The sequence below is a fragment of the Diadema antillarum genome, unplaced genomic scaffold (genome assembly GCF_040938485.1).
Source record: "Diadema antillarum isolate AM-2024a unplaced genomic scaffold, OU_Dant_1.0 seq00001108_RagTag, whole genome shotgun sequence".
In the NCBI taxonomy this organism is placed as follows: domain Eukaryota; kingdom Metazoa; phylum Echinodermata; class Echinoidea; order Diadematoida; family Diadematidae; genus Diadema; species Diadema antillarum.
The window spans coordinates 426-115494 of record NW_027271924.1 but is presented as its reverse complement, the minus strand read 5'-3'; the positions used below and the strand labels follow the sequence as shown (position 1 = coordinate 115494).

Here is a 115069-nt window from a genome sequence, read left to right as displayed (position 1 = left end):
CTCAAATTCCCACATATGTATGCATAGCAGAAGGAGGGCTGCTGAGAAAAAAAAAATTGCTTGTGATACAACAAAGATCAGTCACCTTTCCGTGTCCAATATCACTCCCTAAGCCAGCCCACAAGTTATCTACAGTTTCCGATGGCAGCTGGCTACAATTTGGCTTGGGGAAGTATTAGCGTGTGTGTGTGTGTGTGTGTGTGTGTGTGTGTGTGTGAGCCCCAGTGTGTGTTGTTGTTGTTGTTGTGAAACAAGGGGCGCCCCTTGCAGCAACCGGCTGCCTCAGTCTTCGAGGAGGAGGCAAAAACAACCCTGCAGTCCCAGAATGACAGAATCCCTGTCTCACATGGACTGAGTCACGTACGGCCCCATCGATGCATTCAAGATGGAGGGAGACCCCGTGAGTGCCCAGTCCCTTCCTCTCCTGTTAATTGATCTCTGCTGACCATCTCTACAAGAGTGTCGTCATCATTGTCTCAAAGACTGGCAGAAAGTATTACTGACGTATCTCTTGGTGAAGGGCAGCAGTCCAAACTTTGCACCTTCCACGCAAATCAGAAAATACGAACAAACCCTCCCCCCCCCCCAAAAAAAAAAAAAAAAAAAAAAAATCAGGCTTTTTGCCAACACTTGCCAACGAAACCATACAGAGAAAACAGCTGAAATAAAATCAATGCCAGTAAGAATTGTCCAACTAGGAGCTCAAATCAAGCTTTGAGTTAGCAAAGAATGTTACAGCATAAGGGCACAGGAGCTGGCAGAGAAATCAAATTAGACAGCAGGTTTGTGGAAGTTGCTATAGAACAAATGTACCTGCACATTGTGTTCTACCGTTAGCACCATTGCAAAATACCAAGTCTTTTTATTTTCATCATGTTCACAGGAAAAACAAAACAACAAAACATACTAAATGTCTCCCACTGCATATACACACCTAAATGAACCAGTAATCATGTATATGACAGTGTGCCTACAAAGTGCATTGCACCCATTCAATTTTGATGGAACAACGGTGGACAGTGGCATTTCAGAATTAACAAGCATCATGGAATGGTGGTGCGGGGTATTGCACTCTCAGTCTCATCAATTTGCATAGGGAGAATCCTTTGCAGCTATTTTACCCCTGCCCAACCTTCAATTTGTCCCTTCAGTGACATCACGCTCTGGAATCTCGACACACTGACTGCACAGCAATGGCAATTTATTAGGTTCTGCAGCTGATAGGGCAGCACTGGTAAAACAGCCAAACAGGCTCAGCGTATGTCAGTATAATGATACTACAGCAAATGCACTTCATGAAATTGTAATAATTACAAATCTCTTCAATGACACAGGGCACAACATTTTGGAAACTTTCCTGGTTTTTATCAACTAAAAGATAACAAACAGAGCACTAACCACTCTATTTGGTTTATATCAGTAGTTTTATGAAAGAATAACAATAAACAATATATTGAACTGATGAAAATTCACTGAAATTAGATGCATTTTCTTTACTATGATGTCAATACATTTATCTTTCTATCCATCTATTAATTTACATTCCTTCTCCAGTACATGCAGCTGATTTCACTCCCTACTTCAAATGACAGATTCATATCTGAATAACACGAGCCAAGGGCAGTAAAATGCTAAGTATGGTTAACACAGCATCCCAGCCGTGTTTAGCAGGGGCAAAGAAAGGATTTGTATACCCTTGCATGTGCCGAGGTATCAGAATAGTGGATTCCTTCATCCGACAGATGCTAAGACACTCTGCGATTGGCCTTGAAGATTCTCTGCTTTGGTAATAGACTCGTTGGCAAAATGTCAGCTGTGATACTGAGCGCTGGCAACATTTGGTTTCACGAGACTAAAGCAAAAGATAAGACATAACTGCATTGAAGAGAGGCAATCCATGTCGATCCTCCTGTGTCTATTGAGTCTTGAGTCATGCAGTTTGTAGAGGATTATAAGCAGTTTAACATCCAAGAAATCTTGTGAAATTGAGGTTTTGGAAGAAAAAGACAAGAGGTCAGAACCCAGTGAAGAATTAACCTCAGTATTCGGGTCACCAGCTGGTAGGTAGCAGCGGTCGACTATCTACTTGGACTAGTAGTACATAAAATATCCGCAAATGTGACAGTAGTCTTTAGAATGACACTTCCTTAACTAGTTATAAAAACTTTGGGTCAATTCATTGAAAACATTATACAGTGTATTTCAGAAGGAAAATCAGTGTGATGGCCACTTTTCATTTCTCACCACTGTATCTCCTCCCTCCCCCATTATGAAAAGAAACCCAACAAACAAAACAAACTTTGGTAATCTACTGACAGCAAATTACATAACTTCCTATATTCTATGTTCAAGGGATGTTCACTCGGATATTAAAATTAAAGAATTGATACACAGGAGACAGGAACAAATCAACCATGTAGTCAGGGGAAAGAAAAGCCGTTTGTCTGGGCCTTCAATCTGCCTTCAATGACACACACCAAGTTGAGCGTCACTGCTCAAATCCGAATGCATTAGTGACAACAGGAGAAACGTATTCTACTCAATATTTGTGCAACAAAATGGCTGGGCATTCTTTTCTCTTTTTATGTTAGGGTTGGGGCTTTTTTTCTGAACTGCTACTTAATACGCAGAATCTTGGCATAAAAATTAATATCCCATGTCGCAGTTACCTTGAGACAAGGAAATATTCATTTTAACGAGTCCCATCATATTTGATTATCCATAAAGTATATGTTCGTGTGTGTGCATGCATATATTGAAGGGAATACAGAAACAAAGGAAGAGAGGGGACAGACAAAGAAACAAACAGACAGGGAGACAAACGGAGACAGAGACAAACAAAGAAAGAGACAGACTGAACAAGAGTAGATTTCTCACGTCAGGCTTTAGGCTAATCAGAGAGGAAACGCTCTGCTGAACACTTTGAAATCGCCCTTTTCCTGTCTGTTTGGCAAAATGAAGAGACGGCTACATCACCATGGAAACTGTAATGTCGCTCAAAGTCTCCAAATTCACACTCTTTTATTGGGTGCCTCCCTTCTAGACTGTACATTATAACTGTAAAAGATGCTTAATTTGTGAAGAAAGTGCAATCTCCAGCAGCTTATGTTGGACTAAGACATTTCAAGCAAGTCATTTTATTTTTACAGTGCAGAATGCAAGATATTGTATACGCCATATATTTCGCGAGTCTAAATTTTCGCGAATCGGGAATCCCCGTGGTTAAATTTGCGATCGTGGAGTCCTGTACTAAATGGAGAAATATATGACGCGTACGTCACATCCACATCGGGATCAGAGTCAATATTTTCGCGTGACTTTAATTTCGCTAACAGCACCTGACTCACGAAATTCGCGAAAATAAAAACCTCGCAAAATATTCGGCGTATACAGTATGTGAGAGCATTTTTTAAGTAACTAGGTGATGCATTTGTACTACTTCCTGGTCTTGGGCAATAGACCCTTTGAGTTTTCTGGCAAATAATGTCTACCTGTACTCAGATAGGAGAAGTGTTAATTTCACATTGCATGGGTTTTGATGAAGTGACGTGTAAATGGGAGACTAGGAGTTGGGTAGGATGATACAGGAATGATATGAACCAGACAAAGAAACACAGACACATTTTCACACATATGCACCTTCCCCCCCCCCCCCCCCCCAACAAGGAGGGGGCCTGTGAGTGATATCATGGGGGCTAGCCACAGGGAGTTCAGTGGCTAAATAGTTAAGTACTTCAGTGATAGGATCACTGATAATCATCACACCCTCCAAAAAATGAACTACTCTTCAAAACTAAGTTTCTACAAATATCTCAAATAATCAATTACCACGTTGACAATGATGGATGATCTTTCCAATATTACTCTTTCCTGACAAAGCCTACCTTAAACAGTCGTTGTCACGCTTTAGGCAACGGAAGTCGTAATTTGAAGCAAATCGCTTCCGACCAGTGAATAATCGTGACGTAAAAGTGAAAGGGGGGAAGAGAGAGTAGGGTGTGCTACAAAAAGGTCAGCCATTGTTGAATGCAGACAGGTGTACGAGCCAAAAGGTGACATCTGTCCAGCACTGGACAGATGGATGAGAACGAGTGACATCAAGTGGGCACTTCTGCTTCCAGTTCACACAAATGTCACGAGGGAATCCCTAGACAGACATGGTCCCTTCCAATAAATCCTAAATACCAACAGAAATTATCACGTGGCAATGTAAACCTTTGGTAATGCCACACAACATCTGAGAGAAACTCATCAATAAATTTTAATAAAACTAATTTAATGTGAAAGCATGGACAGGAAAAAATATTCATGAACACACCAAAAAACTTGACAGAGACTCCAAGTTGCAGCAGTTCTACAACTTCAAAAGAGAATCTTCTTTCAAACAGAAAATATAAGTTAATAATTTGACATTCAAATGTTTCTCCTGAACCCAACAATGATATTAATCTTGCAGAAATCTCTGTGAATATGACTGTTACCCCACTGAGGACGAGTCCCAATCATACTTGGGGAAGCGTCTATGGGAAATGCGTGTTGGAACAAAATCAGCCCGTCCTGATTGGGTTAAATAAAGGTAAAGCTCTAGGATATTTCTGTACTTTCGAAAATCTACTTCACCACATTAAATGTTGTATGCCTTACACTTGCATATCTATGTATTATGCCATACAAGAGAATTTGAACTCCTGCCATATATCACAGTTCCTTGTAGCAAACTGTGGCAACTCGTGTGATAAACATCTATACATTAATTACTACAACTGATTGACAGTTTTCCTGAAAATGAATGACATGAGAAATACATAAATACACTGTATGTATATAATAGGGTGACTAAAAATGGGTGAACAACCCTAAAACGTGAAGAACATTTACAGGGTCACTTTCATGCATTTTTCACTGCCAAACTGTGTTTTAAACCTACAACATCATATGTCCTGGTGCCAAATGTACTCATTCTAAAGGCAGACACCAGTCACGACTCCCCACACTCACGCTGTCACAAAAATTTTAAAGCATCACTAGATTCATTGCTTGCCTTTTGAAGCTTTCCCAAACACTCCCCCTCCCACCCTCTCCCCCCCCCCCCAAAAAAAAGGGGAGAAAAAAGAAAATCCCTTCAATATTGGCTCTTTAAATTTGAACTCAAAGAGTAATATGACAAATTGCCCACTTATGAATTCTCTGCATGTAACGGGAGTAAAGTTTGCAGAACTGCGGCATTCAATCATTCCATGCAATGCAAACAATTTTGCCACCCAGTGCCCCCACATTTCTCACAATGCAGACACACATGTTGTGACAGTCGTGCAAGAACAGACACTGTGCCACTCTTTTGGACAATTACAGTATCATCCTTCTCCATCCCCCCTCTCCCAAAAAAAAAAAACCCTTCTGGCGTCTAGATTGACACTTCAGCAAGAAAGGGGCGAAACTTCTATTGTCGTCAACTTGTTGAATCTGAAATGGTGACATGTGATAGAATGGGCACAGAAGGGAGAGATGAATGTTGCCATCTGCACAGACATTCGAATAATACTATCAATAATAATTGCTGCCTTTACACACATGTGCATTATATGCTCTATTCACATCGCTTTCTCTATCATGGCCATATAGTACTTGCTCTATTTTTAGACTGCAGATGCTGCATTCACCAAAAATTGCGTAACGTTGTATTCGATAGTGACATAAGATTAATATTCAATTTGAGGCAAATCACACCATGGTAGAAAAGTTGGAAAACGACTATAACTATCATGCTAAATCACAATTTACCCCCAAAATGTATTTCCAACATATTTCTTTTTTTGACAAAGAAAAATAAATATGCAATATTGTATGAACATATTAGTTGTCATCTCTGTGCTTGTTTATCAACATTAAAAACTCAATAATACACAAATGAATTAAACATGATATGAATGAGCTTCAGGACCGTAAGACGCTGTTGCTAGAGCAATTTTACAAGAGACTGTACTCAAAGAAGAAACTCTTTCTGAATAAAGGCAGTTCAACGTGGGCGACAACTCAGTGAAATTTCAAGCAAAAAAAACATGCAGAGTGTTGTGACTCTACGATGTCATATCAGGGAGTGAGCTAGTATTAGAGGTGTTCAGTGAGGTGTCTTAACATTAGGATGCCACAGTCACATTTAAATACTGCATGGTTCTCCACACCTTTGCTGGCCATAAAGTGTCCCCTCATTTCAACTTTTTCTTCAAAGAAACCTGCTATGATCCTGCCAGAGTTATATATAGTATAATAGCTATGCAGTGCACAGCACAGCATAGCATAGTATAGCATATTTAGTATAGTATAGCATAATAAAGAATAGTAAAGTATAGCGTAATATATACAAGCTGTCCATATTTGTTTAAAATACCACCTGCAACTTAATTTTAAGATAACAATGCTAAATTAAGGCATTGAAATGAAGTTGTTGTGCTGCCAGTCAGAGGAAATAGAATTATATAAAGTATCATCAAACAATGTACAAAATAGAATCACAAACAATTCCACAATGACCTACAATGTGCAAATTTACATGACTCTATACGCCCATCTTCAAAAACCACTACATGTAGCTGACTACTGGGCAGAGTACAGACTGTAGCAGAAACTATTTAATGCACCTTGGCCAATTAGAATCGATTGCTCATCAAATGAGGTACACGTTTGTAAATAATACATAGTGTTGAATAGCATAGGCCTACAGTACAATAGTATAGTACAGTATAGACTAATACCGTATAGTATATATGCATAGTATTGTGCAGTTTAGTACAGTACCGTATAATAAGCATACACTGTAGTAGAGTATAGTACAGTACAGCATATTATAGGGGATGGCTAGTAACTGATCAGTGGGAACCAGTGGGAATGCTAAAGGATGATTGTTCCAAACCTTGTGGGATTCATTTAAGAGTACATTATGTATCTATTGTTGTGTGAAAATTGTTTGCTTCAGAATGGTCTCACATTCAAGTAATGTGCAGTTTAATGTTTCCAGGTTAGCGTCCCTGGTCAGTGACGGGGCATTAATCTGCACATTACTTGAATATGAGACCGTTCTGAAGCAAATAATTTTCACACAACAGTAGATATATGATGTACTCTTAAATTAAATCCCACAAGGATTGGAACAATCATCCCTCAGCATTCCCACTGATTCCCACTGATCGGTTACTAGCCATCCCCTTTATGGTTCAGTATAGTATAGTATAGCATAGTATAGTATAGTATAGTATAGTATAGTATAGTATAGTATAGTACAGTGTAGTTTAGTTTAGATTAGTATGGTACAGTACTAGTTGGTCTATTTTTGTAGTATGTTTGTTATAAAGTACATGCCATACATAGCCTGTGGCCCCTCTTCCACATTCTCATGCCTGTATAAAAACAATACAATTAGTGACAAAGAATCACAAAATAGCAAAAGACTGAAAATATACATGTGTATAGGAGGGAATTAACACTGGAAATTACAGATTGCCATAGGAACTGTCTACTGTATACATTATGTGCATGTGCTATATTCATGATAATTCTAAGCAAGCAAGCATCTCAGTGTTAATCTATTCAAGCAGTCCTGGAGAAACAGCTCTTGGTTGTTTTGTTTTGTTTTTGTTTTAACTTCTGGGAGAAAGTTGTTCCATAGTTTGGCTCTGTAAGACCTGAGTCTAGACTTCATGAATGCATAGATATTATTTTCTCAATGCATATATATAAGCAGAAGGTTTGAATTCCTACACTGTATTTCTTAACAAACAGTCTGGTGCTAAATTCGCAGCTTTCTTGTTCACCAGCAAAAACAACTTTATTCATCCCATCCTTCTCCAAAGTGGCAAGAGACACAAAGTTTTCAATGAGATGTGTTGGATGTGTGCTTCCACCAACGTATTAAACAGTCAAAATTAATCTGATTTGTGCAACTTTTTGAGATTTCTTCGACGTTGTTCTGGACAACACAAGATCACATGACATAAATCTAGCTTGCTTTGCAAAATCCAACACTTAATACCTGTGCCGGTCCGACTGTTCCATACCTTTAAAAATCACTGTCGGGCCAGTAACTTTTCAGGAATTGTCAAATTTACTGGTCTGTGATGACCGGTAAAAAAAAAAAAGTGATAACATTATCGGTGTCAGTCTAAAAATGAATGCAACCAGTAAATTTCAGGTTCAGACTAGTTAAAAAAATGGAAAAACTAGGTATCTACTGGTCCGCAAGAGACAGGTCAGACCAGCAGAAAAATGGGTTAGTGTGCAATCTTGCAATATCATCATTTGAAGCAAAAGCAAAGCAGTTATCAAGGCCACGATGCTCCCACACACCAACATGTATGTAACAAAACATTCTCTGTGAGTCTTAAATACATATGCAGTCAAGAGAAATCCTAAGTTGGGTCATTCTGAGCATATACTGTATATTACATAGTAAGTCATTGTAGTTAGGTAACCAAACTACTGTCCTCTACTCTTCTTCTGCAACCCTTTGTTTGTTTTGTTTTTCTTCTCCAATAATTTAACAGCTCAGTTTGGACAATGTCTTCCAAAGTAGTTACACTGCTGAGGAAAGAGAGAAAAAAAAAATAAAAGCAAGAGTGTGTTGAGATTTGATTTGTAAGATCACATCCTGCACATTAAAAAGGTGAATAAATTATGTTCGTTAATGAATAATTTCCTCAATAATCCCTGCAACCCAAAGAGATGTACTCAATCAAAAAAAAAAATTGTGATCGGGAGTTGAAGAACAGACAAAGAAAGTCAAAGTCATACAATCTGGCAGCTTTCTATTTCCAGAGGAGTAAAATGGCGCTTCCGGCCCGTGGGGAGTGAGGGAATGTGACAGTCAGCTGGGCGAGGATTATGGGGAAAAGGAAACATTTCATTCTTTTAATCTGGCCAAGTTTCTAAATTGACGTCAAGTTGTGCCAAATATGTAAAAGGTGGGTTCAAATATAGACTCGGGGGAGAGGAAGCTTCCCACAATGAACGACCCGAGGAGAACCACACACGGCAACTCGTAGTAGAGCAATGTGTACTCGAGTCAGCTGAGCTAGACTTCCTCCGCAGACTTGGAACAGGTAATTGTGACATCCTCCGCGCTCAGTCTTAGCGTATTCTGTTCGCTAATGTATCCCCACGCACGATAACACGTGCGATAGCAGCCACTGCTGTCGCCAGAAATGAACGGCGGATTCCACTCTAACGTGCCGCACTGGTTTGTACATTTTAGATTGGGGCATCATGGAATGCCCCAATTCTGCATGTAGCTGTAATAACGATCCCCCATTGTGTAAAGACAACAAAATAAAAGAAATGCTGTTCTTCATGCTCACATAAAACTGAGAAGATATCTAAGAGATTTTTACTTCACAACACAATGAGGTGCAACTCGGCCTGTCTGAAAGATTAAGGATTTTCCTCTAAGAACTACGAAAAGCACTTCTGTAAGACATTTATAAAAGAGGAAAAAAAAAAACCCACCATGAATAATCAAGCAAGACACTGAGAAGAATTCCAGAACAGAATATTCACACCTTCAACATTCACTGAAATATACTGCAAGTGACAGGCCGCAGTCAGTCGTGACATACAGTATGCTACCGGTCATTTTCAGAATAAATGCCAAAACAGTTGACCCGAGTTTCTGCAAGAAATGCTATATCATGAGGGCCAGTGGGTTAATACTGGTAATGACACACAGGAAAGGAATGCAAGACATTTCACATACCTCTCTTTTTTATGTAAAGATTTCTCTGTTTGTGTTGTTCTTGTTTCTTCTGGAGCTGCTCCTTTGCAGGCTTCTCGGGCTTCTCTGGCTTTTCTTCCTTCTTGGCAAGAGGAGGAGGGACAGGCGGTGGAGAGGCGCTCCTCTCCCTCTTCTGCTTTGGTGGAGGGATGGGCGGAGGATGACTCGGGTGTTTTGGTGACGGGGGTGGGGTGCCCTTCTCCCTGGCCGGAGGGGGTGGGGGAGGCGACGATGGTGGCTGTACCCGAGGGCGTGGAGGTGGCGGTGGGGGGGTCTTCTTGGGTCGCTTGGTCTGCTCCTCGTCGAATCCCGAGTCGGGGCTGTCCTGGTCTCGCTCTTTGCCGTGCTTCATGCTCTTCTTCTTGGAAGGCAGGGGTCCCTTCAGCAGACACTTGACGATGAGGGAGATGTCCTTTTCAAACGGCTTGAATCCCTCCTTGCCATCTTTGTTTTCTTTGGGCCCCAAATCTTTACCAGAGGCCATTCTCTAACCAAGTTTCTTTGTTTATGCGTAACTTGTTTGTATATAAAAAATAATCAGTACCACAGTTCACACAATATTTGCCCTGCAAGTCCTCCCGTTGAGTACACACTATGACTGAATGCGGTAAAAAAAATCATGCAAGCAATTGCTCCACGTCGCTGAATGATGACAGCGAAGTAGGAACGTGAGCCAACCTCCTTGTACAGCTGGCTCTCTCTCATCCAGACTTGACAGCTTTGAAGACAACAAACCAGTGATGTGTACCGATACTCCCCGTCCTCACGACTCAGTCATTGTGACAGGGGCACACACCTACAACAGTCATAACAGCTATTACACAGCACTACGCGAGCATTCAGAGTAACCGCATTGAGAGAATTTAAGATAGAATGTAGCAGGCGTCATACGACTGACTAAAATACAACAAACAAGGTCAAATCAGAGCAACTTTTTTTTTTTTCTCCCCAATCACACTCTGGAACAGAGCGCTAAGCCTCGGCACCCAATCAAACTAATCCAACAACCGTGGGCTTGAATCGGAAATGCGAGAGGCCCGAACCCGTGCATACACGAATCGCTACGTGTCCCCAGCTGGTACGAGCGTTCGATCCAACTTTTCGGCAGGCACTGCTTGCTTCCCAGTGACAGCAAAAATACATACATTCACATCAATGCCCCCTCGGTCCTGTATTTTTGGACGACTCTTATTGAGCCAGGGTGTGTGTGTGTGAATCAGTTGCCTCTTCCTTTCAGGCCGCTCTGCTGATTTCAGCCAGACTTCCGTTTGACAAATTACCATGTCCAGGAAGCGATCCCCCCTCCTGGCACCTCCTGCCCCCCTTCGCGGCTATGCTTCTCTGTGATTCGTCGGCTCATTTGTATCTAGCAACGATCCCTCAGCCCAAGTTCTGTCCATCCACGCCTGCCAAATGCTTGCAACTTTACACGCTTTAAGTACAGCAAGATTCTCACTATGCATGTACCGCTGCTTTAAAACTGTGGCACACACGACGACGTGAGCACCCCAGCATTCTCACATCAGACACACTCTGTCGTATTTTCCATTCTACCCGTCAAATCTGCTCGATCCTTCCAATAAAGGTGAGTGGTTTGCATGGTTGCCAGGCGCAGAATATTGCACTTTCTGTCCTTAAAGGTTCTGTCTCCTCATCGGAATGTAATATGCACGATATCAACAATCAAAATTTGACGGCAGTCATGCAGATGATGACTTGCCATTGGGGACATGCATGAGCATGACTGTAGTAATAACGGCACTTTATCTGCATGTGTTCGCTTCAGACACACATTTACCCATACCCATCAAGATCGGCTATTGTTTCTACATCTTGGTCTTTCATCTTCTCATTCATGTCCAAATATGCCAGAATTTTTAAATGGTAAAATCATGTTTCCCAATAAGGAATAACAACTGATGCCCTATGGGTATGATTCTCATAATCATATGTAGGCACACATCCCCTTCTTTTTTTTTCTCTCTCTTTTTTTCCTTCTACAGTATCTTTTGGAGATTTTGGTGACCTTTAATCTACCTTAGTATACTACAAGCTCATTTATGTGGCAAGCCCGCTACTATTTAAGCTATCTGCATGAATGTGCACTGTATACTGTCTCAACAGCTTTTACTCAAAAATTCTTACTCTGATCTCAAAATATTACTGCACAGCAGACTTGGAGAAGACTAGTACAGGCAGATGATAGTCTTGCCTCCAAGGCTGTCAACATGATAAGCTGCATCTCTGCAAGTTGCTATAACTGTCTAAACCTTTGGCTTCTTATTGTCACTCTCTTCCATGATTGATCAGTGTGTAGGTATGTTGCACTAATCAAGTAGTCTTCAGGAAGACTAGTGGTAGTCTCACAGCAGCAGGTATTTCCTCACCAAAAAATGGTGCAAGTGACCAACTCAATTAAATCTCACTGATTAACGATGTAGATTCCAAATATTTCTTCCCCCCCCCCCAAAAAAAAAAAAAAAAAAATACTAGAACTGAATTGAAACAAGTCGCCAAAACCATGTATGAAGTTAAAGGGCATAGTCCCGTTAGTGTAGAGGGCGCTGTTGATGATACTGCCGATCACCGTTAGCATTGATACGAAGATTACCGAAGTTGAGCTGTCATCAAGAGTAAAGTGCGTAGGTGTTGCTAAGTAACGTTGCCTTCGTTGTCTTTTCTGCGCATCGCGCAGTCTGTAGTAATGCCAGGGTGCGTGCATATGTGCTTGTTATTATGACATCACAAAAGAAGTTTGCTAAAGCTGTCATTCCCCTCACCCAAATCATGAGCCGAACTGTGATCGGACCACTGACTACAGTGGATCGGACTTCTTCGGACTCGGGGAAAGTGGGCCAAAGCATAAGCGCTATAAAAGAGGAGTCGATAGGGTAGGTCTCTATAGGAAACTTGCGCTGTGCGCCCGCATACGCATTTGACTAAAACACCGGGACCATGCACCTTTAATATACATTGTGCCAACAGATATATGGATACACAGTACATCGGTCTAGGTAAAATATTAGATTTTGTTCTCTTTCTCATATTGACAATGAGCATGATTTAAATAGATAATAATACCAATGATGACATCATGCAGATTTTGGCATCTGGTAATGTCTTTTTTTTAAAACCACATCTCTTGGCATGTCATATGAGGACAGAGGTAAAGCAAAGCTTTCCAATGTTAAGCGAGCAAATTCCAACCAAAGTGGTACCCCTGTCGTGAGTGAATGCATTCCAAAAATACATTAATCTAAAAATACCCCTGTTCTCCCTGTCCTTGAATGAACACATTGCACTACCACTCAACTTCCAATTTGATCTCTGGCCTCTTCAAACAATTTACACAGGGCACTTCCTGCAATTTCCACACACTCTTTACAAGATTTGAAGGGTCATAAATCTGTTAATTATGCAGACCTTTAACAAGCCCTCAAATTGTCCCCTGGCAGGAAGAGATTACTTAGACAGTGTTATCACAAGGGATTGACATTACCATTACAAAGGCGAGATGAGTCTGACTTGTGGGTGTTTGACCAGCACCAAACTGGGGACAAGTTTTAAGTAATGATGCCCACATGTACGCCAACCTACTGACACTTTTCGGTCACTCCTATACAGCTGTCTCGCTGTGTAGCCTTCTTTGTGGCATTCTCCTCATTTCTACCAGAATAATCTTCAATTTGGGGCTTTTCATGCCACAAGGGGTATGTGCCAAGCTTCAATGAATACCCTTGCTGGGCTTGACATTGATAGATTATACATTTCTTGCATTTCTCCCTAGTTTCTCACAATAGTCAAAGCATCTCATGATCACCTTTAACACTGACTTAATTTGGACTAGTTCAGGGTACACTTAGGCTGGGGTCCACTGGTCCACTGCAGAAATGTACATAATATGAGTATTAATATTAGCTATTTAAAGAATTAAATTTCTGTAGTACATTCCTTGTATCATTTCAAAACCATGAAAGAAAGAAGAAAACGATCCTACAATGTATTTGATTGTTTTGATTTGTTTCGAAGACTGAAACCATGTCAACTGAGGGGGAAAAAAAAACTCTTCTGAAGGACAGTAATGAAAGGAAAATCCCAAGAACACTCACACACACACACACACACACACACACAAAGGTTGCCTTAACACTTGTTGGTTTCACAAGGAGTAACAAGTCTCCCCTGACAATTGTCACCCTCTTGTGTGTCTGCAATTACTTTGGATCAGTGGATAAAACTTGAGAAGAGGCTTTAGCATAAATCCCTTGAGAGGATTACAGGCCTGCCCTGGACCAGCAGAGGCACGATTGTAACTGTGAACAGCACGGATTTGATACGCTTTTGAGGTTCTTGAGAGAAGGACGCTGGTAGGTTTTTACCCCCGTCTAGACTGCACTCAGTCTGAATGAGATGATGACGTGAAATATTACTACTGCACATCAAAGCAAGAAAAATAACAACAAAGAAACAAAGAAAGAGAAAGGACAGTAAGCAGGGGTACAGACAGGAAAAGTAGCTCTGCTGAGAGCAGAACACATACATATTGTACTTGCCCAAACCGAAAAATTGTCGTCTCATAATCTTACAAGAAAAGGGGTGCACACAAGCAAGACCTTTCTGGTTGGGAGCACAGTACAATTGTTCAAGGACAAAGCAAGGCATAAGAACAACACAACTTGGGGAGGGAAAGGGGGCACAGACCAGCATAGTGGTTAGTCGGGAACATTATACAACAAGGGTTTCTATAGTCACTGACTATACTTGGAAAATAAATTTACAAGGACCGCAGAAAATTTTTCTAGTAAATATGTGGTGCACAGCATTATTGCACACTACTAATGTGATTTGCAGTTTCCCAATCAGATATATGCCACAAATACATGAAGGTTCTGCATGCTTTTTTACTGTTCAAAAAGTCCTCTTTTCCAGTAATGTAATAAATGGGGGGGGGGGGGGGGGTAAGGTGGCTCTTCTGACATATGTCCTTGAGTACATGAAGGACTCGACTATAAATAAACATACACATCAAAGACCAATTACGTCAATCAATACGGCCCTCACCTCTTCATTATTCATCATATATTTAATATGTAGTTCAAGCTCTATCTTTGGGTGTCCTCCTGTGTCTCTTGATTATGTGCTTGAAGCCATCCACGTTTACGTATCTTCTTGAACGTGTGCATATGATTGTAAATGTGCATGTGTTTTTGTCATTTCAATGTCTTCTATTAGCAGTTTTATCTATTTGAGGTAACTTGCACTCCAGAACTTACTTCAAATCCCTTACACTTGATGATTTCTTAAAAGAAATCCAAGCTGTGGGTACAGCTTTGAAGGTGACTGTTTCTATTCAGAGCTGTCCATGAACCTGTTCCTCCCCTCACCCCCCACCCCCACCCCCCCCCCCCCAGCCTATGTCTTTTTTGAACAGAAAGCTGTTTTTTTTTCCTATTTTTTAGGCAAAGTTCACAGTACTCTGTCCACACTTGGAAGTAGTCTTCTCACACACACTAAGTTTACTAGTGCAGATAGACTCAGCATAAAGGCAGAAATTCCCTATGGGAATATTTGGCCAGAGACAACAATGCAATGCTGCACATATCTTCTTCCTTTTTTTCTTTTTACAAAAACTTAATAAGTTTCCCTCTGCAAATTTGTCCCTGAGAAAATTTCAACACAGCTTCCTGTGTGCTTTTCCTGTTCTTCAACGTTTATCCCTCCTTGATCAATCTATCATCAGTTTTGATCCACTCAGGGTGGGTTCATCCGGACTGCCTATGATGAATCGTGCACATCAATCCAAAAAAATAATCCTTTACTCGGAAAGGATCTTAATCTTTCAATGTTTCCCAGATTCATAAACTAATCTACCTCTTGAATGGTGCGAGATTATCCCTTCATCTGCAGTGAGCAAATCACAGAATGTTCTCGCGACAGATAAATATGAGAATGAATCTCGTGATTCGTGAAACAATCACACCACGTTATGTGTGTGTCACAAACTCTTTGTTTCAAAGTAACCATTTCTCTGACTCCTTGGAACTGTTCTGGCATATTCTAACAGTTTTACAGCTCATGGCAGACTTCTGAATTTCAAACCGACAAGTTGCATGCCTTGCTGAAGCACTTACCTTGGTCCGGCTGTACAAGCATCTGCCCTGACCTCTTGACATCGTCAAACTTGGCGTAGATTATGGATAACCTGCAATAAATGACGAAAAACAATGAATGCCTGATCATTAACATTTTCTCCAGCTTGCACAGTTACATACCAGAAAAGGGAAGAAAGACAAAAAGGAAAGCAAAGAAAGCAAGTTGCAAGCTGTCATAGAGTGTATTTCACTTGTGACATACTAGTGATTGTGCATATTCAGAAGTGTCATATATGAAATGGCAGTTCTCAAATGATATCAGGTACTTGCTAAACAGACAATGAAACCAGTTTTTGAACAATTTGTCTGATAATCTTAAGACTTTTGATTTCCCTTGTTTGCACAACCAATACGACCTGTGTCACAGGCTGTCTCTATCTGAATAGCAGTACCACACTACTGTAAAAGTGGGTATTTTCGCACGAGTAATTTTTTGTGCTCTGCTGGGTAAGATGAATTTCGCGTGTTTTCAATTCCGCGAAATCAAGACATATACTACTGGAACATACAGCATGCAAAATTATTTGTTAGCTTTTATTTTCACGCTAACTTCTGGTTGCACGAAATGCACAAAAATTTTCACACCGCCAAAAATTTCCACTTTCACAGAATACAAAAATCTTAATTTTTACGAGACATTTGCAAGGCTGAAAATTAATATTTAGATTAAGAAATCAGAAACCTTCTCCTGCACTACTTTTACAAACCTATCAATGGCAAACATAATTCAGTAAGAGTTTAATAGTAGGGAGGGAAATGTGCATGGGAAGGTTTGCATGGGAAGTCTACACATTTCAGTCTACTGAAATGTCCTTCTCTCTCCTATGTGACTCTGCCCCGCCCATCACACTGACCTTGACGATGGGATGCCTTTCTTGCCCAGGTCTATCCTGACTTTCTCTCCAACATGCCTGTAGATTTCAACCAGTGTGTTGATTGCTGTGTCGCGCACCTGTCAAAAGGACAACAACAAAATCAGATATACATATATATGGTGTATATAAAGCATCAAGGAAAACTTTCAAACTACACATAAAGCATTTTAACATAAAACAGCCGAGTAATAGCACAAACGATAGAATTCTAATAAGAATGTTTATGAGTTTTAATTTGTTATTAGATTGTTCATTTCTTGCCCTGTTGCTTGTGGAAGCTCACTACAATGTGAACAAAACTTGTAACTAATAGTATAGTCTCAAGTTCATGGCTAGAACATCTTATATAATTGGAAGAGATGTAGTAATTTTATCCTATATACACATTATGTTTTAAAGGTACCGTTTACCTTTGGGAGCAGTGATTTTAAAAATGTTCGAGTTATCACAATTGATGCATATGTGTAGGTCAGTTGTATCACAAAACATTCTACCATATAAACATTTTGCAATAAAGCCTAAAATATAACCTTGGAGATATTACTTTTTTCTTTCTAAACCATAAGTGTAGATGGTTTAGTCCAGGAACAATCTTATTATAACTATTGTTCACATTTTGTATATTTAACAGTACTTTACATTGATTATATTGTTTAACTTTTTTTTTACACTGTACACTGGTTGTTTCTATATCTAACTCACATTTCAGAACTATTTTGAAGCACTAAAGCTGGGTTTCTGTTTTATCTGCAAATGGTGAACAATGCCTTTAAATGACAGGCTTGCTGCTCTTCTTAAACAAAGCAACACAGTGGAAAATGTTCTGATCTAGTTCTTTAAAAATATATAATAAAGGCAGTTCTAAGTGCAACATGTCTGGCAGGTCTGTTGAGAACAAGATGAACACTACAGGTATGTACATTAAAATTTCATTGGCATAGACTTACTTGGCTGTTGGGATCTCCTAGAAGCTTGCATATTGATGGAACTATTTTACTTAGTGTTAGCGATCCGGCACCAAACCTGCAAAATTGGAAGTCAAGAACAAAAGTTGGGAGAACAGATTTGATAGTAAGTAATTCATTGCAACTTAAACCGTACTCAACTCAACATTACAATTGCAAACCTGTTGGACTGGAAAGCAAAGAAGAAGAAGGAAATAAAAGAACAGCACAAACAAATAAAATATTGCAGGAAAAAAAAAATCTACTCAACCAAAGACTGTAATTGCATTATCTGTAGGAGATTTGCAATGATCTTGTTTTACCCATAATTCGGTCAAAGTTAATCAAATATTGCTATCAAAATAGTAACTGTTACTAGATTATCTCTGCATATAGTGGACTTCCATTCACTTGTCCCTAATGTGGTTAGGCCTGGCCTTTTTATACACCGACAGAAGTGCAGAACTTGATAATCTGTCAGGGCCACTTCTGAAAGCCATGTGTTATGTAGTTTAATGTCAATTTCTTCCAATTGGACAATATCCACCCCTTCCCCCCGAGTGATCAGGTGCAGTGTTTGTTGTATGTGTTACTGTATAAGCTGTTATTTTTCGCGAGGGTTTAATTTTCGCGAATTTCAGTTGGATCGCGAATTTAACAACACGCGAAAATGTCTCCATGCGCTAGGGTAATAGCACATTCATGTTAGCGTTGGTGTCAATTCGCGAAAACAACATCTCGCAAAAATGTCTATGACCTCCTCATTCGCGAAAATATCTGTACGCGAAAATAACAGCGTATACAGTACTCTGGATGTCTGAATAATTAGTGATCTCTCTCTTCACCTGGCTGCCCTTGACCAATTACCGGCCAAAAAGTAGCCAGTCAAAGGCAATAATGAAATGCGAGGCCGTCGCAGTCGCATCACCATCCATTCTGGCTGTGGTTGTACTCTGTCTGACACATTCTGATAAATTTTGATAGTTTACAAAATTTTAATATGTCCACACTCTAATATGTTTTTGTTGTTGTTGTTGTTGTTTGGGGGATCCTATTATTCCACAAAAAAAGAAAATCTACAAAATTTCACAATAATTTCTGAAGGAAAGCAAATGTATTTTTTTCATTTAAAAAAACATATGGAACATATAACCATTACTTGCTTTCAATGTCACAGCAGAAATATAAACTATGTCTTGCAGACCATTCTTGATAAAAAGGAAAGGCAAATGTTTTCACTTTTCTCTCTTTTTAAAGTGCAGCTTCACAGTACCTCATCTACATGGGATATGGTATAATATGCTTTGATGCCATCAAATCTGCAGCCGTAAGGGGTGGCGCGTATAAGATGGGGGAAGGGGAGAGATTTAGGGTCGAGAAAATGGACACATAATCAATTCACCCCGACATTAGGCCAGAAGCCGAATGCTAATCAAGGGGATATCTGTTTACTTTTTGACATCACGTCGAAGCAAACAATGACTCAGACTCGATTGGTAATGGGACTGACAAGTTTCGTTCATTCATTCAGTCAGTCAGTGGTATATCAGGGTCCCATCCCTCGAGGCCATGTGCAATATGTATGATAGCCAGTGCTGAATTTTTAATCTCAAAATGCACCCAAATTACAAAAACAACCTGCTCTCATATGATCCTATTATAAGCCAGTTCATAATTGGCTCATGTGCAGATTGGTACAAACAACCTTTCCTTTTTTTCTTTTTCGTAATTCACTTGTTTCCGAAGCGACGACCTTTCCTTTTTCTCAGTTTATAGCTTTATTTGTAATTCACTTGTTTCCGAAGTGACATAATAAAAAGGCTCACCTGACATAACAATATATGAAGTTCATGTTCAAACAAGGGATGAAATTGCATAGATCAGGTGACCAGAATGGTCTGTCAATTAAGACCTGGAGAGGTATTAATTTCATTGTTTTGCATTGAATGCATTAACTTCTTTTTTTTCTAAAATTAATATTGCCAAATACTGGGTGTTCATTTAAAACGCTCGTTGCTATCAGCTGGATGTGCTTGCAAGTACCATTTATAAGCATTACATGAACAATTGCTACATCCCAGATGCTTTACTCACTGTATTTAAAAGCCAGCATACCTGTATAGTACAAATAACCTTTCTCTGCTCATGTGCAAAGTGGAACTACAAAATGGCTTACCGAAAAAGTCAATTTTCAGAAACTGCTGTTGGACTTTCATACACAAACATATCAGGAGACTTCACTATCCACACCTAAAATTTCATTGATCGTTGTTATTATAATTTTTTTTTTTTTTTTTTTTTTTTGGTGGGGTGGGGGGTAGGGGAAAGAGGTGTCCTTTGCCTACATTATCAGAAATAACATGACTCTAATATCGACTATCATATATGGACTAATATCAAAGTGTACACTATACACCACCTATGTATATATTTAAATGGTGTTTACTTAGATATTCTATTACCAGCACAAGAGGGCAGTATTTCACACTTTCAAATTGTATCACTCCTCTGCAACTGAGGTAGGCGCAACATTGGCTGTGTGGGGCATTGCACAAGATGCTAACTAGTGTCTTTTCATATAAGACAACAAACAAGGTTTGGTTCTGTGGACAGACATACCAACATCCACACCCATACACAGACAGATAAACAGACATACACAAACACACACACACACACACACACACACACACACACATACACAATGAAGTCTGCCTTCAGCCAAGCAGTGATATCGTGAACTGTGTTCCGATGAATCATGCCACGCAGACGGGCAGCTTGGGGAAAGGTCGAGACACATTTACTCTGCGCTTGTCATCCCCCGAGCATTCCCGCCAGCATGGGAAGTGAGCCCTCAAGAGTTGAATGCCTGGGCATGTTACTGATACAGACAGCATTTCTCAGTGCACAATGGAGGTTGCTGCACTGTTTTCACTGACAACCTCTTTCACTCTCTATCTTCCGTCTGGTAGTACACAATAATGATTTTACACACCAAAATGAACATGAAATAAGTCCTGATGTATATTTTATGAATCAGTGGGGGGGGGGGGGGAAGCAAACTCAGGCATATAATTCATGCAGTGTTCACAAATGTCCTCAGTCCAACACATACTCAATTGATTCTTTGTGAATCATGATTTGCCTTCTTCAAGACTAATTGATGCACACAACCTGTGCATACAGTTGGGCCTTTTTCTGGTATCTGATTGATGGACAAGTAACGTGCTGCAATAAGCGGGTAAATGAATCATCAATTCATCACAGGTGAGCGCATTATCTAGTCTGGCAGGTACACCATGGGATGTCTGCATTCAATGTTGGATCGCTCTCAATGCGACTACTATATTCCGCCTCGAGTGTATCTTCCTCTTCTTCTTCAATTCAAGTGACCAAGTCATAACTATTTGGAATGGATACATTTGCAAAATGTACAAACCAAGTGTCTTATAAATTGTGTGTGGGTGGGTAAAATGCTTCTCTTTCTTTTTTTCTTTTTTTTTGGGATCCTCAGTGGTTATCCACATTTTCACTTCTGTTTTAAAATTTTTCATTTGAAAAGTATGCTTCTAATTAAGGATTGGTTTTGATTCTATACACAATGTACTATGGATCATATCAAAGCTTGACATGAACATCACCATTCTCAGAGAATGGAATCATAATGTCAAACTGTGGGGTCTACAATGTGCAGTGCTACCTGTCGATCAATGGAGTACAAAAAGTATTAATAGATATTTCAAACACACAGCTGCCAAACGCACTTACCACTAGTGCAATAGTTTGTGTCGTCAGGTGGTCAATGTCACTAGATTATGCCAAAACATTTTTTTTTTCAGTAGACCACATCAAAAAAAAATTATGTTTTTGAAGTGTCTATCATTGACAATCAAAACATGCACTCTTAGACTTTAGATGATCAGTCAAGGGCATTGACCAACCTCTCTCTGGCAAATTTGGGTCAAGACACGATGAAAGCAATGAAGACCAAATATGCCAATATACCCTGCATAAAGATTTGTGCTAGTATTTTACCTCTCTGCAAAGTAATAATATGTCTCATAAATGAAGAAAAAAAATCCACTAACACAAAGGTAACTTTTATCATATGACATCAATACAACATGCATGCTCCATCTTCCATTATCTGACCCCGGATATGAAAAACAAAAACAGTAGAAGTAATAACGTATGCAATTATTATCATCCCTTAAGACTGCCTCGGAAGTCATCCATCACCCTGCATCTGACGTCATCCCAGTCAATCAACGCAACAAATGAGGCATAAGATGCTAGACTCATTTCTTTCCTTTTTTTGGGGGGGGGGGGGGAAGCTGCCAAACAATTTAGGATGAGGAGGAGGAGGAGTAGGATAGCATCAAGCTCTACCAAGATGAGACAGCATATAAACAAAACGGGGCAGGCGAGAAGATACAGGAATGGAGGGAAAGATGGATAAAGGAAGATGGATAAAGCATGTCTCTTCTCTCTAGAGAAAGTCTACCAATCCCATTGACAGCTGAAATATCAAGCATCCAAGAGTTCAGACATGGAAATGTACGGATGGATGGACTACATCCCCCTCCCTCCCCCACCCACTTTTCTTTCTTTTTTTTTCTCTCTCAACTGGAAATCATCCCAGACAGATCGCTTCCCAAATGGGGCACCTCATCCCGTTACAATCTTTAATGAACTCACTGCTCCTCGCGCCTGTTCCAGCGTGACAGCCAAAACACAGACACAAAGGCAATACCACTTATATAGTGTAGGGTATTACTGTGTTCCCTCTCTGCCATTACACGCCGCCCACACGTATCACCCCTGCATACTGGGAAGCATACATTCGCAGTGTTCAGTATGTTGATAGCCTGATGCATGAACAGTCACATCTGTGCAGCATACACACCCATGAATCCTCCAAACACACGTACAGAGGGAGGATACCATATTATTTATGCAGATGAAGAGATTGCACATATTCTCTGTTTTCAGCCTTTGAGCTCATTGCAATTGATATAAACACCTGGTGAAGCACTCTTCCTATCATTTCAAACAGTGCATTATTTTCAATGTTCACATATTTCATTGTTGATACTGCCCCCTTTCATATCCTACACCGATGGTGCTATGATTTGAGTGCCCAACTTAACAACAATTAGCTATGCTCAACTGACCTATCACTGAATATTCCAAACACCAAGATTCATGGCAGATTGGTGTATTTGGAGTGTCAATTTGATGCACTGGATACATACCATAAGCACCTAGAATGGGCAAGGGACTGAGGGAGAAATGAGGGCGGGGGGGGGGGGGGGGGGGGGGGGGGAGAGCAGGAGGGATGGAACGTGAGATGAGACAGAAAGACAGCTCCAGAAAAGAGAAAGATAGTACTGAGGGAGGGATGAGAGATCAACAGTTGCCCTTAGCAACAGGAGGCCCTCAAGAGAGAGTAAAGTAACACTATATTGATGAATTAACAATGCGGTAATGGAATACATTTCTAACACAGAGGAGATGCACATAACTGCTTTCAATACTGAGGACATTGCATCTCATTTCATTCTTGGGAATATTGAAGCTTTTGTGTCATTATTTTGGGTGACTTTATATATATTCATTTTCAAGACATGATACAGAGAAAATGAAATGACATCTGGGTCCCATTTCATAAAAGATGTTAGGATAGCAACTCTTGCTGGAATGGCAACTTCCAATAGCAACAGCCAATCAGGAAGCTGGATTCTTGTCGTTACCATGACAATTGCCATTCCAGGAAGAGTTGCTATCATATCAACTTTTTATGAAATGGGCCCCTGGTCTCTCAATTGATAGGAGGCATCTTTTTTCTGCATATCATGTGGCAATACATGTACTTCTGGGAAGCAGTTCTATCATCATTCCATTGGACTGCCAATTATCTTTTGAAGATATTTTGCCTACAATAGACACACACGAGTAGAACCTTAAAAAAAAAAATGGCTAACATTTGTTGCTGATGATTGGCCCATTCTGATTTCTCAGTGTCCTACCATGGGTTTCTCTGCAGAGCTCTGAATACGTAAAAGATACTTACACATTAATTGTCTGCATCAGGCAGAGGAGCACCTCTTCTCTCACCCTCCAGCCCTTGTGTGAAAACCCCTTCATTAGCCTCTCGAAGACGTACTGCAAGAGAGAGAGAGAGAGAGAGAATATTTCCTTGCAGTTTAATACAGCAGTTTTTTCTCCCACGCCAGAGCAGACGCAAAGGGAAACGGAGACGCGCCCGTTTTCTGGAGCGTGGTATTCATATCGGGGCAAGAGTCTCTGATGGAAACGGAAGCAAGCATCAACATGGTAATCACAGTGATGTGGGATATCAATATACTGCCTCTTGTTAAAAACAGTGATGCCATAATGCAGTAACAAGCATTTCATTGAGACTCAGATAAACAGGACTACTTAATGCTTCAGTGGGACAATATCACAATAAAAATTTCAAAGGCATGTTATTTTTACCTCTTTTACAAATGTTGGTTCAAACAAGACATATTATTCACAAGATGTTCATACAAAACAGAATTTTTTACTTATCTACTAGCACACGAAAATTCAATAGATTTATGACAAAAAGTGTAGCCATGGTTATCTAACCTTGTAGCAGTCATGAAAAGGAATATTCAACAGTACCTTTGTATCTATTGCACTGGATATCACACAGCTAACATAAGTTTGCTGGCATAATGAGCCTAGAGTAGCCTCTAAAAATATACAGTGTGTATGAGCTGCTACACATACTCATTGTGCATAATACATCAACAGCTTTTGCAAGTTTACTGAACAAAATATGCTGTCAGTGGTGATGTAAAATCTTCTCTGCAACGATCACATAAAGGAGCACAATATGCAGTCTGATTTTGTTTGTGATATGGTTTGTGCAGGTCACGGTGTGATGTGTAGACCCATACATTGCACTTCATGTAGGATACAGATGTCTAAATTTTCGACCTCTTTTTCATCACGATACCTATAGTAGCTTATAGGAGCAACAGCCTCACTCGGTAGTTACCATGATAAAGTAGTGGCAACCGTAAATATAACAGATGACTGTGTGGAATACATCTGATAAAAGATGCTATCGGTTCTGCGGTATCCCAAATGAACCAAATGAAACAAGCATATACCTGCGGTGCATTATCAAATGGCTTTAAAAAAAATGACGACTTCAAAATCTATCTGAGTCACATTTAGAGCTGGAAAGAAGGCTCATTGTCAAATATTGCTCTCCCCTGCAGGCTTGAGCTGATGTGACTTGTTTGTTTATGTTACCAGCCCTCTGTTTCTGCCAATGTCACTATGGCAACAGTGGCACTTTCTGCGACATGAGTGCATGCACTACTTGAACATTAGCAGCATGAGCAACGGAACAAATTATGCTGGTAATGGCTTTAAATGGGGACATTTATTGCTGCTGTAAAAAGCTGAGAATCAAAGTTATGAGAGGTACACTACACACTGATTATGGGCACCTTCAGGCTGTGCCAGAAAGGTATTGCTTTACAGCATAACTGGCGATGGGAAATCTGGTCTATGGATCTTGTTACATCTTGGAAGACATTGTATACCACTAATAGTTTTATGTTTATGTTTATTCTTTTCATCCTGTTCTTACAAACTTGAGGGGAGAACATGGCAAGCAGAGAATACAGTAACATCCCATTCAATTCCCCAGATAGCAAAAAACAATCCATATGATAAAATGGCCAGCTTGTGTACTTTTTTTCCCTATGTCTCTCTATGCAAAACCTGCTGTTGAATGTCCCCCCCCCCCCAAAAAAAAAGGCTTCATTGTTTAAAATTGCTACTCAAATGGATTACATATTTGCGTAAAAGCCTTGGAAGTGTACTTGGTATGTGCAACATAGTGAAAACTGCATTAACGTGCCTTCAAGCATTCAATCAAATATGTATGCATCCCTTCCACGGTTGTTACGCTAAATGAACACGAGGTACAAACTTCAGCATGTTGTAATGGAATGAGAGTAGTGTGCGCCTCTTGCCAAAAGCTGAGTACACAGTATACCAGTCTACCTTATAGTGCCCCACTTCAACACAGACTCATCAAGATTTAAAAAAAAAAAAAATTAATTAATTATATCGTGGTAAAATCTTATCTGCTATGGCATTACTTGTTACCATGGCAATTGTAACTTGGCATTCTGAACAGAGAAAGCTGACATTTCAAGTGACGTCAGTTGTACCCAAGTAACACAGCAGTAAAGATTGCGCGATACTACAATGTTGATGTTTCACAGAGCATAGTGTACCCTGTAGGAAATGCAAATGTTTTACATACATTTGATGTGGCAATTAGTAAAAGGTTAATGACTGCTATCAAAAGTGTTGGCGAATCAATTACTATGAAGTCCAAAGGTCTTCTAACATTTCTTGTTTCGATCACGTGACCTAAGCAGTACTTGAGCAATCTTCTGTTTTTTCACTTCCTTTGTGCATGGAATCTCACATACTTCACATTTACTTGGCACGTTTCCTTCCTATCACTGCTAAATATAATTCCAAGGATATCATGTCTACAAACACTCTTACCAGACTGAAGAAACCAATCCCTTCAAACTAATTCGAGATGACTCGCATTTCGTTCTGCTTGTGTAGAAGACATACGTAAGAATTTTTATGACAGTAGTCATTTATAATCACACATGTGTAGGGCCTCTGAGAATAACAGTGTTTAGCCACTGACAGAGCTACCCTACTGATACAAAACAAATAAATAAATAAATAAATAAAAAATCCAAGGTAGCTATTTCCATTCTCCACAAGAGAGATAGTGTTAAGCTGACATGCAGACATTCAAATTATTATCTCACATTGATTTTAAGATGTTGCTTAAAACTTCACAAGCTGCTCTTTTGAAATTGCTCATTTCATGCGAAACTCTTTTGAGACAGTTTTGTCCATAACCCTCTGGTCAAGTCTTGTTTGTAAAATTTATTTCGAGAGAAAGTGGCAACATCATCTTGACTGTTCTCATAATCAAAACAAAGCTCTTTTATACAAGTGTAGCTCACAAGTCCACAAAAAAAAGGACAAATGAAACTACAGTACATTGAATTTACTTACACAGTACATTGAATTTACTGTAAGTTCGAAAGTTCCATTACATTTACATGAGCTTCACAGTGGGTCATAGAACTCAACTGCCAAACTAAAACGGTAGTCTGCAACTCAGGCCAAACTCGAGAAGGTATACGATGAAATTGAAAATATTTTCTGCACGAATTTTCAGTGGCGTCGAAACACAAAATGGCTATATGAATGAATTGACTGCACATGCGCAAAAGGGATCTCATATATTCTCGACCGAGAATTGCGTGATAAAATACAAAGTAGAGTGATACTATGGCGCTTGACTTGAACTTCCAGACTTCCACACCAAAAAGTGGTCATATTGTGTTGCACATCTACACGGTAGTCTGACATGGAATTAACATTACAAGATCAGTTAACAAGGTCTTTTTTTTTTCTTTATTGGGTGTAACGGGAGAAGAGGGGGAAGGAGAATGAGCACCCATACAAAGCGGCAGCACGAAGTCTGAGGATCGATTTCACACATAAAAATTACACCTCGTCGATCACACGCACACAAAGGGTACATGACATGCAGTGGCTCCTCAATTCAACATGAGTATGGAGAAATGATGGAGATCAAGTAATTTTTGATTGATGTAAAGAATCAGACTGCAGGTTAATCTTCTCTCAGATCAGCAACAGTGGTAGATCTACACAGACCAATGTCTTTTATTTCTTTCCAGTGAAAAGAAGACAAGAAGACAGTTGAAACATTTGATAAAGTTGTGGAGAGACCAAGATTTAAAAAAAAGAAGAAAATATACTGTGAAACAGCTACTGCAGCTTCCATTCATTGCATTCGCCTCAGGGAATTAGCATTTCATGTTGAATGCCGCCTCCTTTTGACTGTCCACCAGGAATAATATTTGAACTGTTTCCAGTGCTAAAGGTCACGTTGTAGGTGCACCCATCTGACACCTTCCACACAAGAGAGAGGTGGGGTGCAGTACTTCCAAGTCTAAAACTGGCATTTGCCATACGGGCAAATATTTCCAGATATAGAATAACAAATATCAACTCTTCTCCCCAACCCCTCACACACACACTTTAAAACAGGTAAATCAAATTGCATTTTTTCTAAATACGACATCATCTATAGCGGGTTAACAAAGACTTTTTCCCACGATGAAGTTTACACATCAGCTCAGAATTGTGTGTCTACCTACGAGGGATAGATTTACAAGTGTGTAAAGGTGTGCTTCAAAATCACACAGTACAAAGTGAGAAACTACATGCTCATTGTTGGTGATCTAAAAACGAAATGTGCATACCAGGGTAACCATTTACCAAACAGCAGAAATGCAATTCAATAAAAAAAAAAAAAACAGGTACTTTGACACATGATATATTTTAGCAGGTATTGAACAAGTCATGCAGTTTTCAGTAATATCATCAGAAGATAATGTGTTGTTTATGACACTTAGGATGGCACAGTTCAGATCCTAGCTGAAACTGTCCATAAAACAGTCAGTGGACCCTATATTCATGTTGCCACCAGTTTGAATAACAAACTATGTAATTTACACTCTATATTACATAAATATGTTACATTTATACATTCACTTTTGTTTTAGTTTAGTGCTATTTGCTTGTTGTTGTTTTGTTTTGTTTTATTTTTTCTATTGGGATTTAAGCATATCTTTGTTAGTCCATATTTTGTGGTTTTTCTTAGAAAATGGCACCCAATACCCTATGCGTTGATCAGTCTGCATGCTTCGAGCACCCTGTGCTACACTGTCTGTATTCAGTCAAAGCAATAATGTACTACCAGGTCTGTGTCCTACTCGTACAAAAATCTCTTTGTGGAGCCGGGTCTGAGTGCTGTGCCTTCATAGAACTAGAAAACTGTTCTTGACTACAGAGGAATGTAGATGAATACATGGATGAAAAGATAGATTGATGGATTTGCGAGCGGACAGATAGAAGGCTCAAGAAAGACATGGGAGAAAGAGAGAGGGAGCGAGGAAACAGACTTTGCTCTTTTTTATAAAATGACACAAAAGAGAAAGAAAAATATAGATCACTTTGTCATTTCCTGCTCTGAGAGTCAATGTGTCAAAACCAACCCTTTAGAGCTAAATTCCAGTACTCTTGGTATGAATGCTTCCAAGGTACAACTTGTACAGGAATGTCCTTGACACTGGTGTCTGACAATCTCTAGTAGGTTGTCGCCACCAGTGTACTTTGCACTGACCAGCTAACCATGAACAGGGACTTCCTTCCATGCTTGCTGCTCTACTTCACTGCCAGCAGTTCCATTGCCACCACTGTACCACCAGCAAAATATCATGCAATATCGTCACATATGCTCCCCCCCCACCCCCCCCCCCAACCACCCAAAAAAATCCCCTCTCTGGTGTTTTATCCCGTAGAAGACTAGTCCCGAGCATACTCGTACACGCATCTATGGGAATTGCGTGCTGCAGCAATTAAGGAAACTGAGTTGCCATTCTTCTCCTGGGCTGTGTTTTTGTTTTTGTTTGTTTGTTTGTTTTTGTTTTTGTTTTTTGTTTTGCTTTATAAAACACTGTATACTTGTGGAACATCTGTAGCAAGGCCCTGACTTCCGTGAAGATGGAACCAAAAAAATAGTTGATGGCATTTACATAATTTATCAAATATAGAAATTCTGTGTGTAACTTTTATCTGTTTTAATGCTCCAGGTACGTTCAATGCTCATTGCTACTCTATATTTCTCCTCTGGCTCGTCAATTCCTCTTCATATTGTTTCATATAAAATGCCCTGTTATTGTACTGATATCCTCAGCTGTAAAGGTAATTGTCTTTTTCATCATCAGGTCCACTGTAAAGCTAATAGTACTTAGGGAAAAACACAGATGTGATATATATACTAAATGTTCATGAGTGGTGTATTTGCCATGAGCAAAAATAGAGTCCTCACCTGGCGGTACCTTAAAGTTGGCAGAGCACCAAAGCACGGGTAGGAGAATCTAGCGAAACAGTCTATTGCTTTCAAACAACCGTCTAATAAAACCCAGCGTGCAGCAAAAGTGATAACATCCCGCTGCCTCATTCATCCAGCAAAAAAAAAAAGAAAAAATCAATTATCTTTACAGTCCAGAATATCAGTGCAAAAACAGGGCATGTTATGTGAAACAATATAAAGAGATATTGACGAGCCAGAGGAGAAATTTCCCATTACAGACAACTTTAGGGGTATCTGTCCTATCTAACACTTCACCGAAGGGAAACCTGGCCACTATATAAACTCATGACTCTGCATATCAGTGTCTGCCATTGGGACAACACTGTATTTCTCAGACGAATCTTTGTTCACAGCAAAAAGTATCGTGTTCCGGTTCATCCTGCATGAAACCTCCCTAGCTGACAGCCCTTTATTGTCTGCGCAGGGGAAAGGCACTGTACTGCCAGTACACAGCATTTCATCACTTGCTGAGGTGTAGAACACCTCTGCATATTAACCTCCCAAGACAAAAAATAAATAAAGTACATAGGATATCTTCACTGCCTTATTGACATCCTCACCTAAATTGTATAGTAGGATATGTCATCCTAAAAGTGAGTGATGGTCTCATTGATGAGTTCATTGGACACATGGTGATTTCAATGGCTGCACAACATGGACATTAAACTCTGTCATTCTGAACACTGGGCATTTCTGAAGTAAACATGTTGCTTCAACACATTTAACTATGAGCGCTTTTAGAAGAAAGACAAATCTTTCTAGTAATCATCTGTATGAATCGTGATTGTGATTGTGTTTTGAGCTTTGGACCTTTCAGATGCTCGAATGTTATACATATAGATCTCTTTCAGACAATAGAAAAAGCTCTCTAGTAATCATGTTTATGAATTGTTATTATAGTCTTATTTGTTTTGGGTTTTTTTTTGGGAAGTACCTGCTTACTGATCTGTCAATCAAACTCGCAAAGCATATGCTTGCTAGTGAAGCGCAGGCAAAGAAATCACATTTATACATTTCACACCTTCTGTACGCAGAAGTAAATGTAGGGTCGAGCTCAGCTCCACCTACTCAATCTGAATCATGTTTGGGAGGTCATGCCACTCAGATGAGAAGTGCTCACCACGAATCGAGCAAATCAAGATTTGAAAACACCTCCGGATCTCGATTTGCTAATCAAGATTGATTTGCTCATCTAGAATCGTGATTGCAATGATATACTTTCATATATGCAAGAAATATCTCATTTACAATCACGTTTCTTCTAATAGAATCACAATTTCGAGAGAGATTTCCCTACTGTCTGAATGGGGGGTATGTTGGCATGCAATGCGTAAACATATCCATTGCGTTTTGAGATGACGGCCCCGAGATGGATATAGCTGTAACTAGGTTATGCCTCATATATTTCTTTTTCCTGCAAACAAATGTGATCAACTCATACAACTGCTGCCAGTTTCTTGTTACAAATCCTTCAGAATTGCCTTTATGTGAGCTATGATGGGATTAAGCACGTGTTAAATCAAGGAGGGGCATTTTTTCCCCCTTGATCCATGAACAATAAGACCATATCCACATCAACTGCCTTGTCCCATATATCAGCCACAGCATGGTTGCAAAAAAAATAAAGAAAGAAATTACAACACTCTGCCATAAGCCCTCTTGTAGCGCTGCTTTGTGGCGAGTGACTTGATAACAGGATTCTTAATATTCCGCCGCAGGGAAGCACGATTATTAGGAGGGATTTTCGGGAAAAATCACTTTCCTTTCTGAGACGCAATCAAGAATGCTCACCTGAGGTGTGGCTGCTGGTGCCATCAGCTTCTGTATTAAGGCTTGGGACTGCTCACGAACCTGAGTAAAAAGACATATATATATATTTTTTAACAACCATAAATGTAAACAAAAACCAATGAAGTGACCCCAAGAAACTAAGCAACTGTCTAGACAGCTAATTGAATGATCAAAAGCAAATTCTTCTTTGATTTGAAATGATGTACTTTCTGTTTCATCCCCCCCCCCCCCCTTTCCCCTCTGGCAAATCAAAAACCAGTTAATGGAATTATGTGCTGCATCGACACTGCACAGTGTTATCATTATTTGTAACAATACTCTCACCCCATGGAAACGTGACAAATATTAAGAACTATAACATTTTCCTTTATAACTTAAATAGTCCTTAAAAACAAACTGAAAATTATCAGTTTCAGAATACTTTCATGTCAGGCCAGGCATAATCTTTTCTCTCTCATCAATGACAATAAAAATTGTGAGATCATTTCAAATGGAACATTACAACTTGCAGGGAATAAATGAATCAGTCAAGAATATGCAGCACATTTACAGTGTAAACAAATATTAACTAGTTCCAGGACAAATCAGCATGCCACATTCATTAACAACAGAATAATTATGCCATGCTTTCATTTTCATTTTCATCTTTTTTTTTCTTCTACAAAAACATGACTGCATGTACAGTACATGTATGCCATATATATTTGTGATTAGAAAGCATGTACATGTATGCCATTTTGTGACTAGCAAAATTTGTGAAAATGAAAATACTGCAAAATATACCCCATACAAAGTATAGAAACCAAATCATGAAAAGGCAATTTTGTTGTTCATTTGTTAATGATTAAGTCTTAAAACATTAAATCCTGCATCACTCTGTAGAAATAACAATTTTGAGTAATTCTTCCGTTTGTTGTACAATTTCCTCAGAACACTTAATGCATCCATGGTACTGAATGTTGAAGACCACAGTAATACATAACAAGATGGCTACAAACTCGAGACATCACAAGGTTTCCTTATTAAGCAGTGGTGACGCAGTTCAGCATCAACCCTCGCACCTTGCTGTCTTTTACTGCAGCTTCCATCAAAATTATCACAGTTCTCCAGCTTCTAATTAGGGCATGGATTTTGTGGGTTGGTTTTGGAGGCAGGGTCACGCCAACCTGCACTTGTTAACATACCACAGGGACCCATGTCTATTTAGAGCCCCCATTCACATCCAGATTGGAGGGCATAATGTCATCTCATTCAAAACTGGATACACAAAACATTATCAGGTCTTGTGACAACATCTGACTGACAAAGTAAAAGGTCATGATAAGGTTATAAATAGGGTCAGAGAAGAAAACAAATATCAAAAGAGCTAAAAGATAGAGTAAAGCACTTTACCTGTTCTTTGCTGTCCCCTAATCTGTCAACTGCTGGCGGTAAAGCTGTGTGTGGGAAGAAAATGTTAAGATAAGAGTTTTATTGAAGCGCCAAGGGGAAGTGCTAACCTTGTACATACAAAACTGTTTGAGTTACTGCAAATTGCATCAAGGATCGAGAATTAATTGCATTTTAACACGAGCAGTCTACTTCAAAATATTCTCATATCAATGACACTGACAAACCCTACAAGCATCCTATGGAAGGGGGAAAAACGAAGAAGGAATTTCATTTCAATGTATTTATGAATTACAAATGCATATACACATTATTGTTAACAGTACTCTATAAATCATGACAAAATAATCATAGCATGCCTGAATACTCATATGACATTTATATCTTTCTTGAACACCACGACATTGGCTAACAAAATGACGGTAATTTCTCCTTGGGCATAATATGTGTACTGCCAGAGACAAGCCTCATTAAATCAACACTTCTAATGTGCCATTGATAGTGAAGCTAAAATTCCATTACATCTCCTAGTACAGCTAACCACTTTCCACTTAATCAATATGTATTTTCCAAGAAGTCTTCTCTCCTTTTTTATCCCCTGTATCTCTTTAACGAACCATAGACATAGAGAGTGGGGGGTGGGGCATATTATCATCTAGTCATGAAATCAATTTATATCATTGCATAATGTAACGGGCTACCTAACCCTCCCTGTTAGTGCTACACCCAGCATCAGGAGACAATCTGAACACTGTTGGGGCAAATGCGTGCCTGGAACCCTTCAACTTGACTGCCCTGACAGAGCCCCACTAACGATTTCATTAGCATTTCACCAACGGGCATCTAATGTCTTGCTGTACACAGACGGGGCCCAAAGCTGAGATGCATGACAATCCAAACCAGACATCGACACACAGCTCCGGCTTTTGCCCGGACTACCAACTGCTCTCTCTCCCTCTCCCAAGAGTATGTCTGTAGTGTGTATGTATGTGTGTGTGTGTGTGTTTGCGTATGTATTTTTCATCTCATTGAGAACAGACAGAAATGCTCAACTAGTTAATGTGAGGACCCACAGCCATACCATGCACCTGCCATTGAAGTGAAGAATTTTTGATTCACTAACACTCCCACAAATTATCGTTGTTGTTGTTTTGATACACAGGGTAGTAATGTCATTATTGATGCAAACGATGTCAAACAAGAGCACCATATTCCTGGATTTCCTATTTCCATCCAAACCATCAACACAGCAATACAGGATTTTCAATTGTAGAGTCACATCCACAGGTTACACTGATGGTACTATATTTCCTGGAAAGAGGAAGTGATTTCCCCCCCCCCCCCCCCCCCCCGATTTCAAAGAGGCAAGCATTTGGGTTTTTGAATTCACACATAATAGCTACATACAGAGTTCCCCTGTTTTGATTTCTGCTCAAAATTTCATAAATCACAATTTTTAATAGCTTTATACTTCTGATGGCTGAGAGAACATTATGTTATCTTGACAGCATGCACCAACCCTGGCAGTACCACAAGCGACTTATTTCCATATAATCCCGAGGGTATTTGGAGATGTTACATCTGTAGTTCTGAAAGGATAAGACTGGTGTCATGGTTTTCGTAATCATATAAGTGTAGTGGTATCTCTTAAATCTCACTTGGTAGCATGCATTCTAATAACTTTTTTGCACACTACTCACATTTTCAAAGCGCTTAGATGTTAATCACAGCTGAAAAAATAAACAATGAACACACTATATCTTTTGCTGAAAACAAAATACCATTTTTCCACTCAATGCTCTATTTCTCAAACTGTGGCAATAGACTTCAATGTGTAATGTACATAAATGAATGCAGAGGAGGGTGTTCCTGTACTTAAAAATGAAAGATGCATCAACTTTGTTTGTTATACGTGTGAACATGTACATGTATCTGCATGGTTCTTTCAAATGATGAATATTGAATTCAGTGCACATATTATACAGACTGTCTTCTGAGATATCTGGCATTAACATATAAATATACAGTTGTCCTACACACTGTATATGTTCTCTATTTGACCTGTCACACACACATACACACACACACACACACACACACACGAATACCGTACACATACTTGGCTACCCAATGTGTAGAATACCAATTAATCTGTGCCAGATAGGAGACTCTAACTGCATACATACAGAGATCTTACAACCATTTCAATTGTATGCAGTATCTCTGTCACTTTGACACACCAGGTGAAAAGCACAGTTGACATAATGAGGGCAGTTCCACAGTTTGCTCAAGCACAAACACACACAATCCAGCCAACCCTGGCATTGTTCTCCTCTGTTCAAATATTTCTACACACATAATAATAGACCGCCTCCTGTGAATCAAATATTGTTTGCACTGGCGAACAACAACAGCAAAAACAACGATAGGAGAAATCAAAGACATTATCAACAAATTGCCTAAACATGTGGGCGCTCAGGCTGTGCAGGCATACTTAACACTTTCTTCTCTTCCCTCTAATCCTCGCATTGTCATGTCCACCAAGCTACCTTGGGGACACCCACTTATGATGAACATATTCCAGCCCAGCCTCCCCGCTCATTACTCTCGCTGACTCATGCACAAATTTCCAATCACAGAGGAAAATATATGATTCATGATCAAATTACTCTTATCATAAAGGTGCTGTACTCCTTCTCTTCTCTCTCCCTCTCTATCTTTCCATGTCTCCCTCTCTCTCTCTCTCTCCATATCAATCTCTTCCTCATATCTCTCTCGTTCTCTCTCTCTATTTCTCTTGCTCTTTATCTCCCACAATATCTCTTTTCATATCTTTCTCATTCTCTGTTTCTTCTACACAGCTCTCTGTGATGTGATTACACCGATAATTTGAGAAACATTTCTAGCAGGTGGCCAACAATTATTAGTCTGTGTTGTAGTACAGCCAGGACACAAGTAAGTAGCCGCAAGTTGTAACAGCGGGACACGAATGCTAAGCGAAGCATGTCCCTCTTCCGCAAGCTCTGCAATTGCAAAATTTACCATCTGATGCCTTAATACTTTAAAGGTGATGCTTGGTACTAGCTGAGAACATTCCCCTCTTAACCAAACAACAGACAACTGTTTCAGATGGCATAAGAATGGAGAGGTAGTGATGGCATTTCCTATATGTTTTCTTCAAATAAACAATAATATACCAAACTTCATTTAAAGACACAATCAGTAGGTATTTAAAAAGGTTATTGCAAGGGTATTATGAATGGACTGTGTCTTTGATTTCCCAAAATATTTGTGTGGACAGGCAGAACTTATCCACTGAGGAAAACACACAAAAATGCATTACTCTATTTTCTGTGCCATGAACAGGTCTGAAGTAAATCTTTCTCTGGAGAAATATGACAATTTGATGAAAATTTGTGTACTGTAAAACATGATATATTCGCGGCATGAAATTTTCGCGAATTGGAGCCGACAGCCTTTTTCGTGGCATGAAATTTTCGCGAATTGCCACTGGCGTTCAATGCATGTAGTGTAGACAAAAACTTTCGCGTGCATTTTAATTTCGCGAATTTTGGTGCTCGCGAAATTCGCGAAATTAAAATGCACGCGAAAATTTCTCGTTTTACAGTATATGATAAAACCAAATGGAGAGCTGCTCAACATACATCACACAGAGTTGCCAATTTGTCCTACTCTCTATAAACTTTTGCAGTTCACATCTTAGTTATGTGTTTTATTTTTGTCCCAAATTTTTATTGATCTTCTTCTCAGATTTTTTTTGTTTTCATACAAAGTCAAGTGACATAATCTCAGTATGGAATTTCCCTTTACATCATTCTACCAGCAACCTGATTAGAACCCTGAAGTAACCATCCCAGACACATGACTGTGACATTATCTGCATGGAGATTATTATATTGATGTATTCCTCAACTGTCAATGATTTTTTTCTTTCTTTTTGAAGAAGATGAATTGTTTTTGTGATTCTAATTCAGGACAGATAGATTTCTCAACAATCTTACAAAGAAGAAAATGCCACATTATGCTCCCGATGCCTTAAAAAAAATAAACGAAAGACTTCATGTGGCCGAAAGACAATTACAAACACGATACATCACAGGAATATCCATGCTAACTTGGAAAATAATGACTGTGTAGCTGCTGCAAGTTTTGCTTCTGCCACAGTACTTTCTTTTGTCCCCTAGAATGTTTTTGTTGTTATTTTTAACTTCAACTAAATTTTAGCATTGCTACAGGCTACGGGCTTCTACAGGAGATGATGGAATCAGTGAGCTATTCCATTTCTCATAGATACTTTCCATGAATGTACTCCTTCAAAAAGCAATTCATACTGCTGTAGTGTGTATCAGGCATGGTAAAATGTACAGTATACAACCTGTACACTGGAACAATCCACCTTCAGACATAACTGCACTCTGGGCCATAAAATTCAGTCATAAAGGTCTATGTAAGGCAATTACACACAGTTACCCTATTGTCTTTAAAGGGAATGGATTTTAGTTTTCATTTTAATGCTACGAAAAGAGCCCATCTAGCAGAATATACAGTATACAAAACAAACCAAGTCATGTTCATAAGACAGTGAAATCTGTACAGAAAAAACATAGAATCAAAATCATAACCATGACATTCTAAAGAGAGATGACCTCTCTGTACAGAGTCACTGGGGCTTATCTGATATCAAGTCCATTCATACACCATTATAAAGTAATGCAAAAGCTTGAATCACATGATACAAGGACTGATCAATACCTACATGTATGTATGCAAATATGCAGGGTATGTCTACATGTACACTTGGATGTAATTATTGCCTTATATGATGATGAATATTTAAATGTCTCATCAATTACATACAAACAGTTTTTGCTTTTATTTCCATCATGTCTGTGTTCGTGTCACAGATCTCCTTACAGCATGAGATATTTTATAGCTCTGCTACACCTGTGCTAAAGGAATGCATTACTGACACTTGGTTTGTAATGTGTGTGGCTAATAGAAACTAATCAAGGGATTATGATTGGATGGTCACTGGCTAAACTAGACAGAAGGCTTGGAGTACGGTACATGTACAGTAAAGTACTATTGGATTGATTTTTTGCCACACGAAAACATGTGTAGAGGTTGGCCATTCTACACAGGTGGCCACAGCTGGGATGGCTTAAATTGCATAATCACAACTTTATGTATCAGAAATCAGGTAACTTTGAGCAATTCTTGTTCATCAAAGCTGTTTCTAAAATCAATATTACAGATCTTATTTTGAAGGATCAACGTCACTTGAGATCATATTGCATCCTTTAGCCTATCAAGTTCCAGAGAAATTTGCTGCAATTGAAGAACCATTATAAATTTACCCATTAAGAGGCTTTTGAAAACTCTGCAACTGAAACAAATACTTATACATGAGCAATACAGGGCTAAAATGAAAGACAATTTTAACTGCACCACTTGAAACACTTTTAAAAATCCTAATAAAAAAAGGTACAACACAAAACCACAGCCATGTGGTTTCTCAAACTTCATGTGATAAAGCAATGGCCAATTTATGTATGTTCCCATTTCTGTGCTCACTTGGCAACTGACGTGTTCCGAAACTACTCAGCAATTGCAACCTTTGAGTGATACACAAATTTCAAGGCATATTGCACCAGTAACAACAAGAAATATATTAGATAGAAAATGATATTTAAAGACCCAGCAGCATAGGGATACCATGCTATGGAAAGGTTGGTCCAACTCAGATATATATACAGACTTGGACTCCCGTTATAACGTAAGTCCTCAGAAAGGGCAGTTTTCTTTCTTTTTATCAAAATTTTGTTATAACTGAACAAATAAACAATAAAAATACATAAAGTGGATAACGTTACGGTCTGAAATTTTACTTTGTTATAACCGGAATTTCGTTATAACCGTATTTGTTATAACGGGAGTGCACTGTATTCGGGAATCCCTGTAATGAATTGTGTACAGCTTTATCACAGATCTTTATGTAAGTACACACACAGCCAAAGAATCTAGGCCTACATGCAGACTGGAGTTGAACGTTAAAAGCATGTGCTTTGGTGCACATACATGTACATGTATATTCGCTGACGGGCAATTCTATTCTAGCAGGTGAGCGCTAGTCGTAGTTTTCAAACATACCCCAGTGGGCAACAGATGAAGTTCGATTCAACCGGGCAAACCTTCACCCCCCATGCTGCTGGGCCTTTAAACATATGCCCTACATAGGTTGGGATTTACCATCCTGCAATATTCGGTCACCAAGGCTTAAGTTTACTAATGCCACCAGCTGGCACACACAGGCTAGGACAGGTTAGAACAGACCGCTCTTGTGCAAAAGGACAATATTCTCCACATTGGTTCACAACACACAAAGCACGCAAACAAATACACTTCTGTGCATATTCATAGCCAGGCTCAATATCTGTGTGTAGAACTGCTCATACATGTATGCTCCAGTTCTCAAAAGGGCTTCTCTGACCATTACAACCAATGAACACGGATCTAATGGGACAATTGCAATACAGGCGAAATTTCAATTTCCAATAGTTTTTATTCCAAAGAGCTTTAGAATGAAGCACATCTAATGCATTGTATTCACACAATCTGGCCACAATGATTTACAAAGTGTAGAAATTAATGTCCTGTCATTTCCTCATTGTATGGATATAGAAGCACAATCCAGTCAATGGTGAAAGAAAATGTGATATACTGTATGTATGTGGTTTCAGTTGTTATAGCCTTATGGTGAAATGAATGTTTCCTGTATCTACGGCAACTGTACAAACATTTTTGAACATGCCTTTGCGGGCATATGAAATGGGTTGACTGGATCAGCCAAGGAAAAATCACATACAAGGAAGTATTCAAATTTTACTCTAATTATTTCACGAATGGGCCCTGCTTCCTGGGCCGGCCTGAACCAATATCGCTCCCAATGTTGCTTCATGTCCGACCTCTTCCTCTTGATCTCTGAGGAACTGGCCATTTCTTTCTGTTACTGATATCAGGATGGCCTTCAAAGAACTTAGCAGTTAACTCATGGGCAGGAAATCACCTTATACAATCAATGCCTCGGAACTGTGCGTTCCAAATTCTCAATCACAGCTACATATAGAGGGGCTTGGCTATACGAAATGAGCTATATTCATTCCTACTGTACATTTGTAGAACAGTAAACATACATATACGCACATGTGCAAAAAGTTGGTTATGTTGGGGTTTTTTTCACTCCAGCACAGACTACATGTACCTTTATGACACTTCATTATCTCACATTTATGACCAGCGAGCCATAAATGCAGAATGTGTACATATTGTATATCACTACCCCCCCCCAAAAAAAAAAAAAAAAATCAACCAGCCACCTCAAAGAACTGTTAACATGAAAGATCATGCCACTGTGTAGACCTTCCCTACATTTACATCATCCAAAATGAGTGAAATCTTCTAGAATCAATACACAGTAAATTCCTGAGTATCTGCATTTGTAACTGCTACTGACATGGATGCTATCATGTCAAACCTACAAAATTCTATCATTTCTATGTCATTTCTGTCATATCAATTCAGTAACTACAGTTTTTGTCTTTCACATTACTATCAAATGCCACGAGAATGATAGCAATGTATGTACAAGTCTCACAGTTGTTTCAGTATGGTCTCCATACACTTTGCTCTGGGTATTGATCTCAAAATATTCTACCTATGGGGGAAAGAAGATATTACATGTAAAACACAAACAGTTACTAGCACACATATAACTGGGCGACACAAATACTTGCATGCATACTAACCTGTTCCTATATGTACTTTGAACTTCTCTCCCATTCGCTCTACCAGCAACGTTAAACACTCCAGCCCACAGAGAGATATCTGAAGAAAAGATGGAGAAAAAAAACATTAAAATTTAAAATTGTTAATACTGTTGACCGATGGCACATCACTGGAAGATAAACAGTGCTTTGGTGTGCAAAGACCTTAAAAAAAAAAGCACTAAAAAAAAGGGGATCTACTGACAATAACTCTCTCCCCCATTCTAACCTAACACACAAATAAACTTGTGCACACCTGTGCAAATCTGCAACAGTACAGAATAAAACAATCTAAAGTACAAACTGAAGGACTGATAGTTTCTGCTTGCTTGGTAGATCCGTAAGGTCACCACGATCTGGTTTTGAAAATCGACATATACGTCTACCTGGTAAGTGAGAGATCTGTGATCATTAGTTCATGCTGTCAAAAAGAGATACTTCATCTTTTGCTGTAAACATACAGTAAAATCTTATCATGCCATAATTTCAGTGTACATCATGTAGTGCCATCCATATGTATCACTGTATGTCATTACATATTTGAGCTTGAAAATGTGAAGAGTTAGCAAAAATGTTACCAAAATCGCACATAAATCCTGTGGAAACAAAGAGGAAAGTAATAAAAAGGGGCATCAACACAGTGTATTAATGTCCAATATATCTAATGCTACACATCAATACTGTATTAAACCTGTCGGCAAAAGTTTGCACAGAAGCATTAATTTGCAATCATGAACAGGCATAACAATAGGTGCTTTGTATATTCCTTTCATCTTGAGATAGGCATCCATATTAAAGTTCTTTGCAATCTGACAAACATAATGGTACTTTCGGCTTACATGTGTATGCAATGAGAGTCTTACATCTTATTTATCTACTATGGCATTTCAAACTCTGCTTTAATACATCTTCACCGTATAACCAATTCTATGCAAACTCTCTCTCTTTTTAGATGTTCTCCATGTATTATCTCCACATATTATCACATACTGTATGTCTCAACGCACAAGAAAAGAACAATGTATTGACATTGTATTCGCACACTTGTCACACAGGAAACCCTGATTCAACTTCAAGTCCACACATTCAAGGCATCCCCTGGCTGAGAATGTGCCTGTGCTGAACACAGTCAACTCATTAATCACTCCTGTACATATGGGCAGAGCCCAGTATCCATGTCTTCCTTCAATCTCTCTCCCTGTCTCCCTGTCTCTGTCTATCTCTTACTCTCCCACCCCCCCCCCCCCCCCACCCCCTTACTGGGTTTCTCCTACAAGTGTGTACGCATCACTGCCACTGTGGTTGGCTGCCTGGCTCTGCATTGACAGATTAGTTTGCTGTGGCTAGCACTGCACTGCACTGCAGTGCGCCCTGTGCATGTGAAGCTTGCAAAATGTAAATTGTATGTCTGAAGCCATACAACGTGATATACACACATACAGCACGCAGCAAAGGTGTCTGCATCATTGTCGCTTAACGCTCATCTACAACTGCTCCTCGCATGACACCATAACACCAGCCAGCCTGTGTCACACAGCAAGTTATTGATAAATTAAACGCCCTCCATTCCACACACTAACTAGGCAACAGTTTCCTACAAGGATACATGTTATGCAATGTTGAACAGATGTTGACTGGCAGGGGGTGGGACGATTGCACAGGAAGTCACTATACATTCAATGTGTAGATGTACAGTGTAGGGATTATAATATGGCAAAGGTCTGACATTCATCAATGCATTTTGTGTTTGTTTTTATTTTCAGTTTTGAGGATAATAAGGGAATTTATCATTTTTTACAGTTATGGCACTTCTAATGTGTACAAGCCTGACGATAATCTCTGATAGCGGGCAGTGGCAACATCAATATATTTGTTGTTTTATGACTAAATGAGGATTTTTACTGAGAGTTATTTACGAAGTTTAGCTCTGAGCCATCATGATAGACTACAATAACCTTCCCAAAGCACACTAGTGAGCATCTTTGAGGTACGGTTGTAGTTCATTGCATGCCCTCAGCATCACTTAGCATGCAGTGAGCCTCTGATGCTGGACACTTGCCTGTTTAACTGCATTGGGAGATACACAGTGTACAGTGTGAATGCATGTTGGTGTGGTCAGTTACCACATACTGAAAAAGCTTCACTAAATTGCACTAAATTGCAATGATTGCAAAGTCAGTATGACTACAGTGTATGACAATCATATGCCACTGGGGCACACATGAACCTGACCTGACTGCTTACACTTGTACATAATGGATGATGGAGGGTCAGTTTAACCTTGGTACATGAATGTTCCAATTACACCTAGAGGGCCTGTAGCAAGTCAGTTTCACATACAGTATCCTAGTATAAATAACCCCAAATATCACTCTGTCCAATACATTTTACATATCTTTACTTTACAATACAATGTAACATACACATGCAGGCCATCAAATTGCTTATAAAGTCTACTGCAGTATTAGGGGGCCCGTGACCTATGAGTAGGCCCTATTTACCAGGTAACTTTAATAGCACATCATCCTACATTGACGTATGGCCTATGGGACTTATCAAAAACAGCCATACCGGTACTACAAAAATTATATTGACACTGCTTGCACACAATTCCAGTATTATATACGTACACAGAAACAATATGGTGAGTTTTGTCTCATTCGTTCCAATGAAGCACACTGTCTGTGTCACACTAAAAGCAGGTTTTATATCTCTTGGGCATAGTCACTGCAAATATACCAGCATTTCTGTCAGCAAAACATATTTTCACAAGCTATAACCAGGACAACTCTCCAGATATATCAGTTAACCCTTCACATGCTAAAGCACTAGATTATTTAATCTTGCCAAGCTTTTCCAGTTAGTATTCAGTCATCTATTTGATCCAAACTTGACCTAGTTGAAAAGTTAACAAGCCCATGTAGTGGAAACACTGTGCCTTATACCCCTTTCCCGCTGAAGAAAATCTTCCCCGGGGGCACCTGGGGGCACCCGGGGAACCCCGCAGTGTGAAAGGTCACTCGGTTGAAACCTAGGGGAAGCCTAGGTGAAACACCGATGAAAATTTGGGCAATTTTTACCCGAGAAGCGTCCTGGGTGAACACCGATAGTTCAACGGGAAATCACCCGGTGGTTCACCGAGAGCGCCCAGCGTGAAAGGTTGTCTCGGTGAAACACCGGGGGAAATATGCAGATTATGTCAAAGGTCATGTTTTGTTTCTGGTCCTGCACACGTTTTCAGCTAGCTAGCGCGCACTCGACCTCCAAAATCCACACGTAAAGGGTACTAGTAATTCGTGTTTGTAAACATACACACGACACTACATAGTACATGTACTACTAGTAGTATGTCGTTTCGTGTGCAATGTGGCGTTCACAGTGCGACGGCATTGTTTTGCATCGTGCTGTGCATTGTATTGTTTACTAGTAATTAGCACGCCGTGTACTGTATACAAAGCTGATATAGGTTTACAGTGTACATATGTATTTGATCGATTTGATGCTTCCTCCTTCTTCATCTTCCTCTAGTGTCTAGCTCTTAACTCTTCCAGTAAAGTCTGATCAGTGCGCCTCTTGCTTGATTTTTTCGTATTTTGTGCTTTTCTCGTCAAGTGCTGGGTTTACAGTGTGCAGGAGAAATCCGTTGACGTTTTGTGCTGTTGCAATTTGAGGGAATTTTGCAAATGGCTGGAGCGTGGACCAAAGACGAAGAGAGACTGTTACTTCAATTACGTATACAAGGCAGCAGTGAACGAAGAACTGAGCGGGACGTCGGCTGACGCTGCCGCGTATGAGTCCCTCCTCCGAAAACTTGCTGAACATGGGATCGAAAAAACCAAGTCGCAGATGCACAACAAACTCAAGTACATAAGATCACCCACGTTGCGAGCAGAAAACCCGTCCAGGGGAAAGTTTCACCGAGAGCAGTGTGAAACGACGGCACTCAAACTTTCACCGAGAGGTTCCCCGGTGAATTCACCGGGGAACCTCTCGGTGGTTCACCGAGACGGGCAGCGGGAAAGGGGTATTAGTCCAATGGAATGACCACAGGTGACGCAATAGGGATTAGGAGGATTACCGTTGTACATAGGTAATCTCTGCAAAGTCTATTCACAGACAATTAGTTTCCAGATATCTCTGCCAATAGGTGAACAAAGTATTTCAGCATACTAAATGGGTGAACAAAGGACAGAAAATACCACATTCTCTCATAGTCTCTTACTCTTGCTTGATACTACAGAAGTAGAGTGGTCCACGAGGTGGTTAAGTGTGTTGCTGCAACATGTTGAAATTTTTGTGCAACATGCTCTAAAGCCAGCAACATCCTATGCAACGTCCTCAAGAATTGGCGACATGCTCAAGAATGAAAAGTAATCAAACATGTGAAAAACATGTACAACACTTGAGAAACATTAAACTACTCAGAAAATTTGTGCGCAAATCATGAGACATGTTCAGCAAATGTAAGAAGCACAACAGGAAATCAGTTGTGAAATATTGCATGCACTCATGATGCGCACTCCGCACACATGTACTTCTGTACAATTTCCGCAATGTTCTCACATTCACAGCTTGCAACATGCTCAGATTTCAAGTTGTGGCCCACCCTGACAGTAGATCTACACACACGGTACACATGACTGAACTTAATTATCTACGATCATGCATTTCATGTTTGTAGAGTCTATGATATCTGTAAAAAGCTTATGGCATTTGGACGAAAATTACATGTTGCCCTGATAGTCAGGTGAAACGAATCATTACTTGCCCAATGGGAAGTTTCAGCTGTCACACAAAAAACAAGAACATGAATATGAGAATGATAAATGTACACTGTATGTGTACCTTGCACAGGTAAAACAAAGAAAAACAAATAGATAATGAATGCAATTCTTTACTGTGTAGTGATTTATAAATCATACTGAAGGTTACTAGGGTTTGTTATTATTATAGTGACTGTAGTCATTACCATCTCTGTGCTGTAATGCTCACTGTTCAAGAGCTGTACTAGTACATGTAGAGGATGCATGCAAAGCACAGATATGAAATTTCATTTGTTCGTAAGATTAAGAAGATTGAGCTGTGTTTACACATCAATCTAGATACTTTTCGTAAGATCTCTTGAATGCATTGTACTTGCTAAACTTATCTCCAATGCCCACTCAAAAAAAAAAAAGAATAAACATTAAAAAAAAAAAAATTTAACAAGGGGTTGCTGACAACTAACCACTGATTCGGGCAGCAAATTATCAAGTCCGTCAGCATTGAATGTTTGTAGTGTACACATAAAAATAGAGTGAGAATTTTGAAAAAGAGTGTGATCTACACAATATGCCATTGAATGAATAAAAGAAGAGGAGATTTGGTGGTACATGTACTTATGGCTAATAAAGGCCTCTGCACAAGAAAATACACTGTAGCATGTGCTGCATGAATTACAACAACAAACACATGTATTGTACACATGACAGACCACTGGAAAATTAAAATTATGCACAGTTTGAAAGTGGGAAAGAGACTTGAAAATGCTGGTGACTTCCAGTTGACAAAAACTCATTTCAATATCAATTATCATGGTACGTTGTATAACCAACAAGAAGGAGCTACTGTTCATAGGCAAACAGAAAGAAAAAAAAATCAAAAGTCATATTGGTTTTGCAGTATTGCAACTTGTTGGGCATAATGAATGTTTGGTCACATCTTGATTCTTATGGAACCATGCAGGGCCTACATTGCAGATGTAGTTGTAAGCATTGCCAGTGTTACAAATTGCACTGAAGTGGGACAAAATGATCTATTAGTAATATGACTATAATCATTATTTGCACGGCTTAATCCACACATCTTTTTTCTTTTTCTTTTTCTTTTTTGGTAGCAATATTGTAGATCTTTAATTGACATTCAAACATTCACATTACATATTTCCCCCCTTATACTGTACACTGTACATGACATTGTATCAGAATGTGGTTTAAAAAAGAAAATCATGACAACAAAATGTATCACATTTTACTGATTTTATTTGAGAAGTAAAATTGGTGATTTACTTTATTTTAATACCCCATGATGTGACCAGTACAGTGCTGGTACAAACTGACAAAGTATGAAATACATTTGTACATCCTATAGATGTAAAAGATATCTACCGGGTACTCCATTTTAAACATTTAATATAAAGAGTTCCTTGATGACTGTAGTTCTTTTAAGCCCAATGTACTGCTGATCTATGCTTTAACTACACTTTAGTGTCATGCACTTTTGCACACATGTATGCTTCCCAAAATAGTGTAGGTGATGCACCTCTAGCAACAAAACATGGGACGACAATTATGAATCATCGAAAACAGTAACGTGGGAGAGCACACCTCACCGCGATTTCTGACTGCAACAACTGACTCAGACTGTCCACATTCTTTGCAGTATTTGTTTGATCATTGCATAAACATTAAAAACAAACACACACACACACACACACTGCAACAAGTCAACACAAACTGTAAACACCGGAAAACAATAGCATCACATAAAATGAAGTTTGACATGGTTTGAGCACTATAAAGGTAAGTCATGCGCATCAGATTTGTTTCTTTCTTTTTTTTCCAGCCCCATTTCAGAAAGGTAACAATGTCATGTGAATGGGAGAAATAAAAGGTGTACCAGCAGATGGGCATACAAAATTATGTTCACTGCAGAGCTCTGGAATACATACAATGCATTCCCATTACTAAATAACGAACATGGTTCAAACTAAACTCAATGTTACAACGAAGTAAAAATTCAGGTCCTAAAATAATTGTCTCCGGTACCGGTACTTAACTGTTTTGCTAAATAATGAAATTTAAATATGACGTAGGAACACTTCTGGTCCCAGGAACTTCACTATAATACAGTGTAGGAGTCGCCTGTATTCAATGGCAACAATTATACTGTTAAGGACGGACTGGTTTTGCTATATAACATGCATTTCCCATAGACACCCTGCCCAAGTATACTCAGGACTAGTCTTCAATGGCAGAGACTCCAACTGTCCCGTTTTCGATGGGAGATCTCCCGCCGCAAACCCATTTTTGCAAAGTCTCCAGTTCTCCCGCTTGAGATTTAATTTCTCCCGCCCTGGCTCTGTGTTTCCCGTTGGAAAGGATTTCTTACTTATTGCTATTGTATGTTGACAAAATAAGCCTTAGATAGCACCAGAGAGCATCTAGAACCCTAGGAACTTGGCGCTTCGCACACATCAACTTGGAGTCTCCCGTTTGCTAGGGGTTTCAGGCGGGAGAATCTCCAGATCAGAAGGTGCTTTTTGTTGGAGTCTCTGCAATGCGGTAATGGTAAAGATGCCTTTCATAGATCCTTTGAGGATGGGCACAGTGCACTTTGCATCTAGAACTTGTATGACATTCAAAAAGCAGTGGATGTACGCGTATGTGCAATAATCTTGTGTAATGAAGATGATGTACATGCACATTGTAGGAACTGTGCTCTACATCTTTAATTTCTTGGCAAAGGATGCTGCATTCCCTTTAAAGTGTTGTGCTAGATTGGGGAAATTTCCAGTGTGTCTGACTCATTACCCCATTACACAATGTCACTCTATCTTCACTGCCACTGAGAGAAAGCAGGCAGCATTCCGCACTGTAACTGTGTTTTCTGTACGTCTTAAGTTCAGTAACGTTTCAAGAGTCTGGTATTCCACTGAATTTAAACACACTACTGAAGTTATTACCATGAAATTGGAGATATAAACACATACATTTTACATTGTGTAGCTGTGCGCTGCCAGTGTTTTGTTATTATACTAGACAGCAAAAACATACCATTCCCATCAAAACTGCAGTGGTAAAAGCAATTTATATAAATCTGAAACGAATTATTGAAAAGAAAACAGCCATTTTCTTCAGTATTTCACCTGTTCCATAAAAGTATTCCTGTCATTTTTTTTTCTCAAACATTAGAAATACTGTGCAGAAGTGAAAAGAGGGGAGATACAAGCAGAAATAATCTACTGTCAGAAAATCCAAGGCTCTGACGATATGATTTCACAATTGCAAATTAGAATTGTCTTTGGACAACATGCATATATTGTGCATATGGCCGTACATACAGCATGCAATGTAAATCTTGCAACTTCAGCGTGTAATGTGTAATCTCATGAGGTTTGAAACAAAGGAAATGGGCGAGACTGTGGCCCAGATAAGCACCAGAAAAGAGACAATGTATCATGAAACTGGCTCTTTTCCCTACAGAGTAGGCTCTACCTGAACATTTGTCTTAAGATCTGGAAAAGGTAAAAATGGCAGCATTTGTGCGTGGTACAGCAAGTTCAAGAGTGACAGAATATCTAACTGATAAACATAAAAATATCATTACACTGATTTCTCTAGTTGAATGACATCTTCACCAAGTTTCTAAAACAGATTTGTCTATAAATTTTTATTTCATTGGACACAGCTCACAATGTGGTAAACAGTTCATCATTTGAGAACAGGAAGTTTTGGTTAAGATAGATTAATCATGACTTTGCTCCAAACATGCATCTAGACAATAAATATTCCCATGCAGCTATTACAGCAGAAATGTACAATAACTACAACTGCTAGAAGACCATGCAAACTATAACTCAAGATCTGGATGCACATTTTCTTCCATTGACAAATATACAGTATGCATGAGACATAACCATCAACTTTCATCATGATGCATTGTATCTCTATATTTAAAAAATGATGTCATTTTTCTCTGTAATACACCACCATTCAGTTGTATTAGTATACTTTCAACAACACAATTAACCTGGAACATTTATCTCTAGGCTATTTTGATCTTGCTGTAGAATTTGTACTAGACCCATCAAGGCAGTGTTTCATGAAACTTGTCAGATACTGACATCACTGACAACTGTTTTAAGCTACTGAAATCCTTGCTTCTGATTGGCCGAGAGCAAATTTGTTATTGAAAAACACTTGATGAAATGCCCCTCAGGCCCCAGGTCTCTGAAAGTAATGGGTTAAGTTGCACTGACACATGATCAACAGAAACAAAAACAAGAGACAAAAGAAAAATTATGCCGTACAAGTCCAACAACTTATAAAATGTAAAAAAGACAGTATTATTGAGATAACAGCCTCATATTTTCCTGGGAAAATTACTGTACACCTTCCAGATATGGCAACTGTCCTACAAAATTGTAGAACAGTGGTTTGTCCTTAGGAGGTACATCATGCAATGGGTAACATGCTAGGAGGCTGTTATCACAAGGATTGCTTATCGCAGAATCCTTTTAACATAATATGACCCCACACAATGAAGGCTTACTTCCTCTGAGTAGTTGATTTCAGAGCTGAAGGCAGGAAATTTGCTACTCACCTTGAAATTGCTGCTGTTGACCCATCCTGCCAAAGCATCGATAAGCCGGTCAATGTTCTCACACTGTAATGGTTTGTCTACATCCTGCAGGTAATTCTGCAAGTCCTCGGATGCCTGGAACTTGGCCGAAGTGTCCTGCTTCATCACATCGTTCACGATGTCGTCCAAACTCTTCCCCGCCATCTTACTCGGAGCTGCCGCTAGCGGCCGGACTGGGGAGGAGTTATTTCCAAAGTATCTGATCCAACACTGCGGGTGGGGCTGACCGTTTCCCTCGCCCGGCTAGAGCTCGTACCAGAGGATATCGATTTGGGTGTGTCCGTCTGCAGCCAAACCGAGTGTGAGACAGGATTGCAACTTCACATGAACCTTTAAAGCAGTCCGCAGATGCCTGAACCTGTAAAGTTGCAGCTGGCTACATGAAGACCCCTCAGTGCTCTGCTTACAATCTGATGATCAAGATTGAAACTTGTGATGTGAACTTCTGTTCAACCCGAGGTGTGTCCGTTCAACTGGGCAGTAATTACACCATGTACCTGTCACAGAAAGAAAGCAGAACAACTCAAATCATAAAATATCATGTTGAAAAACAATGGAAGAAATATAATAACCATCTGATTGCTTGGCTTTAATTCTCATTGTTAAAATTTTTATATTGTAGCTCATTCCTCATTTCAATATCCTAATTAATGACATTTAACACAGCGTGATACAAGTTATGCCAGTCAGGCTTTTGCCATGTTCTGCTATGACTTCATAATGTGATAGGCACAAAAAGAAATCCACCATACAACTAGTTTTGATTTGCAATTGATCTCTCAACTCTAAATGTATTTTGTGAGAGCAATTTCTTCAGTCATTATTGCATCCTTTGTTTAAGAATATAACAATGTAATCTCCATCCAGGGAAATGACAAATTATGGCAAATTATCTGGTACATTATAAACAGTAATAGACTTACCACATAAGTGGGCACTTCAGACTAGCATGAGTGGTTTCTTTTGAAGACACACCCTTCTGTAACCCCCCCCCCCACCCTCGCCCATAAAGGTTACATACTTTAAAACACTATAAAAAATTAAAAAAATCAGTCACATAAAATCTTGCAAACACCCTACCATAAGTACAAATACACTAATTGTATTGCAAGTAAGATTAGGTTATTTTGTTTCTGCATCTTGCATCCCTTTTCTGTGTGATCCTCTTTAATGCTGATTTCTACATCATCTAATTAAATAAAAAGGCAACAAAATTTCTATCACAGCCTTAGGTGAATTAAATAAAATAGTTGGAAGGCTGGAAGCCCTCATTAATCAACACCACATTCGTCCATCACAGACATACACTTCATGATAATGGGAAGACATTCTATGGCTACATTTATGTGCATCTCAATTTGCTTCCGGAATAACCAACGTCACAAAGTGAAGTACAGCGCATACTTTCTGGAACTTGTTTCACAAATCTTTGCTTTGAGCCTGTATTGTGTCATATAAAACTTGACTTCACAAAACTCATTTCATGTACAACACAATCTTGAAAGATAATGCAACACATTACCCAATTCTCTCCTTTCTTTATTGTTTAAAAGTGTTATGCCAAAAGTGCATTAATATTAACAGTCTTTGTTTTATAATGCAGTATCTTACCAAAAACTATTGAATTCTGCTACATGTTTTTACTCTGACTCTGAGCATTGCCCTGATGAACTTTGAAAATGCAAGTAGTTTTAATATGAAGTACTCAGCAACATAATCAACACCTGGCATGCAAAAAAATATCATGACATAGGCAAAAGGAATTATTGAATACTTTAACACCTGACAATACTGAATGAGTAAAAATTAAGATGCACTGCAATAGGTGTCTAGTTCACAATCTTACAAAATACAAAACTGTGTACGTGAATCTGCATTTCAGTATAATGCTTTTAAATTTAAAATTACTTCTTTCAGCTTGCCTTTTTTAATTACTTCCTGCAGTTCATCCCGTCTCTTCCACAGAGGATGATTAATCTATGATCATTTTTTAATAAAACACCTTTCTTGAATTCGGTGAATCACTGTTGAACTGCGAATTTAACATGCAAATGTCGCTACATGTTAGGGTAATAATGCACTGACAACCTCAGTGTCAATTCACACACACACAAAAATCATCATCAAATTACAAAACAATTGTTTTCTGTCAGTTAAAGAGCAATAAGCAAACAGTACTGTTGGCATTCAGATTTCAGTAGACCATGTTGTATACAGATACAATCCTGTAGCAACAACAGCTTCACTAATTAAACTAGTTAAACAATGGGAAAACAGCTTCCTGATAAGGGCTGTAGACACTATGTATGATACAGAGATCTCTATGTTATAAAAAACATTTATTTTTAGCAAAACAGGGATGATATTGAGGGTTGTTGAAAAAATCAGAAATCAAAATTTTCATGGGATTTTGATATGGAAAAAGCAAAGTGAGTAGGCCCTATACTATACTATAGACTTGAGAAAAAAAATAATCTGAAATCAGATTCAAATCTACAGAAAATAACGCTTTAAGATCTAGACACCTAACGTTAGATGTCTACACAAAATGGTACACTGTATCATCAAATTAAACTAGAAACAATGAACAAGCAGTGCAGTGGTGGCCAGTGCAGTGAAAGATCTCCCCAAAAACAGGTGAGGGATAAGGACATTGGAAAGGTGTCTCATCATTGGCAATTGTGGCATTAGAGCAAATCTATCAGTATTGACTGGAGGTCTATGCAGATGCACATAAAAAAAGTGTCATCACGTCACTTTGGATTATTCAGCCAAATTCAGGTAATTGCTTGCTTGATTTACTAGAGTAACTGCGTCAGTAAGCGGCCGTGCAGCCGTTCGCGGCAGGTACAAGATCCAAGAAACTGGATTTGTTGTCGTTTTCTCGATGTTCATGGATTTTGAAAACATATCCTCACGTAAAATAGAATTTTCGCGAGCCAATGTGGGCCGCCATTTTTTTCGGAAAGTGGATGTTACCATCGAAAAAAAATGAGAAAAACACGAGAAAGACATCAACAACACCGCCAGAATTGCGATCTTGTTTGCGGCCAATGCATGTGCGCACGCTATTTTCACGTACTTTCGCAATGGGAATTGGCGCTTACGCAATGTTCGCGAGACATGTGAAGGCGTTCAGCTAAAGATCGCGGAGCACGCGCGTATTGCATAGGGATTGTACATCGTGCCGCAAGCAGAAATACTACGTCGCATATCGCTTTTATCGGCGAAAATTGTGCCGGGTTTTGCCCTGGTAAATCATGAAAACTACGTTGGTTAATGGTAAATTTCTTTCATGAAAACAATTGCGTTAATGAATAATCTTGTCTATGATATATGAAATGGTTGAAAATAATTTGCCTGATTTGTTTACAAGTTGGAAAAACTCTTAACAATGCTTAAACTGCCGCAAACGGGATATTTTACTCTATAGAAATCTCCCTTTTTACTTGAATATTATTGCCAGTAGTCCCGATTGTTCCAATGCATAAAAATATTCATTGATGACAAGATGTGATGTGGGATACGAACAGTACACATATTTATGCCAAAGTGTTTTGCGTGGTGCTTTGAGCAAGACGATACCACCTGTCCCAGTTACAAAAAGACCGCTGCTAGCTGCTGTCCGCTTTAATCGCCGACCTGTGGCCTCCCAGCCGCCGGTAGACTACGGCAGCGGTTCGCGATCAAGATCCGGTGCGTGCGCAGGAAGGCGGCTGCATGCATAGGAATTGTAAAGTAATGGCTTCACACACATCGATTGTTTACACTACTTTTAACCGTAGCCACAATTGCGGCAGATTGCATCTCATAACGAGCTTCAGCATCTAGATTTCTACAACAATGGTGGATCAAAATATACTCACTGAAACAGCGGGTGCTTCAGCATAATCCTCAGGAACAGGTGCATACTGAGAGAGAAGCAACGCAGCGAGATATCATGTCGAAAACATCGCCCACCAGTTATCCAGCACCACTCAGTACACTTCAGTCCGCCATATTGACCAAATTTAAATGAATGACGTCATGATTGCCATTGTATTGATTCCGCAACGGAAGAGGGAGTAAATCCACTTGGCTAACAAACGGCCTCAACAAAACCTGTTGTGTTTTATACTCGGCGCTAGCTTTGAGGCCAACGCTGTTCAGTAGGTATTTTGGAAAATCCCCAATGAGAGCTACATCATATTAACCTGTTTCGTTGGAAGGGATATGTAGACATTATCTTTCAGTCACCAGTCCCGACATTGACTATCCGAGATCTACTTGACACATAGCTTCACATTATTTTATAGTATGACAGGAAAACTTTGTCATGCAAATTACTTTCAGTATTCAGAGATCGGTAAAAAAAAAAATATTGTGATAAAAATAACTTCAGAGTAGAACATGAAATATTATTTTTTTTTTAAATTGTGTAGAGGGTTTGGGCACTTCTTGCCTGAATGCGTAAATTGATTTCTACTCAGCTCCTGAAACGCCAGAGTAATCAGTTGTTGGAATTTATTGATTCTTTCGTCTCATTATAGGTCTATCGAGTTTGCCCATACGCAAAGTCAAATCTACCACTTGTCGATACAAGACGAAGTTTTTTAATGGTTTTTACAATTATCTACGATACTAAACATTGAAGTGAATATGACGACAAATTTAGTAAGAGAATAAAATGAATCAATGCTGTGCAGGGTTTGTACATGACATTATCACGTCGTTTAGGCCTATCTGCAACTGTTCAGTTCTATAAAACCCAAGTAAAAAAAAAAATTGCAACACACTAATGATACAAAGACAGATTAAGTATAAAGGTGGATGGATAGGTACGTCTATGTATACGAATGCTTCAACATCAGCCCTGAAATCACTGTCCACCTGTTGCTTTGATCTTCTTTATCATTAGACCTTTTTACATTCAGGGGCCGCGGAACGTGTGCGGTGTTCGTGTGAAGGGTGTGTTGTGGTGGTGGTGTGTGTGTGTGTGGGGGGGGGGGGGGGTCTCGTGGTTGACTCTTAAAGCTGCAGGTCAACTTTCCAATTTGAGTCCTTAGACTGGAAATCAATCTAAAAGATTGTTGTGGGGGACCAATCAAACATAAGATTGAGAAAAACATTGGCTTCTAAATCTATCAGATTGATATTTTCAATCTAATTTTGGATTGGTCCCTCATCTCAATCTCAAGAATTAGGCCTAAGAGAGAATGCTCCCTCCGCCCCGCCCCGCCCTCCTCGAAAGGGCAGAACCCTCAAAAGTTGTCCGGTTTCTTGTGCTTTTTCATTTTTCATTTTGCTTCCGTGTTTGTTTGTTCTTTTATGTTTTAAGTTCCATTTCAATTGGGATTTTTTTTTTAAGGTTTGGTTTGGTTTAGTTTTGTTTTAAACCAAACACCCCCCGATTTTGCGGCTCCTGATATTGTTCAGAGTTATGATACCGATAAACACATTATACTCACTTCGGATGAATGGGACCGGGAGAACAAATCTTAAAACACATCGCATTTCCCATTGGCCGCGTTGCTCAGATAATTGGCAGCGTAATCAAAGTTTGTCATCTCTCCCTCTCTCTCTGACATGCCCTATGCTTATTTTTTATTTTTTTCTAATGAAGTAAAAACATTCTAATTAAGGAGTATACTGTAAAAAATATCATGCATTTTTCTTTAGATGGTTATCTTCATTTGTGTAGCAGCGTAAATTTTGAAAGAAAATGTCAAGACATCAGCTGGGAGAGGGAGAATATATAGATGTTTAATAAAGATAAAGTGTTTGTACAGCCGGAAACAGCGGACGTGTTTATAATAATCACAAGGAGAGGAAGAAAGATGGCCTGATTTGAAAGAAATAAACGACTGATGATTTGAAAACAATTTACTGCAAATTATGACTATTTTCTTTATTAATCCATTCAACAGATGATCTTAACAGATCAATCAATCTTAGAAATAAATCAAAATGAACGTAATTTCTCCATTTCTCTTTTCTTCTCCTTCTTCTTTTCCTTCTCTCATTTTCAGCGAAAGGGCATTACATCATGCGGTATAGGCCCTAAGGTATGTTTGCTTCATTGCTCAAAAGACGTCATTATTTTGATGAGAGAGTCTGTCAGGTAATTATACCTCCCAACTGAAAACACTGTTAGATGTAAGCTTCTTTTTTTCGATTTCACTTACTTTCAACTGTCTCTTCATGTTCATTTCGTATTACAAAACAACCAAACCTATCTCACTGATTAGAACAACGTTTCAAAAATCAAATATCACTGGTTTAAGTCTGCTATCTATGACGCGTCGGCCTGGCGCGTCGGGTATACAGAAGAAGTCGCGAGCCGCACGGCGTCCGTTCGGGCTTTATAATATTGACGGAAATGTGGAATTCTGCATGTGCATTCGTGGGCGATTTTCGTTAAAATAACTTATTCAAAGAGTTCATTAATCCCAGAATGAAGCAAGGTTCGTTATTCTGAAAAACATGAATTCCGTAATATACATGTACCTCGATGTTCGTTAGTCCGAAAATGAAATAGGGTTTATTAATCCGAACATTTTGTGGCGTCATTCAAAGGTTCGTTGGTTCGAAAACGATATATTCCGAAGGTTAGATAGTCCGGAAGTGAACTGAGGTCCCTTGGTATGAAAAAGAAATAAAAAAGGAGAAGAAGAAGAAGAAGAAGAAGAAGAAGAAGAAGAAGAAGAAGAAGAAACAAAAAGGTTACGCACTGACAAACCTTCAGAATTACGAATTTTCTTTCGTTTTCGGATTAACGAACCTTCGGAATAACGATCCCTACTTCATTTTTGGGTTAACGAACCTTCGGAACTGAACTTCCGAATTACGAATCTTACTTCATTTCTGGATTAACGAGCCTTATGGAACAATGAACTTTCGGTATAACAAACTGTAACTGTTGTTAGCCCGGCGCATTCATCGGACAGGGATTTTGACGGTACGGTGCTTTTTCTGGTTCAATATTGATTATATCATCATGATTATTGCATGCGTGTCTGTGTGTGTGTGTGCGTGAGTAGGACCTACACTTATAGAGGTTACATCAGTTCAGAATATCGAACGAACATGTAACTTTCACTTTTAACGCCCTTCTGTGTGTCTTCTTTGATGTTATAGTGACGGGGCTTTACAAAGTAGACGAATCCCAGTTTCCCAACATCAGAGTGCTTCTTTCTCATTGTTATAAATTCAAAGCATGTCTCACACACACACACACACACACACACACACACACACACACACACACACACACACACACACATACACACACTTTCTCTCTATTTGTCTCTATTTTAGTTTGAATACATGCATACTGCTAAGATTTTGTTGCCATTATGCTTACATGTCTTTATGGTCATTATGAAAACAATAATTATATGAAGAGTTTGTTCGCAAAAACCGATAAGTCCATTTTTGAATATTTTGAAGTGCGGTCTCTTTCATAATGTACAAAATAATACCTTTTAAATGATATATTGGTCACTACATAATTAGGTACATTTTTGAAGTAATGGTCAAGAGAAGCAAAAATTTTCTTTTTATTCTCTTTATTTTTCTTAATCTTTAATCGCAAATATCTCCATTTGGCAAATATGGACTTATCGGTTTTTGCGAACAAACTCTTCATATTTGACTACTTGTGATTCTTTTTTTTTGCTTACTTCTTGTTTGTGTTATCAAAATATACTACTAATCCTATCGTGGTGGGTATATACATGTACTCCCCTTTCAGAATGACACTAGATGTACATGTATATGGAAGTAACATTTTTTTTTTTGTATAAGTTGCCAGTGACAGCAAATGAAAATACAAATACACATACTGTAATACATTCAAAGACAATAATCATGGTAAAAGAACAATCTACACACATACATGATGATGAACAGACACACTCACACACAGACTTCACTGAAAGAGGAAAGCAGATGACGCCCTCTGAAGTCAACGAAGACAGAATCCTTGAAATATATCACATTTTTAATTCTTTATTTATCAACTTATTTTCATTATTATTATTTTTTGACATGTGGACAATGGATCAAAGAAATTGTGACAACATAATGTAACATAATCATACAGGTGACTCTCTTTATACTGAAGTCATCTGGACTGGCAGATTTCTTTTCTTCACACAATTAAAGTATATAAAGAAATTATATAGATACCAATATTTGGACCTGACTTTGTTGTAACAAAATTTTGTAATAACCATGTTTGTTAAAATGGGAATATATTAACAAGGTATAGCATTTAATGCTTTGTGAACTTAACATCCCAGACTGTTCTCTTGTAACACACACAAAAAAAAAAAGACAAAGAAAATTATAGTGACAATTTCATTATGGAACAAGTATGCATATATGAATTTAATTAAAGTTCAATAGCTCTGATAGATTTAGACAGAGAGAGAGAGAGAGAAAACCATACATCTCCAGCTACAGTGTTTTGTGATTGTCATAATATTTCTCTTCCAAGGTATACAAACTATGTGTACTGCACCACAAACTGCTGATTACAAGTCCGTTGATACAATTTGCTAAAATAAGCATGATTTAAAGGCCAAAGTAGGAAGGTAACATTCATCAACTTACATATGCGTAATGCATCACTAAAGCAACAAAGAGTTGCATGCCCTGATTTTACATGAGGATTATCAAAAAGGTACAATGGGTCAACCTAGTAAATGTTGAGTTGTTCATATTTTGTGAAATAGCAATTCTTCTTCTACATTATTCTAAAATTTGGGATCATAAAATGAATGGGAAATTTTATTTTTAACAGTTTCTCTAGAACACTTTAAAAAAGAAGAAGAATATATTATGTGCTCAGGTATGTCTTAGAGGCTCCTTTTCATTTTTAAAAACCCTTTACACACACTTCAAGGTCAACTCACTTTTGAAAAGATAGTGCTACTGCTTTGAAAGTTGGTATTAGTCATGGAAAGAATGTGTTAATAGAGCATGCTCTATTTCAGTTTAATCTGATAATCCCTTCATTGTTGTTGCTAAGGAGATTTACATCCTGTTTTTTTTTGTCCCATTCATAGCACAGAGCACCACTTTGTAAGATTAAGCATTTGTTAAAGCACTTGAATAGACTCTACACTTCAGAGAAATTTTTTCTCAGTACACATCTTCCCAGCACCTTTCCTGTGTGCTTTCTTTCCAATATTTAGATATGTCAGGAGAGTCATCTGACTTGATCTATACATCCTTCTAAGGATTAAAGTCTGCTCTTTCAGAATCTGCCCTTAACTAAAAATCCATGTCTGGCGACTTTTTGTTGATTTTGTGATGCAGGGAAACATATATCGTCGCTGGGGTGACAAGACCTTGTATCTCAAATTTTGGAGAAAATGACATTTTTAGATTAATGGTCAGATAATTGGTTACGTGATGTCCTGTCCAAATCCTAACTGTGCTACCCCAAAAATGAAGCCACCACTGCATGTCAAAGGAAAGGCTATCCCATTCAGTATAATGCTTTGGCCACCATGTTTTTTGGCTCTCCTGAACATTTGACATTCTGTAGACACGAGGTCTTGGGGCGACGATATACTCTTACCATCAACTACCTCATTTCTCTTTTGAGATTGGGACTACATGTAACATTTCTTTTTCAGTTTATTTCTGAAGCAATACCACCAATACCACCACTGAAACGTCTTGCTCCTATGTCCTCACCACAAACCATCTACAGCTGGAATGCATCCTTACAGTGGCAAACAGAAGCCAGTCATTCATTTTTCACAGACACACCCACCCACCCACACACATATTGGATAATCCAAAATTTGTCAACATGCATATCTTAAACAAACTGGCCCAAACAGTGAGACTAAGAGCAAAAAGAAGTGTATTAAAAAAAGTTATTTCAGGCACTTTTTTCTAATGGCAGCTTCAGGGCTTCGGTACAGAAGAACATCGCAATTCACATCATTGTAAATTATCAGTTTACACAAAAACACATGGAAGTTTAATCTATTTCAGAAATTAACCTAACTTAGAAACTTATGAGAACTAGAAATGTCGCTATGGCGACTGGTGTATGCCTCCGCCATAATGCATGGTTCTCCTAATAGGTCTATAGTACAATGTCTTGACAATGTGTGATGACAGTTTCACACATTTGGCAAAATATTAAAATGACAGGTTTGCCACAAATGTGCTGAATGTTCACTTTCCTAGAAGTAGGTTCAATTGGATGAATGATTAAAACGTCAGAGTGCAGGTATTTGGGGGAACTGATGATTTTTACTTGACTTTTGACCCTTTTATAAGTTTATGCATTGAGTAATTTTCAAGGTATTGAGAAAAAGTATAATTTAAGTATCAAATGGTAAAATAGTATTATCTAAACCTGGCCTTTTGACTTTTGACCTCACAGTTCCAAAGAGAATCACTGTTAGGTAGAACATGCATAAATATATAAGTTTCATGATAATACCTTGAGTTACTTTTGAGATATGGAGGAAGAAGTGCAATTTAGCACTTTCACTTGACCTTTGACCTTTGACCTTTTGGCAAGAAACTTCCCACAGAATATATATTGGGTTATACATGCATACATCAAGTTAAAAAAAAAAAATCCTTCAGGCATTGCATAAATATAAGGAAAGTAGTGATATTTTGAGGAGTTGACCTTGACCTTTGACCCATGACCTTTGACCCATGACCCCAACTTCCCTAGATAATCACTGCCCATTGGTACATGCATATATACTAAGTTCCATGAAGATACCTTGAACCATTTGCGAGATATGGAGAAAAACATGAAATTTCAACCTTTTTTTCACAAAATAACCTGTGACCTTTGACCTTTGACCCTGTGACCCTAAAATCCAAACAAAGTATTATCCCCCCACGATATACCCTCATACCAAGTTTGATGCAAAACTACCTCACGGTTCTTGAGATATCGACAAAAACAAAACGGGACGGACGTACGGACGCACGGTTATCGTGAATGGCCAACAATGGAAAATAGTAAAAAGCACTGTGATATCACTAAAAGCACTGAAAATCTCAGAACATGAGTAAGATACGACGGAAGAAAATATTCTCATCTGAAAAAAAAATATATCCTGATTTTTACGCTGACGCATCAAAGAAGATGCCAACTACCTATGAAAGACGACTTCCGCACATCACGCATCAATCTTGCTGGAAGCTCTTCTCTGGATTGGCGTAGTCTATATCGCTCCAGTCTGGCCACTGCTGAGGGAGGGATGCAGTGCAGTCGTCGACAAAACCCGAGAGGTGCTTGTAGAGGAACCCTGCTCCTTCCGCTGTCAAGTGTAGACCATCGCAGAGGAACCTCGGGCCCCAGTTCTGGAAGACAGAAGAGCACATTGCAACTGATTGACAAATTGCCCAACATCGATGTAAATAAGCACTGAATTGATCAGTGTTTTTGTAGTAGCCATGATAAAAAAATCATGGGCGTACATACTCAAACCTACGACCTCCTGATCTCCGGACAGGCGTCATCTCCACTAGACCATTTAGCTTCATCCGACAGAAAGTGTTGGTTCTAATCCTTATAGCATGTAACAGGTACTGCAAAAAACAGTGATCAATTCAGTGCTTATTTACGTCGATGTTGGGCAATTTGTCAATCAGTTGCAATGAAAACATCTCAACGGACGAATTTCATGAATTAGAAGAGCACACGTTGTCATTACCCCCAAATCTATTGTTGTCAAGTGATTTTCATCATCAGAGTAGTCATCAGGGTCCCATTTCATAAAACTTGTTATCAGTGACAACTGCTACATGTCTGTGACAAATTAACTCTCAGTCAATCAGACGCAAGGATTTCAGTAGCTTGTAACAACTATCACAAATTGTCACTGATAACAAGTTTTATGACAGTTATCAACAGGGCATGTGAGAGGAATACTGCCATAGCAAATAGTGTCAAGTGCGAGAAGTTGATTTTGGGAGGAAAGAACGTCACTGACAGATGCAGTCTAGAATATTTCAAGAAGATAAATAAAAACAGATCCTCTGTGAATTAATTATCATATTTGATTTCTTAATGCATGGTTTATACAGTGCCTTGTATTTGTAACCCAGGAACATGTAAGAAGTGACACATGGCTTTAACCCCAAAAAGGCCGGGGGGGGGTTCAATCAACCCCCCCCTTGACATTTTTCGCGACTACTCCGCCGCGCGAAATTTGTCGACCGCGCCGTTCGCTGACTTTTTACTTTCAAGTCTCGCGCATCTTTTGACACCGTTTTCGCGAAAATCGTGCATACCTTTACGACGCTGCATAACGTTTTATACATGTCTGTAAGACCGAAAATGGCTCAAAAACGTGATTTTGTGTATAAAGTCTATGCAAATGGAGTTTTCTCTTCTTATTCATAAAGATATGATTATTTTCACTTTTATAGGCTGAAACTAATTAATTTTAGCATAATTATGCTTGATATAGGTTCTGTCATAAATTTTGCGAAAAAAAATGATAAAACAAATGGTCGTAAAAACAGAGAAATACATAAGAAATTCATAAAACAATAAAATACATAAGAAATTGATTTTGATATAAATTTTTTTTTTCAACTACATTGTTAGGAATGCTACAAAGAATGTTTTCACCAAAAATTAGGATTCTAGGAGCTTCAATTTCTGATTTAGAGCAAAATGTATGATTTTATGCATATATTAGCATAATTAATTATTATGACGAAAATGTCTATTTCTCTTTGTATAGCTTGGTAGATTACGCCATAGGTTATGCACGTGCCAAATTTCATGGCGATTGCGCGATTGACGGCCGAGATCTCGGGGGGGGGGGGGGGGGGGGGGGGTTGAATCAACCCCTCCCCGGCCACAGAACACCCAAAAAAGCCCGGCCTGGTTAGGGTTAAAGTGTGTGTTTGTCATTATTGTTATCTTTGCTGGGTGGTCTGTGTGCTGCATAACGTGGCCTCTCTCAGCTTGTTGTGTTCATCAGGCCGTGTTGCGAAACCCCTCAAATCATCCCCCCTACATCAACACATTCACCTTTTTGTCTGCTGTTACACACTATCTCCTTCTTAATCATTCATCAAGTGATACATTCATACTTTTCAATCAAAAATTGTGCTCTAATGCGATCAAGTTGCACAGTGCACGGAAAGTAGCTGCTCTATAAAACCATAGCTACTCTGAATAGTGTCCTACATACAGGGGGCCCCCAGTACAATGAACATGGTTATAACAAAATTTTGAAACAACGAAGTACAAATTCAGTTCCCAAAAGTATCATCATCAAAGTCTAAGTGGAAAAATTCCCTTCGGTTATAACGAAATTTCGATACACTGAAAGAAAACTGTAGGTCCTGAGGACTTTGTTATTTAACGAGAGCCTCCTGTGACACTTTCCACTCTCAACGTTCCTACTGCTGTATCGATCCCAGATATCTCTCCTAAAAGCACCATACTTGTAGATTGTAGATATTTCAAACTTTAAACACAGGAGGGCGCTCTAACTCACAACTTATTACACCTGTCTTCATCCTACCTCTTCCTTCTGCATCAAGGTCCACAGGTCTATTACTTTCACTCCCAGATCTTGGGCAAGATTGCAGCAAGCCTTGGCATATTTTCCTGAGTTCTTGAGTGTTCTGTTCAATGTTGTACCTGGGATGAGATTAAAAAAAAGGAAAAAGAAATTGAATAGCAAATGGGAATGCACTTTTGAAGATGGCGCAAAGGTGAATACTGTAATTTGCAAAGCAACAAATTTGACACCAGAAGATACATACATATTCATGTTTACGTTGATGTTTATGACATTCAATAGCAGAATTTCCCAAATTCAGATACAGAGAGAGCATGAAATCAACTAGTAATGCCCTTTTCATGCAAAATAACCAAAGAGCAGAGTGATTTGATACTTGTGACATGCCAAATTGATGTCAAAGGTCTTTGCATGCAAAATGTGAAATCCTGTGGGAATATGCAAACTAGCAGCTACACAGTGAATTATATACCTCAGAAATGAAATCCTGTTCTGTGATTCGTCTACACATTGTCATATGACCATACATAATATTGTTTTGATGTCAATAATGTTGAAAACAAAATGCTGGTGGCATAAAATGCACTATACAATGATGACATTCATGGTATAGTGCACTATACAATAAATGTTATTATGGATATATTCTGCGCTTGATCAAAGGTTTTACCCAGAGGTGTGACATCTTAAAGGACAAGTTCACCTTCAGGTTGAGTGAATGCAGCAATATTAGTAGAACACATCAGTGAGAGTTTGAGGAAAATCTGACAATCCGTTCAAAAGTTATGAATTTTTTCTGTTCAGTCATGGCTGGATGAGAAGACTACTGTAGCTTGTGATGTCACATGAGTACAACAGTATAAAGAAAGTATGTAAAAGAAAATTCACCTCTATTTTCACTTTTCTCGCATAACAAAAGAACACTTGACTTCTCTCTTTCAGAAGGCAAGGGGAATAATATTATCTTTAACATACATCAGTAACAAGTCCAAGAAATGTGCACTTTATTCAAAAAGTAAAATTTTGTGAAATTCTTTTTTTATTTTCATTATATTGTTGTACGCATGTGACATCACACACTGTAGTAGTCTTCTCATCCAGCAGTAATTGCGCAGATACTTTAAAACTTCATAAAATTTTACTTTTTGAATAAAGTGCACATTTCTTGGACTTGTTACTGATGTATGTTAAAGATAATATTATTCCCCTTGCCTTCTGAAAGAGAGAAGTCAAGTGTTCTTTTGTTATGCGAGAAAAGTGAAAATAGAGGTGAATTTTCTTTTACATACTTTCTTTATACTGTTGTACTCATGTGACATCACAAGCTACAGTAGTCTTCTCATCCAGCCATGACTGAACAGAAAAATTCATAACTTTTGAACGGGTTGTCGGATTTTCCTCAAACTTTCACTGATGTGTTCTACTAATATTGTTGCATTCACTCAATCCACATGTACATGAAGGTGAACTTGTCCTTTAAATTGCTATTGGTATCATCTACAAACACCACTCTGTACATACAGTATACATGTATGTGCAGGATCAGACTTATCTTTTTTTTAAAAGATTCATTGGAGGGATATTAACACTGTTTCAAGCCACTAGTGAAAGAGTATACAGTGTAATACGCATATGCTCTGTGACAGAAATAGCACCATTTTCTTCGAGGGCTGCTCCCCTAGGAATTTCTGGCACTGTGAAATCTATAATTTCAACGAGAGCTTCTTAGTGCGAGTTATGTTTGTTTAATAGCCAGATGTGTATGGAAATTTGAATGAGATTGGATGATAAGTACTGCTATGTTGCTCAACTTATTTTGATGCCATGAGAAATGGGGGAGGGAAGGGTGTAGGTTACCTTTTGTCTTACAAGCCTCACTCCAAGCTGCTTCATCGATAGGAGGCGGTGTGATCAGCATCAGTCTCTCCTTAGGAAGCCCTTTGCTTTCAAAATACTTGATCATCGCCTTAGAATGGGAAATTGAATGTCACATCACATTAAACACATCTATTTCTTCTTTAGTTCATTGGGGACAGGCACAAGGACGATTGTTAAGGAAGTGAGCAACGACAGGAAGCTTCCTTAGAGCTGTCTAGTTGTGTAAATTCAAAATTCATACAAAAAGCATTTTCATCCAAAATTACATATCTGTGGGGAATGAAATCAGGTAATACCATGGCCATACAAGCAGGCATGCAGGACTGACTTTTCCCATAATGCATTGGGCTGTTGCTGTCCAACAACATCTGAATTCATGTAATGCAGTTGGTGCATAGGTTAACTATTTCAAAGCACCCTACGAAAAATTAAAGGACAAGTTCACCTTCATAGACATGTGGGTTGAGTGAATGCAGCAATACTAGTAGAACACATCAGTGAGAATTTGAGCAAAATCGGACAATCCGTTCAAAAGTTATGAATTTTTGAAGTTTCTGCTCAGTCACGGCTGGATGAAAAGACTACTATAGCTTGTGATGTCACATGAGTACAACGATATAAAGAAAGAATAAAGAAAATTCAACATATTTCCATTTTTCTCGCATAACAAAAGAACACTCGACTTGTCTCTTTCAGAAGGCAGGGGGAATAATATTACCCTTAACATACGTCAGTAGCAAGTCGAAGAAATGTGCACTTTATTCAAAAAGTAAAGTTTTGTGAAATTCTCTTTTTATTTTCCTTATATAGTTGCACGCATGTAACATCATACACTGTAGTAGTCTTCTCTTCCAGCAGTGACTGCGCAGATACTTAAAATATTCGTAACTTTTGAACGGAGTGGTCAATTTTCCTCAAACTTTCACTGATGTGTTCTACTAATATTGCTGCATTCTCTCAATCCTTAAGTATATGAAGGTGGACTTGTCCTTTCAGGAAACAAGATCCACTTCTCTCTTTGGTACTAGGGTAAAATTGACACTAGTAACCAGCCATCTATAATACATGCACATTCCACGAACAAGTTTGAACATTACCATTATGAAGTAGGTACAAAAATTTCAAATTGACAGCAAGCCCTGTGGCATACAGGTTACGCTTGGTATTAGACACACAAAATCAAGTGTAATGTGACTTTTCAGCCACCGAAGTTGAAATTTATGTCTGTTAATTCTACACTGAATTCAAGACATTTAAAATATTTCATGCAACAGGACCCAGCCTGAAACTGCTTTAAGTACGAAAGAAAAATATCTGAACTGTAATTTTATGAGGAAACTTCTAGGGTGAAAGTTTTGTGTATCTCTCTATAGATCACCACTGTATCATCCTAACCTTCATGTTGTCTGTATAAGCTTCAAGGCTGACGTATTGTGATGGCCAGACTTCTTCTAGACAACTATCATTGGCACCCAGAAACAGTGTGACTGCAACTGCCTCTTGGACCATCTCGGGAGGGAAGACACTGGGGAGGATGATGCGGGCCCAGCGGGAGTTGTAGCCCGAGAACCCTCTGTTCACTACATCGCACTTTCTGCAAAGGTTTCAAAGGGGACAATGGCATTCATTGCCAACCATTTGTGATCATGCATGTGATGCGTCTTTTTTGCCCTCTGCAATAGAGCGTTGCGCCAGTGAATGCACTGCTAAGATATTTTATCTCATTCAGATCATTTAGAGTGCAATTCCACATTATGTTCAACCTAAATGTAATAGGTATTGCAAAATCTGATGAGATAATGAAAGTTATTCATCAAATGGGACATTAAAAATGATTTATTTTTCACATTTTACTGAATAGTGATATCAGTAGCAAAAAACCTACCATGCAAATTTGCTGATATCATCACATCATCAACGCACAATTCATCCACTGGTTTGTGCACAAAAAGAAAAAAAAAAGTTTTCGAGTATAATGAAGCAACTTCATACCTATCGTCATTGCTTAGTTTTTGCAAAACATAAATATGGTTACATTTTCATTCATTTTTTGATGTTGTTGTAAACTTCATTTCATGTCAATAAAAGGAAATTTAACACAATTTTGTGTGCAGTACATGGGACACTTAGTGAGGTGATGACATCACCTCACTAATTTGCATACACTTTTATGTGTTGGGTAATACAATGTTGTACTATCATCATTGCGTAAAACACGAGAAGCTTTTAAATTTCACAGCTTTCTAATTTGACGTCCAAGTTTGATGATCCATCTCATCAATGTTTGTTTGATTTACGCTCTACCAATGACAGTCAACCCAAACGTGAGGTAGAATTATATTTAAACCATCCCAAGCTACTTGTGTCAACACAGATCATTTAACTCTTCTTTTTTTTTGTTATAAATTTTGCTGTTTCTTTGGTTGAAGTCCTGTATCGTCCAGCATACAATGCCTGGGCAAAGCCCAAGACTCTAAAGTACTTGTGAAGTCTAATAGCTTCATGTGAGCAAATTGATATTCAATCCTTGCAAATACTGACACTCCAAGCATGGTAATACTGATGAACATTTCTTCGAATCACCATCATCACTATCCTTATTTTTTTTACATACCCCAAAATCAATTTTGTGAATGGAAACAAGGACGTTCTAATTTCTGTCGCGGCAGAATATTGAATCTCATTGTGTCTTATCTGACATTCCACCTTGCACTCATGCAGACAACAGAAAGATGAGGGAATGATACAGTGATTTGTCTTGGCATCAAAATGGCATGACGCCAGAACACCAGACAAAATTAATCCTGATAACAAAATATCCAGAAAGTCCTTTGAAAAGGCTATTTTTTGTTTCCTATTGCTTTCATGACAATTACAAGTTTGGCTATACTGTTTTTTTCTGTTCTTGTTTTGTGAATATTTCACCTTATAAAGAAAGAGAATGAAAGAAAGATTGACAGAGACAGACAGAAAGAAACTGAGCACCCAATGTTAGAGATATGACATCTGAAACGAGAGTTGCGATTGAATCAAAAATGTACTGCCTGCTGGCCGGCAGAGGGCGATGTTATTACACAGCCAACAGTAACAGGTTAGTTGCATGAGTTTGGTTATCAGCAGATGTCTAAGTACTGAAATAAAAAAAATGAAAAAATGTTGTTGCCTGACAAACTTAATGCCTTGAGTGTTGGGTTGGAGTTTATCATCAAAATATTTCATTTGTTTATCATTTCATGGAATTATAGATGAAAACACATAATTACTTGCAGCTGTAAAAGTTGCTAAATTACAGTGGAATGTGCCAGTTGTGATAATCCTAAATTGCTTTGTTTACATGGCACACTAAATACGAGAGAGTCATTCTTGCCACAAATAAAATACTGTCACGAAGGATTTGACAAAAAGGACTGATAAAGCCTTATTAATGAGCACTCATCACTAGCAAATAGAAGTCTGGTTGTAACTTGTAACACAAGATCAGTTTGATGGTTCTGTTTGGCAAAGATAAAATAAGAGCATGTTTGTAGCACTGTGTGTAGAAGCAGGTCATGCTAATGTATTTTTAAGAATTATTTCCAAGAATACTTCTCATAAATGATAATATAGTCACAATATGGCTTGATTTATTTCACCTCACGAGAGAGGAGCTGTGTACGTAACTGTTTATTTGCAATGAAACAAAACTTGAACCTTGCCACGTTTGTATCAACAAACTGGTGTACTGCCCAGAATTCCTCAGTAGACAGTCTTATGGGGATTTATTCTTAAGTTTCCTGGCATTATATTTCTATGAACTTCGATGCTGCAGCAACTGGATTTTACGGATGCTTCCTTGTCTTTAACCAACTAGTTGTTTATAGAGACTAAATGTAATACAATGCACATACAATGTATCAGAAAATGTGTATCTGCAGTACGGAATGATTACATCTAGGAAGCAACTGAATAATCTGTAACCCAAATCAGCATTGTTCACTTGCAAGGAGGTTTTCCCATTCATAGTTTCACTAATTTACTGGTACATTAAAATTTGAATGAAAACCCATGGCAACAAAAAATTAAATAAATTAGACTGATATGCCTTTGTCTGTGTACATGGATTTGGTATCTTCAGGGCCCCATTTCATAAAAGATGTTAGGATGGCAACTCTTGCTGGAATGGCAACTTCCAATAGCAACAGCCAATCACGAAGCTGGATTCTTGTCGTTACTATGACAATTGCCATTCCAGCAAGAGTTGCTATCAAATCAACTTTTTATGAAATGGGGCCCTGATCTTAACCACCCCTCTCCCCCAACCATAGAGTTGAACTGGAGATTCAGGATGCAGACCTTTTGGACATTTGTTCACAAATGGGTAATTCCGTGAAGTTGGGGCACAAAGTGTTACATTTTAGCATAACTCAATACTAATTATGCTATACTTATATTGTTTATAGGCTTTACATTTGTATTGAGACCATACATTTTCCTGGAAATTTTGTGCCATTCAGACTCAATTTTGATGAAGTTATTAAAACAATATGTAACGGTGTCCTGTAGCATCGTGACGTGTCTATGTAGCATTGTGATAGTTAAAATCTGGTCCTAAAAGACAAATTAATGCAATTAGCTTGACCAAAATTTGATATAATATGCATAATTACTAGATTAGTCAGATAGCTAAATATCTTAATTCTCCTTTCCACAGTTTTACTTTCACAAGAAAATTACACAATGTGTCACTATGCTACAGGGTGTCCACCAAATGTAACAAAAAAGGACACCGCATAGCATCGTGGTACATTTTGCAATTTTCTTTTAAAATTAAAACTGTGTACAGGAAATTTGAGATATTTAGCTGTCTCATTCGTATCTCGTTAATGCATATTGCATCAAATTTTGGTCAAGCTTATTGCCATAATTTGTCTCTTAGGACCAAATTTTGAAATATCACGATGCTACATGGACACGTCACGATGCTACAGGACACTGTTACATATTGTTTAATAACTTCATCAAAATTGAGTCTGAATGGCACAAAATTTCCAGGAAAATGTGTGGCCTCAATGCAAATGTAAAGCCTACAAACAATAAATGTATAGCATAATTAATATTGAGTTATGCTGAAATGTGTTTTTTTAATATCACGATGCTACATGGACACTGCCCCAACTTCATGGAATTACCTTTAAATTGTCCTGTTACACTGTGTCCCTGTAGCAACATTACATAAATTTTTTATTCAAATGTCAAGTTTTGTGTAAGAATTATATGTGACCGTGCACCTCAAAACGAACATAAAGTCGCACACACTGATTTTGCGTGAGGACTGAAAATAAGTGAAATGGGTCAACCTAGCCGAACTTGACTTTTTCATATTTTCTGAAAGAGCGGGTCTTCTTTTACATTATGCTAAAATTCGGTATCATAAAACGGGCAAGAAAGTGTGTTTTTTCAGCAGTTTATCTCGAACATTTTTGGTAGAATAGTGTGATTAGGTGTGTCTTTAGAATCCCTTTTTCATTTCTAAAAAACCTTGTCCACACTCTTCACTTTCAACTCTAATAACTTTTGAAAGGATAGTGCTACTGCTTTGAAAGTTGGCATTAATTATGGACAGAATGTGTTAATGAGGCATGCTTAATTTCAGTTTAATCTGATAATCTCTTCATTGTTGTTACTCTGGTGGTTTACTTCCTGTTTTTTGTCCCATTCATCGCACAGCCAGCACGGTTTGGTAAAGATTAAGCACTTGAATAGACACTGTACTTCAGAGCCTCTTTTCTCAGTTCACACTTTTCCTGAGTTTGTGCTTTCTTTCCAATATTTAGATAGGTTAGGAGAGTCCATTTGATTTGAGTTATGCATCATTTTAAAGCTTGAAGTGTGCTCTTTCTTGACTAAAAATTCATGTTTGGCGACATTTTGTTTGTTTTGAGGTGCAGGGTCACATATACATATAAATGAAGGGAAAAAATAATCCTCATGGATCAACATTTGGGAAAAATAATATCAGATGCTCAAAACAAACATCTAATGAAATCCCTGATATGGAGCAATTAAGAAAGAAAAAAAAAACCCACAAAAAACCCACTCACAAACAACGAAAAAAAAAAAAAAACAGCTATGGATGGATATGCTGAAAGAGGGAAGGAAGAAAAAGACAACAGCAAAGCCACCACCTGCCTGAATTTATATTTCAATTTCACCCTCTGCCTTTGAGAATTCAGTAATTTCGCACCTCAATCTCTTACTAGACTGAGTAAGTGGTACACCTGCTCACTGTTAGAAAGGGGGTTAATCATCAATTTCCATTTATATATATCAGAAGAAGCAAAGGGAGTGATACCTTAATGTTGGAGACATAGTCCAAGATGGGTACATGTTTGTCTGCCTGAAGGCCAGGGTCACAACAATCATTTGCACCAAAGAAAATGGTTGCCATGACAACACCATCTAGCATTTCTGCTGGGAGTGCATGTGGCAAGGCGGCAAGAGCCCATTTGGTGTTGTAGCCAGAAAAACCTCGGCAAATTATGTCACACTTTCTGGAGATGAAGTTTGCACAGAGATGAGACAGGTTCAGACATGCCAAGAGGCCCCCACAACGAAAATCATGAAAACAAACATTAAAGGCATAATTTACCACTTGTAGATGAAACAAAAACCCAGCTTTAGTGGTTCAAAATAGTTTTAAAATGTGAGTTTAGGGATAGAAACAACCAATGTCAAAATTTGAATCAGTATAATTAATGTTAAGTATTGTTAAATATACAAAATGTGAACAATAGTTGTCATAAAAATGCTTCTAGACTAAACCATCTACTGCTATGGTTTATTGAGAAAAAAAAGAAGTGATATCTCCTTATATTTTAGGCTTTATTACAAAATTTTTACATGGTAGGATGTTTTGTGATATAACTGACCTAAACATATGCATCAAATGTGATAGCTCGAACATTTTTAAAATCACTGCTCCCAGTGGTAAACAGTACCTTTAAAATTAATGACCTGGAGATATTGCATCACATACTATGCTTTACTTTAAAATCACTTGATCAAAGCAATGCATGAAGAGTCAATATTTGCTCAAACAGCTGAAACAAAAGAAAGAATGCTTTGTTGTCATTCGAATATTGGCAAAGTTAGCTGACAGGCTGTTCAGATGTCTTAAACAAACAAGATATTTCAGGAAAGATACCATTCTTTCAAAACACTGAACTGGCATCTGCCCTTATCCCCCTTTCATCAAACAAGACAAAGCATACTATACTAGAACAAATCTATGAACAAACAAGACAAGTAGAAAGCAAATGAAATATGTATTCATACATTTTAACGTTCACAGTGATAAAATTTGTTATGATAGCTACTGCAAGGCTGCACACTAACCTATTTTTTCTACTGGTATGATGGACAGGTTGAACCAGTAGGTACGCAGTTTTTCCACTTTGTACTTTTCTATGAAAGTTACTGGTCTGACAGTGATTTTTACTGGTCAGTGCCAGTGAGCAGCCTTGGCTACTGTACATATACTTGTTTTGTTTTTAAATTGAAAAACTTATCTGTCCAGTAACTTAATAGTGAAGTTTTGCATGGTAAAAATATTGAAGAACAAATGCACTTCACCTGGTCTTATACCCATACAGAGTTCTAATGGGAGATCTAGACAAGTGTCAAATTGTTTAAAAGAAAACACAAATCAGACAAAAATGCATCGAAAAATATGCTGTAGGACATTCATCTGATGCAAGTCATTTAGATACTTATATTTAAGTTTTCCCTTCCCTTTTCAAAAGTGCATGATGTATCAGTTTGCTGAACATTTGCTGAACATAAAAGGAAGTTATCCGATCATAAATGTGAAGGAATAAAGGTTCCGTCTTACACACTCAAATTCCATACGTGGCTTTTCTCTAGCAATCAAGATTAGTCATGACAATTTTTTTTTTTCAAGAAGCCATCTCATAAAGGTGATCAATTTGTTGGGTAAAAACACAAAGAGAGTTAATAGGTAAGCTCACTACACCGTTTATGCCCTTATAAATTTCAGCTGATGAAAAGTTTGTATGTCTGAAATATGTAAGATAAGCATACAAGTCTATCTGATGTGTCATTCAGACGGCTTTCCATGACTTCTCATATATGACTTCTAGTCACCGTCAACCAAAATACCACACTATTAGGTGTACATTGTGTTATTAAACAATATTGGTTGGTATAAAGAAATGACAGTCACAAGTCTCTTTTTGACCAAGATTCCACAAAAATGAGTAGCAATCTCTTGTGAGATTGCAATACCACAGATAAAATTCAATTTCAAATTCTTCACATTTTCTATATCACACTTCCCCTTTTCTTTGAATATCATGTTGTTGCCTAATCATTAAAGCAACTAATCATCAATTTGTATTGTGTATATAAAAATAATATTCATTTTACCTCTGGACCTGATTTGCAATTGAGGCACCCCATCCACCCGGTTCAAAGGAAAGCTGCAAGGACAGAATGAATATGGCAAAGCAAACAATTAATTTCAGTGGCATGCCATGACGCCAAGAAGACATGCAAAACTGTGAAAGCACATATACAGTAGGTGATGACAATATTCATCATGTCATGATGCGTTACTTTAAACTACTGTATTATCTTTAACCCGTTGAAGACGAGTCCCAAGACTACTCGGGCAGGTGTCTATGGGAAATGTGTGTTATAGCAAAATCAGTCTATCCTCAATAGGTTAACCTGTGAAAATACAAAATCGGTGTCCATCATTGCAGCCAGCGCAGACTAGTACGAGTTAGTAAATAGCCTCTGACCATCTGTACAATGCTGCGTCTGTATGGTGGTTGTCATGAAGGTTCATGAAAATCAAGCAATCTTGCCAAATGTTGGGTAACAAGAGCATCAGACCATTAATTTGACATTCAACAAAAATTCACTTTTCTAGCATTATGAAAGAGCACTTGACTAACCGCTTTCAGAAAGCAGGGGGAATAATTGCTACCCCTAACATATGTCAGTATCAAGTTGATGGAATTTGTAATTTTCATGAAAAATGAATTTTTGTGGAATTTTATTTTTATTTTCTTTATATTGTTGTTGCGTTAAACAAATACATACTGCTACTGAACGTTTTCGACGTGCACTCTTCGGAGTAAAAACCGCACGTATGAAACAGGAAGCGCAAACATAACAATATAAGCAAAAATTGTTATGTTCGCGCTTCCTGTTTCATACATGCGGTTTCTACTCCGAAGAGTGCACGTTAAAAACGTTCAGTAGCAGTATGTATTTGTTTAATGCAATTTTGAAGTTTTGTTCCACCAAGCATCTCTTTTTATATTGTTGTCCACTCATACGTCGTAACCTCTAGTAGCTTCCTCATCCAGCGGTTCCAACACCAAAAACTTTAAAAATTCATAACTTTTGTATCGATTGTCCGATTTTACTCAAACTTTCGCTGATGTGTTCTACTAATGTTGTTGCATTTAACACTTTGGTGTCTCGAATTGGTTAGGTCATTGTTAGTAATGGTAATAATTTACTTAATTATTTGATATTCATTCTTGAATTTCAAGTCATCCTTACATGAATAAATTGCAGGCCTTTGTGTTCTTGTGGTTGGAATAGACTCTGTCATCAGTCTAGATCTAGTGAACTTTATCAGCGGTGAAACAGAAAAAAGAAGTGAACCATAAACAAATTTACCAATAATATACCACCTAATATAATAAGATTAAGAAGAGATATTTTACAAGGGTAAGGAACATCATTGCTCTAAACGTCACATCAAATATTGACACAGACATAAAACAAACAGTAATAAGGAACATGTGTACAATTTTTGATAGGATATCATTGTTAAAATATAGGATTAATGTTTGCATGAATGAGTGGAAAAAGTTTGCACGTTTCAGGCTAAAGTAAATTATGCATGTTACTAATATCAAGTACGGTACACTTTTATTTAAAGGGTGTGTACAGTTCTGGTTGAGGTGAGGATTTAGCTTTTAGTGTTTTGCGAGATATTCAGAAACCACTCTATGAGATGTCAAAGAGCATGCAATTCTAAGGGGTATCAAAAGTTTATTTGATGAAATTCGGTTTTGAAATGGCTGAGATATCCAAAAACAAGGTGAAACAAAGAGATCCTATTAAAAGGCGTGGCCTGTCGCCTTTTATTATTATCACTTTTTTGGATATCTCAGCCATTTGAAAACCTATTCATCAAATAAATGTTGAATCCTTCTTAGAATTACATGCTCTTTCATATTTCATAAGAGGTTTCTCATTATCTCACTTAGGAATGTTCAAAACATGAATCCCCACCTCAACCAGTACTGTACAGTCCCTTTAAGTTTACATTGCATTGGAAGACATTTTGTTTTTGGTGTTCCAAAATGTCTGATTATATTCGTAGATGAAAGGGCCGGTGTAATTTTACTGTTTGTGGTGGATATTTTAAAAGATTGAATGGCCGGGCCTGGCAACAGTGCAGTGGGCACGGAAGCTCAAGGGCGCGGGCGCCCGGGCCGGGTCTGAGCGGTCCCAGTCGTCGGCTGGTTATGGAGTCGCAGTGGTCTTCGCTGCGCTGCGCTGGCTGCAAGCCAAGCGCAGCGCAAGCTCACTCTTGTCCGATCTTCTCGGCTCGACCCGCCCGGTACGGACCACGGATATAAAAGTGAGCGTAATCACTGGTTCTTGCTATCAGGAGCTTACCTGTGTTATTGAGTCACCAAACAGAAGTATCTTGGGCCAGTGAACGCTCATTTTCATTCAGTTTGTGCAGGACTAAGAGCAAGAAAACAGGTTTTGACTCTCTAACAGTTAGTGGATAGATGTACACCGGTTACTTCCGGCTAAACGCGCGTTGATTTTCGAGAGGTCGCGCCGTGCATACGTTGAAAAAAGAGAAAAACAACGACAAAGGCGGGGGTTGCGTCATATTTTGTGAGAGCTAGTTTGGGTTTCTAGACCCGTTGTCTGCATTTCTTCTCCTTTTCAATTCAATTTTAAAAGCGTTGTATGTTTGAAACTCAAGGGACGCTGAATAATGACTTGTAATGGTGATAAGCAGGCATTAATGAAAGCAGTGGATTTATTTTAAAATTTTCTGTGTGTAATTTACATATGCCAGGCCTACTAGGAGTGCAGATTTTTTTCCAGAACTTCCCAAATGAGGTTCTTCATTACTCCTTATCATTTCTTTTTTATCCTGCAACTTTTGTTGTTGTTGTTGAAGTTTTGAAAATACAATGGAAAGGCAAAATGTTCATCCTAACTGGCCATTTGGGGAGAGCAAACACGTGTCTTTCTCTTTTTTCTTCTGCTGTGGCAAATCACTTCAGGTTATTTTATCCACGTCGCAAGTTAAAGTACACTCTAATAGTAGGCCTATACAACTGGTAACTGAGGACCATCATGAAATTTATGTTCAATCACAAGAATAATATGAGGACAATAGAAAAAAAATGTTTGTGTGCCTTAAAGTGTCATGCGCAGCAGGTATACTCAAATGGCGGTATCAACATTGGCTTTATCAAATACTAAGCGAACTTCTGCTTTTTGTTTTGTTGGCACTGCTCATTTTCCCCCACAATATTTAGGAGGAGTGCTGCGCAAATGAGTCAAATGATCACACATGATGAATGGACCAGGAAATAAACGTGACACAATATGGGTTAATAGTGTCACCATGTCCGCAGGCATTGACGAAAAGGCACTGGCATGATGAGTTCTTGATTATTTATTTAACTTGATTGTAGTGATGAGGCATAAGATTAAAGAGACATTCAGCAAAAATACGGAGGTACAAAGAGTAGGTTTACATTGGGCAAATAACTTCGAACCCCATCCCAATCCGACTGAAATGTGGTAAACTTAGGACTACAGTTTTTAATCAGGAGCGGATCCAGGAATTCTGTAAAGGCGGGGGGGGGGGGGGGGCGTGACTAATATCTCTGGTGCCACTTCCGGGTTTCATTTCTTTTTTTTTCTTTTTATTTCTTTTGTTTTTTACGAAAATAAAGGGGGGCGTGCACCGGTTGCGCCCCCCCCCCCCCTCTGGATCCGCCACTGTTAATTGCAACTATTTAGGCTTATACTAGTGGTAAAATTAATTTGCTGGAGTTTTTATGTCCCATGTCCATCAAATAGACCTTGAATTTAGTTCAGTGGCAAATTAATTTTGAGAAATTTATCATTCCCTTCGGAAGTGGCTGTGAGAGAAAGGCGTCGAATTTATACATTTTGGTAGGCAGTCTACGATCTAAAGTTTTTGTACATTCTGGGTCTGTGCAAGAAAGACTATGGATAGCGTCAAGCTTTGATAAACAAAAGAAGCTCTTCCGGGGTAAGCACGTGTACACACTGCACCTGCCTAGTCACACAAGTAAAGTGCTGTGTGCACATACACGCATACACACACACACACGCACCGCCACCGGAGAAATTTTGCTTGTACACATGTAGTAGTGAACGGTTCAAGGCCGCTATTCGCTGTTCAGTCAACCGGGAACACACGGTGGTTTGCTTGTATTTCATCATCCTAAATACTTCTTTCCTGGTAATCCCTCTTTTTGTTGTCTTCGTCTCCTGTATTTGCGATGATTACAGTATTCCATTCCAAAGATGCGTGGTAGTTCTTACTTGTAATTAAGAACGTCTAACTGTGTTTCGCTTGCGCTCGGCTCGATAATCGGCCTACACTCTACATTACTGTCTGTGTGTATATAAATGTATGCGCTCTATTCCACCAACACAATAATCAGACAGCTGTGCACCAGACCAGTGCAGTGGCGCTGTACTCAACTCGCACGATCCGACCAGGGAGGTGTGTGTGATACTGATAGGATATCCGACAGTTAAACAGGTAACGTTTAAACGTAAGTTTTATGGATCTACACTACGGGATCATCAACTGGAAACTTGTTTTAAAGATGGCTATTCACTGGGCTAGAACCATCTACAGTCACAGAGCAGAGTAGAGTCGCATCATTAGTTTTAGTATCATTGGTTTTTATGAACAGTCAGCGCAGTGATTGTTGGGAATGAACGATCAAGTGTTGAGTCTCAACTAACTTGAGAGTTTGACAGTTTGCCTCTTTCTTTCTTTTTTCTCCCATGCCATGCATTAATTCTTGGCTGCAATTTGTTCCGGATCATATCTCATCACATCTGTTGGCGGTGTCATCCTCATCAGCAATGAAGTTGTTTTCTAATCCGGGAAATCAGCATACGCTGAAAGTGCTCATAACTGCTCACCGGCATGGTGTTGATCTAGAGGTCGTAACAACAACCTCTTCAGGTAAGTAGAATTTGCTGAACAATGGCCATGCCAAAGCAGCACCTCATGTAAAATGCTGACATTCAAAGACAGACTTTCACTTGTATAGAAGCATGTAATGTAATTGCTAGCTGTTACTTATGCTTCGTTCAGTAGAATTCTAGATCAATTAGACTCTATATACTGCACTGAACCTGAATCGTTTGTTTTAGGTATGTCACTGGTACTATTTCATTTATTGCATCACACTTTGTTTCCTACTTCTTCTTTTTTCAGGGTAGTTTACATGTACACAAAACTATTAAGAATGCAAGTGTTTCTTTGTTTTTTTCAAAACTAGTGAAGCTTCTATAAATACCATATCTATAAAAAAATCTAGACCCTATGTGAAAATCATTTTAGGACAATTTAAATTGAAAAAAAAAATGGTGTAGGTGAAACTTAATTTTTAATTCATTAGACTTTAATAGAGAAAGAAGTGCAAATGTTTTTGTTTCTCAATTACATGTACAACATATATCGGTAAACTTGTGAAATGATTACATCACCTTACGACTTTGTCACTTTGCACATACAAATTATGTAATAAACTTAACAGTTGTGACAATTCTGTAACTGTATATTAGATTACAACCGTCCATTTGGTTTATCTTGGATGTATAGGAATGCACCTTATGATTTTCTCCTTGAATATTGAAACCTTCTTTTTTTTCAAGTCAGAGGAGGAATTCAGACAAATAAATCTATGTGACAGTTTATATATTTCTCTCTCTTCTTGCCTCAGCAAAGTTCAAAGACACACTTTGGCAAATACAGTCTGTATGTCAAAGCCAAAAGGGCAAGTGAAATATTTTCTAATGTTTGATATGAGGCAGATTCTGAAATGAATATGCTATCTGCTATTACTTAGTAGTCAATTTCTGGTGGAGACCTCTGTACAATGTACCTGTTTGCTGCAAGTTGCTGACATTACCAATATTGCTAATATTTAAATCATACACTTTTTAGTCAGGTATTGAGCCTTGACTGATCATAGTTTTAAAAGACTTTTTAATGTTTGATCAGATAAAATTTAAGGGAGAGTTAACAAAACTGAAAGAGGGAATGAAGAACCACTAAATATGCTCTTGAATTGAAGATGTTTAAAGGACAAGTTCACCTTCATAAACATAAGGATTGAGAGAATGCAACAATATTAGTAGAACACATCAGTGAAAGTTTGAGGAAAATTGGACAATCGATGCAAAAGTTATGAATTTTTAAAATTTTTGTGTTGGAACCGCTGGATGAGGAGACTACTACAGCTTGTGAGTCATATGCGTACAACAGTATAAAGAAAATGTAAAGAAAATTCAACATATTTTCACATTTTTCGCATAATAATAGAGCACTTGACTTGCCTCTTTCTAAAGGCAGGGGGAATAATATTACCCATAACATTTGTAGGTAACGAGTCGGGGGAATGTGTACTTTTTTCAAAAGATGAAATTTTGTGAAATTCTCTTTATATTTTCCTTATATTGTTGTACGCATGTGACATCTAAGTTATTCACACACTGCAGTAGTCTTCTCATCCAGCGGTTACTGCACACAAACTTCAAAAATTCATAACTTTTGAACGGATTGTCCGATTTTCCTCAAACTTTCAATGATGTGTTCTACTAATATTGCTACATTCTCTCAATTCTTATGTTTATGAAGGTGAACTTGTCCTTTAAATATACAATATTCAAGAGTTTCACCATGTTAACTGCATCAATCTTTAAACTACAACCTTTTTCTCACCAATATCGCAAGCACATACAGTATGTATATGCTTGCTTTTGAATTTAGCATTGTTGATAGAGGAAGTTGGCTGGGTGCTATGTTTTACTATCATTTCCTTTACAGTGATTTAGTAATGTACAAATATGTTGTTCTCATTCCAAGATTGCAAAGTTCCGTACCTGAAGAGGAATAGACTGCCCGTCCTTGAGATTGCTCCTGATGAGTTCATCTTCTCAGCCAACAACATTTGCAGGTGAGGTACATATACACGTATATATTTCCTGAATGAGATATACCTAGCCTGTCTTGATTCATTCAAAATCCATGAATATTTCCAATGTAATGAGTAATGTTCTCACTTATTTCTCTCGAGCTTCATTTCACTGTTTAAGTGCCCATCTTGTTAGCATTCATGACTATTTGTATCATGCAAGTACTTGTATGCATGTTTCTGTTTTGTTTTGTTTTTTCTGGCCACCAGGTACATCAGTTCTGAGGGCTCTGTGAATGCTGGGACGTGGGATGTCAAGGTTGGAGAGTGGGTGGAATGGGAGAGCACAAGACTACAGGTGACAGTAATCACAATATTTGTGTCAAGTGGCAAATATAAATCTTAAACTCAAAATTTGCCCTATTCTGATATATATACATGTACCATGTCATGTTATCAAAGCCAATATCATTTGTAACATAATCTTATCTCTTGTAAATGTCATAAGTGTCATAGATATTTGGTTTCAAACCCCAGCTGGTTGAGTCCTTTGATAACTTCTAGGTGCATCATATACATTTTGTATAACATAGTACTACATTCTTCTGAAAGCAGATGTATGAAACTATGGAATTTCTACGTATCTTTCTTGGTCCTCTTCTTTTTCTCCTTCATATTCTTGTTGTCTTCTTGGCCATCACTGTTTCCGTCTATTCTTCTCCTCTTCCTCCTCCACCTTCTCATCCTTTGAATGCAGTGTATAAAAATATAGGTTTGGTGGGAATTGGTTCTGATATGTAGGAGTTATGAGTAGATTGCACTTTGAGAGTTGATTGTAAATTTGATCATTTTTGTAATGACTTTGCAATGAAGAGTGCTGGGGGCGAAATGTTATTCAGTTATCTGTCTGTCTGTCTGCCCAGACATGTTACATGAGACATAGATGCACTAATCAGATTTTAGGCAAATATCCCTTAAAGGGAACCCAAACTCAAAGAGAAATATGGATTGAGTGAAAGCAGCAACATTAATAGAACACATCAGTGAAAGTTTGAGGAAAATTGGACAATTGATGCAAAAGTTATGAATTTTTAAAGCTTTGGTTTTGGAACTGCTGGATGAGGAGACATCTAGAGGTTATGACGTATGTGTCGTATTCCTGCAGGCTGCTTTGGGCCCCTACCTCTCGGCTGTGTACAGTGGTGGCAAGATCAACGCTGATGTACTGTCGGGTGTTCTGGGCAGACTGAACGAAGCACTCCGCAACAAGCAGTACATCGTTGGGGTATGCATCAATTGATACAGAATATTGCATGTCATCGTTTAAAAGCCAGATGCTCACATCCACCTCAACTGCACTGCAATTCTCCAATCATTCATTCAGACACCAATATGTTGACACAGAGTCGACCAGGCTTAGTTTATATCAGCAAACTGTAGGCTGCCCAGTGGCAGGTGGCAAGCGGCAAGCGGCAAGCGGCAAGCGGCAAGCGGCAAGCGGCCAGTGGCAAGCAGCAAGGTTCAACCTTGATTTAATGACAAAAGAAAACAAGGTGAGAATCATGAACAATGTACAACCAAACAATTACTGTTAAGACACAGTAAATCATCATAACCATCTGGATGTACTCTGCATTGTATTCAGATACCCCAATGTGTTCAAACTTGATGTGTACCTTCAATATATGATTACACATGTGCACTCTCATCAGAAACCTACATCTGTATATCAGCAATCATTGTTTGCCTGAACACGTCACTGTCTCTTATGACTCAAACTATGTATGTGAATAAATCATTTGTTACATTCATAACTGTGCTGCACTTATTGTGTGTCTTTAAACTGTAATGAAACTGTAACTATTGCCCCTGACCTACTTTCATATATACAAGGGTTCTACATATTCAATCACTACTCAATGTGCACTGTAAGCACAACTCCTCTCATTATTTATTGTCTATAACTGTAACTTGAGGCCAAAACACTCATTATACACCTCTTTACAGTTAACCCTAAAACAGCTGTGGGGGGTTGAATCAACCCCCCCTCAACATTTCCCATGACCGTTCCGCCGTGCGAAATTTTTTGACCGCGCCGCTCACTGACTTTTTACTTTAAAGTTTTGCACATCTTTTGACGCCATTTTCGCGAAAATCAGGGGTGAAAATGGGAGGGGGGTACACAGTGGCCTCTAAGTGCAAAAATTATGAAATGTGTCTCAGCCCTCGCTTCTGATATCACACATCTCTTACAGTAATTGTATATTTATGGCAAATATCAGAGTGACATTTGCACAGTTCAGGAAGATGGTTCGTTCATGTGTGACTGAGTGACTTTGTTTCTAAGCAATCTACCCACCTTGTGGCTCAGGAACAACACTTAAAGAGCAACACTAACCATGGTCACACTGGCAAAACTTGTCAAAGTTCAACTTCAAGAACTCTTTGCAAAGTTTACTCGTCCGTTCACAAATTTTGATCATTGATGCACATGCGCAACAAAGAAGAAATCGCATGCTGTCTGGCAGCTATTGATTGTTGTGTATTAAAAGGATACATTCAGGTACATCCCAATGTCCGTGCACTTCAGAGACACCACCGCGGGCAGGCAGTGGAGTTGTCACACGACAACTTTGTGAAGTTTCAGTTGTACAATGTACGTATTCAGACGGCACCAATTTTGACGAGATTTGCTGGGCTTCGGGAACTTTCCCTAGTTTGAGTGGGAAGTTTCATGAGAAGATATTTGGGAAGGTTGCAGTCTCACTAGCAAAACTTTGGGACTTCTCAAAGTTTTGCCTTTGTGACAATGGCTACTTAAAGACAGGGGTCAACAGCTCTTTCCTTTCATGCGTTGCCTTTTCGTGAAATTATCTGTGATTTCCAGTGGAGTGTGCAGACATTGTCATTTCATCGGCGGTGCATGAAATATGCGAAAATGAAATCTTTTGTTCTTCGGACTTGCTCTGTAGCAGGCTCGGTTCTGGTATTGTTTCAGCACAAAACATGAAAATGTTCGGTGGTAGGCGGTACAGAGTAGAGAATACTTATGTTGTACTCCTTGGCTTACTGTACATTGTTATACGGTTTTGAGTAGTAGGTAAGGAATGGCCTTGTGCATTGTGAAATAAACAATGTGTCTGTTGTTTCACCCCTCAAGTGTTTGAAACCTGTTCTATAGACAAATGAAATCTTGCCGTGTGAAATTATACCCATTTCTGACTTGGGGAAATCAACAGCAACCCTTTTTACCAAAATTCAATGCCATCAAATTTTCAGCCCTTTTTCTTTCTTTCTTTCCAATGATTTGTAGGACAATCTGACGGTTGCAGACATAGTACTTTGGGGTGCCCTATACCCAGCATTCTGCAAGACCCAAGATCTGTCGGCCAGCTATCCTGCTGTGCAGTCGTGGTTCCAGGGCCTGTCAGGCAATGAGAGCTTTCAGAAGGGCGTCACTGCCGTGACGGCTGGAAAGAAGGCGGATGTCTTCAAGGAAGCCATCTTGGCACAGCCAGTAAAGACTCTGGCTCCTGACGTACATGTAGGGGGCGACAAACCCTCAAGGGCTGCTGCAGCACAAGCTCAAGAGAATCATGTAAGAAATTTTTATTTTCTTTCATATGTGTCCAACGAGAAAACATTTTAGCATTCAACAGTGAAAGAAAATTAAAGAAACTTCATGTCACGATAATTACTGCTAATTGCTGGTAATTGCAAAATAAAGATTTGAAAATACTGTTTTTTTGTTATTTTGGGCATTTACTGTACTGCTTATAATTTTCGAATAGGATGCAAAATTTACTTACGGAGATTATCACACCTGGGGCCCGTTGCATAAAAGGTACTATTATGATAACTTTGCCATCCAATGGTAACTTCCATGGAATTCTTGATTTTGATTGGCTGTTGAGTATTGTTACCATGGTAGTTACCATTGGATGGCAAAGTTACCATAATAGTAACTTTTATGCAACGGGGCCCTGATGAGGCAGATTAATCAGCGTGTATTTTTAAGCGTATTTGAATAGTACGTAGTACTTTTGTTTTCATTTTCTTTTTAAATGACAGCAACAAGATAGGTGGTGTAAGTGGTAGCAGTTATGTTTCTTCACAGACCATTGTGTCAAATGTTTATTATTAGATGATTATTATTATGGTAGCTTTACTTTTTCTTTGAGAGATCATATCAATAAAATTTTATCAATCCTATGTTCAAACACAAATCCAAGTGCATGCATGTTTTTGTCAAATCCCCCTGTCCTGTACCATGCTATTTGACTCTGCGAATGTCCAACCGTCGGCTACAATGATACGATGATGTCTGCCTGTCTCATGTCACGTAGGAAGAGACCAAGGAGGAGATTCCTGCAGAAGAGATTGCTGCGGCAAAGGCCACATTCTTGAAGGGACGGAAGGCCTTGCCAAAAGCGCAGAAGCGTCGCCACCCAGTGTAAGTTCATTTCTCAATTTTTTGGTCATTCATTCGGTCAGAATTCCTTGTCGGAGGTAGCCTTCCCTCTCGCATAAGTGGTGAAAGCACCATAATGCTTTCTGTTTTGGCAACAAAACAAAGAAGAGACGCCGAATCATTTTGTTCAAAGATAAAAGTTGTGTCGTACAATCTAAACTATTTTACACTTTTGATCTCAAATACTCCAAAGCAAGTCATTATCCTGGCAAATCCCATCAGCCAGACAAGTTTCTTGGGAGATGCTTTCATTATATTGCAAGCAAATTCCAAATAGTGGAAAATGAATTTTGAGCCCTTTCCAGAATTATGTTAAAGCTATGCAGTCTGTTTATTCCATGAGTGGCATTTTACGTGTTTGAATGCAGACCATAAATTGTGGTTCTCTCTCGCTCTCTAGGCTTCCGCAGCCGAACACGAGGAACATCCTGATGACGAGCTCTCTGCCATACGTCAACAACGTGCCTCACCTCGGCACCATCATAGGCTGTGTGCTCAGTGGTGATGTGTTCTCAAGGTATTTCCTGTCACAAACCTCTTCCTGTTAATACTTTTTTTCTTTTGGGGGGGGGGGGGGGAGGTGGCAAGTCCCACATTTTATAGCTAAAGATATCCATGCAAATAATATTACCAGCCTAAGAAATGAAAATATATTTGATGCTGTTGTGTTTGAAGTTTTAGTAAGTGAAAAGTAGTACCACTACATTTTTCTGAAAAACACTTCAAAGTCATTGTACTTATATTAAGTATGATGCAATTAACTTTGGACAGTTTCATTTTTTTCTCCTGTGTGGAGCATTTCTGTCTTGTGTGAGGAGCATATTATGCCCCATAAAGAATATATTCCATATCAGTATGAATAATGTTTGTAACACCATGGTGTTAGTGCCAAATGATATATGACTGTATTGCTTTGGAACTAGAAGGTCATATGAGCAACATTTGAAAAAAAAAAGTAAAAGAGAAGACCTTAGGTCCATTTGTTGCAGACAAACCAGCCATGTACAATATGGTAGACTTTCGAATTAAGTTACATGAAAGGATTCCATTATCACGATGATGTTTGTAATACAAGTTGAAACTACATCCTGCCGTTACAATGTTTAGGCCCTTTTTACAGTTAACGTATAATAGTAAACAAGTAATAGAATCATTCAATAACTTTAATGCCTGAACACAAACTGTTAGTTGTTTAGAAGAGCTTTTTTAGTAAAATGTCAGCGTTTTAGTGCCAAATACTGAGATGTACTTTTAAAAGTATACATCATCTGTTACCACTGTTGCCCAGATACTGTCGCTTGAGGAACTACAACTCCCTCTACATCTGTGGGACTGACGAGTATGGGACGGCCACCGAGACGAAAGCCCTGGAAGAGGGCCTGACGCCACAGCAGATCTGTGACAAGTACTTTGCCCTCCACCGCGACATCTACAGCTGGTTCAACATCGACTTTGACCACTTTGGCAGGACGACCACGCAGCAGCAAACAAAGTGAGTTCACTCAGCATTCATGTCGTTTACTGTGGAGTAATAACACAAGTGACAAGAAGTGTAGTATCTCATTATGTGTGTTTGTGAGACTGAGACTGTTTTCAAACTGACGTGTTTGCATAAAAACAGAACCAAGCAGACAAACTGATATAGACTCAACTTTGTGATTTTTTGCGGGGTTTTTCTGTGATATTCAGAGTTCCCCTTTTCGTACAATTGATCTGTTGTTTCTCAATAGATGTTGTCAACACACAATGTAGATAAAAACATTTTTTCCCCCCGGCTGATACTCTTAATGATGGTGTTCAGAGTAGTCATACATATCAGATGTTTTTGGTTTTTTAACCCGTTGAGGACAAGTCCCAAGTATACTTGGGCAAGTGTCTTTGGGAAATGTGTGTTGTAGCAAAATCAGCCTGTCCTCAATGGGGTAATACATCATGTGGACACTCTTCCTTGTAGGATCTGTAAAGTACTCAAAGAGGAGATGCCTTTGTTGCTGTTTTTTATGGCAGAAAGTATCCAAGCAATAAGAAAGATGTTGTCAGGACATTACACGCTTCTGTCGCATTCCAAAGGTATTCAAGAGATCTATGGAATTATTGATGTGCGTTCTTTCATGAAGAAAATCAGATTGCCATATTGCTTATTGCTGTTGCCTATATTGCACTGTATATCGAGCTATGTTACTTGAATGATACGTTTTGTGTCATTTACTTTGGTTTGGCTGTTTGTCAGTAAATGAAGCTCACTTTGCCAGTAATGAGTCAATCTCACATTAAGATTTTGTATGTATGTGTGTGTGTGTGTGTGTGTGTGTGTGTGTGTGTGAGTGTTGTTGATAGTGATATCCTCTTAATCTAGTACCAAAGAAAGTCTTGAATTTACAAAGCCTGCAATGTAAATTGGTGTGTCTCGTTCAAATCTCAATTGAAGGATTGCGCAAGACATCTTCAACCGTCTCCATGCCAACGACTACTTGCTGGAGGACACCGTGGAGCAGCTGCTTTGTGAAAAGTGCAACCGTTACCTTGCCGACCGCTTCGTGGAGGGCACCTGTCCGCTGTGTAACTACGACGACGCCAGGGGCGACCAATGTGACAAGTGTGGAAAGCTGATAAATGCTACAGACCTCAAGGTTGGTTTCCCTAGGAGCACAATACTGTCGTGGCAATGTTTTTGGAGGCCATCGTTCTTTCGCATTACCCAATGTTCCACGTTAATATTACATACCAACTACCATCTGTTAGCTACTTAGTGTGAGCCAAGAAGGGTACAGGAGTGTGTCCAGTGTTTCTGTTTTCTATACCACTTCACCGCGATTCCCCAGTTTTACCCTTTGTGGAGATTGGAAGTCGGACCACTCATGTACTGTATCTTTCACTGATACGTCAATGAAATATTTGACAGGACTTCAGATTTTATTTGCTGTAGGTCTCTTTGTTTTGTCCAGGGTCATTCTGTGCCATTGTTATGTTCTTGTTTTGTACATATTTCCTGTGACACAGTACAGTGATCTTGAATTTTAAAAAAAATTATGTTCCCATTCCAGAACCCAAAGTGCAAAGTGTGTCGGGCCACGCCAGTGGTCAAGAGTTCCAAGCACCTGTTCCTGGACCTGCCCAAGCTGGAGCCACTCTTACATGACCACCTGCAGAAGGTCATGGCCGAAGGGACCTGGACGGCCAACGCAAAGCTGATCACCAACTCGTGGATTCGCGACGGCCTCCGCCCCCGCTGCATCACCCGTGATCTGAAGTGGGGTACGCCTGTCCCCCTGGAGGGCTTCAGAGACAAGGTTAGCATTGTCACTCGGTATGGTGTCCACACTCCTGCTACCTTCTGTAGAAGCCTTTCACTGAGCAATATCCTGTTTATCTTTGCTTATTTTCATATTTTACTTCAATACAACATAATACAGACGATACAATTCCATGATAGACCAGCAATTATTCACAAACAATACATTTCCATGAAAGGAAAAGGGAAATCAAGAAGTACAATGTATGATGAAAACAAAATTGTCATGCTTAACATGCAGAAGAATGATGATTTAAGAAATTGATAAGCAGACACATGGAGAGAGGTCATATTTTTTGTATTTAGCACAGTGTCTCCATGTGTTAAAGGAATGATATAGTTTTGGTTGTGTTGTAAGCCGGGTTAATGATGACGCCGACAGTCTCCATGAGTTGAAATTGCAATGATTTATTGAGCAAATCAAACAGACAGTCTAAACTCCGCACTATCCTCAGCTACATGTCGAATACAGAGTGAATAACAGATACAGGCCTATTAACTATTCAACATAGCAGAGCTCGTAGAGAATACATTAGTATACCATCCATTCTCTCTCAAGTGAAAGGTCAAAGTGAAAAATCAAGAATCAATCAAATCTGCGTCATTATATTCACATGAAAAATAAAAGTTGCGTTGTGCCCATGCCAACCACACGCACACTGCGCCATTGGCATGGACACAACGCGCCTCAACGCATTGACGCAACAATAACATACCGCATATTTCCATTTACCACAAACTTCCCCGCGATTGTATAACACAACCATGGGTTATATAATCCCAATTACATCATATCATTTTCATAACATTATACATAATAATACATAACAAAAAATTCCCCGCTCTTCATGTCAAATCATTACACTTTACAGCAATTCCATATAAGAGCGGATTAACAGCACATATACAAAATATACTTCAGGAAAGTGTGTGTTCCCCGCTTTTCCAGTCAAATATACAAACGTCGAAATACTACAAAATTGAACTTTATACATGAAATCTGCCAAGAGCTGAAACTCTTGAATCTTCCAAATTTACAGTAAATCATACAAACTCTTATTTGATACATGGCATAAATGTTCCGCGCCAAGAGAATAACACATCAATATGTTACAATTTTCTTCAGTTCCGTTTCGATGTAGAACTCAGCCGTCCCACATTGTCAGTTATGTACAGAATATCCGAGAAAACAATGCATGAAAACCCGTCAAACATGCCGTAACAGAACATGTTCTATACATTGTATATAAAACCATACATCAATGTGTACAGTTCAAATATATCGAGACGCAATATATAGACAAGTCTCTTAATACACATGTCAAATGCATACAACAACACAAACACTTCCCCGCGATTATATCATACGACCCGTATGATAATAATCGATTTTCTAAAAGTATAATGTACTTCTCAATGAATCAATATAACACATATCACGAAATTCACAGTTGAAACAAAGTGAAGTCACAGAATGTTAGAATTCACAACTAACAAAAATAAGCTTCTCCGCTATGATATACGGTAACTTCCCCGCTTTATGTGTCATATCGTCACAGTCAGCGATTTGCTCATTTACAAAACTTCACACTAATTAAGGTATCATTCAAAGCATGAATTCTCGACCAACTATTTCTCATTATCAAACGTCCCTGACTCACTGAACAACCACTAATATTGTCAGAATGCCATGTTGTTCAGCTGCCAACAAAACAATTAAAACAATGGCTATTATTATAGTTCCTTCGTTTTTCCACGTAATAGCGATTTAAAATACTTTCATATCACTATTCCAATATCTCATTAAAAACTTCTTATCAATCACATAATTATCAAAACAACCATTGGTTTCTCGCATCGATATTGCATTTCTAAATGCGCATAGTTCCTAATTCCATTGCTACTTGAGATGGTACACAAGTTTCAGCTGCTGTCATGAACGTATATACTGTAAGCGAATCAACTCACAACAAATTCCATGAACGGACGACGAATTTCTAACCTGCAGCAACCAAGCTTTCATGAAAATTCAGTCTCCAGTTGGACTCCCAGGGCCCCCATACCGTTCCTTGAACATGACATCCATGCTTCCACATGTTACAGTTAGATATGCATGCCTCCCTTGTTGTTACATTATTGACAACAATGTCACAAAGAGAAATATTCTCCCCTTTTGGAATTGACCGCTCCTTTGGCGCTAAGTGAGTGCTCAGTGGCTGCACTTTTGCATGCTTTTGAACATCCTGACCTTCATGTGATAATTCGGGACCCCTCTCGGTACCCTCTCCCACAGGTTTTGCAATTAGAAGCACCCCAGCATCTAAATCCTTTGCATCAACCTGTTCATCACATGACTCACGTCCATGTCCCCCAGCATCAATTTCTGCACCACCCTCATCTACATCAACGCAACCCAGAATCTGCGATCCCCCATCCGAAAGAGTAGATATGACATCCTCCTTCTCCTGTCCAGCTGTATCTGACATGTCTGAGGAAAGATCTAGCTGCTGAGCAACCGGGTCAGTGAACACTCCTTGTGTTCCAGTATCAGCACTCCCAGTTTTCAGCCCATCTCCCTCAAGCATACAGTCTTCACGGAGAACTAACAATGCTTCTCTCCTAAGCACTTCAAATCGGTCTCCCCTATTTCTCATGTGCAAACGCCTTAACAAAATTCGTTCTCTCTCATCCCGTGTTCCACTGACAAACTGGCTTGACAGAACTTCGTCTCTAAGCTGCCTCAAAGCCGCAGCTTCCTTCTCATCGTCTGCAGCATCGACCAATTTTGCATAAAGACGCATGAGAGCCCTACTGAAGTCTGCCAAGTTTTCATCATCACGTTGAACACGATTATAAAACAAGCATCGCAAATAGTGAGAATTCTCTCGACTAAAACACAGACGGAGAGCTTTTACAACCTCTGTAAAACTCATCCTCTTCTCTTCAGACAGACAATAAAGAATCTCCTCTCTTGCTGGCCCCGTAAGGTTGCTCACCAAAACCCAAGCCTTCTCCTCATCACTGAAATGGAAAGGTTCAATAATAAAATTGAATCCTTCCATCCAGTTAGAAAAAGGAGTTTCAGTGCCATCTTCACAATACCCACTAAACTTTTCAATCTGAGCATGGCCTAGAGCGAGATTTACACACAACTCTATTGCCTGTCGATATGATGACGAAGAGCAATTATCACCTTGCACATCCTTATAAACAAACTGTTCACACATGACTAATTACGCAGTTAAACTGACCAATTAAGACACATCATTTTCAAACATGAAACGTAATGCCCAAGAATGGCATCATAGGTCAAAATCTGCCTGAAGTCCAATCGGTTTAAACGAAAGTTATCAAATACCGTCTTATTCAGTGCGTGAGATGCCATCAGCTCCAACTGTCACATCCCGATCGATGTCCTGCTGCTCCTGTGGTACACTCGTGCTGATAGACATCTACGGCAAACTCTCGATGCACCATTTGCTCCAGTCTTCAATCTGCTACCGACGAGCCTGATCATCTTGAAGTTGCCTCACAGAGTAGCGTTGCTCTACCAGGGCTGATCAACGTACACCATCAAGATCACTCCTGCATACTCCTGTCCACTACCAAAGTGTCGTCAAAACAGCAGGTCTCCTCGGAGCGAAACGTGGATCTTTCTTCCGTCATACTCGAGAGGCTGTTATTCGTTGATCAGGGTTCTTCAACTCGATGAACCGTCAGAACGTCGCAATCCGCCAGGCTGTCATCATCCCACTCCTGACACCATTTGTTGTAAGCCGGGTTAATGATGACGCCGACAGTCTCCATGAGTTGAAATTGCAATGATTTATTGAGCAAATCAAACAGACAGTCTAAACTCCGCACTATCCTCAGCTACATGTCGAATACAGAGTGAATAACAGATACAGGCCTATTAACTATTCAACATAGCAGAGCTCGTAGAGAATACATTAGTATACCATCCATTCTCTCTCAAGTGAAAGGTCAAAGTGAAAAATCAAGAATCAATCAAATCTGCGTCATTATATTCACATGAAAAATAAAAGTTGCGTTGTGCCCATGCCAACCACACGCACACTGCGCCATTGGCATGGACACAACGCGCCTCAACGCATTGACGCAACAATAACATACCGCATATTTCCATTTACCACAGTTGAGATGGGAATTCAGGTTTTAATAACTTTTTATAAGACAATTAGAAACTTTTTACATGAAATAATAAAGAGCATTCAATGCTAAGAGGAATTCAAAGTTTATTTGACCAAAATTGGTTTTGAAATTATTGAGATATCCAAAACAAAGAGGTCCTAATAAAAGGTGGGTCCTAAAATTGTATGCTCTTTCATATTTCATACGTAGTTTCTGATTATCTTGTAAAAAGTTAAAATTTGAATTCCCAATCTCAACCAGAACCATATCATCCCTTTAAGCTTCTAAAAATTTGTATGTATGGTTTGATGTCACTGCAAAAGAAGCCTCAGCGAATAATCACTCTGACAATGACTATTCTTCCCTTTCATTACTCTATGATTTTTAACTGTAACTTTTCAACAGGTGTTCTACGTGTGGTTTGATGCTCCAATTGGCTACCCGTCCATCACTGCCTGCTACACTGACCAGTGGGAGAAGTGGTGGAAGAACCCTCAAGAGGTAAGCAGATTAAATTCCCCCATAAGCAGCTGTTTGAAGAGACAAGTCAGGAACAAGAAATTATTTCTTCCACTGGAATCACGTCTGTGTTTAACACTTATTAGTCTGTATTTAGTTTTTGCAATAGAAATCAGCAAGGGAATCATCCTAGAGGGAAGTTATTTTATGAGCAGTTAGGATAAATCAATAAGTGTAGTAAACTCTGAGTGAAACCAATCTGGTCCAGTAGATCTTGACTTGTTACCCGACCCCAACATGTCTTAAAAGATATCGTTTAATGTGACACATTAAAAGATCAAAATGATTAATTTCCTCTTGGTTAACATGAATGGATGAATTCCTTCTTTCCATCAGTGAAAATGCTTGGTAGCAGTTTGTAATACAAAGAAGCTGCATCAAAGTGAGAAATGATCTGTTTGTTTGTTTGATTTTTCATGTCTTACCGCTGTGAGGAATGTATTATACTGTTTTGATATCATTTTTCATGCAAAATACACTGACCTAGTCTCTTGTTGTCATTGGCAGTTGCAAACTTAATTCTCCAGCATATCTGTTTCACATAGCGGTCAATCTTGGAAATGACCTGTGTGAAGGTCAGTGGGCCTGCAGCTCATTTTTGTTGAAGATCTGTCAAGAATCCATGCCATGATATTATCGGTAGTCCATGGGTATCATTAATAACTTATGAATTTCCATCATTAGGCCAGGTTCCTCATGCATTTCTATTAATGCATTATCTTTCTTTCTTTCATATTTTCTTGTTGCTCTTCAATACCTTTCAAGACCAGGATTCAGTTTGCTGGCATTAGATGTTGCTGTGTCAGGCAAGACTAGGACTTTTTGGTTGTGAGGTACAACCTTAGTCAGGAAGGCATGCATATTGCCTTCTGTAAAACATGAATGCAAATGATAATATTGTCTCTGAAGAAGAAAATCACTAATCAAGCTTTTTGAAAATGGATAAGATACCAAATTTGTACTTTCTTCTCATTTTGTTGCAGTTTTGAAATTACAAATTTAACTACTTGCACAATCGTCCAAAACATGTGAATATAAATTGCATATACTTATAAATACTCATAACTTATGAATTTCCATCATTAGGCCAGGTTCCTCATGCATTTCTATTAATGCATTATCTTTCTTTCTTTCATATTTTCTTGTTGCTCTTCAATACCTTTCAAGACCAGGATTCAGTTTGCTGGCATTAGATGTTGCTGTGTCAGGCAAGACTAGGACTTTTTGGTTGTGAGGTACAACCTTAGTCAGGAAGGCATGCATTCAAATTTGAATAACCCAGTTGATATGTCTGTTAAGAGCTTCTAATATTAATATATTGTTACATTGTACCTGATTTGTTTGTTTGTTTGTTTGTGTTCCATCCTTGTAGGTGGAGCTGTATTGTTTTATGGCCAAAGACAACGTTCCCTTCCACAGTGTAGTCTTCCCCTGCACACAGCTTGGCGCAAAGGACAACTACACTGTGATCAACAGCCTCATTGCAACAGGTAACGGCACCACATGTAGACACCAAATAATTTGACCCAGATAGATACTTGTCATTCTCTTCATTATGATATGTCTCTCTGATGGTATCTCTGTTTTCTCTTTTGATTTGGAAATTATGCCAGGTGTATACAGTCATGTGTTTGATTTCATTTCAATAACACCTCTTACATGTTGGGGAAAGGAAGGGGGGATCTGAAATGGATTCAAATGCTGTGTGTTACAGTCCATCACTATCAAGATGGGCAAGGAGGGGCATGGACATTCACTGACTTAGAGGGCAGTATTAGGCTGAAAAAAACACTGCAGAGAATTGATGTTGGAAGGGGGACAGGGGTTATCAGACCTCCCACCCATTCTGAATTTGGAGGAAAGAACCTGAATTCTGACCATTCCCAGCTCTTGTTTCAATGGGAGTTTCCTATTATCCTTGATAATTTTACTACACACTTCTATGGCAACTGTTCTTTCTTTCCTGCTTCTGAGTCATATCATCCCTATTTTTCAGTCAAAAAGGTTGGGAGGTCTGGGTTATGCAAATTTCTTTTGCAGCATATGTCATGCTGTGCAAAGAAAAAAAAAAGCTTATTTTGATTATTATGATTATGATGATGGTGTTTTTTATTTTTATTGTTATCAGAATGAATTCTTGTTATACAATGTTAATTGATATCATTGTTACATCATTTTCTTGTTACATCATTGTCAATGATGTGATATCCTTCCTGCAGAATTTCTGAACTATGAAGACACAAAGTTCTCCAAGAGCAGAGGAGTTGGTGTGTTTGGGGACAACGCCCAGTCCACCGGCATCCCAGCTGACATCTGGCGTTTCTACCTGCTCTACATCCGGCCAGAGACTCAGGATAGTGCCTTCAGCTGGGCCGACCTGGTCTGGAAGAACAACAGCGAGCTGCTCAACAACCTGGGTAACTTCATCAACAGGTACGTGAGGGGATGGTTAACCAAATATGGTTTGAGTGTAAATGTTGCCACCTGGTTGCAGCAGTAAGCAAGACAAAACTCCAAAATATCCCCGTATAGGCAAGTGGGTCAATTTGGCCGCAAGGGCTACAATAATATTCAAGTTGACATCAAGGACGATGCTATAGAGGTAAAAAAACATCCATCAATCCCATCAAATGGCATGATTTGATAGTGCTACGCTGTCAATAGAAAGTAGTTCATAGCATGGAAAGGTTTGTACATTGTGTGATTCCAGTGCAAAAATAATATACAAAAAATGTACAAGTATCTTTTGTACTATAGACTAGTTTTACATTTTTGTACACTAAATTTTGTCCATGTGAATTTTCATTGGCACCAAGATGTGTCAATGATGAAATGAACAGCATTTTGAATTCATTTTATGTGATCTACGTTGAAAATTCTCACTTTTTCAACCACTTTTTTGTTGCACTTTAGCTTCCTTCCATTTCCAGTGATTCTTATTTCATGATTATGTAATCTCTGGCCATGAGCTTCATGTAAAACAACAAGAAAAGTATTTCAGTTGGACAACAGTCAGTTTCTTGCATTGTGGCAAAGAGCCATTCATGGCAGATGATAGAATAGAGAATGATGTTGATAGTTTGATGCAAACTGCTCCACATGCACACCATACATATGCACTTACTGCTACTCACCAGAAGTTCTCAAAGTGTCATGTCATCTCTTCAAACAAGCCACAACCAGAAGTGTTTTTGTCTTTACTAGCTCTAGCAAGAATTTTATTCTACATTGGTTTGTAGGGGCAGCTGTCTTTGTGGTGCAAAAAAAAAAGAAAAAAAGTGATATCTTTGAATCTACTTGTTACTCATACTTATTGTGATTTATCAAAGAAAAGTACTGTATATTCCTTTTATGTGTGATTTTATTGTTTGATTTTTTTTTTGGTCAACTGACATTGCATATAGGACATTACATGCATGTACATGTCCAAATATTGCCTCCTGTAGAACATAAATGCAAATGATAATATTGTCTCCAAAGACAAAAATCACTTATCAAGCTTCTTGAAAATGGATAAGTTATGAATTTTGTACTTTCTTCTCATTTTGTGCAGTTTTGAAATTAACTACTTGCACAATTGTCCAGACATGTGAAATATAAATGGCATATAATGTACAGTAAGTATACTGGTATTAATCAGCTCTTTACTGATTGATATTTGCTTGTGGTAGTGGTATAACTTTTGCAAGTGAAGTGCTCATGATGATGATGATGATAACGGCCTCAGTTTTCTCTGTGTTTCAGAGCGCTGATGTTTTTGGAGAAGAATTTCGACGGCAAGATACCTGAGCTGAAGCTGGAGAGCGAAGATGAGCGACTCATAGCAGAAGTCAACCGCGAGCTCAAGCACTACGTGGCTCTGTTGGAGAGAGTGAAGTAAGGGTCAAAGGGCGAAAGGCAAAGGTCAAATGCTGTCATTGATAGACATTGATACATGGTTTCTTTCACTTTTTTTTTTCTACACACTGACCATGAAATGATCATAGAACCTGCCATTAGAGGAATATAGTTTTCAAACATTGGCTTTGAAAATGGAATGCGAACAAGCATGAATTAGCAAAGTATTTAAACGCAATGAATCTATAAAACTGAGTTGCGTGCTGCAGAAAAACTGACATGTTATATTTCAAACCATCTCAGCCTTTCTATTTCAGACAGGAAATGGTTAAAGCCCAAACAAAGTTCTGGTAGGCCTGCAAAAGTTGTCGAATTTCGCTCCCAAATGTGAACGTATGCTTAGGAAATGTGCAGGATAACGATGTTATTACAAGATATTTGATGGGTAACGACGAAAATGCGAAATATTAACCAAGAAGGTTCAGTCTCAGAACTTACCCGAACGGGGTCAGGTTAAACTCGGACTCGGGGATAACTCGGCTTCGCTTTGACGGCGGGATGAGTTGTAATGGTTGTCCCTCTGATTGTACAGTGTTGTCCAATGGGAGCCGCCTGTATAAACTAGCGCTTCGTGTTCTGGCTACTCGCAGTAATGGTCCGAGTTGCTACAACGCGCGCATCAAAAACCTCTTGCGCGCAAGCAAAATTAGTGTGCGCCTGTCAAGCACCTCTAAAACAATCAAAGGCCCTTGATAAACAACAACAAAAACTCTAAAGACCGCGCGTCTCAGCAACTGAGGACCGCGCGCTGTCATTTTTGTTTCAAGTGTTTTGTACAGGATTACGTTAGCACGCACTTTCCTGTCCATTCAGTTAGGCCTCATTTTGTACTTTGCAGTGGCCAGTAGAATGTGGCGATCACTTACTGCGTGTGAATTGTCTGAAGTAGGGTCGAATTTTTCCAGAGATCGAGTTAGTCTGGAGCCTTCTGGAATAAAAGTCGGTTTTCCTACTATTATTATTTTTCTCAAAATACTTCAAATCGACTCATCATTCCAGCAAACCGCGTCAGCCAGGTAAGTTTCTTAGTGGACTCTTTCGATATATTGCAAGTAAAAATGAAATGGTGCTAGACGGGTTCTCCAGCACTTACCGAAACTTAGTTTTCACTTTAAAGATGCCAAACTTTCTGAGTTTCAAACAAACCTCAACTTTTGTTCAGTGGTGTCATCTTTCTCCACTGATTGTATGATCAGGCAGCACATGATCTTGCTTGAGGATATATCAAAAAAAAAAACTTAGCCAGAAGGACAAATTTATGCCCTGATTTGCTTAGATATCATTATAGTATGCAAGTTGTTATGTGTTATTATGAGCAGTTTTTGCACGATTGATTTCGATGACCGAATTCCTCTCTTCTTGATTTCAGAATTCGAGACGCTCTGAAGCACATACTCAACATTTCCCGTCTGGGTAACCAACACATCCAAGCCAGCAAGCCATGGGTTCTTGTGAAGGGAAATCCCCAAGAAAAGTAAGCTCAATTCATTGAAAATCAATAAAGTAATAAAAATGCGAAGAGTATGCAGTGATATACATGTATTAATTAGAAAATTAATTCATTTAGAATTGAAAATATATATGAATATATCTGTGTAATGTGAGTATATATGAAAAATATAATGATGAAAGTATGTTTAAGAAATATGTGCGTAATATATGTATTGAATAATTACCAGTAAATGAATAAATAATACCGCATGTGGGATAAAATTTTGACAAAATGATCCAGCAGCTGGTTGTTGTTGTTGTTGGTTTTTTTTTTTCCAAAGTACATCATCTGTTTATACCCCATGGGCAATCTTGTGCCCTAATGAACAGATATTATGTGGGCCATTGAGTGTAAAATCAAGTAGACTGTTAAGCAGTACATTGCCGAGTTCTGGAATTAGAGGAAATGAGTTTGTCGAGCGTGGAATCCAGAATTAAGTGTAAATGCTCCTCGAGCCTCAACCCATGCATCATCCATGCCCTCTCCCGACTCCTGTGTAGACTGCGAGCAGGCAGCGTGATCAGCCTGGCAGCCAACATCGCCTGCCTCCTGTCTGTCATGCTGCAGCCCTACATGCCCGACACCAGCCGCATCATCCAGGACCAGCTCCGGGCCCCGCCCGAGGTCAACGTCCTGACGGAGGAGTTCGTCTGCTGCCTGGAGAAGGGTCACCAAATTGGCAAGGTGAGAGACGACGGGCCAAGATTTGTTTAACCCATTGAAGACTAGTTCCTAGTATACTCGGGCAGGTGGCTATGGGAAATGTGTGTTGTAGCAAAATCAGACCATCCTCAATGAGTTAAGACCCAGGGAGCATGGGAAAACATGGGTTGTCTGATTGCATCAGTCTTCATTTGCTGCCCACAGGGGTACAGTAGAAAAATACAAATAGCGCCCGTCAGCCATGTATGTCAGCGAATATGTGCATCGAAGCATTCGCTCATCGGTAATGGTTGACTCCTGTCCAGATTCTTCAGTTGTGTGTGTGTGTGTACATAGAGATCACTGCTAAAGCTGTACATGATTCATATGGGGGATTCTGGAATATATCCGAACCGGACTCACCTTCCCAACACTACAGGGTCATTAATACCCCAACCTCCTAAAGAAGGGTCTTTCAACCTCCTAAAAAAAGGGTCTTTAATACCCCAATTTCCTAAAGAAGGCATGGGAACGTTTGTCATCATTCACCATGCAGTCACCTTGTTTGTTCACATGAATGGAAGTCTTCAGATAGATTTCAGTTTCTACAGCAGCTCTGTAATTGAGTCATGAAAATTGATATTGATCCATACAAAATAAGTCTTAATTGTTAGGACATGAACCTTACCCATGATAGTGTCAACTTTTATTGCCTAGTAGCAATTTGCCAGTACAGGCAATTGAGCAGTATATTGTTGACTGTCTGAAATGAAGCCCTCTCTAATTTCATGATGATTTCCCTTGATTTTGTTAACTAAATGACACTGAAGGTGATTTCTAAGACACAATTTGTATCATCATATATGTGTACTTTTATCGTGTTTAACCACAGCCTAAGCCTCTGTTCTCCAAGATCGAGGCTGAACAAGCTGAGGAATTCAAGAAACGATTTGCTGGAAAGCAGAAAAAATCAGTGAGTGCATCTGTCTTTCTTCTGTTTTTTTGGAGGGGGGAAATAGCTGTGCAGTTGTGTGCGAGTTTGTGATCAGCTGCGCATCATGTGCTTATCACTTTGTGAAGAGTGGAGTATGATTCTGAAGTTGTTATTTTTTTCTGCAATAACCTTTGGTGATGTTTGTTTGTTTGTTGTTTGTTTTTATTTCCAAAACAATGAATCATATACAAAATAAACAGTGTTGAACATGACATAATTGAAACATGAATTCAGATTGAAGTATCAAAACACAATGAAAACAAATTGACATGTGACAATAATGATAACATGTAACGGTGGATAGCCCATTTCAGATCTATCAACATGATAGTTCTGTTCTTCTATGGGGTCCAAGATTTGTTATATGGGGCTGTATGTTTGTAAGCCACATATTGGTAACATAAAAATTATCTTATATCGCAGCCAGCCAATCACATAACAGAGGTTCTGATCTCAATTTAATTCTTATTCATAACATGTTAATGATGCCAGCTTGTATCCCTTATAAAAAAGAAGAAGAAGAAGACTAAAGCAAAGATGTATTAGGATTAATGAACTGTGTGTTCTGTGGCACTAACTTCATTTCCATGCTGATCTCACAAGGAGGCAAGTGCTGCCAAGCCAAGCCCTCCAGCACAGGTAACAGTTGCAGCCACCACACCAGCAACTGTCAGCAACACAGCAACACCAGCATCTGGTCCCACAACACCGGCTGGTCCGGCAACACCACAGGAGGTGGAGAGACTGACAGGGGAGGTTAACAAGCAGGTAGGACAAAATCACTGCTGGCATGGCAACCCATTTATTACATGCATGTAGCCCAGTGCCAATGTGAGAATGTTTGGTAGCAACATGCTCTTGCGTGGCAGTTTTTAGCTCACCTGAGCCAAAGGCTCAAGTGAGCTATTGCGATCGCCCTTCGTCCGGCGTGCGTCGTGCGTCGTGCGTCGTCCGTCGTCCGTCGTGCGTAAACTTTTTACATTTTCATCTTCTTCTTGAAAACCTCAGGACCGATTTTCATCAAACTTGGCAGGTAGCATCCCTAGGGGGTTAGGAACTCAATTTGTTAAAATGGGCACCATGCTCCACCCAGGGGGCCCCCAGGGGGCCCAAACCCCCCAAAATTAAGGAATCTGTAAAAATCTTCTTCTCTAGAACCAGAAGTGATAGAGCTAAGTTAATACTATGAGTTAGTTCATTGATGACTGTAGTTTCAAGTTTGTTCATGGCAGAATCAGGGGTGCCCCCCTTGGGACCCAGGGGAGGGGGGGTGGGGAGGGGTTCTAATGGGGCCTAAATTGTACATTTTCATCTTCTTCTTGAGAACCCCTTGACCCATTTTCACCAAACTTGGCAGGTAGCATCCCTAGGGGGTTAGGAACTCAATTTGTTAAAATGGGCACCATGCCCCACCCAGGGGGCCCCCAGGGGGCCCAAACCCCCCAAAATTAAGGAATCTGTAAAAATCTTCTTCTCTAGAACCAGAAGTGATAGAGCTAAGTTAATACTATGAGTTAGTTCATTGATGACTGTAGTTTCAAGTTTGTTCATGGCAGAATCAGGGGTGCCCCCCTTGTGACCCAGGGGAGGGGGTGGGGAGGGGTTCTAATGGGGCCTAAATTGTACATTTTCATCTTCTTCTTGAGAACCCCTTGACCCATTTTCACCAAACTTGGCAGGTAGCATCCCTAGGGGGTTAGGAACTCAATTTGTTAAAATGGGCACTGTGCCCCACCCAGGGGGCCCCTAGGGGGCCCAAACCCCCCAAAATTAAGGAATCTGTAAAAATCTTCTTCTCTAGAACCAGAAGTGATAGAGCTAAGTTAATACTATGAGTTAGTACATTGATGACTGTAGTTTCAAGTTTGTTCATGGCAGAATCAGGGGTGCCCCCCTTGTGACCCAGGGGAGGGGGGTGAGGAGGGGTCCTAATGGGGCCTAAATTGTACATTTTTATCTTCTTCTTGAGAACCCCATTACCCATTTTCACCAAACTTGGCAGGGAGCATCCCTAAGGGGTTAGGATCTCAATTTGTTAAAATGGGCACCATGCCCCACCCAGGGGGCCCCCAGGGGGGCCCAAACCCCCAAAATGAAGGAATCTTTAAAAATCTTCTCTAGAATCAGAAGTTATAGAGCTAAGATAATACTATGAGTGAGTACATTAATGACTGTAGTTTCAAGTTTGTTCATAGGAGATCCAGGGGTGCCCCTTTTGGGGGCAGGGGTGGGGGGGGGGGGTGGTTGGGAAGGTCCAAATGGGGGCCTGAATTGTACATTTTCATCTTCTTCCTGAAAACCTCATAATGGATTTTCGTCAAACTTGGCAGGTAGCATCCCTAGGGGTCAGGATCTCAATTTATCAAAATGGGCACCATGTCCCACCCAGAGGGCCCCATGGGGCCCCAATCCCCCCCCCAAATTAAGGAATCTTAAAAAATTTGGGCCCTTATTGTACATTTTCATCTTCTACTTGAGAATGCCTGGTCAAATTTTGGTAGAGCTGTGAATAATTTAGATTAGTGACTGCGTGAAAGGTGAACTTGCGATACTCAGGTGAGCGCTAGACCCGCGGGTCTCTTGTTGTTTCAGTCTAGTTTCTGCTTCAGTGTGTTAAACAATGCCAAGTAATGATCCTAAGCACTTCATGTCTTTGATCAAGAAATTGATAGTACAACTACTAGTATACTATGGATTTCCTCAGTACTGAGGATGTCTTTACTCCACTGAAGGGGAACGGAAATCTTTTCTGTATTAAACTTGATGACTGATAAATGGGTAATTTTGTACACTGTTGATGTGTGTGCAATAACTCATGAGATTCTAGGCTATTTTGCATTTTCTTCTGGTTGAAAACTTTTGTGTTTTTTGCCCCCCCCCCCACAAGCTCCATTTCCTGTGGACAGTGACTCTGCATTAATGTTAACCTTTGACCCAGGACATGTGGGATTTGTTTCTATGAATTGACATTGAAATTGAATGCAATCTTTCTCTCTGACATCCCCAGGGGGAAAAGGTACGCAAGCTGAAGGCTGAGAAGTCTGAAAAGGCCTTGATTGACGCGGAGGTGAAGATTCTCCTGGACCTCAAGAAGCAGCTCTCCATCGCCCTGGGTCAGGATCCCAACGCCCCCGCCCAGCAGGGCAAGCAGAAGGGGAAGAGCAAGAAGAAAGGTGGCAAAAAGTAGGAAAATGGGAGGACATAGGCATAGGCCTTTGTGAAAGTCACAGTAGTCCAGATTTTTGATACAAAGTTTGATTCAGATCACAATTTCAGTGAATACCATGATTGAGATCAAGATTAAGATTCCAGCCACCGGCTGCTGACCACTGGCTGACCACTGGCTGACCAATGGCCTAAGGCTGCAATCGTGGTTTTGATCAAAACACGAATGAGAGTCCTGTTTCCAAAAAAGTTGAAATCAAGCTTTGATTCATGAGTGGATTAGTGATTTTTTTTTCCACGTCCTGTCACTACGGAACTAGATCTCAGTCTTCCAATTGTCACATCTCTGCCTTCACAAAAAGTTTCATGAAGGGTGTTGTCTTGCTAAAATTGAGTGTCATTTGTAGGCAGACCTGTGTTACATGTGGTGCATCAGTCTATCAATGCAAATATCAGATTCACATACGAATGTTTCTCTCTCAGGTAAGGTGTAAAATGACATATATCAATGTTATGTTATTATTTAATTTCTGCAAGAGTTTGTAAATTTAGACTGGAATCTGTTTGCCTCAAGAGTGTGCTTAAGTGTAATTTGTAAGGAGACAAAGCATGTAAGGCCAAGATTGTGTTTGTCAGCTATTGCCTTCCTTGGGTCTGAGGCTGTGATACTGGAGGCTGGGATACAGCTGCACAGCATCCACACTTTTGGCCCATGACAAATGGATAACTGGGGCACTGCTGAGGAATGCCGATATGAATATATGTTTATGTACACCCTGTATGTTTATTTTTAATTGCACAGAAACATTTTTTAAAATTTATTTGTGTTGGTGACATTTGCATTGAAAGATCAGGTATGATATTGAAGGCTTTTATGTTCATATGATCAAATATTAGAACTTATCTTTAATTTTTATTTTATACTTGGTTTATTTATACAAGATGGATTGTGTTATATATTGTACGTGGGTGAAACAGAACAAACCAAGAAGATGTTGACACATTCAAAAATATGTGATTTCATGTATTAAAAGGTATGCTTCTCTGCTGCTATACGTCTTTTAGCTCTGAATGGATCATTTCCAAAGTAATGCATTTACGTTTTTCTGCCAAAGTGACACTGCAACAACTAATCATTTAACAAAGGGTAAGGGACAAAGATTCTAGTCAGTTATGAAACTGACCTGTAGTAGTATATCTACCTGTAGGGGTGTGTGTTCTTTTGGCAGTGACTTTTGGCTGAGTAGGAGTGATTGGATATCACTGTACAGTAGAGACAGAGAGAGGAATATGTTTGGAGGATGCTGAGATTCTTAGGTTATCTTCAGGTGACCTGATCAGGCAACTTGATATTCAAAATAGATTATTTGTTTCCTTTTATTTTGGTCAGATACATTTCCTTTGCGGGGCTCCAGAATTTCAAAATAGATTTTATTGGTCCACATAAATTAGAAATTTTAGTACTGAGCTGTGCTGTTAAAGTGTACAAGTGTATTTATAATTGAAAGTGTGTTGTCTAGTACTCTATTTCACTTCTCCTTTGCCAACTTTATTTCATGGCAACTGCATCATGTTCGTTAACACCGTGATTGAAAAGTTCTGAGAATATGATGTACAACTGTATGCATGTATTCAAAGTAAGAATCTATTGTAATATGCAGCAGTGTATACAGGATAAAAAGAACAGATGTACAATTGTTGGATCTCACAAAGTAACCGATCAAAAAGGGTCGGTGCCAGAAGTTGTCTCACCGTACTGAGATTGTTGTCTTTTCCTGGCAAGAACTTTATAGACTGCTGCCGTATTATTTTATGGTCTCCATCAAGAGAATGTTATCAACAAGAGCACTGGAGAAAACAAAGTGTAGGAATGGACAAATCATATCCTGTATTCTTTATGGAAAATATGATCATCTTTATGCAAACATGTGAGCCAGGTGAATCAGGTTTGATGAAATTGAAGTTGCTGTGCCCTAGCAGACTCAACATTTATGAATTCGACACTGCAAAATACCATATCTGTTCTCAATTTGCGTGCATGAATGTCTCAGTGTGTATAGATTGTGTGTGTGTATGTTTACTCGGTAATGGAAATCCTGGCAATGCTGCCATATTCATTTGTTTTTGCTCACCCAATACAGATTGTCATACTCGTAATGAAAACTGTGGGATTATGTGGCTCCTATGTGCAAATCTCGTAGGCACATCGACAACTAGTGTTAATGTGCACAGAATTCAGACCTTCGCCAGTGCAGCTCATTTCCCTCCAAATGTATTGCATTTAATGCAACATTTCTGTATGTCATGTTGAAGGAATAGTAACATTGAAGTTTATTTCTAACTTATGCAGTTACCGTTAAACAGCCAGATCTTAAGTTATATGTATTGCCACTATCCGGACCAATTTTTTTTTTTTTTTAATGTCAGTTAGAACTCATCATGGGGTTGCCCCATTTTTCGTCACCAAGTTGTCATGTGCACTCTTTGAAGAGTTATGTATTGAAGTGTTTATAAATGCCCCCATAGAGTTTCATGCAAGAAATAGAAAGAGTGCCAAGTGTCAATATGAAGTGATTCTGTGTACACCATGCAGTGTAGTCCGCTTTTATGAAAATAATCAAAAACTGCCCCCCCCCCCCCCCCCCCCCCCCCCCCCCCCGCTCCATGCTTTGCTTGCAGTGCTTGTAGTGCAATTTTAAAGTGTCAGTAGATGTGGATCAGTTTTCTAGAATGAAATTCCTTGTGCCACTTGAACTGGATATAATTGACGATTTTTGGCTTTGTTTCCTTTTTTCCATTGGGATGTGAACTTTCCCTCTTGTTTCACGATACTTTGTGTGGAAAATCTGTGTGGTAAGATGTTTGTTTGTTTGTTTGTTTTTGTTTTTTTGTCTATCCTAATGGCATCTGGTGTTCAGTGATGGCACTGTGGCCCTATCTATATATATATATATATTTTTTTTTAAATCTCGTAAAATTTCTGGATCTAGATGGTGATCCAAATAAACCCCTAGAACTGATCAGCTGTTCCTTGGCCCATTTCTGACCCTTCAAAAAAAAATAATTTGCAAAATGTCAGTTTGCAAAAATAGCCAGCAGACAAGCAGACAACAAATGGTGACAAAAAGGCAGTGACATGATAATTATTCAGTGGTTATTTAGGTCATTTCAATGTGTCATTTGAATTCAAACCATGTGTATGGTTTGAATATTCAAGGACTACGTGAACTTTAAGGGTACTTGACATGAATTTATGCTATACACACATGTAGATACAGAGTGTATCAAATCTTTCTACCAAAACTGTACAATTTTACATTCTGAGAATTAAACTCTTGCAATAAGTACCTATCATGTATAATGTGCCTATGTATGTGAATCTCTTATTGAAAAAAAAAAAAAAAAAAAAACGTGCAAAGAAAATGAGAAAAAGAGAGGGAGAGAGGAGAAAGAGAGAAAGACTGAAATAGAAGGGTGTGGAGAGAATGGATGAGTCATGTAGTTTTCTGTATTCTAAGCACGGAGTATTTCTTGCAAGCTATAAACACCACCGTTTTTGCAAAATTCACATTGTCACATTGCTCACATGGCTTCTTGTTGTTACTGTCCATAATTCTGAGTAGCCGCTGGTCGGTGTGGCAGTCGACTAAAAATAGGCCCAGGGAGAAACCTCGGGATAAAGGCATGGAAAAACAATAGCTGCCTGGAGTTAAATTTCGAAGTTTTACTGGCTTACCACTAATGTCAATCAAAACACATCGCAGACCCATCAGGAACGATAGTCTATATTCCTACGCCCAACATTTCCTTTTAAAGGGGAAGTTTCTACAAATACATAATGTGGATTCAGCGAGTGCAGCAATATCAGCAGAACACATCAGTGAAAATATGAGGAAAATCCGAGAATCTGTTCAAAAGTTATGAATTTCTATTAAAGTTGCAGTGCCGCCATTGATGGATGAGAACACTACAACAGTTGGTGACGTCACTGCAGAACAACTAATAGAGAAAAATCCAATATAAGGAAAATTCAACAAAATTTCCTTTTCATATCATAATGAAAGAGCAATTGACTTATCTCTCTTAAAAGCAGGGGAATGATAATACCCTTAATAGTATTATGTCAACAACAAGTCAAAGGAACGTCACTTTTTTTTTGTAATCAAATTTTATGAAATTCTCTTTGAATCTTCTCTATATTGCTCTGCAGTGATGTCACAAGCTGTTGTAGCCTTCTCATCCAGCGGTAGCGGCACTAAAACTTTAAAAATGTATAACTCTTGAACGGATTATCCGATCCTTCTCAAGCTTTCAGTGATGTATTCTATTTACATTCCCTTTAATGAAGGTAGAATTTGCCCATTCTGTTTGTCATTTAAAATAAATGATGTTAGCACAATTCTTACTTCAGTTTAATAGGTTTTGGATATATACACTACTCCGAAATTGCTGCCGAAGGTAAGCCCTTCAGTATTAACATTAAATACAACATATTTTTCATTAATTTGCGCGCTTTTGCATTAACATGGTCATATTACTCCGATTTAGTGTTTTCCCTTTGAGATGTTTTATCATTTTTTCAATCTTGATATTAATCAAAAGTGTGCTCACTTGAATCGATGCTGAATTAACTGCACATTTTACCCCAGAACATAGGTGCTCAACGCCGAACTCAAACAAGAAAGGTGTTTATTACTAAATCAGGGAGGTGTGAGAGAAGGAGATGCAACTCCCGCTCTCATTTCATTTGAAGTCATGCGCGTCAACGTCGAAGAGTTATTCTCTTAACTACAGGTGGACCCAAAGCGGCTTGCCAAAAGAGAGCATCGATAATAGCAGAGCGGGTTGATAGATAATCGGGACTAGCGCCCCCACACCAGGAAAGACTTCCCCTACTAACTGCAGTTCGTTCTCTCTTTCAATGTGATGGCAACAATGAATTTGTGTGCCTTGAATTGGAACAGCGAATCAAAATGCAGTGTAAAACTGACAATTTGAACAGCAAAAAGCTTAAAAGCATGCTGGAACACGCTTTAGCGGAAGACTTTGTTTGAAAGATCAAAATATTTCATATCAAAAGATTAAAAAATAACCAGCGCAAATATGCGCATCATTGAAAAATAGTACGTTTTTAAAAGGATCTAATTTTCATTTCCTGTCGATTTTGCGCATTACGAAGAAACTATGAATACATGTACATAATGTCGAATTCTTTCCCAAACTCTTCTAAATTAATTCGAGTTTCTCACTTCAGATTTTACGGTGAAATGTAGCTCGTAATTCAATGAAAAGTGAAATGCATTCGTTGTCTCCAAACTTCGTCTTGCAACTATAGAGCGGTACGTGTCGAGCATGACTTAAAAGCGTAGTGGAATGTTAGACATCCCATTGTCGAAGCGTTGAACCCAAACATGACTGATTTGTGTTTGCATGAATTACGAAGAGTTGCCACTCTTATGTAACACATCCCTGATTAGATGGAGTGGAAATGAATTGCTCTCATCTGAAGTCAGGAGCGACACTGCCGTGAAGTTATGGCTTAACTGCAAGTGCATACCCAGGTGCTTTGACAAATTAAAGAGCGCATCAGTAATCGGGGACTAGCGCTCTCACAGCAGAAATTAAAAAGACCTCCCCCTGCTGCAGTTTGTTCTCTCTATGTGTTGGCAACAATGAATGTGTGTGTTTTGAATTGGAGCAGCGATAAAGATACAGTGTAAAATTGTCTTGTTAATTGCAAAAAGTAGAAAAATACACCGGAACACCCTTTATCGAAACACTTTGTTTCAAAGATCAAATATGCCAGATTGAAATATAAGAAACTAACATGCTGAAATGTGCGCATTGTGGAAATACCAAGTGTTTACGAGGGACTAATTTTCATTGCTTTTAAATTTGGGCATAACGAGGAGAACAGAAGTACAGGCGTATAGCTTTAAATTCTTTCCTAAATTGTTCTGAACAAATTCTGGTGTCTCATTCAAAAATTATACACTGAAATGCATCTTGTAATCCAATGAAGTATTTCGTCGAGGAGATAGAGGGGCATCGAGGGTATGGCTTGAAAGCGTAAAAGAATGTTAGACATCCTGTTGAAATGCTTTAGAACCCAATCATGTGTTTGTAGGATTACGAAGAGTGATCACCCCTTCAATACGCCTGTTCGGTTTTGTGGTAGGGTCCGTGGGTTTGGGTGCTGTGTTTTTTATGTTAATGTGTATTTCAACCAATCCTGGTGGGCTTCAAGTATGCCTAACAAAAGTTGGTTTATACACTGACATAGCAACGCACCTGACTCATTGCATAACATATTGAATCATCTCTTCCTGTTATCTTGGAAGCCCCCGTGGTATGTGGCAGGCATAAGCTACAGTGCTGAAACTGAATAAATCTACAACACATCCAACACATCCCTGCTCAAACAATCGATGGTGTACAAAATGTGCCGTGAAACGATATTTACTGATGTATGCTGGGTTGTTGATGTTTTACACCCTCGTATGATTTACATGGTATGATAGATGTATGTAAAGACTTAAAACTATAGAAAAATTTCACAAGTCATTCTTTACCCTCCATAAGAGAGTAAAGAGCTACAAAATTTTGGATGTTATCTGGTCGCGTATGTATAGTAATATCACGTTTATAATGTGCACATGAAATGAACAAATTTACCATTTACCTATAGCAATTCTTCAAATCTGTAACTGTACTGAAGTAAAATACCGACATAGTATATGCATGAACATTAAGTCAAGACAGGTATCAAACTGCGATAAGATTTAGAAATGAGAGCTTTTACAGTGGGTCAAGTACGGTATATTTTCTCTGCGAAATGTCTAGTTTACATTGAATATATTATTGTATGCCTCTGCCCTGTGACTGGTGCTAAAGGCATTGTGTCTTTGGGTTATTCTGTCTAGCCGTCCCCAGTTCCAATAGCATGATTGTACGATGGTCACTCTACTTTGACTGAAATTCCTTTTCTCAGGCCATAATTTCATCCAGTGTCCTTATATAATCCTGTATCATCAAGAAAGTGATATGAGTTGGTTTAAATAACGGCCGTTAATTGGTACTTTTACATGAGATTATAGGGATGTTTAGGGTGAAAGTAAATTACCCAAGGAGGTTTAAAGGGAATGTTATATACAGTACTGGTTGAGGTGAGATTTCAGCTTGTAACGTTTTGGGAGATATTTAGAAATTATTCTATAAAATGTTAAAGAGCTTACAATTCTAAGTGAAATCAAAAGGTTTATGATGAAAATCGGTTTTGAAATAACTGAGATATCTAAAAACAAGGTAAAACAAAGAGATCCTAATAAAAATCGTGGCCTGTCAATTTTATTAGGATCGCTTTTTTTTTGTGTGGATGTCTCAGCCATTTCAAGGCCAATTTCATCAAATAAAAGTTGAATCCTTCTTGAAATCACATGCTCTTTCATATTTCATGAGAGGTTTCTCATTATCTCACCAATAATGTTATAAACCTGAATCCTCACCTCAACCAGTACTGTACAGTCCCTTTAAGAGAATAGAGCCACAACCGTCTTGATATTTCCTTTGCTAGATGTTCGATGCCGCCACTTTATTTGAAGCATGTACCAAACTGGGTCTGCCGCGCAGACAGGAAGACAATTGACTTGTGTCTCATTGCATAATCACCAGCCACTATAGGGGAGATATGTCTTTGTGGTTGTAATTACTTTTCGCAAACCCTACTTATAAAAGACAGGTGATCTTTATAAAATGGTAAAGACACAGGGATGCGCGAATAGAAACTGCGAAAAAAAATGATATAAACGATTAGAATTACTCGACTGGCCATGCCCGGGCACTAATCTGATATATCTATTAATAAAGTATTATACTTGAAGATTATTCCATACCAGTTTTATTTGTGGGAATTCAGGGGAAAAGTGATAAAACCGGCTCTCCGGGATGGTACAGTCTTAAACATTTTCACATGATACAGCTCTGATTTACACTTTTGCACAAATTTCTGGACGGGAATGACTTTTGTGTTATATGCTTTATCATTTCGTTTCATTTAATATATAAACAAACAAAATATAGCCAACATTACGCTAACATTCACAATTAATCTTCAAATTGCTCAGCAAGACGGCGGCATCGAACAAGACCATCAAAGGCACATTTTGGACCTGTGGATTTTTTTTTTTGTGTGTACATCAATAGAAAACTAACAACTGTTTGAATAATCACAGCCAGTTGGAACTCCAAATCTTAAACCTCCTTGAATCACCATAATAACGACTGAAAATACTCTTTCCAGCCACAATTTCAGCTTGGAATGATACCGTCAAATGTTGATATTGCTTGGTTTTCGATTACTATTCTAAATAAACTTTCATTACCATGGGGTGATAAGTGAAAGTTCAAGGGAAGCATTTTCCAAGTACTGCGTAGTATTCATGGGACATGAGCTCTATTCAATCCAATAATTATAGCCATATAGATGTCAAAATAAAAAAACAAATAGCAGTATATTGATACTCTTTAAAGCTTACTTCAGAGCATTACCATTATTCGTTCCTTGCTTTGAAGCACCAGACCAACTATAACCGGGGAGGTATTGTAGATAGAGTGGCAACTCGTTGTAATTCATGCAAATCGTTTGGGTTCTAAAGCATTATACAAGATTCCCCTGCGCTTAAAAAATCATAAAGTCATTTTCGGCACCGCTCTAGAGCCAAGACAAAATGTAGGGACGAAGAAGACACGTCACATTTCGTTGAATTACAAGCTGTATTTCAACGTCAAATTTTGATTGAAATGCCCGAACTTGTTTAGAACAGGTTTAGGAAAGATTTAAAGTTATAAGCATGTATATTTCTGTTCTCCTCATTATGCGGAGATCAAAATAAAAGAAAAATTCAGGTCCTCTTAAAACTAAATTTATTTCCATGATACGCACATTGGTGTATGTTAGATTTCTTTCCTTTACTCTAACACATTTGATCTTTCAAAATGAAGTACTGAAGGCGTGTTTCAGTATGGAGCTATACAACGTAGCTCCACGGTTCAAACGTGTTTCTATACTTTTCTTTGGCTGTTCAAAGTGTACATTTTACACTGTTAGCTGGATTCACTGCTCCAGTTAAAGGTACAGACATTTATGGTTGCCAGTACATTAAAAGAGAGAGCAAACTGCTGCACTCAGAGGGCTTATCTGTTGTGAGAGCTCTAGTCCTGATTACTGATGCTCTTTTGTCAAAGCACCTGCATGGTGCCACCTAAGCGCATAACTTGCGTGCGTAGCATGCATGACTTCAAAGGAGAGAATAAGTCCGTTCTCTTTTTATATTATACCTCTCTGATGATGACAATACATGTTGTGCAGTACGTACATGATATGATAATGATATATAATAATTATATACATGAACATATTAATTACATCAGTTATACTTCAGCACATCGATCCGTTTACAATCTTTGTTCAAAAGCTGTGGAGGCGTTGCCTATCATAATAGACAGTTTTCATTTTGTTAAAATTTTGACTGATTTCTACGATGCCAAAACTGTAAGAATGTACTTGTTTGCTGTGCTGTTCCTTTTAATGAAGAAGGTGTGAAAACAACAACAACAACAGCAAAGAAGCAGAAGAAAAAGAACCGGCATGAGCACGGTACTGACACAAAATCCGCAACCCGGGATCACTATGGAAAAGGGCAGGGGTGTGTCCCTTGAAGTTTGGCAAAATAGCTGTGATTACTGCTACATATACTACGTACATGCTATACTACTCAGGGAGGTGTTAGATAACGAGTAAAATCTCTTCGCTATTGAATTTTGCGCAAATTTATGCGTAGGTTAAAATTCTCACAAAATGACAATTGAATGCTCACAGTATTTCACTGGCTTTGGTGTTCCATGCGCCAAGCCACTCTTCCACAGAATTTGGATATAGAGACCAAAAAGGAGGTTCTTGACTTTAACAATTTTCAGCTGCATAGTTCAGAAGAAATATTGAAATCATGTATGGAACTTGGTGGTAATCTTGTACGGAACAGCTACTTTAAGTTTTTCTCGAAAATCTTCTTGTCATTAACACCCCGCACTGAAAGAAAGAATGTTAGTATTTTATAAAAATGTAAAGATATAACCATTTTGAGCACATTATTTTGTGCATATTGTATGACATGTTTAGCATTTGAATGTTAAACCTTTAAAATCAAGTAATTGCTTAATGCGTGTTTAGTAGCATTCAGTTACAGTTAAAAGTGCATTTTTAAAATTATTTTCTTGTTGTGTCCTATATTATTTGCTGCCGAAAAAAAATATTGAAGGGACAGCGCATTGCTGCTGGCTAGGAATGTTGTATTTTAGGCATGATGAAGTGTTGCCTTTTGTCAAAGCATTCGATTTACACCTGTGATGGAGCGCATAACTTCTCGACGGCACAGAGCATACAAAATGGGCAAAAGAAAAGATTCTCGTTTCGTCTCCTTCTCTGACACCTCCCTGCTACTACTATCATACCTACTACTACCACTAATAATGATAATGATAATGATATTGATGATAATAGTAGTAGTAATAATGATAATGATAATGATAATGATAATAATAATAATAATGATAATAATAATAATAATGATAATATATAATAATGATAATGATATTACTAATACTATTCATAACTAATTACACTCCAGTTCAACATACGATGTACATCAGCTTGACAGAATTTGCTCATCATAAATGCATATATCTTAGCATTTGTTTTTTGTATATGCAAGTAGACCCGTTTGTTTCATTTCGGTGCATGAGAATGACAAGAAAAGCCCTCATTATTCATAAAGCCTGTAATAGGAGATGATTGTGATTCTACTATTTTAGATATTTTGTTCTTACCAAGAAACTGTTTGAAAAACTGCTGATAACTTGTTAAGTGTAAAATAGATACTGGTTTTCTTTGAATGAGCACATCCCGTGAAGATTGGGTAGATCATTTTACTTCCCTCCCCTCCAATCCCCCTACACACACATTCACACACATTTTTACAAGGATTTACAAATTCATACATTTTGAAAGATTTTTGAATGATTTTCTTAAACTGCCCTTTATCATAGGCCTATGCGTTATACTTTTTCTGGATACTATAAACGATTCTCATATGCCTACATCATACGGATATGTAATGACAGTGATGACAATAATAGTATAGGTTTTCCCATCCATTTTCGCACTTTTGTCATACAATTCTAAAGATTTATTATTCAATTTCGTCCCGAAAAGCACGTGGAAGGCAAATCCTAACTTCAATTTCGTCAATTGTCATTGCAATTCGTTTTTCGTCAAACATTTTCGAAGACATAGCATTCAAAATCGTCAGTTGTCATTCAAATTCATCCCTCCCGCTGACGGATCGCAGAATGTGAAGATCAAATTCGTCTTTGTTCACACAATTTCATGAATTTTTCATTCAAATTAGTCAGATGCTGTCCATTCTTTATTTTGAGGGTGAACCAACTTCAAGCCGACATATTTTTACTTTCTCTCGTAAATTGTATCGTTACACATTATTCCCTAACCATT

At 38.7% G+C, this 115069-nt stretch overlaps 3 protein-coding genes across 3 annotated transcripts; 1 reads left to right on the top strand and 2 right to left on the bottom strand.

Moving 5' to 3' along the window:
- Positions 1-13619: 13619 nt before the first annotated feature.
- On the bottom strand, positions 13620-54229 carry LOC139743814 (CLIP-associating protein 1-like). Its single transcript, XM_071654270.1, has 10 exons — positions 54100-54229; positions 50195-50730; positions 40814-40892; positions 32991-33034; positions 31599-31658; positions 23805-23896; positions 17735-17810; positions 16767-16864; positions 15892-15962; positions 13620-13642 (listed from the first exon to the last, which is right to left on the bottom strand). Exons 2-10 carry the CDS (start codon positions 50375-50377, stop codon positions 13620-13622), a joined length of 726 nt encoding a protein of 241 aa, XP_071510371.1. The 5' UTR covers positions 50378-50730; positions 54100-54229.
- Positions 54230-60834: 6605 nt separating this feature from the next.
- Positions 60835-76464, bottom strand: LOC139743816 (isoamyl acetate-hydrolyzing esterase 1 homolog). The gene is made up of 6 exons (XM_071654273.1): positions 76333-76464; positions 74053-74105; positions 71960-72158; positions 65608-65716; positions 63751-63869; positions 60835-61567 (listed from the first exon to the last, which is right to left on the bottom strand). The coding sequence occupies exons 1-6, from the start codon at positions 76387-76389 to the stop codon at positions 61391-61393; spliced, it is 714 nt and encodes a 237-aa protein (XP_071510374.1). The 5' UTR covers positions 76390-76464; the 3' UTR covers positions 60835-61390.
- A 1628-nt stretch (positions 76465-78092) lies between these two features.
- LOC139743815 (methionine--tRNA ligase, cytoplasmic-like) lies at positions 78093-103527 on the top strand. The gene is made up of 20 exons (XM_071654272.1): positions 78093-78178; positions 78815-78919; positions 80828-80918; positions 81147-81234; positions 82042-82161; positions 84190-84474; positions 85223-85329; positions 85748-85864; positions 86636-86839; positions 87776-87977; positions 88392-88637; positions 93197-93292; positions 94683-94800; positions 95530-95743; positions 97055-97186; positions 98577-98681; positions 99200-99383; positions 100234-100314; positions 100939-101103; positions 103343-103527. Exons 2-20 carry the CDS (start codon positions 78817-78819, stop codon positions 103520-103522), a joined length of 2838 nt encoding a protein of 945 aa, XP_071510373.1. The 5' UTR covers positions 78093-78178; positions 78815-78816; the 3' UTR covers positions 103523-103527.
- The last annotated feature ends 11542 nt before the right edge of the window (positions 103528-115069 follow it).

Coding starts and splice junctions, on each gene's coding strand:
- LOC139743814 (XM_071654270.1), bottom strand. CDS start 50,377: ATGGCGGGGAAGAGTTTGGACGACATCGTGAACGATGTGATGAAGCAG. Junction 40,893..50,194: donor TCAACAGCAGCAATTTCAAG/GTGAGTAGCAAA, acceptor TCTTTTCTTCAG/ATATCTCTCTGTGGGCTGGA. Junction 31,659..32,990: donor TAGGGGACAGCAAAGAACAG/GTAAAGTGCTTT, acceptor CTTTTTACTCAG/GTTCGTGAGCAGTCCCAAGC.
- LOC139743816 (XM_071654273.1), bottom strand. CDS start 76,389: ATGAAAATGAGCGTTCACTGGCCCAAGATACTTCTGTTTGGTGACTCA. Junction 72,159..74,052: donor ATTGCAAATCAGGTCCAGAG/GTAAAATGAATA, acceptor CTTCATCTCCAG/AAAGTGTGACATAATTTGCC. Junction 63,870..65,607: donor TGAGGCTTGTAAGACAAAAG/GTAACCTACACC, acceptor ATCTCATCCCAG/GTACAACATTGAACAGAACA.
- LOC139743815 (XM_071654272.1), top strand. CDS start 78,817: ATGAAGTTGTTTTCTAATCCGGGAAATCAGCATACGCTGAAAGTGCTC. Junction 88,638..93,196: donor TGGAGGGCTTCAGAGACAAG/GTTAGCATTGTC, acceptor ACTTTTCAACAG/GTGTTCTACGTGTGGTTTGA. Junction 93,293..94,682: donor GGTGGAAGAACCCTCAAGAG/GTAAGCAGATTA, acceptor CCATCCTTGTAG/GTGGAGCTGTATTGTTTTAT.